The following is a 144179-nucleotide window of genomic DNA, read 5'->3' on the forward strand; positions in this document are numbered from 1 at the left end:
ACCAGATTCCAGGTAGCCCTGGGCTGCTGGACTACTGTTAAGTGTCGATCCCTGCATTACACGTGTACAATAGTGTACAGATATAGATTACAAGGCCTTCAGTCTTACATAATAAAACAGAGTTTCTATTTGAAATGAGGTTTGAAACCTAAAAGGTACATGTTCTAGATCTTGTATGTGAAATCAGGTTTGAAAACTAGAAATTGTTGTAACATATAAATGTCCTCATTCCTCACCTTGTTTCGATCCCCACAAACGACCTCAAAAACTTGCCAAAATGTTTTAATGTAATATCACAAGCTTATGGAATGAATCCATAAATATTGGATTTTATCCTGTATGGACAAAAAAAAAATTAAATGTGGAAGCACCATTAAAATAAAATTTATATAAGTAATGAATGTTGAAGCAAATGGTGTTAAGGCCAAATAAGATCAGTTATTACAATAAAACTAACATATCTTGTATATAAGCTTCATTATGTTTGTCAGCAACAGCTATAGGTCATAAGTTTTGATCTAGTCATGTAATCTCCAGATATTGTTTGGATAGACCAATCTTTATTCTATGAACCATAACAACATCTTATATTCAACAAGTAGGGGTTAATCACAACAGGCAAAGGAGACCTTTTTTGGCCATGACTGGGGTTCTTCAGAACATACAACTTAAGCCAAAATAAAAATATAGTTGGTTTGGCGTAATCCGCCCGACCCAGAAAAAATGCGCCTTCTCAGAAAATTTTATTGTGAAAAATATATATATATTTTTTAATGACTTGACTGTTCCGGATATTTATGCCCAGAAGTTGCTTTGAAAGTTTGAAAATATGTCTCGCAATGCCAAATTAGCTTTGTGTGTGCTTCTTTTGTTTAAAATCACAAAACAAATAAGGATTTCCAAACAGTTTACATTATGGTTTGTTTGTATTGAAGGTTGAAAATCTGTTTTCAGAACTGAATAAAAAAAAATTTCAGCACCACGCGTACGTGCACCTATACATAGGTACGTAAAACCTTGATTGGGTTACAGCAAACCCAGATATTTTTAAAGATGGCCTTACAGATTTCTTGGCTCCATAAGGATAATATTGATTTTTCACTGTGACATGATCATTATATAATGCAAAATTGTTAATGACATCCTCTATAAAGAATATTACTCTTTACCCCTCCTAAATCTGATACACTACTCTTGATGAAATATGTGTAGTATTATGAATGGATTAATTATCATAAAGATTATCCTTGACAATTGTTTGAATCAAATCCATCTAAAAATATAGCGGAAGTTGATTTTAATTTGTAATCTAATAACATAGCTAGCTCTATTACTAGTTGAATATTTTATTTTTTGGTGTATTTGGTTTATTAGAATAATTTAGTTTAACGTCCTATTAACAGTCAGGGTCATTTAAGGACATGCCTGGTTTTGGAGGTAGAGGAAAGCCGGAGTACCCGGAGAAAAACCATTGACTTATGGTCAGTACCAGGCAACTGCCCCACATGGGGCAACTCAGAGGTGGAGGGCTAGTGATAAAAGGGCTGGGGCACCTAATTAACCACTAACCAACACGGCCCCTATTTATTTTTTGTCCGAAACCTAATCATAATGTATATTTATTAATAGTTGATATACATTTCATATTGATGATCTACAAATTGATGTATCCTATGAAAATGCAACATTTTCATAAAGCATATATATTACAGTACTTTTAACACAATTTCCTAAAACCGACATTCCTTTACTGAATAATTTATACTACAACTACTGCAAACATACGAAATTTGACACACTCAAGTCTTAACACAAAACTCAATCAAAACAGATAAGCAGAATGATGAATTGCTGCCATAGAAACTAATGTAGATAAACTACAACAAGCACATTATTTAGCGAAAAACTCTGAAATAAGATAACCACTAAAATATCTGCATTTACAGTATGTTTTGTTTATCATTTGTGTAACTTTTTATGTTTGGTTAGTAACAGTTTACTAGTGTATAGCTGACCACACTGGTCACACGTGTGTGTGTCTTTATTGTGAGTCTTCATGTGTCGACTGAGATGTGTAGAGTGAATGAATGCTTTACTACACTTACTACACTTAAACGGAGCGTCTCCCGTATGGATCATGAAATGTCTTGCCAGGCCACTTTTATCGGAGAATCCTTTGCCACAGACATCACACTTGTGAGGTTTCTCCCCCGAGTGTATTACCAGGTGTCTCTGCAGTGTACCCATTCTACCGTAACGCTTACCACAGATGTCACACTTGAACGGTTTTTCACCAGTGTGGACGACCTGGTGTCTCAGAAGACCACTCAGGTCACTAAACATACCATCACAGGCATCACAGCGGTGAGTCTTTTGTCCGGTATGGATGGCAGAGTGTGTGTTAAGATGACTTTGCCGCTTGAATGATTTACCACAATCTAAACACTGAAATGGTTTGTCATCAGAGTGGACCTGGAGATGTTGCTTCAGTCCAACCTGCATTCTAAATGTTTTATCACAGAAATCACATGTGTAGGTATTTAGTTTTGAGTGTTGGTGGTTTTGAAGGTAAAATATGTCAGGAAAGCTTTAAAGCATATGTCGCATGTTAAGTCCTTCTTTTTGTTATGTGAAGATTGCTTTTCGGTATGGGACGATTTTTCTTCGCTATGTGAAGATTTTTCTCCGCTATGTGAAGATTTTTCTTCGCTATGTGAAGATATTCTGCTATCTGAAGAATTCTTTCTACTATGTGAGGAATTCTTTCTGTTATGTGAAATTTTCTTTTCGCTATGTGAAGATTTCTTTTTCTTATGTGACAATATCTTTTCGCTATGGGAAGATTTCTTTTTTTTATGTGACAATATCTTTTCGCTATGGGAAGATTTCTTTTCTCTGTGAGAAGATTTCTTTTTGCTATGTGAAGATTTCTTCGATTTCCTCCTGATTTCTTGTGTATTGTTACCAGAATTTGGATACAATTCTGTAAGATTCTGTACCTTGTCATGTCCATGTATACTACTGTGTTTATCTAAATCTGTCTTTTCACCGAATGTCTCGCCACAGAAGTCACATTCTGAATCAGCATGTATCTCTCTGTGCTCCTGAAATAGATCGTCCCTATCAAAGCATTTACCACATACACCACATGTGTGTGTCCCTGTACTAGGGAGGTCATTGTGGTATTCTTCTCTGTGTTGCAGTAGTTGAATGTCTCCAGATATGTCACATCTGTTGGGCTTCTCTGCTGGGACGGCAGGATCAACAGACACCAAACTGAGATTTGCTGAATAATAATAAAAAAGAAAATAAATATAATGCCTTATGCTTATATGTTGAGATTACAGTTATTATCAACTAGCACTTTGTACAAAGTAATACAGTATTTTAGAACTAACTAAGGTTAACAATACACTGAAAATTGAATGTTAAGTAATAGGGTTCCATTGACCATGCAACAACAAGGATCTGACTAACTGAGATCACCAAATATGACTTCCTCCTGTAAACTACTTACGACAGGTGCAAGAAAAAAAATTCTTATGGTACATTTGATATCATGGTAAGATATATAGGGGTATTCCATATGAGGGGTCACAAAAAAACGAAGTTGTAAATTGAACCTCAGATCATTTTTGTGACCCCTTGGATGGAATTCACATAATGATATCCTTGTCTTTTGTACAGAAATGGGCGATCCTGTTATATCTAAATACAAAGATAAATGAAATGCCTACCATTCTCTGGAAGTATAAGAGTTACACACCGAACGGGTGGCTTGACAACCGAAGTCTTCCAATGAGTCTGGTCATCAGGCTCAAGTTTTACAAAAAATCCAGCTACAACTGATTCACCAAGAGTTCCCTCCCCTAGTTCTATATCCGCTGCAGAAGTCTGTTGTTTTATAGAAGTCGACTCTGCTAAATACATTTCACCAAGAGTTCCCTCCCCTAGTTCTATATCCGCTGCAGAAGTCTGTTGATATGCGTCATCATCAGGCTCAAGTTTTATACAAGTCGACTCTGCTAAATGAATTTCACCAAGAGTTTCCTCCCCTTGTCCTTTATCAGCTATAGATATCTCTCTGTATAAGCTCTCATCCAACTGCATCTTTACTGAAGACCCAGCTGTTAAACATGTAGATTCACAGAGAGTTCCCTCCCCTGGTTCTATATCAGCTACGGGCAGGTTCTCATCCAGATGCATCATTAAGGAAGACTCAGCTAAAATAGATTTACTGAGAGTTCCCTCCCCTGGTTCAATATCAGCTGCAGACATCTGCCTATAGGTGCTGTCATCTGGCTCAATCTTCAAGGAAGCCTCAACATTTTCAACCTGGTTATAATCTGTTTCAATATCTGTCCTCTTCAGTGTTCCCTTCATCTCAACAGGTTATACTCTGTTTCAATATCTGTCCTCTTCAGTGTTCCCTTCATCTCAACAGGTTACACTCTGTTTTATATTAAAAAAGAAATTTAAAAAGTTGAGAAGTTATCGGTAGACTATTTGGATCTATGAAATTATAAGTCATTATTTAATTTCTTTTTACAGTCATGACAAAAAATGAAGTCTCCCCAATTATAACAGTGCCGGGCTATATCTGTGTAACCCTGGTAAATACTAGCCGCAATATACCGCTCGGCTAGAGAGATCTTCTCTTTAGCTCGATCGGTGGAGCGTAAGACTAGTAAGCCAGAGGTCCCGGGTTCGATCCCTAGCGGAGGCAGTGATTTAAATTTAATTTTTCATGCGCTCTGTTACATCTGTATTTGGTGTCAGGTGGGAATTCAAAGTAATAATTTACCAGGGCACATGCTCTCTCTCTAGGTGCACTGTAGTATTTTAACATAGTTTCTCAGGGGAATCAATATATATATGTAACCCTGGTAAATACTAGCCGTAATATACCGCTCTGCTAGAGAGATCTTCTTATCAGCTCGATCGGTTGAGCGTAAGACTAGTCCCGGGTTCGATCCCTAGCTTAGGCAGTGATTTAAACTTAATTAATCCTAGCTAGCTGCGCTCTGTTACAAATAAACATAGTGAGTCTAAGTTTTCTGATGTTTTATCAGCCTTTTGAAAATATGTTTCTTTGTAACCCTGGCAAATACTCCCCGCAATGTAGAGAATTTCTCTTTAGCTCTATCTGTTGAGTGCAAGACTAGTAATCCATGGTCCTAAGTTGGATCCCAAGCAGAGGCAGTGAAATAACTTAATATAAATTCATCATGCTCTCTGTTAAATCTAAAAGGCTGATAAAACATCTGAAACCTTCAGTATCTGTAATGATAATGTGAAATAAATTAAGGCCATAGAGTATACACTGTATCTATATATCCTCTACAACAGTGTCTTCAGTCATAGGGTAGACGCAGACCTACGTCACAAAATAATAATTGTCTGATAAAAAAATAAAACAAAAATATAAAATAAAATGTTGCGGCTATATATATATAGTATTTACCAGGGTTACATACTCCCCCTCTAGGAAAGAACTTGTTCTCAAGTTTTCCAGTGGTATTTAAACAGAGATGCCTTCGCAAACAGCGATGAGTATCATTCGCAAGTCCCTACATTGGCGCCAATGTAACAGGGCACAGGATTGATTAAACTTAAATCACTGCCTGCGCTAGGGATCAAACCCGGGACCTCTAGCTTATAATTACTAGTCTTACGCCCAACCGATCAAGCTAAAGAGAAAATCTCTCTAGCCGAGCGGTATATTGCGGCTAGTATTTATCAGGGTTACATACACAAGTTGGTGGTTTTCCCCAACCTGTTTATATGATTTTTCATGACTAAATAATGCGACCTGGCTTAAAAAAAATCAAAACTTCAGCTTAATATGTTTTTGGCTATTTTAAAGTAACAAAACCATACCTCAATTGGTGTATTATAGACAAGTTTACGTATCATTCACAAGTTGGTGGTTTTCCCCAACCTGTCTAGGTCTACTGAGTACTGTAAGCCATATTGATACTACATGTAGTTTTGTGTGAACACCCTTCTTCTTTGAAGTTTTGTAAGCGTACACTACATATAAATACAAGCCAACAGCAAAAACAAACACTTACATTAAAATATTCGTGTTGCCTGGTATATGTTCAACTTGTAAGTCCCCATCCATCCAAGTGGATGCCACGTAAACATCACTCAAAACTCCTCTGCCTCTAAGTCGCAAACATTCCAGTTATGCTGCAGGAACCGGAATAAAAGTTATAATTTTCGTGAGGGATTCTTTGGAGAGAGACAATTTCCGGACGAATAGCAACAGATTTATTCAAGAATAATTTTGATAAAAATATGTTGATTTTATTGTTACTTTATCAAGTAACCTTTGATAATAAATGTTTATTTCAAGACTTTATACATTTTATTGATTTAGTCAAGTTTCAAGACAAACGTGAGATTATTTTCCCGCTCGCAGTTCCCTGTTAGCGCCATGTGTCCTGGCGTTGTTTAGTGTGACAGAAGAACGCCAAAATGGCGAGAAGATGGTACACAAATAGGCCTATAGAAAATTCATGTAGGCTGATGTGGTAGGTGTATTCGCCTAACAAGTGAACATAATCACAAATTTTATTGGCCACCTGGTGTAGGCCTAAACACTACTGTAGTAGCCTACAAATAATTTATGCTAAAATCATGAAATGTTACAGCAGCGTTACAGTAGGCCTACTGTACCGCTACCGGGTATCCAGAATATCGTTGATTGATGCAAACGCTTGTAATCATTCGTAAAGGAGTGTGCCGTCAAACAATTTAAGTTATGATCGCGTGTAGATTTTGTGCGCATCGAATTAGAAAATTTAGAGTCTTGTCTAGAAGACGAAAATATCACAAATGTCAATACTGACAATAGATCTGCAGCAGGCCATGTCGGCTTCCATTTCATGCTAATGATTAAAAGATTCAAATCCTAAATAAACAATGAGCTACCTGGCATCAACTACACTGCAGGGCCAAAAGTCTTTCTGCAATTCTAATCTTACCATTTGAACGTTTTTTTTTCAAAGAATTTTTACCGAAGTTGTAAGACCGATTTATTGGTTTTAAATTCACTAATTCCATTTATTTCCCTTGCCGTTTTACATAAAAATTCAAAAGTTATTTTTCTACACGAATTCAAGTGACATCATTTTGATGATATTTTGGTAAGTGTATGAATGATGAGGGTTTCAGAAAGACTAAAATAAATTTGACCTGAAAGTGTAGATTTTACTAGATCTACTAATTATAATATACCAGCTAGAAAACCAATTTACTGTATGTCATTTCGGTCTGTATTTATACATTAAGTTACATGTGTTTTTCCATTATAGTGAAACAGGGATAAAATTTGACTATTTTCAATGCAATACATACAAGGAAGAAGAAAACCAAATATATATTTTTTCTTTCCTGTTACTTATATTTTTTAATTATCATTTAAATTAATTTTAATCTGTACAAATATTTTCACACTTGATCAAGTGGACAGCAGAAAGAGATGTTCAGTATACAGACTTGATTGAAGAGTGGCCTGTAACTAATATATTGAGATTGTTTTTTTTTTTTTCAGATCACAAAAACATGTCTACATTGCATCTTTCCCCTGAGTGGCAGTCGGACAATTCCCTGCTGATCTGCCTGAAACATCTGTTTGAAACAAAAATTGGCGCGGATGTGAGATTTTTTGTCGGAGAGAAACAGGACGTTGTGATGGGGCATAGGAGTATCCTTGTATGTCGTAGTCCGGTTTTCTGTGACATACTGACGACACAGAAACCGGATCCTGTCCTTACCGAGTGGTCAATTAAAGTGACCAATACTCCAAAGAATATCTTCAATATATTCCTTAGGTCAGTATTTTCTCAGTATGACGTCAATGACAAATAACCTTTTCTGAGGGCTTTGGGACCAATGATAACGGACACATGACAATTTAATACAATTTCATATCATTAAGCAAAAGTCTACCATTTTGTGGTTTGAAAATTGAACTCCCCATTCACCAATTTTCATCTTTATACAAGATGAAAATTCCCCATCTGAAATTGAAAGGAATAGGGCAAAACTTGCAGTAGATCTTAACTACTGTACAGAATTATCTTGGAAACACCTTTTTTCTTCCAATATTCTGGGCAGGTGTTTCCACTATCTTCATCTCCATCTGTGTGACTGGGCATTTGTTGGGTTGTGACGTCTGATGTTTTTCGCTATTGAGAAATATGTGATATTTTTATCAACTTTCCAATTCTTTGTAGTGAAAAATACATGTGACATCATAGACTCATTGTCAATGATCATTTTGTCTCGATTAGAAGTGAAATTGGACAGATTTTTTGCTTATCTTTTATGAAAGAATTAAGATGATAGAATTAAATTTGAATCATCGCTTTAATACCTTACTGCTTGTAGTTCAGTTACATTTAACATTATTAATTTTTAAAAATTTTTTTTTTATAATATATAGGCTTGCACTCCTGAAAGATCTGACAAGTTCTGGATCTGGATAATAAAATCAGAATCTAATTAGGAATGTCTTCAACTGTTTTTATACAGGTACCTGTACACAGACAGTGTTTACCAGGAGATGACAGAACAAACTGCCAAGGCTTTGATACGTCTGGCCCAGCAATACCGCGTCAACACGCTAGTTAGTTACTGCAGAGGAGTCTTAAACAGGAATATGTGTCAAGTACAGAAGGGCACATCAGAGTTTGAGGAAAGTACTTGTATATCTGAACAAAGTTCTGACAATACCAGCCATGTCTCGAAAGTGATAGACAGAAAACCCACAGCTATAGGCCGGGTAGTACATTCTGTTTGTGATAACAGTATGTACTTAGTAAAAACTAGTGACAATACCAGGAATCATTCACAGACAGCCGAGGGAGTTAATTCACAGGAAGTCAGGACGATATGTGTTTAAATAGTACAACTGAAAACCAAACACAGGACAATATCCCCGACATTGCGCCACAGATAAGCCACAGAAGTAAATTTTTCACTACAGATGCTGAAGATAATCAGACAATGCATGTTAAAGTGGAAATCCAAGATGGAGATTTTGGCAATAATGAGAATACTTCACACAGTTCTGTGTTAGAAAATTTTCAGGTCAGAAATCATGATGATGGTACTTCACAGAATGTTTTTTCAGAAAATCATGGTGTGGACAAAAGATACACTGGCAAAACTTTGCAGAATGTGAATAAAAGCCAAGCACAGTACATAAAGACAGAAATTGTGGATGAATCTTTAAGCCCTCCACAAGTCGGTGTTGTGATGGAAAACCTTGAGGATGGGAGTTACCAGTACCCAGGAATAATCTCACATAATCTTACACAGCATATCAAGGAAGAATTCCCCGACGAGGAAACTATGGAAGTTGAAAATCACAATGAAAGAGATTATATTGTGAGTAATTCAGAGGAAATGGACATGATGAATGTACAGGATGCAGGAGGGGAGATAACTCATTCAGACAGAAATTATGCACAGAATGATGACGAAACTCTGAAGATGGAAATTCATGATGACAGAACTGATACAGACAATGATGAAACAGACATGGACAATGTTAGATGGCAGCCCGGTGATAAAGTACAAGTTGTGAGAGTCAGCAAAGATGTATTTCCGGCTGGGCAGTCTCCAAGTACAGGTAAATTATTAAAATTTAGTTTTTATCAATGTGTTAATCATTTGTTTCCTGTTGTAATTTAATGTGTTTGCGTGCCTCACAAAGATTTACAAATCCTAGATCACAGGTTATGTACCCCTTCCCCCCACCAGGTATGTAAAATTTCCAATTTTGAATGCTAGATCCACAATATTTACAGTGTTTTTCCTGTCTATATATATATATATATTCCTAATGCATTTTAGCCGTAACTTTTAACCAAAAGATATCCAAAATTCCTAATTGTGTCCAGAAATTAATTTTTCAAAAAAAAAAAACATACTCCAATTGTGTTAGAGGATTCCCTTGATTACATGATCCTTTCTGACAACTGTAGTCTAATTGACCATGTTGGATTCATATACGTACACTGCATGCGCACCCAGTCAAATTTTTTGATTCGATCATTTTAAACTGCTAAATTATTTTTAAAAGATTTCCAGTGCTATATGTTATTACCTCTTTTTCAGGAATGCATCACTATTAATTTTATAAATCCACATAAATAGGCTGTATGTGCAATCAAAGACACAAAATCATGATTATTTACATTTGCAGGCTTCATTCAGTAGCAATTCGGATTGAAAATGGCGGTGTGGTAAATGCAAAAATGGAATGTTAAGCAAAAACAAATGAAAAGCTCTTTCATTTAAACTTTATTTGTTTTGCATGGTACACACACATTCCTTATTTTTACCAACCATCATGTTCAAAATAGGTTACTGAAGCTGTGGAATGATATATGGAGCAAAGTGTTTTGTTGCAAATTATTATTAACTTTGTGTGAATTAGTGACTGGACTGTTTAAATGGGATATATAATGTACCTAAACTGTTAGTACACACCATTTTCATCAAGTTTATAGGGTTATAAAATTAAAATTTTGGGCGAATCGTGCAATGTCAAATAGGGTTCCGTTGCTAAAAGTCGGTTGGCGCTAGATCTAGAACAAAAAATAAAAGCCTGACACTTTCACCTAGCTGAAGTATATTGAAAAACACAGAAAAATATAAAATCCACATATTATATTTACCAAAAAATAAAAACGATTAAAAGATTTTGATGTCTTTGTTTTGTGTATATAATATTAATGTTTTCTGCATTGAAGTGTGTTTATATTATAACCTTTTATCTTTTGAAAGTTAAAATGCTAAAAATGTTTATATAAGGCAATATATATATAACATCAGTAATATGCACGGGTAAGTGTTTCCTGGCGGTCCTACCAAAGAATTGATATTCTGTTTGATTCAAATATCTCCTTGCTTTAATATTTTTGTTGATTTTCTATAGTGCTGTAGATATATTTTACGTGTTTTACCGTTCATTGACAGTTTGAGTCATTGTAGTGCTGTAAATGTGTACTGAGGTATATATTAACACTGTATCCAGACTTAATTTGTCCCCAGCTGGAACCTCTCCGTCCTTTCGTCCTTCTGTCCCTCTGCACTTTATCCTGCTGTATATATCTCCTATATAACTTGTCATGGCCTGGGATCTCCATACTTTGGACAGGAATTCAGTTATGTGGGGCAGTGTGTTGTGAACCACAGTTATGTGGGGCAGTGGGTTGTGAACCACAGTTATGTGGGGCATGCGCAGTGGGTTGTGTACAGTTATGTGGGGCAGTGGGTTGTGTACAGTTATGTGGGACAGTGGGTTGTGAACCACAGTTATGTGGGGCAGTGGGTTGTGAACCACAGTTATGTGAGTCAGTGGGTTGTGAACCACAGTTATGTGGGGCAGTGGGTTGTGAACCACAGTTATGTGAGTCAGTGGGTTGTGAACCACAGTTATGTGAGTCAGTGGGTTGTGAACCACAGTTATGTGGGGCAGTGGGTTGTGAACCACAGTTATGTGGGGCAGTGGGTTGTGTACAGTTATGTGGGACAGTGGGTTGTGAACCACAGTTATGTGAGGCAGTGTGTTGTGATCCACAGTTATGTGGGGCAGTGGGTTGTGAACCACGGTTATGTGGGGCAGTGGGTTGTAAACCACGGTTATGTGGGGCAGTGTGTTGTGAACCACAGTTATGTGGGCCAGTGTGTTGTGAACCACAGTTATGTGGGGCAGTGTGAACCACAGTTATGTGGGGCAGTGGGTTGAAATTGTGAACCACAGTTATGTAGGGCAGTGGCCATGGGTTGTGAACCACAGTTATGTAGGGCAGTGGGTTGTGAACCACGGTTATGTGGGGCAGTGGGTTGTGAACCACAGTTATGTGGGGCAGTGGGTTGTGAACCACGGTTATGTGGGGCAGTGGGTTGTGAACCACAGTTATGTGGGGCAGTGGGTTGTGAACCACAGTTATGTGGGGCAGTGGGTTGTGAACCACGGTTATGTGGGGCAGTGGGTTGTGAACCACAGTTATGTGGGGCAGTGGGTTGTGAACCACAGTTATGTGGGGCAGTGTGAACCACAGTTATGTGGGGCAGTGGGTTGTGAACCACAGTTATGTGGGGCAGTGGGTTGTGAACCACAGTTATGTGGGGCAGTGGGTTGTGAACCACAGTTATGTGGGGCAGTGGGTTGTGAACCACGGTTATGTGGGGCAGTGGGTTGTGAACCACAGTTATGTGGGGCAGTGGGTTGTGAACCACAGTTATGTGAGTCAGTGGGTTGTGAACCACAGTTATGTGGGGCAGTGTGTTGTGAACCACAGTTATGTGGGGCAGTGTGTTGTGAACCACAGTTATGTGGGCCAGTGTGTTGTGAACCACAGTTATGTGGGGCAGTGTGAACCACAGTTATGTGGGGCAGTGGGTTGAAATTGTGAACCACAGTTATGTAGGGCAGTGGCCATGGGTTGTGAACTACAGTTATGTAGGGCAGTGGGTTGTGAACCACGGTTATGTGGGGCAGTGGGTTGTGAACCACAGTTATGTGGGGCAGTGGGTTGTGAACCACGGTTATGTGGGGCAGTGGGTTGTGAACCACAGTTATGTGGGGCAGTGGGTTGTGAACCACAGTTATGTGGGGCAGTGGGTTGTGAACCACGGTTATGTGGGGCAGTGGGTTGTGAACCACAGTTATGTGGGGCAGTGGGTTGTGAACCACAGTTATGTGGGGCAGTGTGAACCACAGTTATGTGGGGCAGTGGGTTGTGAACCACAGTTATGTGGGGCAGTGGGTTGTGAACCACAGTTATGTGGGGCAGTGGGTTGTGAACCACAGTTATGTGGGGCAGTGGGTTGTGAACCACAGTTATGTGGGGCAGTGGGTTGTGAACCACGGTTATGTGGGGCAGTGGGTTGTGAACCACAGTTATGTGGGGCAGTGGGTTGTGAACCACAGTTATGTGAGTCAGTGGGTTGTGAACCACAGTTATGTGGGGCAGTGTGTTGTGAACCACAGTTATGTGGGGCAGTGTGTTATGAACCACATTTATGTGGGGCAGTGTGTTGTGAACCACAGTTATAAATGTGGGGCAGTGGGTTGTGAACCATAAGTAGGTCACTTTTACTTACTTTTGACCTTTGATTTACGTATATACATCTAAGAAGAATGTATTGGATAATGTATAATGTGAATTCACTAGTACTGCTGTTCCAAATAATGTATATATATGTGAATTCACTGCTGTTCCATTATGTATTTATACAACATGATGTTTTGAGGAGAGAGCGTCACTAAGATGGCATTACATGCCCAATATAGTGGCCAATACTATAAACTTATGATGATATATATAGAGATCTGTTTAAACTGTAAATCATTTTGTCTTGGCTCCATTTCCAGCACCAAATTTTCACTTGAACTTTAGGCTTGGTGTACAGTAATTATATACGACAGTACCAATATATATACCGGTAATGTAGGTCTCTCTGACCTACATTATGACCTTTGACCTACAAATGTACATCCTTGACTTTTAATTTCCTATTCTGTACATACAGAGGATGTGTAAACTTGGCTGATTTGTTTCTCAAGTAAGACGAGATGTCTGGTATTTTAGGTCATGTGACCAGAAGTGTAAAGTTATACTTGTACACATGTACATGATCATGAACTGGCCATTTGTCTGATGAAGGTGACAATGTTCGTACTGTATATATACGTATGTAAACATAAATGACTCATCAAGACAATTCGGTTGAATATCGCTAACGTTTTCAAGACGTGTATTGGCTATCTTCAGGCGATTACTTTTTAATGCTTAGTAACAACATTATGACGTAATACAATCAATAACATAATGGGGAGGTAATAATTACGTTACTGTATTTTAAGGTGTGACGACACCAATTTTTAACCATTGAGTGCCGGTTTGCATATTTCGCTTTGTAGCATTACACTCGGGCATCTTGTGAAATGGATAAACACGGAATAATCCTTTTCTGTATATATATACGTAATGGTCATTGAAACGTCACACATAAGCATTCATTGGTTGTGTTACAAAAATCCTTACAAATTCATTCAAACAGCATGCGCAGTGATCATGATTTGATTATGGAATATAGCCAATAATACTGAATTCATTGATTGTTCAGATGTACTCTAAATGTCTATCAATCTTCGTTTAATGAGTGCCATTTTACATGTTCAACTTATATCATAACACAAGATTATAGAGAATAAGCCTGAAAGCAGAAAGACTTCCATGCTTGTCTTCCATCCCCCTCGAGCTCCCCACCCAACCCCTATCACATCACATATATATGTGTTATATTTATATACCCTGCACCCAAAATAAAATATTGAGCTCTCACAAGTAAACGACATATATATATATCGTAGTAGATTAATGTTTGAGAGTGTAAGCTAGCTTTCTCTGCCATATAACATTATAAATGATATAATGGTGAAGATCAATTACATATAAATGATATAATGGTGAAGATCAATTACTTTTTTGTAGATCAGTGTGATATATCCATCCTTGGGTTGTGATTGGCCTGAATGCAATATTTATTATGAAGACACAAAACTTACAAAATCCAGTCGGCTTTAATTTCAGAACACAACTTCCTTATCTGACAGCCTAAACAGGAATAGATTTGGAATTTTTGTTTAAGATGATCTTATCTCAATGCCTCTGTGTATAATCAAACTTTGTAGTTAGCTGGTGAAAAAAAAAAAAATCAGAAACAGCAATATTATTTCTGTGATCCCTGACAGTTTTAAATTTGATATAATCTTGTAGCTGGAGCTACTGTCAAACATGGGAAATGCCACACCTTATTGATCTCATTCTATGACTGTCTATGTTTGAATCCGATACAACAACGTGATTTCTGTGATGACATCCATGCATGATTATGTATATGTTTATATACATTTTTGTCCTGTGTGTCAGTATGTATTCATTATCCATGCCTGGCACTTGTGGCTGTTTTGTCTGTGAATCAGTATATATATCATGGCTCCAATTTCGCTAACCAAGAGTGTTCTATACGATACTCTCCTTTTAAAAAAAGGGAAAATATCGTATTGAACATCCTTGGGTTGCGAAGTTGATATGGCTGATATGGCTCTGGTATCTTAGAATCTTCCTCCTGTTTGTGTGTCTAGGACCGGAACCCATGGACACGGACCACCGACATCCTGAACACTACGGAGATGGTTCCTGGGCCGATATAAATTTAGACGAAAGTGAAGTTTTGTTTTATGTTGGTGCTATGGAAAACGACCCAAGTTACAGTCCGTCGCAGTCAGCAGAAGAAAACGATGACGATGTTCCATTTTACGTAGATGATGAGGAGGGAGACCCTAGTTATAGTCCATCTTCTTCTGAAGTTGAAAATGATGACGACAGTTCTTCTGATGGAGACGATGGTGATGACAATGATGATTATGATGATGACATGTCCTCTAATGAAGAAAATGATGATGATGCTGACGACAAGAAAATAAGGAAAAGTGAAAAGATGAAAAGTAAAAAATCCAATCATATGTCATCTGATGTGGCAAGTTTAAGTGGGGACAACTTGAAACCTGCTACAAGGAAGAAAATTTGTCCGCAAGACTGCACTTACGATGTTACCTATCCTGACATCTATACCAAAACGTATGTGTACAAAAAGAATCAAAATTCAAAGTTTGGACGGATGTATGACAAACTTCACGCATGCATTTTCTGTGAACGGTTGATAAGTAATATTCAAAGTCACTTGGGAAGAAGACACCGAACAGAAGATGAAATTAAGGATATCCGTGATTTAAAGAGAAAAATAAAAAAGGCTGATGAGTCTAGTAAGAAAGGTCTCGAGCTCAAAAAGAAGTACCTGCAGAACCTGCTTCGTAATAGAGGAGACAATTTACATAATAAAAAAGTTTTGGCAGCAAAAGAAGGTGAAATATTGATAAAAAGGAGAAAACGTGATAATGCTTTTAATGTACAGGATTATGGTCCGTGTCCGGACTGTGAGGAATGGATCGTACTGGAGTATATCACGAAGCATCAAACATCTTGTCTTGGTATAAAGTCAAGGTTTACGAATAAACATCAGACTATCTCTCAAAATATATCGGATCCTGTAGAAACATGTACGAGTAAAGGTCAAGGTGAAACTCCAAGTATAACAGAAACACATGAAACAAGTACTGCGAGTATGCCAAAAGGTTCAGCAATAATTCAGTCACAAATAATGAAAGGAAAGATAGTCGGTGGATCAAGCAAGCTTAAAAAGGAAGTATTTCCGTATATGCTGTCCGATGAAAGGACAGAAGCTGCAAAAGAAGATCGCCTGATCAAAACACTAGGTGAAGTTTGGCTTATGAAAAATATTGACGATATCAATAAATCCCAGAGGATAAAATTGACTGGTTTCAGGATGCGTCTATCTGCAGGAATTCTACTGCGAGTTAGGAAAGAAACGGGCCTGGATGGGTCAATGAGTGATTTCTTGTGTCCACGCCATTTTGATAAAGTAGTGCAGTGTTCTCTTCAAGTCTGCAAAGATGAGGAACATGGAAAGCTAAAAAATCCCATCACGGCCATCAAACTGGGATATGATCTGAATCGGTTAGCAACAGCAAAGCTGGGATATGCCATCAAAGAAAGTAATGAAGATGAAAAACGAGAAGCCAGGGATGTCTTAAAACTGTTGCAGAGTGAATGGAGCTCTCAAGTTTCAAAACTAACGAGTGGCTCATCAGAAAGCAAGGATTTAAAGAAGAAAAATGAAATGCCAGATGCAGAAGACATCAGAAAACTAGCATTGTATCTGGTTCTTCAGCTGAAGAACATTGATCTAGAAAACTTAAACCAAGACATGTTTAGGGAGGCCGTAGTTTTGACACAAGCACGGCTGATTCTTTATAACAGATGCCTTCCAGAGGAGCTGGAAAAACTCAGGTAAGTTATAGAAGAGAAACTCTGAAGTTTAGGGGAGTATGTGGGTTAACAGTGATATTTAGGGGATTATGTGGGTTAACAGTGATATTTAGGGGATTATGTGGGTTAACTGTGATATTTAGGGGATTATATGGGTTAACAGTGATATTTAGGGGATTATGTGGGTTAACAGTGATATTTAGGGGATTATGTGGGTTAACAGTGATATTTAGGGGATTATGTGGGTTAACAGTGATATTTAGGGGAGTATATAGGTTCAACTTAAAGGCAAATTTGCACCATAGTCATAAGGGTATACATTTTGTGTATCGGAATTAGGACGTTTTAGTTTTTGTACCAAATATTCAAATCTCACTGATCCTGCTTGATAAATCTCCACAATAAGAACAACTACACTTTTGTTTTGGACACATGGTCATTAAAGTAAAACAGTACAATATATAGGGTCAAATTTCTGTCTTAGTTTGATGATGTTATGTACTGTGTAGATCAGCAGGAAACACAGGTGCCCTGGGTTTGGAACATATGTATACGAGTTTAGAAAAAAGAAAGTCCTGTGGCAATGAATGACTGTTTATTATAATTTCATATCAATTGTCAAAATTGTTGAAAGTATTTGGTGTTTTATGTTGACAGCTGAGAATTAAATTTTTTTTCAGTGTTGAAGACTATCATGGAAGACCTAACAGCAATGATACAAGTTTTTCTCTGCGACATTCGATGACCATGTTGGAGGAGCTGCTTCTGAATTCTCGAGGTTTAGCAGAAATAGGAGTCAATGTAAGTATTACAGTTTAATTTCTATAAATAGAGGTTACACGAGTGGTTGTTGGATATGGAATTTATTTCACACGAGTAAGTTATTTTTTAAAAGTTACAATAGACAAGAGCTTTAGCGAGTGTTTTTTGCAACTTTAAAAAAATAACTTACTCATGTGAATAAATTCCATATCCAACAATTTCGAGTCGTGTGACCTGTTTCTACCACAATAATATCGGCTTGAATCAAAGGGAAATGTGGCCAAGTATAATTTCGTGTATGCAAATAAAGTGTACCGGTGACGTCCGGGACCCGGTGATGTGACGTCATTAGATTATTGATGACGTCAATAACAATTGCAGCTTGGGTCAAAGTTCACCGTGTTAGCCAATCAAAATGCGTACAGAGTTTATACCTCGTGTGGTATAAACTGATTGTTAATCAACAGCTGTAATGATTAACTGATGGTCTGAGAGTTGAATAACACAGGGTATTGTGGTAGAAAGTTTGATCACGCTCTGTATAACCTTGGTAAGATACTCACTTAATTCGTGCTGACTTGGCTAACAAGAATTTCTCTTTTATTTACAGACTGACCTCAGAGTAGCACTTGTTATCCCCGGTGAGGTGAAAGTGATTCTGGAGATGATGGCAGACAAAAAATGTAGAAAGAAAGCTGGCATCCAAGACAACAACAAATATATGTTCGCAAGCACAGGTATTTGTATTTCATATTCAAACATGTTTGTTCCCTGACTGGCCTGTGCTACAACATGCAAATACATGTATTGTAACAGCATTGTGATGTCATCGATTAATGACGTCGTACATCTTGAGTTAATGAAAAACAACCTCGTAGTTTAAATAAGTCTTGTACCAAAATGTATGTTTTGATTATTTTCTCATAAATATGAATTTTGTGAAAAATAGAATATTACACGAGTGTAAATTGGTATTAATTAGACATCAGCAATTAAGATGTCATTCATGTAGTGGTAAAGTTATATAGAAATGTTTGTATGCTTGTTTTCTCAATCTTAATTTCACAGTTCAGTTTCACATTGTGATCTTTAAATAGAACTTTTTTCAAATTTTCCTAATGACCATAACTTCAAAACTGTATTTCATTCAATGCATTCTTAGTTTTGTGAGAAATAGAATATTACGCAAGTGTCATTTAGAATTTATTAAACTTAAAAGATAGTTTGACATGTCTCTCACCTAAAGGCATGTGACATATAATCCAATTATTACTAAACTGACAAATACAATACTGCTGTTGTAGTATTGTATTTATCAAAATATAATGTTTTTTTGGTCATTTATCGTAATTGGGCACTACTGGATAAATGTAGTATTGTATTTACTGAAGAATATATTGGTAAAAGTCATCAAATGTTAACATTTCAAATGTAGTGTTATTGTCCATTAATTTCCACATACTTAGTAACTATCAGATAGTTTAAAAAGAAATATAAAATACAAAACAAGCTGATACAGAAAAAGTTTGTTACTATCAGATAGTTAAAAAAAAAGATAAAATACAAAACTAGCTGATACAGAAAAAGTTTGTTACTATCAGATAGTTAAAAAAGAAATATAAATAACAAAACTAGCTGATACAGAAAAAGTTTGTTACTATCAGATAGTTAAAAAAGTTAAAAAAGAAATATAAAATACAAAACTAGCTGATACAGAAAAAGTTTGTTACTATCAGAAAGTTCAAAAAGAAATATAAAATACAAAACTAGCTGATACAGAAAAACTTTGTTACTATCAGATAGTTAAAAAAGAAATATTAAATACAAAACTAGCTGATACAGAAAAACTTTGTTACTATCAGATAGTTAAAAAAGAAATATAAAATACAAAACTAGCTGATACAGAAAAAGTTTGTTACTATCAGATAGTTAAAAAAGAAATATAAATACAAAACTAGCTGATACAGAAAAAGTTTGTTACTATCAGATAGTTAAATAAGAAATTAAAATACAAAACTAGCTGATACAGAAAAAGTTTGTTACTATCAGATAGTTAAATAAGAAATATAAAATACAAAACTAGTTGATACAGAAAAACTTTGTTACACAAACTAGCTGATACAGAAAAAGTTTGGTAATATAAAGTGGAACATTTAACTTCAGGTGAAGCAGCTGTGAGTGCTAATGAATCTTTAGAGAATGTGAAACGGAGACCAGAGTTAGACTTGAAACATCCTGAATGTATCCATGGGAACAACTTCCGGAGACACACTGCTACAATTACACAGGTATTACTGTCATGATTCCTTACAACCACTTTCCTAATATGACCCTGGCTGTTGTTATTCCCTATAGACAACCGTCCTCATATGACCCTGGCTGTTGTTCCCTATAGACAACCGTCCTCATATGACCCTGGCTGTTGTTCCCTATAGACAACCCTCCTCATATGACCCTGGCTGTTGTGTTTCCCTGAGACACCCGTCCTCATATGACCCTGGCTGTTGTGTTTCCCTGAGACACCCCTCCTCATATGACCCTGGCTGTTGTTCCCTATAGACAACCGTCCTCATATGACCCTGGCTGTTGTGTTTTCCTGAGACACCCCTCCTCATATGACCCTGGCTGTTGTTCCCTATAGACAACCCTCCTCATATGACCCTGGCTGTTGTGTTTCCCTGAGGCACCCGTCCTAATTAGTAATATGACCCTGGCTGTTGTTGTCCCCTATAGACACATGTCCTCATATGACCCTGGCTGTTATGTTTCCCTGGGACACCCCTCCTAATATGACCCTGGCTGTTGTGTTTCCCTGAGACACCCGTCCTCATATGACCCTGGCTGTTGTTGTCCCCTATACACACGTCCTCATATGACCCTGGCTGTTGTTACCCTGGGACACCCCTCCTAATATGACCCTGGCTGTTGTGTTTCCCTGGGACACCCGTCCTCATATGACCCTGGCTGTTGTTGTTCCCTATACACACGTCCTCATATGACCCTGGCTGTTGTTACCCTGGGACACCCCTCCTAATATGACCCTGGCTGTTGTGTTTCCCTGGGACACACGTCCTCATATGACCCTGGCTGTTATGTTTCCCTGAGACACCCGTCCTCATATGACCCTGGCTGTTGTTGTCCCCTATAGACACACGTCCTCATATGACCCTGGCTGTTGTTCCCTATAGACACCCGTCCTAATATGACCCTGGCTGTTGTTGTTCCCTATACACCCGTCCTAATATGACCCTGGCTGTTGTTCTCTATAGACACACGTCCTCATATGACCCTGGCTGTTGTTCCCTATAGACACACGTCCTAATATGACCCTGGCTGTTGTTGTTCCCTATAAACCCGTCCTAATATGACCCTGGCTGTTGTTGTTCCCTATACACCCGTCCTAATATGACCCTGGCTGTTGTTGTTCCCTATACACCCGTCCTAATATGACCCTGGCTGTTATGTTTCCCTGGGACACCCGTCCTCATATGACCCTGGCTGTTATGTTTCCCTGGGACACCCGTCCTCATATGACCCTGGCTGTTATGTTTCCCTGGGACACCCGTCCTCATATGACCCTGGCTGTTGTGTTTCCCTGGGACACCCCTCCTCATATGACCCTGGCTGTTGTTGTCCCCTATAGACACATGTCCTCATATGACCCTGGCTGTTGTGTTTCCCTGAGACACCCGTCCTAATATGACCCTGGCTGTTATGTTTCCCTGGGACACCCCTCCTCATATGACCCTGGCTGTTGTTGTTCCCTATACACACGTCCTCATATGACCCTGGCTGTTGTTCCCTATAGACAACCCTCCTCATATGACCCTGGCTGTTGTGTTTCCCTGAGACACATGTCCTCATATGACCCTGGCTGTTATGTTTCCCTGGGACACCCGTCCTCATATGACCCTGGCTGTTGTGTTTCCCTGAGACACCCGTCCTCATATGACCCTGGCTGTTGTGTTTCCCTGAGACACCCGTCCTCATATGACCCTGGCTGTTGTTGTCCCCTATACACACGTCCTCATATGACCCTGGCTGTTGTTCCCTATAGACAACCCTCCTCATATGACCCTGGCTGTTGTGTTTCCCTGAGACACATGTCCTCATATGACCCTGGCTGTTATGTTTCCCTGGGACACCCGTCCTCATATGACCCTGGCTGTTGTGTTTCCCTGAGACACCCGTCCTCATATGACCCTGGCTGTTGTGTTTCCCTGAGACACCCGTCCTCATATGACCCTGGCTGTTGTGTTTCCCTGAGACACCCGTCCTCATATGACCCTGGCTGTTATGTTTCCCTGGGACACCCGTCCTCATATGACCCTGGCTGTTATGTTTCCCTGGGACACCCCTCCTCATATGACCCTGGCTGTTGCTGTCCCCTAGACACCTGTCCTCATATGACCCTGGCTGTTGTTGTCCCCTATACACCCCTCCTAATATGACCCTGGCTGTTATGTTTCCCTGGGACACCCGTCCTCATATGACCCTGGCTGTTGTGTTTCCCTGAGACACCCGTCCTCATATGACCCTGGCTGTTGTTGTCCCCTAGACACCTGTCCTCATATGACCCTGGCTGTTGTTGTCCCCTATACACCCGTCCTCATATGACCCTGGCTGTTATGTTTCCCCGAGACACCCGTCCTCATATGACCCTGGCTGTTGTTGTCCCCTATACACCCGTCCTCATATGACCCTGGCTGTTGTTGTCCCCTAGACACCTGTCCTCATATGACCCAGGCTATTGTTGTCCCCTAGACACCTGTCCTCATATGACCCTGGCTGTTGTTGTCCCCTAGACACCTGTCCTCATATGACCCAGGCTGTTGAGATTCCATGAGACACTTGTCCTCATATGACCCTGGCTGTTGTGTTTCCCTGAGACACCCGTCCTCATATGACCCTGGCTGTTGTGTTTCCCTGGGACACCCGCCCTAATATGACCCTGGCTGTTGTGTTTCCCTGGGACACCCGTCATCATATGACCCTGGCTGTTGTGTTTCCCTATAGACACACGTCCTCATATGACCCTGGCTGTTGTGTTTCCCTGGGACACCCGCCCTAATATGACCCTGGCTGTTGTGTTTCCCTGGGACACCCGTCATCATATGACCCTGGCTGTTATGTTTCCCTGGGACACCCGTCCTCATATGACCCTGGCTGTTGTTGTCCCCTGAGACACACCGTCCTCATATGACCCTGGCTGTTGTTGTCCCCTGAGACACACCGTCCTCATATGACCTTGACAGTTTTGTTTCTCCCGAGACACCTGTCTTCACATGTCCCTGGCTGTTATGTTTCCCTGGGACACCCGTCCTCATATGACCCTGGCTGTTGTTGTCCCCTGAGACACACCGTCCTCATATGACCCTGGCTGTTGTTGTCCCCTGAGACACACCGTCCTCATATGACCTTGACAGTTTTGTTTCTCCCGAGACACCTGTCGTCACATGTCCCTGGCTATTGTGTTTCCCTGAGACACCCGTCCTCATATGACCTTGACAGTTTTGTTTCTCCCGAGACACCTGTCGTCACATGTCCCTGGCTATTGTGTTTCCCTAAGACATTCTTCACCATATGACACTGACTGTTGGTGTACTTATTTTATTTTCATTTTCTAGGCCCTAAGTTTCATTTTATGGAAACTTGCTTTCAATGATCTGAGCTGCATTTGATGAACATTCAAATTCTACGCACTGAACCTATATTTGATGATATTTCTATTCCTAGGCTCTGAGTTTGGATGACGATGAGGTGAAGTGGGTCTGTAATCACTTTGGCCAGGCAGAAATAACACACAGGGAGGAAAACTGGTCGATTTCGGGAATTACAAAGAAGATTGATATAGCTAAACTGATGTTAATACAGAACCTTGGCAGCAAGTTCAGCAACAGAACGGTGTCTGAAATCCAATTTGATGGTGAATATATAGATATAATCTACTTGCTTGTAACAAGCATTTTCATTAGATTAAAAATTTATGTTGTTGGCCCGTAAAGTGAAAAAATGACATCACTGTTTGTAACATCGCTTTTGATTGGCTGAAAGAGAGGCGTAATAATATCTAAGACAAATGAGTCCATCAATTATAATGAATTTCCAAAAAGATTGTGTACAGTAAATTAAATTATAAGGATTAACTTGAATGTTTTATTTGCTTATGGAGCTATAACACAAAAAAATGGAGTTTGTTGTCACAAACTGCATAGGAATGTAATTTTACCTGTTTTAAAATCAAATATTAGAACATCAGCATGTAAGAAAGGACTTGTACAGTTGTGTAATTCCTTTAAGTGTTAATACTTTGATCTTATATCTTATATGCTACATGTAAAATTAATGTATTTTAAAATGAAAAGACATCATTCTGCGTAGCCAAATAAATGAAGTCCCCCTAAGTGGTGTATCATCCAGCTGTATACTGCCACTTCAAAGTATTGAAATTTTGATTTATTTGACCTGGAACGCTTTACATATGTACATCTTCTGTTTTGATTTGATTTTAAGAGCTGGACGAAGCTGTAGAGAATAACTTTGAAGTCCAATTGGAAAACCAGCCTAAACATCAACCAAGTCATAGTGGTGAGTACCATCTCTTCAGCCATAACCACTCTCAACACCAGTCATTAACCACTCACAGCAGATCACCAACAATCATTAACCACTCAACTGTCATTAACCACTCAACTGTCATTAACCACTCAACTGTCATTGACCACTCAACTGTCATTGACCACTCACCAGTCATTAACCACTCACCGGTCATTAACCACTCACTAGTCATTAACCACTCAACTGTCATTGACCACTCACCAGTTATTAACCACTCAACTGTCATTAACTACTCACTAGTCATTAACCACTCACCAGTCATTAACCACTCAACTGTCATTGACCACTCAACTGTCATTGACCACTCACCAGTCATTAACCACTCACCGGTCATTAACCACTCACTAGTCATTAACCACTCAACTGTCATTAACTACTCACTAGTCATTAACCACTCACTAGTCATTAACCACTCAACTGTCATTGACCACTCACCAGTCATTAACCACTCAACTGTCATTGACCACTCACCAGTCATTAACCACTCAACTGTCATTAACTACTCACTAGTCATTAACCACTCAACTGTCATTGACCACTCACCAGTCATTAACCACTCAACTGTCATTGACCACTCACCAGTCATTAACCACTCAACTGTCATTAACCACTCACCAGTCATTAACCACTCAACTGTCATTAACCACTCAACTGTCATTAACCACTCACCAGTCATTAACCACTCAACTGTCATTGACCACTCACCAGTCATTAACTACTCAACTGTCATTGACCACTCACCAGTCATTAACTACTCAACTGTCATTAACCACTCAACTGTCATTAACCACTCAACTGTCATTAACCACTCACCAGTCATTAACCACTCACTAGTCATTAACCACTCAACTGTCATTGACCACTCACCAGTCATTAACCACTCAACTGTCATTGACCACTCACCAGTCATTAACTACTCAACTGTCATTAACCACTCAACTGTCATTAACCACTCACCAGTCATTAACCACTCAACTGTCATTGACCACTCACCAGTCATTAACTACTCAACTGTCATTAACCACTCAACTGTCATTAACCACTCACTAGTCATTAACCACTCAACTGTCATTGACCACTCACCAGTCATTAACTACTCAACTGTCATTGACCACTCACCAGTCATTAACCACTCAACTGTCATTGACCACTCACCAGTCATTAACTACTCAACTGTCATTAACCACTCAACTGTCATTAACCACTCACTAGTCATTAACCACTCAACTGTCATTGACCACTCACCAGTCATTGACCACTCACCAGTCATTAACTACTCAACTGTCATTAACCACTCAACTGTCATTAACCACTCACTAGTCATTAACCACTCAACTGTCATTGACCACTCACCAGTCATTAACTACTCAACTGTCATTAACCACTCACCAGTCATTAACTACTCAACTGTCATTAACCACTCACCAGTCATTAACTACTCAACTGTCATTAACCACTCACCAGTCATTAACCACTCAACTGTCATTGACCACTCACCAGTCATTAACTACTCAACTGTCATTAACCACTCAACTGTCATTAACCACTCACTAGTCATTAACCACTCAACTGTCATTGACCACTCACCAGTCATTAACCACTCAACTGTCATTAACCACTCAACTGTCATTGACCACTCACCAGTCATTAACCACTCACCAGTCATTAACCACTCACCGGTCATTAACCACTCACCGGTCATTAACCACTCACCAGTTATTGACCACTGACTCACCAGCCATTAACCACTCACCAGTTATTGACCACTCACCAGTCATTAACCACTCACCGGTCATTAACCACTCACCAGCCATTGACCACTCACCAGCCATTAACCACTCACCAGCCATTGACCACTCACCAGCCATTGACCACTCACCAGCCATTAACCACTCACCAGCCATTAACCACTCACCAGTCATTAACCACTCACCAGTTATTGACCACTCACCAGCCATTGACCACTGACTCACCAGCCATTGACCACTGACTCACCAGTTATTGACCACTGACTCACCAGTTATTGACCACTCACCAGCCATTGACCACTGACTCACCAGTTATTGACCACTCACCAGTTATTGACCACTCACCAGCCATTAAGGGGGGGGGGGGGGGCAGTAAATATTAACACATTAATATTTACTTATATTAATGTTATGTGTTTGCTAATCTTACTGTTTACTAATTTTACTATCGCTTACTAATCTTACTATTGTTCACTAATCTTGCCATTGTTTACTAATATGATACTATTGTTTAATTCCAGAAATAATAAGCTGCAACCTTGACGACGATGATGGCACAGACAAGAAATTAGTGTCTCGTAAATCACCTGCAGGAAAAGGTCTGATATTAACTGAAATTCATAGATATTGTAAATATAATTTGTAAACAACAAAGACACACAAAATGCGACATAAACTCTTGACTATCATTCATGTCATTATTAAAGCTATTTAACTTCGAAAATCTTGAATTTAAATTTTAACAGAGAGAGTCATAATGTTTCATTTTTGAATTTGTGAAAATTTACTTATTAATGATTAAGCATTTTAATCAGCCTGTTGTTCAATATTTCAATACTGTCATTTGAAGTCTTTAATAAAATATTCTGATAAGACATGCAATAAATAAAGCTATTTGCTAAAGTTGATTTGTCACAATTTACAATTTAACAACTAAGATAATATAACTTACTGGTGGAGTATCTAGTTTGCATTTGATAATTCCAAATCATTCAATTTTGTTTCTCTGTCCAATATTTTGTTTTTTTCTTAATTTAGCTAAAATGTTTTAAAAAATTAAGTTTTGTTTTGACTCTTTGTAGTTATAAGAGTGAGATGGACAAAAAGTGAAGAGATGGAGATCCACAGACACTTCGTGAAGTATTTCAACGGCGAAATCAAGAAAAAATGTCCCAGTCAAAAAGACTGTAGGAAAGCTATCGCAATCAGCCATAAAGAAGGAGGGGCAATCTATTTACGGAAATGGGACGTTCTGAAAAAGAAAGTTTCAAACATGTTACACAATGCAGGATCGGAATTACATAACACTGGATTGAAATTGAATAATGCAGGATCGGAATCACGTAAAGCGGGATCAGAATTACGTAATACAGGAACGGAAAACCTTGGAACTCTGAAACAAGGTAAATTATCTAAAACACTGTCATTCCTTGCCATTGTTAGATTAAAGTTGCTAAATAGGCATAACCTCACCAAACATAATGTTTGGGGAAAAGATTAATTTGTTTTGTTAGGTTGTTGTAATTAGACAGAGATGTATCCAACTCTGCCTTTAATTTATGACTGTGCGTAAAATGTAATGTTTTATCTCATTTTAGAGCCTATAAATGATGTAGGAAATGCTACAGAAACTGAACCTTCTAAAATCCATCCAGGGACAAGTGGTAGGTATACACATTGTATTAAGCTACTGACAGTAAAATATTCATGGTCTCTTGAATCAAATATCAATTGTTCAGTTTCTTTGTTTTTTGTTTTTTGTTTGATGTAAGATATCATGAAATCTACATTAAAACCCGTAGAATTGTATTATTAATTTTGTTTCAGATTTAAAAAGTTTATTTTTGACACATTTGAACTGTGCTTAGACTGATGATAAATCAGTTTAATAGATACTACCTAATATGCATGTATTTATAAGCATTGAAGAATGTATTGATACAGTGGTGTGATCTGGAGTCTAGAATTATCATTCTTTACCCCTGAACTAATCTGCTATTATTGTTTTGACTTCAGATAAATGTTGCGGCACCATCTCTGATGAAGATGACGATGGAGATGATGAAATGTTCTTTTGTCAAAAACAAACCAAAAGTGAGTTTTAATTGTTTTATTCCAGATGTGATGTAAATGAATCACATTCACTTTTACTTTATATTAGACTTTATCTCTGCATTTGATCCAATGTCCCGGTTAAAATCTGTGAATATATAGCTCTTGTTTTGAATAAAAGCAATTACATTGTGTAAAAACATTAAAATTGGTCATAAAAGAGCTGAACTTTGTATCAAATGATTAATAGGATTTACAAAAATTGACTAATACAACGAACTGTGTAATTTGGATTTAACAAGATTTGCAAAGTGTTAAAAATGCTAATATTCAACACAACTTCACAACAGTGTAATTTGGAATTAACAAGATTTGCAAAGTGTTAGAAATGTTGATATAGTAAGTACATCAATGTAACTGGTTTTTTTTATCAACAAGACATACAAATTGAAAACAAAACTGTATAACAGCCCAAACAAAGGTCACATCTTTTTAGGTCTCCTCCAAAACCGATGAACCAAATTCAATGATATTTGGCATGAAGCTTGTTGGTAGGAAGCTTACATGGCCAAAGGTCAACCTAAACTGGGAATAATGTGGTCCTGATCCCCCCAGGGGACTTAAGGGCAGTGGTCAAATTGACTGAAATTTCAAAAATCTTCTCAAATCCCAGATCTGATAGAAACAAGTACTCTTCACAGATAGATAGGTCTTAAGGTCCTTTACAAAAATTGTGAATTTCATGATCATGGGGTCTCACGTTTCCCCAGGGGAGGGGGTAAAATTTACTATAGATTATATAAGGAAAGCACATTTTGAGCATTATTTGTTCCAATTGACATTTGAAATAATACAAACTTAGTTAGAATTACCATTATGGGATGCCCGTTGTAAAATATGTTTATATTGGCTCTGATTGACCCCCAGGGGCTTATGGGCGGGGCCAAAAAGTGTCAAATTAACTGAAATTTCAAGAAATTTATTCTTAATACCTAAATAGGGTAGAATCAATTACTCTTCATAGATGGAAGGATCTTAAGGTGCTTTACCAAAATTGTGAATTTCCTGACCCTTGGGTCCCACGTTTGCCCCTGGGGAGGGGGTATACTTTACTATATCTTATAAAGGGAAATGACAATGATATTGACACTATATGGACCTTATGTTGATACCTAGAAGGCGGCAGAGGAAACTAAAATAGGTCAAAACAAATGTCAAAAATGCGGATGGGAGATTCAAAAGCCCCACTATTAACACAAGAGTTGGCTATGATGAAAGTTGTGTTTTAGAACCTTTTAAATATGTAGATAAGATAACCAGCATCCGTTCAATAAACAATTAAGTAGCACTGAAAAGCCAGGGGAAGATATGAACGTGTGTAATATAAATTCACATGACGACCCCTTCAGGAGGCTAAAGGTCAAGTTTCAGCTTCATTGTCGTCCTCTAACATGCCCAACTTCACATCGTACACTGGAATGAAATATTTCCAAATAAAACGGCAATGTAGACAATCTATTTTGATCTCTTAAAATGATGATCTTCAATTATTTGCTTGTCTTGTATGTTTTATGTTTTTTCTTCTTTTCATCTTTAGGGAAAGTAGTGTCATGGACAAAATTTGAAGAGGAGGAAATTCACAGATATTTTGTTCAGTATTTCAATGGCGAAACAAAGAGAAAATGTCCTAACCAGCAACAGTGTTTGCAGGCTATATTGTTCAGCAGGAAAGAAGGAGGAAGAATCCACCTACGTCATTGGGAGACTCTGAAAAAGAAAGTAGCCAACATGTTGATCCAGTACCAGAGGAAGTCCTGTGTTCTTTGACTGAAGATAAACTGGCAGATTGCACTGCGTTGAGATAAACTGGCAGATTGCACTGCGTTAAGATAAACTGGCAGATTGCACTGCGTTCAGATAAACTGGCAGATTGCACTGCGTTAAGATAAACTGGCAGATTGCACTGCGTTAAGATAAACTGGCAGACTGCACTGCGTTAAGATAAACTGGCAGATTGCACTGCGTTAAGATAAACTGGCAGATTGCACCGCGTTAAGATAAACTGGCAGATTGCACTGCGTTAAGATAAACTGGCAGATTGCACCGCGTTAAGATAAACTGGCAGACTGCACTGCGTTAAGATAAACTGGCAGATTGCACTGCGTTAAGATAAACTGGCAGACTGCACTGTGTTTTTCAAGTCGACTCGCACAAATTTGTCAATTGTTAAAAAAATTGTGAACATTGTCTATGAAAGAGAAATGGACATTGTCTTAGAAAGAAATGGGACAGATAATTTTATGTCTATAAGATAAAATGTCTTAGAAAGAAATGGGACAGATAATTTTATGTCTATAAGATAAAATGTCTTAGAAAGAAATGGGACAGATAATTTTATGTCTATAAGATAAAATGTCTTAGAAAGAAATGGGACAGAGAATTTTATGTCTATAAGATAAAATGTCTTAGAAAGAAATGGGACAGAGAATTTTATGTCTATAAGATAAAATGTCTTAGAAAGAAATGGGACAGAGAATTTTATGTCTATAAGATAAAATGTCTTAGAAAGAAATGGGACAGAGAATTTTATGTCTATAAGATAAAATGTCTTAGAAAGAAATGGGACAGAGAATTTTATGTCTATAAGATAAAATGTCTTAGAAAGAAATGGGACAGAGAATTTTATGTCTATAAGATAAAATGTCTTAGAAAGAAATGGGACAGAGAATTTTATGTCTATAAGATAAAATGTCTTAGAAAGAAATGGGACAGAGAATTTTATGTCTATAAGATAAAATGTCTTAGAAAGAAATGGGACAGAGAATTTTATGTCTATAAGATAAAATGTCTTAGAAAGAAATGGGACAGAGAATTTTATGTCTATAAGATAAAATGTCAATGGAAGAAATGGGGCAGAGAATTTTATGTCCATAAGATAAAATGTCTTAGAAAGAAATGGGACAGATAATTTTATGTCTATAAGATAAAATGTCTTAGAAAGAAATGGGACAGATAATTTTATGTCTATAAGATAAAATGTCTTAGAAAGAAATGGGACAGATAATTTTATGTCTATAAGATAAAATGTCTTAGAAAGAAATGGGACAGATAATTTTATGTCTATAAGATAAAATGTCTTAGAAAGAAATGGGACAGATAATTTTATGTCTATAAGATAAAATGTCTTAGAAAGAAATGGGACAGATAATTTTATGTCTATAAGATAAAATGTCAATGGAAGAAATGGGACAGAGAATTTTATGTCTATAAGATAAAATGTCAATGGAAGAAATGGGGCAGATAATTTTATGTCTATAAGATAAAATGTCAATGGAAGAAATGGGGCAGAGAATTTTATGTCTATAAGATGAAATGTCAATGGAAGAAATGGGGCAGAGAATTTTATGTCTATAAGATAAAATGTCAATGGAAGAAATGGGGCAGATAATTTTATGTCCATAACATAAAGATGGCAGCTATCTATTTGTCTCTGAAAGAAAGATGGTCAATAATTTTGTCTATAAAATAAATTTGACAAGATTTTCATTTGCCTACGAAAGAAAAAAAGTATTCTATGACATAATGCAAATGATAAGAGGTGGCAGATATTCTTATTTCATAGTGATTGGCCAAATTTTGCCTTTGATATTGAATCAAATCTATATTCTTATGTTTCCAAACAGGATCATTATTTAATGTGTGGTGCTGATTTAGTTTTGAAGGTTGATAAATGAGTCTGCATGGGGGTTTTTTCATGTACATTCTGACCAGTGGGCATTTGTTTTGTTATTAATTTTGTTATTCTAGTTGATTTACTGTTCTTTGATCTAATTAAAAGGTTACCTTATTAGATTTCTTTTTGTACACGGTAGGTTGTAATTGCTATTTTTACCTCTCAAACTATGGTATTATGAGTTATTATTTACTTCAATTGAAAACAGGGATCAAGAATATCTAAAGAACCATCAAAGTTCAGTGGAATATTTAGATTTCATTTTCAATAATTATAGATTCATGAATAAAATTGTCTAATATGATAAAAAAATAATCTCAAGTAACTGCCTTTATTACTTCTACTGTGAAAATTGAGACATTTCCTAAACAAATTGTCAAAATAAAAAAAAAGTTGATATGATCATTCACCTTAATAGAACCTCAGATTTAGGTCAGAGTGCAATTTTAGATGTCATTTGCTAATAGGTTATGGTCCTAATGAACAAATATCGTCAGGATTATGTTCATTTATCTGAATTGTCAAATATGAGACTACCTTTAGTGATTATATGTTTCATGGTGCCAAAGGTATTGCTGCTTAAATTGTTTTTTTTTCAACACGATGGTGAATGTAATGATTATGTATGAATTGAGGATATTGAGAGTTAATGTGATGATTATGTATAAATTGAGGATATTGAGAGTTAATGTAATGATTAGGTATAAATTCAGGATATTGAGAGTTAATGTAATGATTAGGTATGCATTGAGGATATTGAGAGTTAATGTAATGATTAGGTGTTAATTGAGGATATTGAGAGTTAATGTAATGATCAGGTGTAAATTGAGGATATTGAGAGTTAATGTAATGATCAGGTGTAAATTGAGGATATTGAGAGTTAATGTAATGATCAGGTGTAAATTGAGGATATTGAGAGTTAATGTAATGATCAGGTGTAAATTGAGGATATTGAGAGTTAATGTAATGATTAGGTATAAATTCAGGATATTGAGAGTTAATGTAATGATTAGGTATGCATTGAGGATATTGAGAGTTAATGTAATGATCAGGTGTAAATTGAGGATATTGAGATTTAATGTAATGATTAGGTATAAATTCAGGATATTGAGAGTTAATGTAATGATTAGGTATGATTTGAGGATATTGAGAGTTAATGTAATGACTGTATAAATTAAGGATATTGAGAGTTAATGTAATGATTACGTATAAATTCAGGATATTGAGAGACATTTAAGTAAGATTCAATGTTATGATTTTGTATAAATTGTGGATATTCAGTATTACATTTATGCACAATTTGGGAATAAAGTGGGAAATCCTTTGTAATATAGTAAATCCAATCGTTATTGTATAATTAGGGATGTTTAAAAACATTTTCAGATACAATGTATTGTATTGATTTTGTATGATACCTCTTGATACGTTTTAAGTAAGAAATTAATTACAAATGATTTGTATGCTATTTCGAAACATTTTAGATAAGATATTGATTGTAATATTTTGTGTGCTATTTTCGAGACATTTTAGATAAGATATTGATTGTAATATTTTGTGTGCTATTTTCGAGACATTTTAGATAAGATATTGATTGTAATATTTTGTGTGCTATTTTCGAGACATTTTAAGTAAGTGTAACAATTATGTATAATTTGGGTATATTTAGAGAAATCCTCCGCAATAAATTGAATCCGATGATTATTTTGGAAGCGACGATCGTGTATACATGGGAGTTACATAGAGACATTCGCAGTAACATTTGGGATGTCGGAGGCATACTCATATATCCGGTAATAAGAATAACGCAAATTCGGTTAGATTAGCGATTGAAAGTTGTATGTTCATAGCAGTGCTATGTATAAAATGTACGGAATTTATGGTGACTTAAGAAAGAATGTTGTTAATTGTTTAAGATGATTTTGTGTTCAAAGTTGTTTACATTTGGTTAAGTTTTCTTGTTCGTTGTTAATAAAATAAGAAATAAAATATAATTCTTTTTCATTATTATTTTGGATTAGCGGTAATGATGAAATTATCTTTTCTTTGGTGGTTTTGTACTGATTGTGTCTGTTCTCTGTAGCTCTATGTGACGTAGAACGTACAAATCGGGACAAATAAGAATCATCCACCGTCAGCATAAAAACTATTCGATTAGAATACTTAATGTTATTTATAGTGAACTGAAATTTCAATTAGATTGGCACGGAATGGAAAGGGCCATGGACGAATTAATTATATTGACAAAGAATTGTACAAAAAACACACAAATCAATAGTAGCCTTAAAAAATGATTAATAACTGAATAGCGATTATCTTTAATAAAAGTGACCCCTCCCCCCTCCCTCGTTCTTTTTCTCTCTGTACGTCTGCTTCTTTCTCATGAACTAATATGTCTCAAAGTTCATATGCAATTCTCCACTGGTGTCCGTGCATCGTTCACTTACATATTTCCGAATTCATGGCAAAGTATTTTAACGGCATCGGACGCCATCATCTCCTTGTGATTTTATTTGAATTTAGTTATTGGTACTATAGATCGCCCATCAAAAAGTTTTTGTTGTCTTATAAAATAGATCATTTTAGATGGAGACAATGTCATGTATCAATGAAGCATCATAATTCCAAACGACACTGTATTAAATTTCAACTGTGAAATGGGTAGAATATTCAAAAATGAATTTTGAATTACAAAATTCATCAACCACTACTACCTCATTAAGACTCTTGGAAAGTAACGCAAACTATGTTTAATCTCTCAAGCCCGAGTATAAAGTTTGATAAAATGAAGAAAAACCTCCGTGCATGGTAATAGAATTACATCAACTCCATGTATTACTTTCTCTCGCCTAAGTTAGGTATGTCGCATGCCAATTAGTTACAACTATTTTTGTAACAAATTAAAATATCAAGAAAGCCTGAATTTGTTACAAAAAAAAATGGGTACATTGAAACTAAATTGGTAGCCATAAGAAGCAATGAGCATAGGCTGTAACAGTGAAATATCCTTGGAATGGCGGTGTGCACATTTCATTACCGAAATTGTAAAGCATTCATTCTATTTGTTAATAGCTCTAAATTCAGAATGTAAATGTACGTACTGAACGGCCTTTTTAATGTTCATGCAGAAACGACGGCCACGACCAGTCCAACAAAAAGTCAACGGCCTGATTCACAAGACGAAGATCCGCGACCAAAGAGATTCAAAGTGGCCTCGGAAGAAGAGCTGGACGAGTTGTTTGACACCCGACATGCCATCTCTACGAAAAAGAACACGCAGTGGGGGATGAAGTTATTCCAAGGTAGGATTGCTGGGTAGAAATACCGTCTGTTATAATGTATTCATAATCGCATAATTTGCTTATATAATACGGTATAACTATTCAAAACAAGGATGTTGTGGGAAAGTTAATATGCAATATGCTAAATAAGTAAATACAATTTCGGAGAGTTTTTTTTGTCATTTGGATGATATTGAGAATAACATTAAAATTCAATTTCATTTTCCAGACTGGAATACAGAAGTCTCGGGAAGGCCTCTTGATATGGCAAAAGTTAGCGTGCCGGATTTGGCGGAGTTGCTTAGAAAATTCTACTATGGTGCTAGACCGAATAAAAGAAATGATGACGTTTACCATAGCAACACTTTAATAAACATACGAGCTGCAATAAATAGACATTTGGTAAATATACATAGGACCATTGACATAGTTAGAGACAAGGAATTCAAACACGCAAACGGAGTTCTGGACGGACTGCTAAAACAAAGGAAACAATCGGAACTAAGTAAACCAACAGCACACAAACCCTTCATAGAAACGTCAGATCTTCAAAAAATCTTCTCTTACCTTGAAAGAGCTGATACATCTCCAATAATTCTCCGCCATTGTGTTTGGTTCAATTTGTCCATGTACTTTGTGACAAGAGGAATGGAATTCCATCAGCAGCTAACACCCCACTCGTTTGCATTCCAACATGATGAATACGGAGAATACGTATCCTTAACGCATGACATTATAGAAGAAAACCGGAGAAGTGGTTCAAAGAAACTATTGAATGACAAACGCATGTATAGTTGTCCAGAGTCTCCTTCTTGCCCAGTAAAAATGCTGAGACTTTTGTTAGAAAAAACAGACCCCAACGCCACACAGTTATTCAATCAATATAACAAGGAGGCTTGCCTCTCACCATTGATCACAAACGTTTGGTACAACCCGAAACCTCTGTCAAAACGGACCTTCGCACGCTTTCTCGCCGATATATGTAAAGCGGCCCATATTAACGAGAACTATACCCCTCTCTGTTTGCGGGCCACTGCGATGCAGTACTTAAACGAACCTGGGTTTGAACCGCGACATAGGAGGCTAAGCCGTCTGAATGAATCTCCCTTACATAATAATTACCGTTCAAGGTCTTCGTATTGCAGAAAACGCCAAAGTTGCCTCACGACCTGAGACAACAAGCAGCAGCACCTCGCTCCCTCGTCCTATAGCATTACAACTGGCGATCTTACATCCTGGGCAGGAAGCAGAACCAGACGCAATACCTGTTTCTTCTGTCACCTCTAAAAGTCCGATTAATATGACTTCAACAGTTACATTGTGTCCACATCCGGATTCAGTACAAGTTCGTCCATTTAAAGATTCTTAAATCAACTTTATTACTTCCTTATATGAGAAGTATTTTTTTTTTTTTACTTAACTGCTTAGTGTACTTCGGCAGTAATGTTTCTGATTTAGGTTTTGACGTTTCCGGAATCACGCGCTCATCTAACGTAATGGAAAACCTAACTTCACACTGGGATAACGCCAACATCTATATCCCAGGATTAATGGTTAATGGTCGGTAGAATGTGTCATATATATTTAGCTCAACGGTTACCAGTAACCGTGAGTTAATGCTGTACCCTCGGCGTCCGCGTCGGCGCCCCACCCACTTTAAAAGTTTTTTGGGGCAAGTTTTTCGATAGCTTGTTACTCCAAAAGTATACACCTCACAAACTTCACATTTGGTTTATACATTCATCAGTGGTCTTAGAGTGATGTTATGACAAAATCATGCAGAAGAAAATATGATTTTTGTCGCATTTTACCATTTTGTGGACTTAATTTTCTTGGCACCAAAATTTGGTTTGTACATCCATAATAGGTCTAGGAGTGATGTTATGTGAGGTACAATTTCAAATTGACATGCTTATACATACATAAAAAATGAGTGCATAGTGTGATTACTGCTGCCGGCGAGCTTCTCAATCATTGATTGCACTTGTTTACTCTGGAAACAGCATTACCTAACAGTTCGGAGGACTATGGCTTCTATACATTCATTTTAATATAGAAATGAGATGATTTCTTTTTGTGAGAAACTGCTGTGGCAAAATATTATTTCTAGACCTGGATATAGCCTAAGTTCAAATTTTAGAGCTCGCACGGCTTAAAAGTTAATTTTTCATTCTTAAATTATGAAAATGGATATGATGCGTAGGCAGTAATAGAAATGGAATACGATATACTTCCCACAAATAACTTTCATCTGTGATTTTATTAATATTCTGGCAAATCAATTCATCTTGCAGTATGCCAAAATGAAGCTAGGGGTGATATACTAGTATTCAAATCAACGGTGTTCCTCCGTCTGTCCGACTCTAAATGGACATTATCTGAAAAGAAAACGCTAGTTCTTGTAAAATCATATCTCATGATAATATATATTTTCTTCTGTTTCAGTTATTTGGGTTGTGTCCGTTTTACAATGTATGTCCGGAATAGTGCTGCTGTTTTTTCTCTTCAGCTAATTGTTGTTAATGTTTGTTCATGTGATATGCATCTAAATTGGTTGTGTGTATTCTATTTGGGGCGGGGCCATTAAACACGTCCGTGGTATGTTCCTATAATGTTTTTGAATACATTGACAGTGTAACTTTGTTTCTATGTGTTTATGAAAGTGTAAAGTAATTTTTGTTATAAATATGTGATGAACGCTGTTATTATATCAGCTTCACCTCAAATTTTCGCTTTAATAAATAGGTAATTGTGATTTTTTATTGGTGCCATATACTGTGTAAGCTAGTCGAACCAAAGTGTTTCCTTTTTTTTGGAATTTCTGAGATGTCTTAATATTTAAAGAAAATGTAGCCAGAAAAGGACAAAAATAATGATTATGTTGTTTTAAGGTCCAAAACATTTTTGTTTTTATTTGTGATATAATATTATACTCTTATTGTTATTATTTTAGATTGAATTTTCATTTGTGTAAATTTCGGTTGAATTTTACGAGAAGTATTTGATAACCGATATCAATAAGACTTTTTTGATGAGAAAATGCTGAAAATCTTTACATACATTTTCTTTCGGGCCATTTTGTTTATACTTTTGTATAGAATAGAAAATTTCATTTTAGTCAAAGCCGCCTGGTTCAAATTTATGTTTAGAATAGGACATATCAAATATAGTCCTTGGTTTTCATTGGAAGTCGATGAATCTTGTTTTCTAGATTTTCATATTTATGTGTAATGTTTTGTTAGCTTTCGAAATTAAAGTTGGTTAAAGAAATATAGTTTCGATGTTGTGCATCAAAAGCTTTACATATTCATGTGTTATAAACTGTTATAAACACGTCTTATAAAGCATTACTTATTGAAGTGTTATAAATTGTGTTTTACATCATTACATATCTACGTATTAAAAACACATGTTATAAAGCATTGCATATTCAAGTGTTATAAACACGTATTCTAAAGCATTACATATGCACGTGTTCTAAGTACGTGCTATAAAACATTACATATTCACTTGTTTTAAAATGTTAGAAACACGTGTTATAAAACATTACATATTCACGTGTCATAAACGGCTATAAACACGTGTTATAAAGCATTACATATTAAAGTGTTATAAACTGTGATATACACGTATTATAAAACATTATACATATTCACATGTTGTAAACTGCTTTAAACACGTGTTATAAAACATTACATTTTCACGTGTTATAAACATGTGCTTTATTAGTTCCCTGACGTTTGAAAAACGGGGGACTATATGTTTACCCTCCGTCCGTCCGTCTGTCTGTCACGCAATATTTGTCCGGACAACTCCTCCTAAAGTACTACTCCGATCTTAACGAAACTTGGTATACATGATCAGTATAACATGTGGTTGTGCATCCCACATTTGTTTTTTTTTCGAAAAAACATTTTCCCAAAAAAATGGGAAATGAATAGGTGCACTTCTAGCCCAGGCAGGGGACTTTGTATTGCTGTTGCAATACTATCCATCCTTGTTGTATTACATATTTACGTGTAAATTTGTTGTTTGCTTATGTTTATGTAGTCTTTAGTTGAAATCTGCCCGTTTTAAACAGTTTAAAGTGGATAAATCCGACGAGAGGTAGCTTGTTCGTACATAATGTTGATTAGCCTTAGCCTATTGTTCTGATTCTGATCAATCACAGTTTAGTTTCAAGAATACTCTACATTGGGCTAGACTTACAAAGAACGTGGCTTATTTTGAAGTACGTGAAATAGTGAAGAGAACAAAACGCTATCAAGAAGATAACATAGGTACGACAAAAAGATACAGCAGAAAAGTAATTATAACGCAAAATCAGTAAACTGTGGACATACTATGATCGAAATGTAGAATTTGCATAGAGATCATTGGAAATGTACAAAGATAAGGCAAAGATAGTCGATAATGTACACCATATCCAGGTAATATCCTGTCCTCAAAATGGAGAACAAGAAAGGTGACATCGGATGCCCCAGGAATATATTAACGCTGAACGTGTCTGACATCATATCGCACAAGATAGAATATTCCTTAATGTGATAAAGTTGTCAACCGTAAACAAGTTTCTCGCGGTCGACATCAACCTGTATTTGTTATTTTTGTCCGGAGTCAATATGACTGTTTAATATTGAGAACAAGTCTTAGAATATCGAATAAACTGGGATATGAAGAGTTCCTGTGTTGTAGAAGCAGGGACTTTGCTGTCTTAAAAAGGGATATTAACAATTGGGGAAATTGAAATCATCATGCTTATCACACATCTTGGATGTAAGCTATGCCCCCTGCTGGTTACACTTTATAAAAACCGAAGAAAGTGACGGATATTAAAAGATTTTGCAGTGATAGACCTACAAAGACCTACAATATTTGATTGCTCACTTCCAGAGAGCGTGTGAGTATGCCATGGTACGGCGTCTGTGCTCTGTACGGCGAAAAATTCCCTTTAAACAACTTCTTTAAAAAGTCATTAAACGATTTCAATAACCAAGAGGTTCAGAGACCTGATATTGGGCGTGTACCGTACCTGGATAAAGATGAAAGGCTGTTAACGTAACCGAATGTTATTGCTTGCAATTATGAAATAATAAATAAGTTACAGCTGATTACAAATATATACATTATTTATTTATATACAGCTGATTAATCCTAACACACGCAAATATCCCCAAGCATACACTGTATACACAATCCTCTCACACCTGTACATTGACACTATGCACCATTAGCCAATACTATATTACACATACTAGATATACCTTTATGGGGTCTTCCCTGAACACCAACTCTGGTTAGGGTGGGGTGTTTACATAGGGGTTAAGATGTGTTGATAGGGAGTTATAGTCTGTTACAGAAATGTTCTCTGTGTTAGAACACAGGTAAATCAGAACCCAGGTAAATCAACTCACCTGTTAGGTGATCAGAAAATCATTTTGCAATTAGCTGCTAATCAAATTTTTTTTTTTTTGTATAGAGGATCCAAACTGTTTCAGAAATAGTGTATAAAACTGAAGCACACTTTGGAAAATCATCATATTTTTCTTTGATATTTGAACTATCAACATCTTGGCATACATATGTACTTACTGAATCTTGAATTGTAAAACAATTGTATCGTTGGATACTTTTGAATCATATTTTCTGTAAAAACGTGCCATATTGATTTAATTTGTGCTTGTTTTCAGATTTAGTGTAAATATTAAAAAAAAAAAAATACTCTAATGCGATTATTTAATTTACATCCTTTTATATTATTTCAGCAAATTCAGCCTGGTATCATTTTTCATTTATGGTGTAAATATATATCTGATTATCAACATTTAAATACTTACAGAATCTTAAATTAATACTTTTTCATCGTAAAGTGGTATTATACGTCTCTGGTTAGACTTTGTATTTTTTTCATATTGATTAACTTTTTACGTTTTTCAGATTTGTATAGATAATTAAGTTATTGTAGAATTATTGCAAAATTCTTTAAAAGTTATATATGTGTCAGGTTTAGTTAGTAGTAACAGTTTTTGTTTATATTTCATTTTACCTAGAATAGCTATACATGTACATTTGTAATGTATTGGATTTTTTTTTCACCAGCAATTTTACATTATAGCCACCAGCATAAAACTATGCCGTTTATCTTTTTTAAAGATATTTCTTGTTTATATTTGTTATTATATAACAATATAGATCATTAACTGCAGAACTATTGTAATATTCTTGTAAAGTTGTATCTGTTTCAGGTTTAATTAATACAGGTTTTCTTCAAATAGCTATACATACATATATTGCCTTTTTCCAGATTTGTTTAGAACATCATATAATTACTTTTATATATTATTTTAATAGATCAGTTCTGGTAGAACAATCTTCTTGTGTGTATCTGTTTCAGGTTTCTTTAATAGATATATTTTTTGTTTATCATACAAGGAATGGCGAATGCACAGGTCAACGTTAACTTCATCATCAACAGCTATTATCATTATTAATAGTTAATATCTAAAATTAGTGCTTTGAATTAATTTAGAAAATGATTTTTTATTTTATTGATTTTTTATTTGTATATTTATTCTGATATGCAATAGCAAAATATATAGTTGGGAATAGTGCTTTGAATTTAGAAATCTATATCTGATTCATATACCTGAGCTGACTCTATTTTTTTTACCTGAGTTGGTATTTCATATTGAAACAGACTATAACTAAACTTCAAAGACCTTACTATAGAAACACCTTCCTTTGTCTTTACCAGAGTTGGTGTTCGGGGAATGAGCCATATTTATTCTATATACGCTACACTGTCCTATGAACAACACCTAAAACAGTCTAGCTTTCCACAATGTCACAGTTCATCATCTAACATTTGCCTCTTTATCCAACACAATGTTGTCCATGACCCTGAACAATGAATCCATCTGCCGATCTATAGTTCAGCTTCCATATGTCCTCATCTCCACGAAACATCACACAGATGTACCAAAAACACAGCCTGTCACAGGTCAAATCAGATGACCTTAATATAAACCCTGGAATGGGTCGATACCAAAGGTTTCCATAAATTACACATCAATATGCGTGTACCATACAGGTTTCCATAAATAGGTAGACCACAGTAATGAAGCTCAGTATATATAGGCTTCCATAGTTTCTGACGTCGTCAGCATTCACCATATCGTAGATATGACAGCGGGAAAAAGTTACAACATAATAATAACATCCTATGACTAATTGTTATTTAACAATATATACAATAAGACTTATTAAAACATAACATTCTAAACTGTTTACTTTTACATTCCACAGCGTACAAACACGTACATACCTTACCGTGTAAACATTCGCGAACACCCACAGTTATCGCTACATACATGTTCAATACATACACATTTAAGAATAACTTTTACTAATTGTACACTTTAATATATCTAGTTAGTGACTTTCTCCATAAGATATTCGTAAATAACTCGCGCACACTCGATATAATACTCGTACTCACTCATACCCGTGCACGCATTCCTTACCTGTAAACAACTCGCTACCGAACACCTGACCTTAATCATATAATAGCATTGCTATACACCAATATATCGCTTATTGTATGATAAATACAGTACAGACATATCAATAAACTAACCTAAAATAAAGTAGACTTTTTAAAGAGGCTTGCCCGCAGAGAGATCAGAAAAATTGTCTAATAGAAAAAGATTTTTTACACATGACAGATTGTTGGAATTGTTGAGTTTTTCATTTTATTTTCCTTATAAAACGCTGAAAGTGATATTAAAACCTCATTTTTTAAATATTATTTATTTAATCGCAACCCGCAATAAGTCCCCGCTATCAAGTGGAGTCTAATTTGATTGACACATCAAAGAAACAAGCACGTGCACAGTGCCGCACAGTGATAACCTCAAAGGCAGCGGCGATTTACAAAGAAGATTTGCCGTTATATTCCATACATTTCCCTCTCAGGTTGAGTTTAAAACGTCTTTTAAATACATATTCTGTAATTGTTTTCAAGAAATAAAGTCGGAAAGCCTCTAATTTTGTCACATAGAAACGTGTACTGAAGTTTATTTAGTGATCGGAGATGTGCCGTTTACCGGTCCGTCTGCGGGTAAGCCTCTTTAATGAACTTACCGTGATCTGTATTTCACGCTGGTAAACCCGCACACCTGTATCAAACCTGTATTTGAAATCTGTTTCCCACCTGTATACATGCGCAGTCGTCCACTTCCGTACTTATCTGAGTTAACTATCGTGCATACACGCGCGTAATTCAAACTAGATGTACCAACAAATGTCGGTGTGTGACAAGGGCTACCAAGTTGGTAAATAAATTACCTTAACCCAAATATAAGGACACATGGGTGAAATATTTTAAAACCATTTAACAACTACATCCAAGGTCTCAGGGGTCAAATGAGCTACTATCTTTATACAAGTTCTGCTCCATAACCTAGCGGCCCACGATACTGATCTGGGCCAGTATACGTAGCATCCAGGATGAAGGGATAACAAGTTTGTTAATATGAACAACTGTGACCTACTTTTATGGTTGTAGTAAATCCCTATATAGTTGTGTTTGAGAGTGACGTTATAATGATGATTGGAAACCCCATTTGGCAATAATTGAAAACATATAAGCTTATGGATTTACAATGTCCTTGTCACAGTCGGGGCTTTCGGATGACACTGTATCAACAAGACTGCAAACGAAACTGATTCTAACTCGCAACTCTTTTTGAAATATTGCCCGATTTTCAAGGAAGTTTGTATGCCAAAAATGGTCTATTAGAAAGTATTTTAGAATTTAAGAAATGTTCCTTACCTAGTTTCCTGGTTCCAATAATTCTTTCCTAAGAACATATAAAATAAGGAATCGCCTTATGATCAAGAACATTAATCTCATCGATAAAAGCAAAATACGTTTGCATGCAAATGACTTATTCATATCATTGGTCAAATTAATATCAAATGATATCGAGGAAATCTGTGATCAAAAATATATACAATCGAAGAATCACAAAATCTACTTACGCAAATCAAGATTATTAAGTATAATTATTAAGGTCCGTTAACGCCAATCCTAATTAATAAGTAACGGTTTAGGTCTGTTTTAAATTTCCCCTCTGGGTTTGCTTGATTTCTTGATAACGTTACTGTCGAGTCCTAGAATGACGAAACAGCTTATGGTGTAGTTTTACTACTAGATCCGACTGGACCACACGCAAAATATTAGCCTCTTGAAATTGAACAGCTATACAGTACTCAACACACGGCTTCATGTCTTAAAATGATCCTTCCATCAAAATACTATACTCCTTTTTAATTGGCTGCGAGAAATATTTGACTTGTTTTCAATTTAATCAAATATGGTACTGATATGCATGTCGGTTTCCGTCTGAGGATAAGGTTGAAGAACCAATATGAAATCAAACTCAATCTTCAAATATTAGAAACATCTAGTCTTGCTCGGGTAACACATGGTTGATACTGGTCCGATTCACATGGCTGACATTGATCTAATTCCTGTGACACAAGGTGTATTAGTTAATGAATCTAAAATATTTATGTTCATAAAATCTGCTTACAATGAATCGTTTGATCTCTTCCAGATGCTTCGTCGTCCAAGCCTTGTCAGATATGTGGTGGGATATCCGACGGAGTTCACTTCGGGGTAACCTCATGTATACCCTGTAAGGTGAGTAAACACATTTTCCGTCATTTCCTTAACTCTTCCGGCGATGTTCCATTACTATCCCCCGGTTTCCAATTTGACAAAACACAATATTACCTTGCTTCCATCAAGAGTATATGTACACTTCAAGATATATTTATTTGAAATCATATCGAAGCAATTATAGTTTGTGGAGTTTAAAAGTTTTAAACTGACTGGAATGGGTATACAAAGGAATATCAATTTAAATCACTATATTTGGGCCTGGAATGGGTATACAAAGGAATATCAATTTAAATCACTATATTTGGGCCTGGAATGGGTATACAAAGGAATATCAATTTAAATCACTATATCTGGGCCTGGAATGGGTATACAAAGTAATATCAATTTAAATCACTATATTTGGGCCTGGAATGGGTATACAAAGGAATATCAGTTTAAATCACTATATTTGGGCCTGGAATGGGTATACAAAGGAATATCAATTTAAATCACTATATTTGGGCCTGTAATACACAGTCTCTGTTGTTTGAGGTCCGCTTCCTCATGATGGATGTTTTATAGAAAAAGAAATAATGATTACGCAATTTAACTATTTGCTATAGTTCAGACCGAACATCATAGTGAATATTGGAACTCGTCTTCGCTGATACTATACAACTTGCTGATTTGCTTAATCATGCCAGAAGTGTTGTTTTAAAGACATGCAGGATAGCAGCACCTTTCAACAAAAATTTAGAGTTACATACAGTAGAGCCAAAATGAATTAAACTGCAGACGTCAGTGATACTTAGGGTCCAGCATGCGGCAAAGAACTCGAAATAGGTCGTAAGAAATGCCAAAACCTGAATGCGGAGGTGCAAACGCATATTCTAAAATAGTTTCTTACTTTAAAAACAGCACAAACGTCAGTCACAAAGGGAAACAGATATATTATATAAAATTTCTCATTTTCAGACGGTTTTTGCCACAACTGGAATCTACAAATGTGCCGGCGAAAAACGCTGTGATTTGACCCGGAATGGATGTAAATACTGCCTGATAGAGAAATGTGTCGCGGTTGGGATGTCTATGCACGGTACGAGAACGTTACGTTTGTATTGTAGAGGGGAATGCTTACATACAATTGATAGTTTATCATTGAATAAAGGATATCTGTGATAACTTTTTTTATGAGAATCCAAATACTATATATGTAGTATGTTTGGAAGTAGAGTTGCGGGGTCATAAGACGCGCCAGAAATAGTGCACGCACTTCCTGATATAAATCGGTTGATCTTGAATGAAGGAAATATGAAGTATGTGTAGGATATCAAGCCAGACGTGTTAATAAAGTTTACCTTTTTAATTATCTGAACACGCTTCATTGTACTCAATTATTGTTGCTATCAATGCAAACAAAAGTAAACTGTATTATGTTATAGTATATGGAGTTGAATCATTCTTCAACCAGACATTGCAGAAATTCAGACACATCACATAATCATATTTATACCACAATATAAAAAAAAACTTCAGTGACAAATACATGACTAATGAAGCGTAAGATATCATTTTTGTGTCGCCTTTGAAAAAGGAGACATTTAAGGTATTACTTTTCGGCGTCGGTGTCGGCGTCATCCGGAAAATGGTTTTCGTGCGATAACTTTAGTAGTTTAGAACGGATTAATTCGAAACTTCATGGGAAGGTTCATTACCATGATAGCTCGGACAAGCTCGATAACCAAAATTATTCGCACCTTTTTAAAAGAGTTATAGCCCTTTAATTTTTTGCGAAAATGGTTTCCACTCAATAACTTGAATAATTATTACAGGATTAATTTGAAACTTCATGGGAAGGTTCGTTACCATAATACTGTGGACAATTTCGTTAACCAAATTTATTCGCACCATTTTAAAAGAGTTATGGCCCTTTAATTTTTTGCGAAAGTGGTTTCCACTCAATAACTTGAATAATTATTACTGGATTAATTTGAAACTGCATGGGAAGGTTCGTTACCATAATACTGTGGACAAGTTCGTTAACCAAATTTATTCGGACCTTTTTAAAAGAGTTATAGCCCTTTAATTTTTTTTGCGAAAATAGAATGTTCGTTACCATAATACTGTGGACAAGTTTGTTATTGTTTTTTTTTATTCAAGTCCTAGTTTTAAAGAGTTATGGCCCTTTAATTACTGGAATTAATTCAAAATTTCATGGGAAGTCTTTCGCAAGTTTTTAAAATAGTTATAGCCATTTATTTTTTTCTGAAAACGGTTTCTATATTTTAATGGATTAATTCAAAACTTCATGCTGAGCTAGTATTGCTTGTTTTTTTATTCAAGTCCTAATTTTAAAGAGTTATGACCCTTTAATTATTCGCATACACAGGCGACACCTCCACTTCCGTGGAATTCTTGTTAATAATCTCTACGTCATCCGTCATACAGATTGTGACTCATAAATCATTTTCAGAATCGTTTTCGTTTTGGGACAAGTTAAGCGTCAGACTGGGACGGCGAGAAAGTTACGTTTTTATTGGTGTTTTATCTGTCATTGATTATAATTATACGAATGCCAAGCGTCTCCGTGGAAAAATTCTTTCGTTAATATTAGCCCACGTTTGATCGAATTTAGGTGAAAATGGAGAAATATTTACACGACTGTTTTTCTCGTTCATGTAGCGTCCGACAAGAAAGACTCGAAGAAAAGGACAGAAACGTTATTCCTTCCTGGTACGCGATCCCATCCCTCCCGTTCCTCATTCCCTGGCCAACAGAAGGTCAGCGTACATGTTAGTAGAGGTGATGCTACACAGCCCCCCACGAAAAGGTTTAGAAGTGTTACAGAGGAGGAGCTAATGAGAAATGAAACCTCGCCACAATCCAAAAGTACCTACCGGAACACCCAGTGGGGCTTACGGATTTTTCAAGGTTTGATTTTTGTTTAATTAATTTATATTGTATTGCCGTTTCAATAGCACAGAGATTTTACACAAACTGTAAAACTTATAAAAAAAAACTTTTATCAAACTAAATTCTTTTTTGTTTAAACTTTGATTAAACTTAAGACAAAAAATCTTTATGATATAAAATAACTCTAGTAAACAGAAAATACAAAATAGTACTGTACTTACATTTTCAATGCGCTATCGCTATATCAACCCAGTGAGTTCCGTTTCGATATGGTACTCTGAACCGAAATGAGTATGAATACGAACGTGTGATTAATGTAAAATCAAAGTATAATGTTAAGACTCATATTTTGACGAGAATTTATGAAAATCGATATAACGTTTTTTTAATTAAACCTATCGTACTGTGGCAAATTCAAATACAAAATAAATATCTTAATCATTTAAAAGAAATGTATTAAATGAAAAACATAACACGACATAAAATAAAAGAACATTTGTCGTCTACTACTGCGATCGTTGCGGAAACATGCATGGCGATTTCCGACAAGAACTTCAAGAGACTGGAGCCTAGGAATGTGATGAAGCCTCCATATCTGTGGATATTGGTCTGTTTACGACATCAACAAATTTTACCGGTGAAGAGAAAGAGAGAAAGAGATACAAGAAGAACTAGCGACACCAACAATGCCTGATCTCCAAAGACCGGAGACACCATCATCTGACTCAGATAGTCAAAGAAATTGTTTCAAAGAAATGGAAAATGAAGAAATTGGAAAAATATTGGAAACCAAACAAGCACCTGCAACAAAAAGGAACACCGCCTGGGGAATGAAAATATTCCCAGGTAAAAATAGTCGTATATTTTTATCAATAAAATCGTACAAGGTGTAAATCTTAGAAGAAATAAATGTATAAAAGTAATACTGTACAGTGGAAATCTGTTCACTATGACATATTCTACCACGTTTGCTATGCAACGCCATTTTTGATTGGTTGAAAACCGTATATTATTTTCCAATAATACACGCTCGTGTGAACACACGCTCGTGTCAATAACACACGCTCGTGAGTCACGGCTGTTACAATTTCCTCCCTCCAAAATCGTGCATTTGTAAACAAACATGGCGGCGCCAAAACGTTTGAACGTCGGAGACTGTGCATTTTACAACGGAGAAATTTGCCAGATTGTTAATTTCTACCAACTAAGAGCAGACTTTGCTAAACAATATGTTATCAGATCAATTTCGACAGGCAATATATGGAGAGCATTTCTACATGAATTGCTGGCCGACATTCCCGGAAGTTCTCTTAACGTTGTCGTCAAAACGTTCAGCAGACGACGTCGACGATGACGTTTTGTTTGAATTCATGGAAATCAATGAAAGGCTTTTAGAAACAAGTCAAAAGGGCAGGTTCATGGATGTAGAGCAAAGCAGAGTAGACGAACTGGAGAATAATAAGCATGAAGCATCCACGATCAAAATGACAGCTTGGGGATGTAAAATTGTTCTGTCGTAAATTCTATGCTTTGTGATAAATAAAATTCCATAACTTGCAAATCGACATGTAGCCTACAACAAATATTGTAGTCAATATTACGGAATCGTATAATAAATGTTGTTTCAATATTCAAACTTTCATTTTCCGGTGATATTCAGGGGTCGACATTAACGCTTGTCCGATTGTCCGGTACCAGACGAAATTGATGTCGGACAAGTGAAATCATTAAAGTACTTGTCCGACGGGACAAGTAACAAATCTGTCATTGTGTTTTATTTATGTTATATTCTGAAGTCAAAACTGATTCAATACTCACTGTAAAATGAGTAAAAACTCCTTTACATTGTGTTAACCATCGAACGGAAGTGAGTTGATCATGCTTATTAAAGCTTCATTCGGAACTACATAGAAATGATGGTAGACTTCCGAGGGCTCTCGAAAACATGTAATCGGTATCACTAGTATGTTTGAAACGCATGCGAATGCTGTACATGTGAGAGCATTGATACTACGACAGATACCGTCTGCTGGAATCGTAATAAAAATGAATCAGTTTTGATATAATTAAGGAGGCTACAGACGAAGCAGACTGCCGTGCCCTAGAAAACGGTGACATGTTTTAATGTTTTCACAGTAGTAAGTTTTTTATAGTTTAGTCCAACAGTTCTTCATGAAAGTTAACTATTTTAAAGTACTTCATTCATCTGCTTTTAGGTAAAAAAAGGATGGTTTAGTAAAACTTAAATAACTTGTAATAATACTTTCTTGCTGTTTTATTGTTGTTAGTAATTATTATGAGTCGAAATTATGGCTTGCAGTGCTTACCTCTACTTTATAATAAATCATCTCGCTGTTTACACATAACAGATGGAAAGTAGAAACACATGTAAGACAAGTGATTATTTCATTCGGACAAGTGAATTTATCTTATCACTTGTCCGAAGGGACAAGTGCAGAAAAAAGTTAATGTCGACCCCTGATATTTAATAAATACTTGTGTTCAGAGAGTTTGACAAATTGGCACAGGTCCAAGCCGTCGTACTAGCTTCACTTATAAATCTAATATTACCCACTGAGCTGAGTGGGCTAATGGGTTAGATCCTAGTTCTCTCATCAGAAGACGCGAGTTCAAATCCTACATGTGCCACTATATTGTTTGTTGTTTTTCATCCATTTTTTTTAATTTTTAAAATCAATGCCTGATGTTCTTGATTTAAGTACTGTAGTGCCTGTAAAGAAATGTATATTTGATCAACAAAATATTGTAATACTCAAAAAAATAAATTACAAGGTCTTGTATGTAGTTGCATGATCACAGTTATTAATCAAAACTGAAAAATATCATAGACAAAGTTATAAGTTATACTAGATATCAATAAGTGCAATAATGGGCATGAATCCAACCCCCCTCCCCCCCCCCCCCCCCCCCCCCCCCCCCCCCCCACCCCCGATGCCTTCTCCATGAAGTATTCTTGGTTTCTAACTCGACCCCTGTTCTCATATGGAAAAAAATCCAGGATCTGCACCCGAATAACAAACTACTTGCCTATATTTACACTTGCAAAGTTTTGTCACTATATAACAATACCAGACCGATTTGTTTACCATTCTTGCATGGAAACATTGACCTTTGAACTTGCGTATGAAAATATGACAGGGTACGGAAACTACTTTCGCCAAGCGCATGGCTTTGTTTACATTTACAATTTAAGTTACAAAGGGTTATTTTTTAATTTGAAATCTAATTTTTTTTTAAATATCCGAAGGACCAAGGTGAGCTTATGCCATACCGTGGCGTCCGTCGTCCGGCCGTCCGTCCGTCCGTCAACAATTGACTTATTTGACTTCTTCTTTATAACCGCTGATCGGAATTTCACCAAATTTGGTCAGAAGCATCCCTATGGGTAGGGGAATCAAAATTGTACAAATGATGGGGCTGACCCCCTGGGGGCCTCTGGGGCGGGGCCAAAAGGGGTCAATTTAGCTATATTGATATAAACGACTTCTTCTCTGAAACCTAGCAATGGATATCGCTCATATTTGCTTGGTAGCATCACTATGGGGTGGGGATTCAAAATTGTACAAATGATGGGGCTGACCCCCTGGGGACCTCTGGGGCGGGGCCAAATGAGGTCAATCGGGCTATATTGATATAAACGACTTCTTCTCTGAAACCGAGCAATGGATATCGCTCATATTTGCTTGGTAGCATCACTATGGGGTGGGGATTCAAAATTGTACAAATGATGGGGCTGACCCCCTGGGGACCTCTGGGGCGGGGCCAAATGAGGTCAATTGGGCTATATTGATATAAACGACTTCTTCTCTGAAACCGAGCAATGGATATCGCTCATATTTGCCTGGTAGCACCTACTTGGGGTAGGAATTCAAAATTGTACAAATGGTGGGGCTGACCCCCCGGGGGGCTGAGGGGCAGGGCCAAACAGGGTCAATTTGGCTAAATTGATATAAACAACTTCTCCTCTTAAACTAAGCAATGGATATCTCTCATATTTTCCTGGTAGCACCTACTTGGGGTAGGAATTCAAAATTGTACAAATGGTGGGGCTGACCCCCTGGGGGTCTTAGGGGCGTGGCCAAAAAGGGCCTGTTGGGCTAGATTGATATAAACAACTTCTCTGAAACCAAGCAATGGATATTGCTCATATTTGCCTGGTAGCACCCCCTTGGGGTAAGGATTCAAAATTGTACAAATGACGGGGCTGACCACCTTGGGGCTGAGGGGCGGGGCCAAAAGGGGCCAGTTTGGCTAAATTGTTATAAAGAACTTCTCCTCTGAAACTAAGCAATGGATATCTCTCATATTTGACTGGTAGCATCCCTTGGGGTAGGGATTCAAAATTGTACAAATGATGGGGCTGACCCCCCTGGGGGCTGAGGGGCGGACCAGAAGGTGTCAATTTGCCTAAATTGATATAAACAACTTCTTCTCTGAAACTAAGCAATGGATATCACTCATATTCGCCTGGTAGCATCCCCTTGGGGTAGAGATTCAAAATTGTACAATTGGTGGGGCTGACCCCCGGGGGGCTGAGGGGTGGGGCCAAAAGGGATCAATTTGGCTAAATTGACATTTTTAGAATTACAATAAAACCAATGTTCATGTACGTCCATATAAAATGCTTATGATATATTGACATAGCAATACCAGTGACAAATATACTTAAGCATAGTTCTCGTTTCATATCTCATGAAACCATGTGAGCGATACAGGCCCTCTGGGCCTCTTGTTATTAAATAAAAATATTTTCACCCAACATGCACTGCTTCCAATTTTTGTCGTCTGCAACGTAAACGTCAACCAGACGACGTTACTGAGTAGGCTTCACAACGTCAATATGTACGGCAGCTTCAATTTAGAAAACGACGTGTTCAGTGCTAATGTGGAACCTCAAGAAATGTTTAACAACTCCATATCTGAGACTGACGACGTGTTCAGAGATGTAGACTTCTTGGCTTCAGATAATGATGAAGAAGGAATAAGAAAAATGATGGACGAACTAGAGCAAAGCCACCCGAGATCAACTCATTGAGGACATTGCAATTTCTGCTGAAATGTTGACAAGTGATCTGTCTACTGTAATGCCTCCTACCAGTGCAAGTGCCAATGATCATGATCATAAACCTTTAGACAATTGTCACAATGTATTACTTCCTATTGAAAATGATGTGAACAAAAAACGTTTCAAAACAACAACAGAGATGGAAAGAAATGACATCGCTGAAAATTCCCAATCACACTGAACACAACAAAACACAATCTGGGGAATGAACATTTTTCAAGGTAAGCGAATGAAAATGGCATCCGAAATATTTCAAGGAAACTAGAAACACAAAATTAGACAGGCATAAAAACCATTCGTGTCGTAAATATCATTTGTATAAGCTGCGAATTTCTCTGAGAAATTGAACATCGGTGAATCAACAGTAATCACAGATTTTATACTTAAGTGATTAACAGCTGATTTATCCGTTACACAAATGAATTATTTCGTTTCAGCATGGAGTGTGGAATCAAATGGCAGAGAACTTGACATGTCAACAATCACAGCAGGGGAATTGAACGAGATGCTGTCAAGATTCTATTGCGAGGCCAGACCAAAAAATGTTGAGAAACGTACAGAGAACCTTCCATCTCAACAAGCTGAAGTTTACCACAAAAATACATTGATCAATATCCGGGGGGCAATCAACCGTAGACTGACCGACTTAGGAAGGGACATAGATCTAGTGAAAGACAAAGAGTTCAAACCATCAAACAGAATAATGACCGGTCTGTTAAAACAAAGAATGCGCGACGGCTCCTCACGTCCAACCCAACATAAACAAATTATAAATGAAATGGATCTAAGTAAAATTTCAACTTACCTGTCAACTGCTCCAAGCTCGGCGGTTGTGTTACGCCAATGTGTATGGTATTACATAGCCATCCATTTCGTCACTAGGGGATTGGAATTTCACAAACAGCTCCGAATAAACTCATTTAACTTTCTTTCCGACGAACACGGCGAGTATGCGTTACTCAACCATGAGACACAACAAAAAAACTACCAAGGTGGCACATCCTACTCCGATGCTCCGGAAAAAAGAATGTATGCAACAGGTGGTCCAAACTGTCCGGTGGAAATGTTGAAACTTTTCATCGAAAAAACTGACACACAGGCTACTATGTTGTTTAACCGATACGTGAAATATGCAAAACCTAGCGATAAATGGTTCACAGACAAACCTCTCGCGTCTCGCACTTACAGTAACTTCATGTCGGATATTTGTACAGCTGCACAGTTGTCAACAAAATACACCGCTCACTGTTTGAGAGCTACGGCCATTGAAGCATTGAACAATCACGGTTTCGAAGCGCGACATATCATGTTCATGAGTGGACACAAAAGTGAAGCTGCCATTAGATCTTATAACAGATCGTACACATCACAACAAAGACAGGCACTCTCAAAAACTTTATCATCGGTTGCCTGTACCAGTGGTCCACGAGTAGATAGCTGTCGTTCCGAGCCGCCGGCCCTTCTGTAACTGTGTGCGATCAACCGTTAAAACATGTCGTTCCTTTCGGAAGCATTGATCACGACACACCTTCAGTTTCTATGGATGTTGGCCTAACAACGGCATCACAGAGTCAAACATCCATATCTAACACTTCCAGCTGTTTAAACTCTGGGTTGATGACAAACAGCGTATTCCACGGGTGCACATTTAACTTCGGAAAACTGTAAACTCCTCAATGATCACACGTGTCAGCGGCTGAGCGGTTAGCGAGTGCTTCGGTCGAGGTCTGTTTTCTGTTACTCTCGATGAACGCGTGATGAAATGTTTCTTAAAATAAAACAACACGCTTTGTTTACCATTGTTAAATGTATAAAAATAACATGTTTGACAATATTAAATATGATAAACTATCAAAATGTTTTTGTTATTTATGTTAATATCGTAATAAAAAACAGAACTATTTTTTACCGTGGGAAAAAATCTCAATTTGTTGTGAAGCGTTACTATTGGCTGTTCTAATAATTGACTCCTCCCACTGTGTCAGACTTTTATATGATTTTTTTTATTTCCCAAGAAAAAATATTGTAATCACAAAGACTTATAGAAACAACATCCGTAAGTGTAAATATCTAGCGCGCCCCATAGAATATATTCTTAGAGGAATTGCTCCATAAAAGCATGGTTAACATAAAAGTGAAATCCAATCCCTATATATATACGCGTACATTTCTACCGTGCACGCTCACCTACAGTAGTTCATAATGGCTAATAAAAGGAAAACATATTCGACTTCTAGCTCAGATCGCAGTTTTCAACATGATGATCCCTCTAAGAGGTCTACCAAAAAGATTGTGAAAAAAGTTAAAACTGGTATAAACTCTAGTCAGCCCACACTGTCAGCATTTAAGTTAGACAACATTCAGTTAAAACAGTTCTGTGAGGAAATGATGAAAGCGATAAGTAATCTTGGATCCAAAGTTAGTGGCATCGACCAAAAACTGTCAGGAATGGTTACCATAAATTATCCAAAATGGAGGACATCGTAACTGAGGTTGGTTACACTGCCGAAAAAGCCGAACATGATGTAAACAAGTTAGAACAATACACAAGGGAGTCCAGCATTCGTATCTTCGGACTTCAAGACGACGAAGATAAAAAAAGTTGTTGGTACGTGTAAAAAAGTTAATGAGCTTCTCCAATCAAAATTTCAAATGACCATCCAGGACAGCGATATTGACAAAGCACATCGTTTGGGCCGATATGATAATACAAAAACCAGACCAGTCATCGTCAAATTCATGTGTAGAAGAAAGAAAATGGAATGCATTGCCAATAGATACAAACTGAAAGGAACGCGTGTGGTCATCAGGGACGACCTAACTAAGGACAATCAACATCTACTGGACATCTGTAGGTACGATGACAGGGTTCAGAGAACTTGGACAGATAACGGGAAATTGTACGTACAACTAGCAACAGACATTACTCCGTTCACAGAATCCAGACAGGAATCTGTATTGATGATTTTGTGAAAAACCGATAGGATCTTAGACTTTATCATTCTTTTGATTTCTCCTGTTTTTGAGAATATTTTGTAATTGAACTTATCATACACGAACACAAATATATTGTAACAAGCAAATGTTCTACCTAAAATTCATAAATTAACTAAAAATACATATTGATATATAGATTGTCTATGTATACCCAGTACACGCATGTATTCTTCCGGTCCGTGCATATTTATTTATTTTCCCCCCTCTATAATATGTATTATAACACTAGCCAAACCCACAAACTTTTTAATATCCAACATGAGTATTTACTTTGATCAATTATGTTCTATATTTGTGTTTTGAGGATTGTATGTTTTTAAGAGCAACAAATAACGAGTTTGTTACATTCGATTTGTTAAATCATTAAAAATCAAAGTCCTACGAACGCAACGTGCATGTGACCCTCACACCGGGCGAGGTTTTTGAGTTCCAACCTGACTATTTTGCCTGTATATATGTCTACATGTTTTTTGTTAAATGTAAGTGGTGTTTTATACGTATTTATATGTGCCGTAGACCTAGGTCATTTCTTCCATCAAAGGGCCTCGTTTGGCAGTTCACTCGGTCCATGAGGCTGTACTGCCAAAACATGGCTAACACGATCTCGTGCCATGACCTCCGTCCGTCGTTGATAGTATAAAATTCTTATCCGCTAACTGCCAGGGTCTCGGAGATATTATCAAGCAAAAAGACGTGTTTAATTATCTAAAATCCCAAAAATACCACATATACTGCCTTCAAGACACTCATTTTACACCTGATAAGGAAAAGACAATTCGTTCAAGTTGGGGTTTCGATTGCATATTTAATTCATACAATTCTAATTCTAGGGGCATAGCTATTCTCTTTAATAATAGTTTTGAATAAAAAATATTGCAGGTAAGAAAAGATGATCATGGTAACTTATTAGCCGTAGATATTGTAATAGAAGGGGAGAAACTAACTTTAATTACACTATATGGACCTAATACTGACCAATCTGATTTTTATGGGGGGGTTTACAATATCATAGAAGATATGGGTAATAATAAATATATACTATGTGGGGACTTTAACATGACTTTTGATTTTACACTAGATTGCTATAATTACAAAAACATAAACAATCCCAATGCTAGAGATGAAGTCCTAGAATTAAACCAGGAATATGGACTCATAGATACTTATAGAGAACTTCACCCTCACACCAAAAGATACACATGGCACAGAAAAACACTCATCAAACAAGCACGACTAGATTACATATTAATTTCAGACAGTCTATTACCAAGTCTTTCATCATCAAACATAGAACCAGGCTATAGATCAGACCACTCACACTCAATATTAGAACTAACTTTTACAAAGGTGCTGTTGCAGGAATGCTCTAAAACCGCCCACGAAGGAAATCGATCCTTTACCTAATGCTCGGATAGACATATCCATGGGGCATCTGATAGTACATATGAAAAACCTTGTTCCGTTCCGGACATGCCAGAACGAGGCCATTTTGTACCAAAGTCGTAAATACTCACAAGCACACTTTATCAAGTATTTATAAGGTCAAAATGTTATTTGTTTGTAAGGAAAATTGTACTAAAATTTCATTTATATATCGGGCAACGTAATCGGATATCCATTGTATGAATCTTTTCGTTAGTTTCTGTGAAATTTGACATCAAACATAAAAAAAGATATTTCTCATAAAGTTGAATGCACGTTTAAACGGCATTTTGTCTAATTCAAACCCCGAGTACTATCGAATTTTGTGTAATCCATGAAAAAAAATTTGCGCTTCAGAATTACTGGATATGCCTCGTTTTTGCAACTTCTATTTGTCAACCCCCCATAAATCTTCACAAAGATCAAAGTGCTGAAAGCACTGGATGCTAGTGAAGACATCTCGTCCGGACAAGAAATACGTTGAAATATTATAGGAAACACGATTGGACGAATTCGCCTTCAAGGAAACTATTTGTTTCAAGATTTTTGTCAGGATAATGTTAGTCCCTTTACCATTTTTCCTATCTCCATGACTTTGTTGTACAACTAATGTGCTTTGTTCTTGCTCATTCAGCTCATCATGTATTATTTGTGTATTTAGAACTTAATATCATATATATATGAGTATTATATTCCTTCACAGTTACATTCTAGACACTGTCGATCATTTTTGAAGAGTGACACTGACGCTACGTTGTGTATATCAGAAACATTCAATATAGTATCTTCCCTACATTCTGGATTATATGTATTAGCGGGCTATTTACTTCATCAGTGGCATAAACTTGGTTGGTCGAAGTGGTTTTCGAGACTGACTATGGACATAGACCCCAAGGTAGAAGAGAACACTGGCGATATGAGCACACATACCAACAGTCTTCTGACCGGTTGGACATGTACAGTAGTAATTCTGTATAGGTGGTTGTTCGGTAACTGAGTACTGGATCCATATGTTGTATTTCGTTTGCGATTCATGACGAGATCGGATTTGACATCGAATCAGGTCAGAAGAGTGTTGGTATGCCATGACTTCATAATCTCCATCTGCTGTCAAATGTTCCGATATGTATCCGGGGGCCAACTTCACCTGGTACGTCCCACATGCCAGAGTTTCTAGATATTCTTGGTCAAGACGTGGGAACTCGAGCTGGGCTGCCTCTAGCTTCTGCCATTGGGATTTGGCTCTCCGTGATAGGTCTGGCTCTTTCTCAACACACTCTGCTAGGATGTTGGAACTTGTTTAGAAGTGACTTCATCTCCAGAGCAACTTTTTCATCTTCGGCTGCTTTTGTTGATGAAGGCTGATATATGTGTCCACGTAGCCAATTCAGACATCCTGTGACACTTTTCAGAAGACTTTCGAGATTTTTGATGAAGTAGTTTGATCTGAGTTAAGTTTTAAAAAATCTGAATTGCTTGAAACGAGAGTGATAACTTTCGACCACCCATCTTGTTTTAGTGATACACCTGTCTGTGTTATATACCATCATGTTTACTCTGTCCAGGTTTGAGAAATGTCGGCATGTGAGTCTCGTATCCCTCGTCTGATAGTTTGCTCAAAATGTCTAGGAAACCCCTGTCTACAATTACCTGATCATCTTCCTCTAGGATACCTGACAGATTTTGTAATGAGGTTAGTATCTTGTCAGTGATTTTGGCGTCATTATCACTACCAAGAAATGGGTCGACAGTGTCTAGAACGTAACCGTTAGGGAACACAATACTCATAAACTTCACGTAGTTGCGTTTTTTTGACCGCAGTAACTTTTCCGCTGAAACTCATGTTCTTCACTTTTGCCGATATATATATATATGTACCATCCAATATTACAGTGACTTTGTTGCCGAAGAATGTTTTTGTGAAAACTGTATTGTGATCCGACGCTTGCGCCCTAGACACGTGATCCAGGACTAAGATGTGTGGGAACTACGGCTTGATTGAGAGCATCTGTAACGATCTGGAAGATTCTGCTGACGCTCGATTTGTGAATGCGGTAAAGAGAAGCCAACTGAGTGAAAGACATGTCTGTTTTGAGTTTAACCCAAAACAGCAGAAGGGCATTCTTAGATGACAATGCTTTTGTACCAGTAATATGTTCGGAACATGCATCGTGTATTTGATTGAATTGATTACAATCCCAGCCTGTCCAAGCTTGGCAATCTTCATCATCCATGTTGTCGAAGTTTAATACAAGCGGTGACAAGTTATTGGACATGTTCTGTATGATTTTGAGTAAATCGTTGATAACAGCTGGTGACTTGGTGGCTAAGTGATTAACAAGTTTATCCCTCCCTGTCAAAACCGGCTCAATGTCAGGACTGATATCCTTACCAAGAAGATGACTTGAACACACCCTGGAATTCTCAGGCATGTACAGTTTATGTTTGATAAGCAGCTGGTGTCTTGCTTTCTCACTGATGCAGCTAGAACTCTTCATGTTGTAAGTTCGACAAATGCTACATTTTCTGTTCGAAGAAGGGGCATAGTATAAATCATCTACAGAAAGATACCCGTCCAGAGTGTTAGATTCGTCAACAGAATCATCATTGTCTACGGAAGCTTTTTTCCGTTCCGGTTCATTGGCATTCTCGGATGCAGGGCGTTTCTTGAGGTATCTGAGAAAGCATTTTGGACACATCTTTGCTTCTGTTGATTCAGAAAGTATGACACCTTCAGAAAGGAGAGCATCTTTCATCCAGTCCTGAATTTTTCGCGGATTTTTACCATCGCCAACCTGGTTGTACTTGAACTTAACTTTACATCCCAACCCAACGCAGGAGTTCTCCATTTTCCTATTTGAGACAAAGACAACTTTACTACAGAATAACTGAACTAAATAAAATTGTAAAACGTAACAGCAATTATAACAACACGCCGAGCACCATTCGCGGTGAGTAGTCAAAAGACCAAGTGGCAAAGGGAACTTTTGTGTGGCACACCCGAACGGAGGAGAAGCTTTGAAGAAGTACTGAAGACGAAGATGGTCAAGTGAGAAAAATGATGAATCATACGTAATACGGAACTACTATAAGTATGTTAAACATAGTAGAACATAATACATTGCCATGGACATTGTATCAAATCTTTTTCATGATAAATCAATACGTTGGATTCTTGTGTACGACAAGGACCACTTGTATCGCCCGTGGATTTTTTCCACATACATTTTTCAACATTGAATTACTGCCCTTATCCAGTGATTCGGCACGACTTTCTTTTGCTGGTATACAGAGGGATAGTCAAATATGTTTTTAAAACACTAACATCGATAGTACTCGCATATTATCGTGCCGAATTTGCCGCTTGATTTTAAAAATGGTATTTTGAATTTGATGAAACTTTTCGAATTTTGGTTTTCTACGTCATCTTGTACTCAACTCGTTTGTTTTTTCATGGTTAACTGTTTATCATTTTAAACTACAATGTATGTACAATACCTAGTCGTGAGAAAACCTCTCGGTGACAAACAGAAACACCACTTATGGGTCTGTGAAAAACACAGGTATGCTTGTAAACGAAAAAGTGAAGTAGATGGCGCTATGGGCGCGCTTATGGGTTAAGTGGAAAATAACATCTTGTTCCATATGTATTTTTCAAAGCTTTACTGGAAAGTATAGTCGATTTCAAGAAATCGCTGTGGGCGTTTCTGCAACAGCACCTTTAAGCGAGGAAAAGGACTTTGGAAATTTAACAACTCTTTACTATTTGATGCGGACTAAATAACTCTAATCAAATCGACAATAAACGACACCATAAAACAATATTCTGTGTTAATTTACAACATTAATGATTTGCTAGATATCCTTCTAAAAGATATAACATTTATTATTAACGACCAATTATTTTTTAGAAACTCCTTATGATGGAAATAAGAGGCAAAACAATTTCATACTCAAGCCATATAAAGAAAAAATTAAATGAAAAGGAAAAAAAAATCTTGTCCATCAAATTAGTGCTATCGAGAAAACAGGACCTAATATTTCAATGATAAATGATTTAGAAAATAAAAAAAAGAATTAGAAGAATTAAGAAAGAAAAAGATAACAGGAAATATGATTCGCTCAAGGGTAAAATGGATAGGGGAGGGGGAAAAACCTACTAACTACTTTTGTGGACTAGAGTCAAGAAACTTTACTAGTGAAATTATTCCAGGTATAAGCAAAGAAGATGGTACAATAATATCTGACCAACAAGAAATTTTACAAGAAACAGAAAACTTTTACAGAACTTTATACAAAGAAAATCTATCTCTCCAAAATGTAAACCTCGAAACTCTTCTACAAGAATACAATATACCAAAATTATCAGTTAATGAATCATTAAACATTGATCGACCTATTACTCTAGATGAATTAACAAAGACTAAAAAAGATGAAAAACAACAAAAGTCCTGGTTCTGATGGTTTCACTGTTGAGTTTATAAAAAAAATTTGGAGACAACTAGGCCCTTTCATTTTAAGATCACTAAATTATAGCTTTGACACTTCAGAACTTTCTGTAACACAAAAACTAGGAATAATTACATGCATTCCAAAGGGTAATAAACCACGTAATAAATTAACTAATTGGCGACCTATTGCACTTCTTAACAACATACAGTCAAACTTCGATGTTTCGAAGTTCAAGGGACTAACAGAAAAACTTCGATACAGCGGGACTTCGAATTATTCATGGTTGACAATAGATCGATGTTTTCTTGATAATGACCATATCTGTTAACGTTACATGTCCTCAGTGTCTTCGTGTTGATCGTCGCCTGTCAGGCTCACATCGAAAAGTTTAGTTAATTTATACCTCAAACACAACAAAATAAAAATTCTTTTCATTAATTATACCTAAGCATTTTATTAATTAAACAAAATATGTATCGGTTACAAAACACTTATATCGCGTTTAACAGATAAAACAAAAGAAGTACAATGCACACTTACGTAAGTCGTTAGGCTCTTCTGCTAAAGACACGTGCGTTTACGTTATGTGCATATAAAATACGGAATGCCGATCGGTTGGAGAATGCATGATTGAATGACAAATAATCGATTTACTTGGATATTTATGTATAAGCTTGAAACGTGACACTTTGAATATGAGTGAAGCCATCGCTAATTGTTTGTGTTTAAAATTGGTCCGGTTGTTTCACAGTTCCGTAAAATTTACTCACCGAACGCTGATTTCAATGGCGGCGGAGATTATCAGAGACGACTACCGAAATGTTTTACCGGAGTGATTAAATGTCATGGCTTCTAAATACACTTTTTATCTATCAATTTGGTCTGATTATTAATTAACCCCATGACCGGAAGTGACAACACACGCTATCGTTATCCCTATTGTCAGTCAGGGCATTTGGGGGAGAGGTGTGAAATCTTGCCGCAGGGGTCACGACAAACACCTGTCCAGTGGTCAGTACAGGTAATTTTTTTGTTCGAATCATGAGATGTCAATTACCTATAATATCATAGCTAACGGGCCATGAAAAAAGTTCGATACATCGAAAACTTCGATTTATAAAAATTCGAATCATACATAGTTTCGTTAGTAGTGTTATATAGTGAGAAAATTCGGGACCAAGCAAAAAGTTCGATACAGCGAGAAATTCGAATCAACGAAGTTCGAATCATCGAGGTTTGACTGTATATAAAATAGCATCAGGAACAATAGCAGAACGGTTCAAAACAATTATTGATAAATTAATTAGTAGTAGTCAAACAGGCTTTATTCCAGGTCAATACCTAGGAGAAAACACTCGATTAATTTATGACATTATGCAATACACTGAAGATAATAATTTACCAGGACTTTTACTTTTAATTGATTTTGAAAAAGCCTTTGATTCTGTCTCTTGGAACTTTATTTTGAAAACATTGAACTTTTTAAATTTTGGTCCAAACATTTTAAAATGGATAAAACTTTTTCAGAATAATACTCAATTTGCAGTAAACATTGGGGGGCATTTATCTTTCTTTTTTCAAAATTGAACGTGGTTGTCGTCAGGGCGACCCCATCTCATCATATATTTTTATCTTGTGTGCGGAAATCCTATCTATAATTTTAAGAAATAACAACAGAATTCAAGGAATAAATATTCAGGGAAAAGAAATATTACTCTCTCAATTTGCAGATGACACTACAGTTATTTTAGATGGCACAAAGAAGTCTTTAGATGAAACTCTCAAAAACCTTACATACTTTGCTAATATTTCTGGTTTAAAAATGAACTTCTCCAAGACCCATGTAGTTTGGATTGGTAGTAAAAAGTACAGCGACGATACTTACTCAACTGACTTCAATTTAAAATGGGGTAGCACAAGTTTCTCTTTGTTAGGCATTGACTATGATGTTGATCTTTACAGAATCACTGAATTAAACTTGCTAAAAAAATGCTAAGCTGAAGTCTCTAATATCTACATGGAAAAGAAGAATACTTACACCAATTGGCAAAATAACTAATCAAAACTTTAATATCTCGGTTCAACCATTTGTTTCTTTCTCTTCCTAATCCTGATGTTGCATATCTTAAAAAAATAAATACTTTATTATACAATTATTTGTGGAATGACAAACCAGATCAAATCAAAAGAGACGTAGTTATTAAAAATATGTTGAAGGGGGACTTAAAATGATACATTTGAAATGATATATATTGGCCTAAAACAACTTGGATAAGACGAATTTATGGTAAATTTGGAAATTGGGGGATAATAATGAAAATTTATTTTGATAAACAGACTCTTTCAAATATAGGAATAGAAAAGTTAAAAGAACTGTCAAAATATTGCACAAAAAATATTTTTTGGAGGGAAGTTTTAAAAGCTTGGTATCAAACCTTAAGTGTAAGTGACATATATAATACAAATATCTCTGAAAATCCATTATGGTGTAATAATAATATAAAGATTAATAAAAAAAAGTTGTCTTCTTCAAAACTTGGTATAAGAAAGGTGTACAATTTGTATATGATATTATTAAAAATGATAAATCCTTTTACAGTTTCGAAGAATTTAGAGAAAAATATAATATCCAAACAAATTTCTTAATTTATCAAGGATTGAAAAACTAAGTACAGGAATTTATTAAAAAAAATCAACAAACATTCGATGGTGAAAATAAAATTTTATTACCAGCTAAACCTCTTAATCTCAAACTTATTCTTAGAAACAATAAAGGCGCTCAGGACTTTTACAAAACACTTTGCAAAAACAATGTAAAACCTACAGCTCAAAGAAAATGGAACCAGATTTTTAACTTTAATGATGATACATGGAAAAAAATATACATCTCCCCTTTCAATACTACCACTTACTCTAAACTTTACTGGCTTCAATACAGAATAAATCATAGAATTCTTACTACAAACTCTTTCCTTTTCAAAATTGGCAAATCCAACAGCAATCTCGACTCTGCTCCTTTTGCAAAACACACCCCGAAACAATAACACATATACTTTGGGACTGTGATAATGTATCCTACCTGATTGAACGTCTAAGAATTAATATTATAAATAAGAACCTTAGTTTAAAATTTGAAAAACAAGAATTCATCTTTGGTAAATATGTAAATAAATTCCAAAAGTTTAATCTAGACAACCTTATTCTATTGATTATAAAATAATACATATACAAAAGTAAATGCTTAGAAATAGATCTTAACCTCGACAGTTTAAAAAAGCACATTAAAAGAGTTAAGAGCACATACAAAAAAAACAAAGAAAAAATTCTAGACTGATATGTATATAACAGACTGGTCTGCATTTGTCCTGTTTAATGTCCACGTCTTTGTGCATATGTCCTATTTAATGTCCATGTCTTTGTGCATATGTCCTATTTAATGTCCATGTCTTTGTGCAATTGTCCTATTTAATGTCCATGTCTTTGTGCATATGTCCTATTTAATGTCCATGTCTTCGTGCATTTATACATGTACATTGTCATTTTTCTACGTTTATGTATTGTATCAATATTACTTATGTGTTTGTATGTTAATTAAGATATCAATTTTACCTCATCTCGGATCATACAGTTCAAATACATACTTTCTTTTTCGCCTCTCTCTCTCTCTCTCTCTCTCTCTCTCTCTCAATTAACAGCTGTAGTGTAATAAACTATAATAATGTTCTGTAAGTCATTTATCATAAAATAAATCATTTTTTTGAAAAAGTGGAATCAAGTACAGAATATACATGTATGATCAGGATGTATTAATATATCATTCTGTTACAACTTGTATATGTATGTTACTTTTTTGTGTTGTTTTTTTTGGTGTATACATGTATGTCTTGTAATATTAATTTAAATGAATTAAAAAAAAAAATAAAAAAAAAAATAACGAAGGCCACAGGCCTGAGTTATTAATTAAAACTGCAAAATATCCGAGTCCGAGTTACAAGCTATACTATGTGAATAAGTGCAAAAACAGCCCCCCCCCCCCCCCTCTACCCCCCTCCCCGGAAAAAAATCCAGGATCTGCAACCGAATAACACCTGCATGCCCATGAATGCACTCCAAGGCAACTTTCATGAAAGATTGTTATTATAACTATCTTTTATCATTCAATTGAAAAATCTATCAAAGCTATCTTTTGTGAAATATCTGTGGATTCAGAATTTATTAAATAACAAAATCAAATTAAATGAGTTTTTGTACCAATTTTTTTCAGATTGGCTGTCCGAGAAAAGACTGTCAGCAGATTTTGAAAATGAGCCTGTCGAAGAAATTGCATCAAAGTTGAGGCAATTTTATGCAGAAGTTGTAAATAAAAAAGGTGAAAGATACTCCAAGTCAGCTTTGATCGGTGCAAGAAGTGCCATTAATCGCCATCTTAACAGTCCTCCTTTCAGTAGAAACATAAACATAATGAAGGATCCAAATTTCATATCAGCAAACACAGTCCTTCTAGGAATAATTGAAATGATGAAAGAAGATGGCTGTGACACCGCCAAGCATAAAGAAGCGATATCCAAAAATGATCTGCACAAATTGTATGCCAAAGGTGTTCTGGCTAATGATTCGCCTACCCAACTTTTAAGAAAAGTGTGGTTTGAAATTGCCTTGCATTTTGGTCGCAGAGGTAGAGAAGGACTGCGTTCATTAAAACATGATGCCTTTGTCCTTAAAAGTGATGATGAGGGTAGGAAGTACTTCACAATGTCATTTAATGAGAAGGATAAAACACATTCTGGGGTCGATAGTAGGGAAACCTTGAAAGTTAACAGAATGTATGAAACTTGTGACGAGTTTTGTCCAGTTGTATCTCTGACCAAATATATGTTGAAGCGAAATCCAGAGGATGAGGCGTTCTTTCAAAGGCCGTTAACAAACTTTCAGGACAAAGATGTTTGGTATGGGGCACAGCCACTTGGTATTAATACCTTGTTAAATATGATGTCCATTATCAGCAAGGCGGCAGGTCTAAGTCAGGTATACACAAACCACTGTGTCCGAGCCACTACAGCAACAATGTTGGCACATGCCGGAGTTGACAGTAGAGGCATCATGTCTGTAACTGGTCATAGAAATCAGAAATCCCTCCAAAGTTACATCAACACCCCATCGATTGAGCAAAGACATCAATATAGCTGTGTTTTACAGAGCAGCGCAACTGGGAATTCTTTGAATCAGGTGGCACTTCAAAACACTAGTACTGCTCCTGCTCCAATACCCACAGCCATGTCAAATAGTGCGTCAAATTTCTTGTATGCTCAGAGTGACACTACTACAAACTCATCATCTCTGACCGCAGGCTTTCCCATGTTTTCTGTAGCCACAATTAGTGTTGCCCAGGATGGAAACTTCACTGTGAATATGAATGTAAACAAATAAATAAGTCCAGCAACAATTATACATATATCAAAACTTTGCAAAATTTGCAGTTTAAAAGTTCTGCAAGAGTATGTGTTCAATATGTATACCAAGAATCTATTTAAAACTATGAAAAGTAAAATCAATGAATTGAATTTCGAAATCTATAGCATTATAATTATAAGTCTTGATACTCAGCTGTTGATCTTGCAATTACAAGCTACATGTATATTGTGTCTCCACATGTACATGTGTACAATAATGTGGAGACATTTTTTTCTGAATTAAATAAGAAATTGCTGCATAAACTTTTTTAATGTTTTGGTGTTTTATCAATTAATTTCATTTCTTTCATGAATGGATTGACCAGTTGTAACTTTGTCTTCAAGATATAATAGACGCTTTGAAGTATATGCTATAACCTGCTAGGCCTAGAGTCATTGCACGTTTACCTTTGCGGCATGACCTAGTTTTCGTGTTTTTGTAAACACAGCCTTGAGTGCGTTGTACAGTTAAATGTATTGTACAGAAACATATCTTAAAGCCTTTCATTTGTGTTATTCAGTAATTAACCAATTACAATTTTACAATTGTCAGTTTTGCTTCGGATATTAGGTGTGTATGTCTAGTTGAAAACTTCAATATAGGCTAGATCTAATACATGTATATGCATACTGCAGTAGTAAATTTAAAGCTATCGATCAGCTAGCTGATCAATCGGGCAGAGTAATGCGAATGGGAACTTATTCTCACGATCCAATAAACGCGATAAGCAGTGAACTTCAGATCAAATATAATACCGTTGTTAAAGAAAAGTGGGGAATTTCCAACTGCAGGAAAACCAACATACCTGTAGTTCAAAATGCGGTCGGTCTTGCTTGGAAGTCGATTTCGTTTTGTCGTCTTAGCGGGAAGCTCCGTTCGTTGACTGGGCATCGATAACGATCTAGAGTAGACCACTCGTTTATCGAATCTCTCCGATTTTTTATTTAACAAAACATGGACCTTTAATAGGACTAGTAAAACGTCCATTACAATAAACGTGTTAGGAGATGAATTCGCACGTCTTTCTCTTTGTGTCTTTCACGGTAAAACGGCGGCTTGGAAGTTTGCGGCTTGGGATTGACGTCAGCTTTCGAATATTCATTAGCATGTGCGCCTTATCGTTCTTGTGAATTGTAAAAGCCATGTAGCGACACATTTCCCGGGGTTTCGTTGCCGTTTTTCTATTAGGAAGATGAAGATCTTGAGAACTAAACAGTACTTAGGTAGAATAGAAATAATCAACTTTGACTTGTGTATTGTTGCAGGATATACAACTCGGACTCGAATATTTTGCAATTTTAATGAATAACTCGGGCCTGCGGCCTTCGTTATTAATTTAAATGCAAAATATCCTCGTCCTCGTTGTATATCCTGCAATAATACACGAATCATCGTTAATTATTTCTTAAATTACAATACCGTTAATTTTTTTCTTCAAAATTGTATAAACATTCCCGAAATTGATTTCTTTAACATTTCATCAACACCAAAACAAATGTGTATGTTTGGAAGCAAATTTGGTCGAACATCGTTTTCTCGGAAGTAAATCGGTCATGAAAAAACTTCGATAAAATCGAGTTTATTATTCATAAGATTTTAGTGTCAGAACGGAAATACGCAAGATATTCGAATTATCAGAGTTTGAGATTATTACACAAAGCACTCTGTTAATTTTATTTCTCTCAGACTGGAATATGGAAAAAAATGGGAAGCAGATGAATATGACAGAAGTAGATATCCAAACCCTTGCAGACGAACTTAAGAGATTTTACTACGATGGGAGACCCAGGCAAAAAGAAGCCAACGCCATCACAACTGCTGAAAATGAAATCTATCAATATATGGGGTGCTATCAATAGGCACCTGACAAATTTACAAAGAAACATTGACATTGTCAGGGACAAAGAATTCAAAACTGCTAACGGTGTTCTGGATAGATTGGTAAAAGAGAGGACACAACTTGACCAAACAAAACCAGCTCAGAATAAGGCCATAATTGAACCTGAATATCAAAACAAAATTTCCTCTTACCTCGAGTTATCGCCCTCCAATCCTATTATCCTCCGACAGTCTGTCTGGTACAGTTTATGCACTTTGTGACCAGGGGCCGGCTCGAATTTCACCATCAATTACTTTTGAATTCATTTGAATTCCATAAAGGTGATACCGGTGAATGTCAGACTAAAACTTCAAATCCAACATAAACATCGGGGAGGCAAGTCGTCCAAGGCGTCGTCGATCAATAAACGCATGTATGGTGACCCAGATTCAAAATGTTGTCCCGTGCAAATGTTGAAACTGTTGATAGAGAAGACTGATCCCAAGGCCACACATCTATTTAACCAGTATAGTAAAGAATCTGCGCTTTTAACCAGTATAGTAAAGAATCTGCGCTTCATCCGTTAAAAGCCAGGGTTTGGTATACACCTAAACTGTTAGGGAAATGGTCATTTGAAAAGATGTTATCAAGTATATCGATTGTTTAGAGGAACAAGGACGTACACAAATGTATCTCCATCATGGAGTGCTTAGGAGTAAAGGGCCGTATCTCTAATTATTAATTTTTAGATTTTAATAAATTACATTCTGATTTTCTGATAGGATTTGCACATTAGCTCAGTCAGAATTGTAATTTATCAAAATCTAAAAATTGATAAATTTGAGACCGAGCCCTTTACTTCTAAGCACGCCATGTTGGAGATACGTCCTTGTTCCTCTAAACAATCGATATGTAAAGCGGCTGGGGTCAAAGAAAATACACACTGTCTTCGAGCAGCAGCTGTAGAGCATCTTAACCACGAAGGTTTTCAAGCCAGACATGTTATCTTCGTGTCTGATCACAGAAAAAATTCAAAAGAGACATCTTCTAGATAATAAACAGGTCATCAAAACGGTAGGTAACAAGGACCCAGTAACTCGCTTTCAGGACATCAGCATCGGCGTTTCCCCCGCTTCGTCTACTGTGTCAGCGTCATCCGACTCCAATACAACAACTGCGAACCTCTTTGAGACGGCTGTATAGCGTTATATAAAACTCTAGATTATCATTATCATTAACTGTAGTTCAATCAACCAGTAATATAATGTCAACTATTGGTTTTCCTCCATAGCTAGACATTAAACAATTGTTATTCAATGAGTAACCGGAACGCAACGTAATGTTTATTTTTTTATTTCTATTTTGGAGACATGCTTTCGCTGCTTAACCTCATTAATATTCCATGTAAATAATCAAAAAGGATTGTTTTTTTTTTTTTTAATTATGTTGGAATAAATATTACTGGAAAAGAAACGCAATAAAGGTTGATGAATCTACTTAAACTGTTGTTCTAATCTTTGTTTCCGGGGACTGTAAAAAAAAAAAAAAAAAAAAACCCAGAGAAAGCAGGTTCTACTAACGTGTTCCAATAGCTCAACTTTCCAGAGATAGATGGCGAAATATTTGAATTTTTGACGTAATTTTTTGGACAATAAGACCTTGGAACGTAAATTTAAGCATTCCGTTTCGGGTAATAGATAATCAAATTGTCACTGCATTATAAAAAAAATAAGATATGCTAGCCTGATGCAATGAACGTTTATATTACCTATATCCTGAAACGGAAGGCAATTGCATATTTAGATTATCAACTTAATAACCAATATAACGTTTCAGTCGCACCTGTTGATTCGAAAAAACAGAGAAATCAGAAAGAAATTACGGTTTTGTATCACAGCAATATTATAATCTTTCTCGGCATTTTAACATCCAAACCTCATGTTGTGGGTTTTTCTTCCATATTTTTCAGACTGGAGCTCGGATGTGTTCGGAGAAGTTACCGATATGGAAAACATTCCAATAGAACAACTGGCAGACCAGCTTGCTAAATTTTATTGCGAGGCAAGACCGAAAAATGTTGACAGGAGATCTGGGTCTTTACCTGTTAAACAGGCTGAAGTGTACCACAAAAACACCTTAATAAATATCAGGGCGGCCCTCAATAGGCACCTCCAGGATCTCAACCGTGATATTGATTTGGTACGCGATAAAGAGTTTAAGAAGGCCAACAGGACACTAGATGGTATTCTGAAAGAAAGAGTGAAGGATGGGACATCAAGGCCCACCCAACATAAAGAAATCATTCCCAAAACAGACCTTAACAAAATACTGACTTACCTTCATGGCGCCGAAGACTGCCCATTTGTTCTTCGTCATGCGATCTGGTATCAACTTGCGGTGCATTTCATTTGTAATGGCCTGGAGTTTCACAAACTTCGTGCTGACACTGTTGAATTCTCACACGATGACTACGGAGAATATGCATGTATTCATCATAAAAGCTGTCAAGGTGGTCCGTCAAAACTGGATGTCAACCGGAAACGGATGTACGCGACTGGTGACAGTCTCTGTCCTGTAAAATTACTCAGATTATTGATGAAGAAAACTGTGCAGTCAGCACCGATGTTATTCAATCAGTATGCAAAAGGTGCAGTTGCCGGTGATTCCATTTGGTATACCAACAAACCACTGTCACCCCGCACATTCTCCAACTTCATGCCCGATATTTGTAAGTCCGCCGGGGTACAAAAGTTTACGGCGCACTGTCTCCGCGCAACCGCCATGACGGCCATGAATGATTCTAGTTATAATGCTAGACACATAATACTCATGTCAGGACACAAGTCAGGGGCGACCTTCCGTTCCTACGGTACATCCTCCACCGACTCACAACAGGAATCGTCAGACAGTTAGTCTATAAAATCATACAATCGTCACACAATCAACATTTCACCATGTGTATGGTTAATCAATTATAAACTGTTCATTTAAAAACAATTGCGGAGTAAGTTATTGGTCTGGATAATGGGCGCAAGGGGTCTGAATGTGGGAGGAAACCGGAGAACCCGGGGGGGGGGGGGGGGGGGGGGGGAGACCTCAAGGTCGGGCAGTTGACCCTATATCTATCTACATCCGATCGAGGAATTGAACCCCGTTACTGAAGATAAAAGGCGAGTGCGTCACTTCCGCGCTGGACACCCGACAACCCATGATATTCCTAAAATAACCTATGACATTTCGTGACTCAAAGGTTAGTTCGATCAACAATCCATGTTCTTGGGATTATAAGGGTTCTTTACAAAGTGCGACAACCGGTAACATAACACATTGATGCTTGGTAGCATCCATTCTAAAAATAGTCGTATATGCCCCGCCATTTCTAATAACGAAAATAAATCAACTACATTTTTTATGTAAGTCATTTGACGACATCAGCCAAACTAAGTTGGCTATTCTTATCTAATGCGATTTCAGTCACATGTTATTCGTGAGAGCACTATAGTTTAAAGTCGATTCTTAAGCCAATCTAGTGCCTAAAGTAGCCCAGAAGTGAACAGATACATTATGTTTGGGATCACGAGGGTTTTACTGAGGGTACTCCGGTTTCCTCCCCTGATCCCTGGCATGCTTCCATCCGGGCCATCAAGCGTGATTGATATTAGTTCATATAACTTATAACTTTTGTAATTGTTGTAAAACAACAAACTTTGAAGGGTACGCCATAGATCATCAACATGTAGTAATCCATTATTACCTGATGCGCGTTCCCTTTACGAAGTTGACAACAAAAAGCGTTTGACAGCGAAATGGGGATTCACACATTAGTTTATAGGGAATATCCACCTTCGAGGTCGTTTATCATTCTCAAATAATGTTAAGTTATTATTATTAAAATATGAATTCCTTGTTTCAAATGTTTTTTTATTATTAAAATTTGAATTCTTTGTGACAAATGTTATCGTTGTTATTTTGTGTTAACTGGAGTAACACAGCGAACTGTTCTTTCGGTTACCATAGCCACCAGACATATCGCAGTTCCACACACTAATAGGTGTTACATCAACTCGGTGTTCCTCGGAAGCTCTCGGAAAGCTAGACAGAAAAGATATGAATAGAAGGTCATACTTATTCTTTTATAAAATCCATGTTTTAGAAACTGTCAAGACTACCGAATTAAACAAAAAACGATGTTATATTTTGTGTAAAATATACCTTTCCGTTTACGATACGAACGTTACGAGACATGGTCTTTATTCACGTTTATATGATGTTTATTTATTTATGGGTTTAATGCAACAGCCAGGATCACATGAGGACGCGAACAAGTGGCTATTGGGACACCGATAACCAGGGTCATATGATGACGGGTGTTAAGGACACAACAAGAAGTCAGGGTCATATGATGACGGGTGTTAAGGACACAAGAAGCCAGGGTCATTTGATGACGGATGTTAAGGACACAAGAAACCAGGGTCATTGGATGACGAATGTTAGGAATGTGACTAAAACTTTGTCTGATGAAGGTGACAGAGTGCAGTCACCAAAACACCTCAAATCTTATACTCGTTTTGATATGTTCATATTCTGAAAATTCGGTGACGCGATCGAATGCGGACATATTTTAATTTCAGTTCAGTTCTTCTCGGAATTCATTTATCTATCATTCTCACAGTACATATATCTATTACTTTCACAATACATTTATCTATCATTATCACAGTACATATATATATTACTCTCACAATACATTTATCTATCATTCTCACAGTACATATATCTATTACTTTCACAGTACATTTATCTATCATTCTCACAGTACATATATCTATTACTCTCACAATACATTTATATATCATTATCACAGTACATATATCTATTACTCTCACAATACATTTACCTATCATTCTCACAGTACATATATCTATTACTCTCACAATACATTTATCTATCATTCTCACAGTACATATATCTATTACTCTCACAATACATTTATCTATCATTCTCACAGTACATATATATATTACTCTCACAATACATTTATCTATCATTCTCACAGTACATATATATTACTCTCACAATACATTTATCTATCATTCTCACAGTACACATCTATTACTCTCACAATACATTTATCTATTTTATCTATCATTCTCACAGTACATATATCTATTACTCTCACGATACATTTATCTATCATTATCACAGTACATATATCTATTACTGTCACAATACATTTATCTATCATTCTCACAGTACATATATCTATTACTCTCACAATACATTTATCTATCATTCTCACAGTAAACATATCTATTACTCTCACAATACATTTATCTATCATTCTCACAGTACATATATCTATTACTCTCACAATACATTTATCTATCATTCTCACAGTACATATATCTACTCTCACAATACATTTATCTATCATTCTCACAGTACATACATCTATTACTCTCACAATACATTTATCAATCATTCTCACAGTACATATATCTATTACTCTCACTATACATTTATCTATCATTCTCACAGTACATATATCTATTACTCTCACAATACATTTATATATCATTCTCACAGTACATATATCTATTACTCTCACAATACATTTACCTATCATTCTCACAGTACATATATCTATTACTCTCACAATACGTTTACCTATCATTCTCACAGTACATATATCTATTACTCTCACAATACGTTTACCTATCATTCTCACAGTACATATATCTATTACTCTCACAATACATTTATCTATCATTCTCACAGTACATATATCTATTACTCTCACAATACGTTTACCTATCATTCTCACAGTACATATATCTATTACTCTCACAATACATTTATGTATCATTCTCACAGTACATATATCTTTTAATCTCACAATACATTTACCTATCATTCTCACAGTACATATATCTATTACTCTCACAATACATTTATCTATCATTCTCAGAATACATTTCAATTGATGATTATTATCATATTACATTCATCGTTTCCATACATATATCTATCATTCTCACTTTTTCCATACATATATCTATCATTCTCACTTTTCCCATACATATATCTATCATTCTCACTTTTTCCATACATATATCTATCATTCTCACTTTTTCCATACATATATCTATCATTTTCACTTTTTCCATACATATATCTATCATTCTCACATTACAGCCATTTATTACGCTCATTAACATTCTATCATCACGTTACATTTATGTGAAAAAAATTCTCCCACTCTATTTATCTGATCATCACTTTATGTCAAGCTAATTATATATAATATTCTCACATTATATTTATCAGTCTCACATTAATTTCTGACCTTCATATCAAGTTTGAATATGGCTCTTGCATTGCATTAGACTGATAGACTTTGCTAAAGACGTTTTTTGTTATTTGTTTTCAATAATTGAGTACATTTTAACATACTAGGCTTTCGAGAAGAATATTTCTTCATAAGCTTTATTCTTATATCTTTAATTTAAACCATTCACATTTTATTATAAAATGATACTCATCTTCAATATCCCCTCTATTGCACGAAGTACATATTCTATGGCATCGTTCAACTTTTTTGACGACCTACCTCAATATTCAGCTTATGTGACGACATACGGATTTTCGATATTTCTTTCAGATTATAACTACCTATAGGTTTCGTTAAATATTTCTGTAAACTTAAACCGTCATTAATATTTTGTATAAAGAACATTTTTGAGATGTTTCTATCTTAATCCTGTTGGAAAATATTTTAAAAAAAATCTACGTTTTATATCATGATTGTGAACGATGTTGTCACTTTGCCATATATGTACCCTTACCACATTCTATATAACTCATCTCTTATACTATCGGACCTTGAACTTCTTTCTCAAGCATTTCTTGGTAACAATCGTTTAAAATACAGTTAGAAAAGCATTCGCAAATACAATGTGTTTGTTTATCTTCTTGTAATACATGCATTAATAACTATGTTCAGCTTCACTTCTCTAAATGAATATACTAATGAACAAAATAACGTCACACTTTATACATATTTATCTATTTCAAGAAGTCATCACAGGAAATGAAGTGTGCGAGGATTGTTTGGTGAAAAAGCCACACAAATAGTATTTCAGTAAACAGTAAGCATATTGGTATTTCAGAAGAAAAACATCCGTAAGACTATAAAGAAATCATGCAAGTCACAAAAGCTCGTAGAAATTTGTTAATGCACCGTAGGTCTACAGTAAAATATGTTATTTGCCTTAGGTTCTTACTTTGTAGGCGCCACAGTGCATGTATTCTCTGTGCGCGATTTAAAAAAAATGTAATTCAATACATTTAGATACCGTTGCATGTTTAAAATTGTCAACTTATAATACATGTATGTGAGTGTATGTTAATATTTAAATAGAAAAGACGTATTCAAAACAAGTAGATATACTAGGCCTATATCCTAAAATATTTTGATAACACCCAGGAAAAGATATTAGCGATTCATTTCAGCGATCGCTTAAAGTTTATTGCCAAGTTTAAGTTGCATGTGTCAAGTGTCATATTGAAATATGACCGAGTCTAATGGGAAAATGTCATATTTGCCGATAAATGTAATTTAAACAGTGTCTGTAAAGCTGATTTAGGTTATACACTTTATTAAAGTTATACTTATTATTGCAAGAACGCCGGTTTGGTACTTCCATATTTCACTGGTAAACATGTAATAAATGTTGGTACATTAAATTGTATATCGTATAAAATCATTTCAGCCAAAACTGAAGTAGTAGCATTTCACAACTCTTGAGTATTAAATAATACTTGAATTACGTACAAATTAGTGAAATCATAAACATCTAGGAGCAGCAAAAATGAAACAAAAAACAACGAACACATCATCGGAGAGCATCACCATGGGGCCTGTTCGTTTATGCGGACAAACCGGTCGTCAGTTTTTATATGTAATATTTCAAACATATATCTTGACGGACCTGCAAATGTTAATACAGGCCTTGGAAGTCTTTGTCAAGGCTCGTCTGAAAACAATATAAAATCACCAGGTCCGTCTTTATTTCATTAACGAACAACACTGGTCCAAGTGGTCTAACCGTTTGGACCGCAAAAACGAAAAACGGCTCATATCAAGCGCACCGCAGTGGTTGTAATCGGATGTTGACGTCTTTTAGGCTATATGTCGTTGGCTATTAGTATCACGTCCTCAGGATAAATCAACTTCCGGTAGGAGATGGACGGAGATGGATTTGGTTGGTATGTTTTGTTTGATAAATGCTTATTTCTAGTGACTTGAATTGATCACATAGATTTAGTATGTGACTCACCACAGAAACAGATAAATAAGATCAATGTCAAGGTGTTCCATAGATCGCAAATGAATCGTAGGCATATCCAGAATCGTTTCCGGTGTAAACAACAGCGTTTAACTTTCGGTTTCGAGATTTTGAGCATAGCTACAACTGTAATCCGGAAATACGAGTATTAAATAATTATTGAGTAAGAATGGTGACTCGTTAGGGCCAATATCAGATCTCGCATTCTCGGTTTAAGAGGGCCAAATATCAAATTTAGTATTCTTGCTTTCTCGACCTTATCTCGAAAAGGTGAGAATGCTAAAACGCAAAAGAGCGAAAGAGCGAAAATTTGGGGGCGAAAACGCGAGATAAATTTTGCACTCTCGCCGTCTTGATTTCTCTCCCTCGCCGTCACGTTTTCACTTTCTTGTATTTTCGACCTATTAAGAAAGGTTGAAAACACGAGATTAGGCTTTAATGGCATCCTCCCACTCTCGCTTACTTGCGTAAGGAAGTCTGCTGAAATTAATTTTGCACTTACGCATTCGCGTTTTCGCTTTCTCGCATTCAAGTTTTTTGCATTTTCTCATTCTTGCGTTTTCGCCCCCTCTTCATCGCATTTCGCATTTTTGCGTTTTCGACCTAAGGTCAAAATTGTGAGAATGCAAATTTTGATATTTGGCAAAGAATGTGTATAAATACTGGATTTATAGTGTTATCATATTAGGTCACCTGGTCCGACGTCCTTCTGCCTGTCAACAATTGACTTCTTCTTCATAACCACTGAATCGGAATTGAACAAAATTTGACTGGTAACATCATTATAGGGTGGGGATTAAATATTGTACAAATGGTGGCGCTGTCTCCCCTGGGGGCTGAGGGGAGGGGCCAAAAGGTGTTGATTTGGCTTAATATAAACGACCTCTTGTGTGGAACTTAGCAATTGATATCTCGCTCATATCTAACTGGTAGCATCATTATGGTGTTACAATCGAGGGATACGTTGGGGGAATTACCCAGAGAAATGACAACACAACACCATCATTCTCGCTTCGTGGCGGCAACCCTTTATATTCCGGAAAACAACAAAACAAACTAATATTCGAACCAACATATAAACAACTGGCTGACATTATCCGGAACTAAGACATTTCATGGTCACCTAAAATATATATTTTACATATATATAACATGCCCCCCCCAAAACAAAAATTTTACCCTAGGGAATTTTTTTGCAGAACCATGAAATGAATTAGAAACCCAAAGTACATACATGTAGTTATTATTTATAAATCAATGATCTGATTATCAACATTTAAAGTTTCAGTCATTCCACAAAGTCCATATGCCAAATAGAAATGTTACTCACTCATCATCATAACATAATATATAAAACTGAAACATCATAATCTCACTAGATTAATTAAGACACAATTGCAGCACCACATAACACAATAATCTGTAATATATACATGTATGCTGAAACTAAACTGTATAGTACACTATATATATACACTGTTTATAGGGTTCCCATTGGATAATATTATCAATATTACTCGACAATGTAAAACATCATCTATAAACAGTCTACAACACCGGCTTAAATCACTTCAGTAATGAGATATTGTCAAATTATACAATCACTTATTTATCAGAAATGCTAGTAGGTCTTTGGAGTTGATCGAGCATGTCCCATCATCAGACTTTTTCACAATACTGTCAAAATTGGACGGTTTCGAAACAGTGGTCACATGATTGACTTGCGAAGATGTCAAGTTCCTCTTTCTCGACATTTGTTGAGCAAATGGGTTTGTGTCCCACCCAAAGTCATCATCACACGGACTTGTCGGTAGAGAATTGGCTTTCTCCTCACGAACGAATCCAGCTGTGATAGTTTTTGGAGGGTTGATCTGGTGCACATTATTGAAAGGTTGACCTGTTGGTTGAGCAATTAACTTTCCTTCACAAACGGGTTTACCAATATTCAATAGCGCTGTCTTTGGATGACTCGAAGGCGACTTCACACATGATGTAGCAATAACCTCAGGCTTAGGCTCAATGCTGATAGGCTTAACAGGGTTAGGGTCACACTGTGTCATCACACTAACACTATGTAAAACTGGCTGTTCAACAGAAACACCAGAGTCGTCTGTACTCTTTGGAATAACCACCTGATTATGACTCTTAATCCCTTTCCGCCTTTTCCATGCCTTGGTTCGTCGCTTACCGTGCCTGATCTGTGACGGCGACTTTGATTTCGGTTTAACCTTGGTAATATCACAGGAATCACCATGACCTGTCAAATCCCACTCAATACTAAGTGATAAATGATGCTGGTCGTCCTTGAGCTCGTATTTAAACGGTTAGGAATCGAACCTCAAGTCATAGGTTTGTAATATTCGTACTATCTGATTTGGTAGCATCTCAATGGTATAAATCGTGTCAATCACAAAGACAGATGAAACGGCAATACAGTCACATCATAGGCATAACACACATCAAACGGTCACAGCGGCTGCCTGCCACACACGTGCTTACGCAAATAATAAGTTCACATTACAATTCGACGATAAAATCAAAATAAAACGATGAGGCACTTGCTTGGCAGTTGAGGTTTCCTTGAGTTTGGATTCTCCACCATGTTACAATCGAGGGATACGTTGGGGGAATTACCCAGAGAAATGACAACACAACACCATCATTCTCGCTTCGTGGCGGCAACCCTTTATATTCCGGAAAACAACAAAACAAACTAATATTCGAACCAACATATAAACAACTGGCTGACATTATCCGGAACTAAGACATTTCATGGTCACCTAAAATATATATTTTACATATATATAACAATGGGGTGGGGATTCAAAATTGTACATATGGTGGGGCTGACCCCTCAGGGGCGGGGCCAAAAGGGGTGAATTTGGCTAAATTGATATAGACGACATCTTCCCGAAGCTCAGCGATGGATATTGCTAATATTTGTCTGGTAGCATCCTTATCAATTAGGGATACACAATTGTACAAATGGTTGGGCTGACCCCCTGGGAGCCTGAATGGCGGGGCCAAAAGGGGTCAATTGTGCTAAATTGATGTAAACAACTTCTTCTCTGGAACTAAGCAAGGGAATATCGCTTATATTTGTCTGGTAGCATCGTTATTGGGGGAGGATTCAAAATTGTACAAAAAGTGGGGCTGATCGACCCCCCAGGGGAAGAACCAAAAGGGGTCCATTTGGTAATATTGATATTAACGACTTCTTCTCTGAAACTAAGCAATGTATATATTGATATTTCAGTGGTAACATCTTTGAAACCATTCAGATCGCCACCCAATAACCATATATAGCATTGCTATCTCTCGGTACAACTACGATAGGAAATTCAAATCTATATCTTCAGATCACCAACACATAGTGTATACGATACCTTGTGCTAATAAATGGATATATAACATAGTAACACAAATGACGAAGGAAGACAAATTTTTGACTCGTGCCCTGACCGGGCCTCCAACTCACGATCTACGGCACCAAATTACCTAGCCAATAATACCAGCAGCTTATACCGCCACGCCACAGAACGTTTCAATGGCGCAGTGATGGTCGGCCCGATAATCTGACATGATATGGGTGCCGTAGATCTTGAGTTTGAGGCCTGGTCAGGGCACGAGCCAAAAAGTTGTCTTCCTTCGTCATTTGTGTTACTTTGTTATATATATAAATATAGCATTGCTAGACATCAACAAATAAAGCTATTAACAAATTTTATGGAACATAATTATTTAACCATGTGAGCAATATAGGCCCTCTGGGCCTCTTGCTTGATGTTGTGTACAGCTACTCAATTCAAAATTCCACGACAGAGCCCCTGTGATGAAAACATGTTAACAGGTCAGATGTATAAAAGGCCAATCAGTTATTTGCAAATTATTTATCTCTGCCATGCTTAATGGAGAAGAAGAAATATTGTTTATTTTTTCACTTGAGACCAATAATGCTTTTTTAATAAATTTTGCAAATGTGAAAGTAGCCCGAGTTTCCTCTGGCCCTGACACCATGTCTGGTGTATCACTACTATATCAAAACGTAGAATTCTCCGACACCATTTGGTGTCTCTAAGATTTTGGTTCAAACACAATAAAATTGGGCGTGACATATAACACCTACCTTACAGACCTTTATAGACCCCCGCTTAATGCTGGTCAAAATTTCACACTTGACTCGATGCCATATTGCTAGCTATGTAGGTCACGGGTGGCCTCATCACCCTGATCCGTGTGCGATGGAGCAAAAAGATAAAAGTACAACATCTATTTCTATATAGTTTACCGCTTATAAATTGTAAATAGTGTATTCTTGTATAAAATACAACAGGTTTTGGGAAATAATAAGCTTAGTTGTCTTGATTTAAACTATTCATGAGGAAAAACACAACAAATAATATTTGGTCTCTTTAGGTTCGTTGCATTACAATTCCCACAATTTGGATGGTTAGTTGCACTGTCACTTACAAAATGTCGGGTTAACAATGTGAAATTTTGACCAGCATAAAGTGAGGACTATACAGACGGAAGAGAACACCAATTTGAGACCAAGTGACAAACACATTCCTGATGTAAAATAGGCACAGGGGTCTTTCCTTACCCCAAGGCACTTGGTTTCTTTAAACATAATCATATCTAATCAACCAGGTGAGCAATACAGGACATATTGGCCTCTTTTTGTAATTTTAAGTAACAGATTTTCATGTTGAAATATATTATTATGAAGGGCTGTAAAATCCCTTAGTATATATCTCCAGCAGCAATAAGCACATGCCTGGTAATAAGCCCACCCATGTCTTGTAATCCTGGATGGCGGTTGAGTCACCAAGTGTAAATTCATTTAAGATGAATCTTTACTTATTCTCTTTGAAGTCGTGAAATTTAGTGAAACTATCAAAATGTGTCAACTGAAGCTAAGAGCTGATAATTACGAGAACATATGTTAACATGCATACATTATTTTGTCAATATTATCCCATAATAAGCCTAACATATTGAATGAAAGCATTATCTGCTGACAATACAGGGTTAACTTATTGAATGATGTATACACTATATGATATATATATTTAAGTTAGCATAGATGCGTAGCCCTCAGATCTTTGATTTTGTTATTTTATCTTGCAGAAAACCAACCAAAGGCAACTCCTTGCATTCATCAAACCTTACAAAGGATCATCAATAATGATACACTTCAGTACCAGGTGTTAAAAAATGCTGAAACTTAAAAACCAGCGCTTGTTATTATTCTGCTAAATATTTAGCATGAATTCTCTCCCGTTATCGTTATCATCGAAGCTATCAGTTTCAGAATTCTGCGGATCACATAATTCTTGAATCATGACAGCTGTGAAGAAAATGGAGGAGGAGTGCTGTTCGGACTGGCAAAGTAACAGAACCATCATACAATGCCTTGATTATTTATTTAAAAACAGCCTGGAGACCGACGTCACTTTTGTCCTCGGACTAAATGGAGAGACAGTTCAGGCTCACAGCTTTGTCCTAAAGGCAAGGAGTCCAGTGTTATGTAAAGTGTTGAGTGCTGGCAGTAAGCCAAGATGGGAGATAACTGTGCCACAATCAAACAAACGCATCATGACCATGTTTCTTAGGTAAACAATGTAGATTATTGGTTTTAAAAATGATTCATTTTCTGATTTATGTAGCAACAGACCCTCTACAGATTCTATTTTAGTTAGCAGTGCAGCATCCCTACTGATGCTGCACTGCTAACTAAAATAGAATCTGTAGAGAGATAAACGATCATTCATTTTTAGTTATACTTTGAAATTCCTTCCAATTAAGTTAATTGATTACATAATTGGCAAATCATGTGTTCAAATCATAGGAAATTAAGATATTATCAGTACGAGTTTAATTTTATTTGTTTAGAATTTAAGTAAAAATGCCTATGTTAACCTAGAATTATAAATATGAATGAAATGTATTGACGAATAGCATCTTTTATAATAGTCAAGTATGTGAAATTTGTTTGATCTAAAACACACAGAAATATAAAAAACATGTATACTGATTATACCAGTGATCAGCTATAAAAAATCATTTACAATAAATTACAGGATCAAATGATGTTAAAGGACTCAAAACATTATTCGATTACATGTATATGATTATACAGTCATCGGTCTGATTATAAGATATTGGGCAACTTATTTCCTCTCAATTATCCTAATTTCATTCTTAGATAGAATTCATTAAAATTTTGTGTTGATTAAGAAATATCTATTGTTTCCTCCCGTTGATATCAGGTATATTACTGTTGTCTATATATAAATAAAAACTGACTGGGAAAAATGACACTAACGTGCTGTCCGTGTTGTGTAGGGAACCATATCATCCACTTAGTATGATACCAGACTGGTTTCGTTACCAAGACGTAACTCATCAGAGGTAAAGTGAGCGGTGTCTACAGCCCTTTATAGAGTTACATAGGGTGGCGCAAAGAGGCGTAGGGTGGTGCAGGGTAGGGCAAAGTGGCGTACGGTGGTGCAAACTGGCGAAGGCTGGCGTATGGTGGCGCAATGTTGCTCAGAGTGGTATTGTTATTGTATGACTCTCCTGAAAGTGGATACCATTGTATAATTAATTATATTTATGTTGGGGAAAAAATATCAATTGATAACAAACCTTATTTCCTGCAACACCATGTTTCTTCATAGGCTTACCAAAGTGATGTCAGAAAATTATGTTCTTAATAACTTTTTCATTTCTACAGTAAACAGAAAATAATGGCAATTTTGTGAAAATGAACTTCAAACCAATATGATTCCGACTATGTCATGAAAATTCACTGGCAAATTTATGCTGTCAGATTATTTGGCGAATTTTTGCGAACTCAATTAGGAGTTGAGATGTATTAAGCTTTAATAAGGGAATCCTTGAAACTGAAATTCATCAGTACTTACCAGTTCTTTAATATTGTAAATATATCTGTGGCTATGTAGGGTTAGTTTAATGGGTTTTTAGCTCACCTGGTCCGAAGGACCAAGGTGAGCTTATGCCATACCGTGGCGTCTGTCGTCCGTCCGTCCGTCCATCTGTCCGTCTGTCGTCCGTCCGTCCGTCAACAAAAGACTTCTTCTTCATAACCGCGGGGTGGGGATTCAAAATTGTACAAATGAAGGGGCTGACCCCCCAGGGGCCTGAGGGGCGGGGCCAAATGTGGTAAATCCGGTTATATAGATATAAACGACTTCTTCTCTGAAACCAAGCAATGGCTATCGCTCATAATTGCCTGGTAGCATCATTATGGGGAGGGGATTCAAAATTGTACAAATGATGGGGCTGACCTCCCAGGGGCCTGAGGGGCGGGGCCAAATGTGGTCAATTTGGCTATATTGATATAAACGACTTCTTCTCTGAAACCAAGCAATGGATATCGCTTATATTTGCCTGGTAGCATCATTATGGGGAGGGGAATCAAAATTGTACAAATGATGGGGCTGACCCCCCAAGGGCCTGAGGGGCGGGGCCAAATGTGGTCAATTTGGCTATATTGATATAAACGACTTCTTCTCTGAAACCAAGCAATGGCTATCGCTCATATTTGCCTGGTAGCATCACTATGGGATGGGGATTCAAAATTGTACAAATGGTGGGGCTGACCCCCCCAGGGGCCTGAGGGGTGGGGCCAAATGTGGTCAATCGGGCTATATTCATATAATTGACTTCTTCTCTGGAACCAAACAATGGATATCTTATATTTGCCTGGTAGCATCACCTTGGGGTAAGAATTTGAAATTGTACAAATGACGGGGCTGACCCCCCTGGAGGCTGAGGGGCGGGGCCAAAAGGGGTCAGTTTTGCAAAATTGAAATAAACGACTTCTGCTCTGAAACTAAGTAATGGATTTCGCTCATATTTGCCGGGTAGCATCCCTATGGGATGGGGATTCAAAATTGTACAAATGGTGGGGCTGACCCCCCCAGGGGCCTGAGGGGCGGGGCAAAAATTGGTCAATTTGTTTAAACAACTTCTTCTCTGAAACTTACCAATGGATATTACTCACATTTGTATGGTAGCATGGTTATTGGGTGGGGATTCAAAATTGTAAAAATGTTGGGGTTAACCCGGGTCTCTGAAACTAAGCAATGGTTTGACTGGTAGCATCCTATTGGGGTAGGGATTCAAAATTGCATAAAGGAACGAGCTGACCCCCAAGGGGGCAGAGGTCAGGGTCAAAAGGGGTCAATTGGTCTAAACAAGTTCTTCTCTGAAACTAAGCAATGGATATCACTCACATTTGTGTGGTAACATCCCTCTGAGGTCGCGGATTAATGCACTTTTTGGAATTTTCAGTATTAAAATAAAACCAATGTACATGTACCCATATAAAATGCTTATGAAATATATTGACATACCAATACCAGCGACAAATATACTTCAGCATCATTCTTGTTTCATATCTCATGAAACCAGGTGAGCGATACAGGCCCTCTGGGCCTCTTGTTTGTAAGTATTGAACTGTAAAGTAAAAGTTAAGTAAAAGTTAAAAATAAAGATGAGGTACTATGAATTTGAAACTGACCATTTTTGGAAATTGCCCTTCTCTTTGTGTAGTATAGCATAGAATTAGGAGGAAAATGAGGAAGAAATATATAAATTGCTCAATTTCCAGTCCTTACATCAAATATTCCAGATTGGAAAATTGTGTGATGTTGATGATTTCATTGGAAAAAGTTTAGAAAAATATACACAATTGGAAATGGACCAAACATGTAGACACTAAGTCTACATATCATGTCTACTGGTAACATGCATGGACATTTTCAGTTGTCCAACTTCATTATTTAGATATACATGTATATATAGTTTAACAAGTTTTACTTTCAACTTATAGCTAATAGGTTTTGAATTATTTTACAGATACCTGTACAGTGACACTATCACCCTAAATAAACCCTGATGCTTCTTTACTGATGGCACTAGGAGAGCAGTTCAAAGTACAGAACCTGGTAACATTGTGTCAGTTGTTCTTGGAGAGAGCTTTACCTGAGAGCAGACAGGAAAGTGACAATGATAAATGCTTTCATCCTCTGGGTGCTTTCACCTGTTATACTGGACATGCAAGACGAAACACAGATGAGATTGGACATGCTACAGTTAGCACTGATGAAACTGGACATGTTAGAATTAACAATGATGAATCTGGACATGCTAGAGTTGACAATGATGAGACTGGACATGCTACAATTAACACAGATGAAACTGGACGTGCTAATGTTAACAATGATGAAACTGGACATGCTAGATTTAACAATGATGAATCTGAACATGCTACAATAAACACAGAAGAAGTTAGACATGCTAGAGCTTACACCAATGAAACTGAACATGCTTCATTTAACACTGATGGAGCTGGGCATGCTAAAGTTCTCACTGATGAAACTGGATATGATAGGCTGAACAATGATGAAACTGGACATGCTTCGTTGAACACATGTGAAGCTGGGCATGATACAGGTAACACAGATAAAAGTGGACGTGTTAAAGTTAGCAAGGATGAAACTGTGAACACTAAAGTGAACACAGACGAAAGTGGATATGTTAGAGTTAACACAGACGAAAGTGGACATACTAGAGTTAACACAGACGAAAGTGGGCATGCTAGAGTTAACACAGACGAAAGTGGACATGCTAGAGTTAACACAGACGAAAGTGGGCATGCTAGCGTTAACACAGACGAAAGTGGACGTGCTAGAGTTAACACAGACGAAAGTGGGCATGCTAGAGTTAACACAGACGAAAGTGGACATGCTAGCGTTAACACAGACGAAAGTGGACATGCTAGAGTTAACACAGACGAAAGTGGGCATGCTAGAGTTAACACAGACGAAAGTGGACATGTTAGAGTTAACACAGACGAAAGTGGACATGCTAGAGTTAGCACAGACGAAAGTGGACATGCTAGAGTTAACACAGACGAAAGTGGGCATGCTAGAGTTAACACAGACGAAATTGGTAATGCTAGAGTTAAACACGAAAGTGGACACGCTAGAGTTAACAAACACGACAGTGGACATGCGAGATTTAACACGGACGCAAGTGGACATGCTAGAGTTAACACAGACGAAAGTGGACGTGCTAGAGTTAACACAGACGAAAATGGACATGCTAGAGTTAACACAGACGAAAGTGGACATGCTAAAGTTAACACAGACGCAAGTGGTCATGCTAGAGTTAACACAGACGCAAGTGGTCATGCTAGAGTTAACACAGTCGAAAGTGGACATGCTAGAGTTAACACAGACGAAAGTGAGCATAATCCTGACATAAACATTTCTCTGCAAAAACCGAAACCTGGAAGTGGACTTGCTTCAGTAAACAGAGATGAAGCTGGACACGCTAGAGATTATTCAGTTAAAACTGGATACATTGGAGTTAACACATCTGAAACAGAACATGCTGATGTTACCCATGATACTTCAGACGAAATTAGTTCAGGAATTCCTGAAGAAAATCTCTCCCCACAAAAGCTGAAAAGTGTAAATGACAGTGCTTCAAACAAATCTTCAAGGGCTCTTATTCTAGAATTTCGACGCAGATACGAGATTGAGAAAGAGCCTATTTCTGTTGAAGTGATGCATGAAAATAATTTGAAGCAAAACTTTGTGAAATCAGACACAGCTAAGTCTTTACATGAGGATGTTTTGATGAGCAATGAAGACGGCATAGAACGCAGATATGTGAGAAATGAAACCACGAAGTCTGTTGACATCAAATTTCAAATACCTCGGCAAGATTCAAAACAGAAACGTTTGGAAAGTGTGTTGAGGTCTCAAGGTGTGGTGCTCCCTAAAAATTCCCTGACAATTTATGCTAAGAATAAACTGGTGACTTTAAAGAACCTAGAAAATATTGTCGTAAATAAATTATTAGGAAAGACAACTCAAAAAGGACAGCTGGATATTTTGTCCTCAGCAGATCATGAGGATGATACACAAGACGTGAAGTATCAAAGATTGAGATATGTCTTCACAGGAAAATCATCAGCGGGTAAACATGTTGGGGAAGCCATCTTGGGAACGACATCAATGGAACATTGTTTTAGAGATAAAGACTCCATGAACATATCTCAGGATCGATATCTGGGAAATAATATATCTCAGAATACAGGTCAAAAAACATCTGTGCCTAAGCCAAGGTGCAGTGAAAGCCCCAGGAAAAAGTCTCGAAAGCAATCGGAGAAGGATGTCTTCGACACAGAATCACAAGAACAGACTCCTGAGAAGCCATCTTCAAAAGTTAAAACTCAGAAGCGACGTCGGAGGAGGAAGACATCGGGTAAAAGTTCTCCACATCTTCATCAAGGACAAAATATGTCAGTAGGGGAACATACCCCTGGAGACTTATCGTCAAAGGGCACAACTCCAAAACGACAACGTATTAATAAAATATTGCAGACTTCAGGGGACTCATCTTCAAAGGTTACAACTCATCGAAGACAGAAGAAAATGTTAGGTTCTCGACAACCTGATCAAATATACGATATATCTGAAGAGACTATAGAATACACTTCAAAGGCTGCAACTCTACGAAGGAAACCAATCGCAGGTTTAAGTTCTCCTCATACATATCAAGGAAGTGATGTGTTGGACACAGATTCTCATGGTCAGTCACGTGACACTACTCCAGGTCTGTCGTGTGATACTACTCCAGGTCGGTCATGTGATACTACTTCATGTCGGTCTTGTGATACTTCTAACATCATGGTCCCTTCAACAAAATTAGTTTGTGATAATCTTGTGGAAGATATATCCGGATGTGACGTGTCCATTGACGTCAAGGGTTATGGTTCTGGTAGCTGTAACAGAAATATAAATGATGCTAACATGACCTCTGCTAGTATTGACAGTAATAATGACACAACTATACAATCTGCTGTACATGATAACCATAATTCCATCAAAGCTGGTATTGGAGAGGAACACTCCAAACTCATCGTCACTGAAGATTGCTCCACAGACATCCAACCTGTAATTTCTGATAAAAACAGAAGTCATGTTGTCCGGGAAATCAGTGACCTTGATCGTCAGATAAGAAACCTGCAAGCAGATTTAATGAATAATCATGGTTATCAGGAGGATAACGATGGCTTCTCGAACTGTCAGGATGAATGTATGATTGTGGGCGTGGAAGGTGATGAAAATCCCAGTAATGTACATCCAACAGCTCGGACTGAAGATGGTAAAGTGGCCGCTTCTTTAGATCCAACGTCAACAGCCCAGACTGAAGATGGTAATGTGGCCGCTTCTTTAGATCCAACGTCAACAGCTCTGTTGGAGAGTGATCAGGATGAGAGTGCTGCTGCTTTTGATCTAGAATCCACAATAAAGCGTGAGATTGAAATAGATGAGATGACTGCTTCTTTGACACGAGGACAGCACCATGTCAAGGTAAGCTTTACTTCAGGTTGATGGAGATCCCTATAGGTTTCCTCCCCGCCCGTCTGTTAGTCCGTCCACTTAGTTTTCTGCATTATTATCAGCCTGCTTCAAGTTATGTAGGTGAAAGGTGGTTTGCGACTTCAGATGCATTATTATCAGGCATGCTTTAAGGTATGAAGGTGAAAGGTGGTTTGCGACTTCAGAAAGAGTAGCTACAGATCAAGGTCGGGTTTTAGGGTTTTTTGGTCAAGGCCTCTGTTACTATTTTAGCAGGGGGTGGCAGGGGACATGTATTGTTTTAGCAATACACAGCATGCTTGTTTGGTCTGACCTGTCGTAGGTTTGAGACTCCGTGATGTAGCAATGGCCCACTGGGTTGTAGGAAATATAAACTGGATTTAAGTTTAGTGTTTAGAATTGATATAATTAAAAGACCAAGAGATAACCGAGCCGTATCACGGACACTTCCACTGATGAATTATCTATCAAAGAATGTATTTGTGACCTGTTTATTACCCTATTTAACCTCATAACAACCTTAAGTGTGATGTTTACAGTAGAAAGTATTGAAACTTTCGCTACTTTGATAGATTTCCCCCTCTTTTTATTTGGCGAACAATATGACACTACGATGTCATTAAATGTTTCCTCTCGTAGCTTTGACAGTTTAATGTTACTAATATGTTTTCTTTTTTTCCGCAGGTGTAAGTGAAACACTTACATCTTCATTTCAACGAAGTACTATCTCGAAACATTTAGATGATGACATTTCTAGTGGTAATACACCCCAAACCGAACTAGTCCAGAAAAATTGCAGAAAGAAACGTAAGAGCTATGTCAGTAAAAAAGGGAAAAAGAAAATTGTGAAAACTACAGCAATTATAGAAAAGGAAAGTGTGGAAGAGACACATACAACGGCAGTAAAGAGGAAAAAAGTTACTATTAATGTGAAAGAAAATCCAAAAAGGAGGCAGTACATGGAAAATGAGATGGCGGTACCCACGCCACCCCTCTTGGACAAATGCGAGGTTTGTGGAAAATATTTCTCCTCCCCGATTGCCCTTCTTATTCACATGAGGGATCACGCAGGGGAAGAAGTTCACTCCTGTCACTACTGTGGTAAAGGGTTCACGCTACGGGGCTCTCTTCAGCACCACATGCAAAAGCACGGAGCTCAAGAACCCCAATATTGTGATCTCTGCGGAAAATGGTGTTCCTCAAAAATCTCATTGATACAACACCGCAATACACATCAAAATGAAAGGACTTTCAAATGTAATATCTGTGGAATGGAGTGCAAAACGAAAATGCAGTATATGAATCACATGCGCAGAGGAAAACATAAGAAAGTTATTTTAAATCATAGCTGTCAGAAGTGTGGTGAAGCCTTCATGTTTAAGAAGGATTTGGCAAGACATAAGAAATTACACATCGAAGTGAAACCCTTCGAATGTCAAAAGTGTTTCAGTACCTTCTGGAGTATATCAGGGTATCGGGGACATTTAAAGAGACACGAGAAGGAAGAAAGTAAGCGAAAAGACTACAGATGTCACCTATGTACTGCTGTATTTCATAGTCCAGAATCCCTGCTTGAACATTCCAGGGTACATAATGACAACGCAGAGTTAAACGTACAGACATCTGACCAACTCGAGAAGGGTCAAAAACAGGATAACATAGAGTCGAAAGTACGAAAATCTAAAAAGAAATGTAAAGAATTGAGATCTTCAAATTCAAATCTAGTTCATTTTAACTCGCAAACGGAAGGAAAACAACTGGATAGCTCTGTGTTACAACATTTAGTTCCTTTTAATTTGTGTAAGTACAGCCAGGAACTTGATAGTGCTGGGTCCTCGAATTTAGTTCATTCTAACTTGTACAAAGACAGCAGCCAAGAACTGAATACTAGTAGTTCAAGGTCAACTATAGTCCATCCTGACTCTCACAAGAACACGGATAGTTCAGAGAAAGAAATAACCCATACGTATTCACCAAGGGACAAGCAAGACCTGGATAGTAAAGAGACGAATTTTGATCATTCTAACTTGCACAAAGACAGCATCCAAGAACTGAATAGTTCAGAGCCAGATTTAGTCCATTCTCACAAGTATTTCAATGAAAAGGACCGGTCAGTGAAAAAGATAGTCCATACGAATTCACAGAATGATAGTCGAGAAGTAAAAAGTTCACAGACGCCATTTTTGCACACAAAAACTCAAAATATAGACAGTTTGATATGTGAAATCTGTGGTAAGTGTTTTAGTCGTATACAGAGTCTGAAGACGCACCAGAAGATACACACTGTCCGGGAGGGATTTGAGTGTGTACTGTGTAAGAAAGTGTTTATGAATAAGTGCTACCTAGAACGACACTACAAACATCACTCGGGTGAGTGGTACTTCCCCTGTAATCTGTGTGATGAGGGTTTTGACAAGAAGGTACAACTTCTGCAACATCAGTGTTCGGCCCACAATAAGAAAATGGCGTTCAGTTATAGCTGTATAAAATGTCCTCTTATGTTCACTACCCACAAGGCTTTCAGAAGGCATATGATGTCTCATGCAGGAGATACAGGGCAAAATTAAAGGCAAGAACATTACATAAAAGTACAGCATCACCGGAGACGAAAATTGACACAGAATAAAATATTACAACACTTACAACATATATCACATAGCAAACCACATCAGAGGACACTATATAGTATTACCCGGTACAGAGCTCACAGGCCACAGAATAACACATCACAACACTTGCGGCACAAATATCACATAACGTATCAGGTGGCAAATTAGACATCCCATAATGCATCACACGGCACAGATCACCCCTCACGTGACACAAACTGACCGAGCACAACCAATCGCATTTCAGGATTAAAAAACATTGGACAACGGTTGAACCAGTGAACAACGAATCCTATGCACTTCAGGACAATAACAGAGGGCAAACCTCAACTGTCTACAAACATGATTTGAATGATTAAAGGGGAAAGTGTTTATTAAAGATCGGAATATAAATGTAAATAAATATTTATATAAATATATTGTGTATAAAACTCATGCCTTGAAATGTGATATTAAGATAAATTTACATTATTATTTTAGTATTCACCCTTCTTATGCTGTCATTATTTCCTCAGCATAGATTTTTTGAATAACGATATGATGCAAAGTGTGCAGTTAATATGAGGATAAACAGAAGAGTTTTTATTTTATTGCAAAACATTGAATAATGTAGGCTCACTTGAGCCAAGTTAGATTTGAGGAGATATCTGCGCACTTATCACAGGACTAGTCAAGGTTTTGAATCATGTGAGAATTGGAAACTTATCAACTTCATTAATGGGAGAATTTGTTTGCCCGGTACAGCAACATTCTTTAGGATCTTAACTCATATGTATAAGATTTGGAAAATTTTACAAAGTAATATGTTCCTACAGAACATATTGAGGTAGCTACATGTATCTAGCTCCGGTTTTGTTTTGAAATGTGATAGTTCGTATTCCATGTGTCTTGTGTACAATGTATAGATTTGGAATATTTCGATCCAGCTGCTGGGTAATATCTATAATACATTGTGTTTTAAAAACATACGGGGCGATAATTCTTTTTATTATTTTCACCCTTTTTAAACGATGTCTACGCTTTCAGTACAGCTGGTTGTTTTTTTGTCATATTATACATTCATAAAGGGTGTTTGGCAGATTTAGTCAAGTCATTTTGCATTTTATTTTGTTTTATGTATTGTTGTTTTTCTGGAGTTGAAAAAGGACAACGAGACATGAAATCTGTTATTATATGTAGATATTGTTTTAACGGGTGGAATTTGTTGAAAATAATCCCGAAAGCTACGCTTTTCTGCGATGAGAATTTTATTTCAGGCACCAATGTTTTATTTATTTCAAGGTGCTGGTATACGCCCAATGTTACATGTATATTTCTTAGTCTATTACACGGGTAATTTTAAACATACATTTATTTATTACAACAAGCTTTGTATTATGTACTTTCGAACCACAATGATATTAAATCTAGCCGTAAACGATAAATATAATCACTATCTACATGTACTTGTTGTATTACACAGGGTTAAAGACATACTAACACGTGCATCCTTTTCTGCCATTAAACGTAAGATATAATGTCTACACGTACAAAGTTACGTTGTTTAAAGATGCTGCATCTTAGACAAAGAATAATGATTATTATACCTAACGTGATTACCGCCCTCCAAAATTTTCAGCTTGTTACATTTTGTTTTAATAATACGAATAGGTTATTGAATCTATCATTTTCACTGTTCTCTTTTTTGTATTTGATTTTCGGTCTGATTAGTGATCATTTTCACGGTTCTATATTTTGTATGTGACTTTTGGTCTGATAAATGTTAATTTTCACGGTTCTCTTTTTTGTATGTGATTTTCGGTCTGATTAGTAATCATTTTCACGGTTCTATATTTAGTATTTGTTTTTCGGTCTGATTAGTGATAATTTTCACGGTTCTATATTTGTATGTGACTTGGTCTGATGAGTGATAATTTTCACGGTTCTACATTTTGTATGTGACTTGGTTTGATGAGTGATAATTTTCACAGTTCTATATTTTGTATGTGACTTGGTCTGATGAGTGATAATTTTCACGGTTCTATATTTTGTATGTGACTTTTGGTCTGATGAGTGATAATTTTCACGGTTCTACATTTTGTATTTGATTTTCGGTCTGATTAGCGATCATTTTCATGCTTCTACATTTTTTATTTGAATTTCAATCTGATTAGTAGTCATTTTCACGGTAAGACCTTCGGTCTTCTAGTTTTAAAAGCGGCCATTTTCATACCTCTAGTCTTCATTTTGACTTTCGGTCTTACAAGCGGTCATTTTTATTTTGCTTTTCCGATCTGTCAGTGTCAGTAAGATATGATGCTATACTATTGTGATAATTTTATTCATTTTGGTGATAAGAAGTGTATCCATTGTCGCCAATGTAGCATCATTTAAGACTATTTGAAAAAAAAAACCAAGAATTGATGAAAAATCTGCGACTCACCAAAACTTATCATTATCGTTCGGAAAAGTTATTGATCCCGATCGCATTGGTTATATATACATTTTCTCTGTTACGATTTTATGTTGAAAATATTAATTTCGTTCCGTTATACGTATCTCGTTTTGTTGTTTTGTAATAATTTACGTTTATGCCAAGCGTTCTTATCACGTTTGTATTGTTAAAAGTAAAGTGTAAGAATTTTGGGCGAAAATAAAGTTATTGTTCACGGACAAATGGCTTTTTGTTATGTTGTAATGGCATTTTTTTCAACATGTAGGTCATCGGTTTGCTTTAAAGTTTTATCAAATAATAGATACAGACGTGGGTTTTGAAGACGTAATATCAATATGATTAATAAATGCAAAACATATACAACAAAAATCGACCAAGTACTGAACAGTGTTTCGTGTTAAATACCGCGAGGAGATCTGTACTGTCTAAACTCTACATGTTTATTAACCGCCATCTTGACCGAATCAAGACAACAATTAGTGACGTAATATGCAATGTACACATAAAACTCAAGGGAGCTAACTCTGTTAACCTCATGCAATGAGACTTATCTAGTCTTTATAGTAACAAACAGAATGTTTGTTCATGACACATATACTCTCTCATTGACCAACGCTACTTTTCGCCAAACCTTTGGAAGGCCATGGGGAAGTTTAATGGTTGAAGTTATGATATTATTTGGAAATATTCTATTTCCTTATGCGATGTGAAGTCAGACATGTTTGATGTTTGTTGATATACAAAGAGATTCTGTTGTCAACACCCTAGTTCTCAAATGAGATTGCGACTTCACCTGGATTTGACCTAGATTTTATGGCGGGTGTCGTGGATTTCACCTATATTTTATGGCGGGTGTCGTTATTTGACCTAGATTTTATGGCGGATGTCGTCAATGATAAAGGAAATCGCTACACAAATCCTTTCAATCAACTACGACTTATTCATTCTAGACCCTGTGATAAGACTCAAACGTTGCCAGATCAAGAAAAGACATATGCAAAAGAAAATGCATTTTAGTTGCTGTGGAACGGTAACCTTTGGCGACCATCGTCAAGTTTTGTTAGAATAAATTCATTTGGAACTCTCGTGGGAATCAAAATGTCGCTTATTTATATGATAGATCCCGATGAGTTCAGGATTGGACCGGAAATAATTCTTCCAAAAAACCCTAAAGCACACGAGACAATAATATCTCCTTCCGTGAAGTATTTGTTTCTGATTAAGTAAAATGATTCTCGCTTTTATATGTTAAAGACATTTGTTTCAGATAAATAGATTGGAGAAAAATAGTTAAAGGCGTACATAATGACCTGCTTGATCCCTGAGTATTCCGAACTATTAACCGACAATTATAAAGTGGTGGCATGTTTTAAATCAGTCGATAGTGAAATGCTTGTACTAAGTATATAACATGAACGTGCGATTCAACAAGTCACAGGAACAGATAAGGTAAGCCATAACGCCGGGAACAAATTCCGAGACGAGTTTCTTCTAACGAACGTTGTCAAATATCTAATCATGGGAAAGATCAGTTAATACACGGAGAGAAAGAAAAGCAGTTAATTGAGTAACAATTCAAAAACTTCGAAACCAAAATATACTGGGACACTTATTCACAGGAATACATAGTGAATCGCGATTTGGTTTATTAAGAAACATAACGGACATCACGGATAATTCGATCAAAGAATTAAACTTAATCATAATATGCCAATTCAAGTGAGGCTTAAAACATAGTTCTTCACCGTTAATCAGAACTTTAACGCAACCATATTATTTCTAAAGAAAATAAAATACCTTTAAATCACATACGGTAATCATCAGTAAAACATTCAGGAATGCAACTTTGATTTTGTAGTCAAGACAACATCACTTTGATTAAGTAGTCAAGACAACATCGCTTAGATTTAGTAGTCAAGACAACATCGCTTTGATTTAGTAGTTAAGACAACATCACATTGATTAAGTAGTCAAGACAACATCACATTGATTAGTAGTCAAGACAACATACTTTGATTTAGTAGTCAAGACACCATCACTTTAGTAGTCAAGACAACATACTTTGATTAAGTAGTCAAGACAACATCACATTGATTTAGTAGTCAAGACAACATCACTTTGATTTAGTATTCAAGACAACATACTTTGATTTAGTAGTCAAGACAACATCACTTTGATTTAGTATTCAAGACAACATACTTTGATTTAGTAGTCAAGACAACATCACTTTAAGTAGTCAAGACGACATCACTTTGATTTAGTAGTCAAGACAACATCACTTTGATTTAGTAGTCAAGACAACATCACATTGATTTAGTAGTCAAGACAACATCACTTTAGTAGTCAAGACAACATCACTTTGATTTAGTAGTCAAGACACCATCACTTTAGTAGTCAAGACAACATACTTTGATTAAGTAGTCAAGACAACATCACATTGATTTAGTAGTCAAGACAACATCGCTTTGATTTAGTAGTCAAGACAACATCGCTTTGATTTAGTAGTCAAGACAACATCACTTTAAGTAGTCAAGACAACATCACTTTGATTTAGTAGTCAAGACAACATCACTTTGATTTAGTACATAATGTAGTCAAGACAACATCACTTTGATTTAGTAGTCAAGACAACATACTTTGATTTAGAAGTCAAGACAACATCGCTTTGATTTAATACTCAAGACAACACGACTTTGATTTAATACTCAAGAGCATCACTGATTGAGTACGATGGTAATACTTGTAGGAAATTGATGAAAGGATATGGCAGAAATTCGCTGTTTAATACTTGAAACGTAATATGAAAACAATTGTCGGATAAAATTAAATGATTTTACCAAAACCGCAGACGTGAACAAGTGAAATATAAACCAAAGTTGGTATCGGTATCGGAATGTTTTTGTCAACACGACTAACTTATAGGTGTAATTCCTTGTAGTGATACACATCCTAGTTAACACTCGAGTTCTTATAAAAGCCTAGGAGCATGTCTAATATTTTGTCCATATTATACATTTTTTAAAACCAGAACGGCACAATTATACGTGTTTCCAAAATGACCAGGCCTATTGGTACACTCATCTCAAACGCCATCTGTTACATACTAATCATTCAAACTTTCCTGATAGCCTTATCTAGGGTTAAGTGTCATTCCTTTTTAACGTGTTGGAATTCAACGAACGTTATTATCTAAAAGTGTTTGTTCTGTTAGGGGACAATGAACGTACAGACTATGTTTCTAACCGTGATCCTCATCGTCCTCGGTAGTATCCAGTACTCTGAAGGTAGGTCGTCCTGGGTAGTATCCACTTCTCTGAAGGTAGGTCGTCCTGGGTAGTATCCACTTCTCTGAAGGTAGGTCGTCCTGGGTAGTATCCACTTCTCTGAAGGTAGGTCGTCCGTTAGAACTAATCTATACATGTAGCTATTCGTGTCACATACATTTCCCGCTTGTTCCCGTCGGAACTAGTCCTCGAGTAACCTACACTTGTATGAAAATGTGTTGGTATATAACACACATTCATATTCTAAGGTTTGACGTTATACAGATTAATAATATTATATAATTATCAACCTCTTTCAGGTGAATACGAGAATTTGTCAAACTGATAAAGTGATATTTCTTTCGAATGGTGATAAATCCTCATATTCATCTGAAAAAAGGATGATAACTGTTTTATTAAATAACATTTTACTTGTGGCATGACACGGACGTTGCATTGTGTGAACTTTTGTAATCATATGGTTATATTTATCTCGCTTTTGAAAGTTTTACATACAAATGTATGTGGGAGCGCAGGGCAGTTGCCGTAATCTTCCATGTTTACTGTACGGAGATAATTTTTACTGGCGTCTGATTGGTCAAATTTCACGTCTGATTGATCAAATTTCACAGAGGGTGTTTTTGACTCAGTTATTAATTATAACCTGCGAGGCTCACAGTGGGGTTTGTGTATTTCAATATTAACCTCTCTCGCAAATTTTCGTCATTGCAGGTTAATATACTGGTATATAACAATATACAATTATATCATGAGTGTCTGCCTCGTGCAATAGAACATCGGTCGATTACCAGTTCCGAGGGTCAAGTTTTCTGGATTATTACATAATGCGTTTGGTTTTCTTGAACTATTGCAAGGCTAAAATTACTATTTCACGGTCACGTGCGAACTATTGAACACCTGTGACGCTTCGACATTTGGTCACGTGCGAACTATTGAACACTGTGAGGTTTCGGAATTCAGTCCTATCCTTTCAAGCGTCTAAATCACTCAGATGCCAACACTATAAGGCGACAGTCATGGCAATTTCTAGGCCTACAGTAAACTCTCCATTTCGGTGATTTTTAGTGTGGTTTAGTGATTATGTAATAAAACAAGTACATGTATATTATCGGTGTCTGTACAATAGTCCAGATTCTACCACAATACCCTGTGTTATTCAACTCTCAGACCATCAGTTAATCAAGCTGCAATTGTTATTGACGTCATCAATAATCTAATGACGTCACATCACCGGGTCCCGGACGTCACCGCTACACTTTATTTGCATACGCGAAATTATACTTGGCCACGTTTCCCTTTGATTCAAGCCGACATTATTGTAGTAGAAACAGGTCACACGACTCGAATTTGTTGGATATGGAATTTATTTCACACTCGTAAGTTATTTTTTAAAAGTTGCAAAAAACACTGGCTAAAGCTCGTGTCATTTGTAACTTTTAAAAAATAACTTACTCGTGTGAAATACAATCAATATCCAATAGCCACTCGTTGTGTAACCTTTATTTCTTCCACAATACGCTGTGTTATTCCACTCTCAAGCCATTGTATAAATGTGCCGAGTGTTGGATAAATATATGTTATATACCACTAGTGGTATATGACCTTCCGGTCTTTTGATTGGTCAAGAATTCGAACTCTAAGCCAAGCTGCAATTGTTATTGACGTCATCAATAATCTAATGACGTCACATCACCGGGTCCCGGACGTCACCGCTACACTTTATTTGCATACGCGAAATTATACTTGGCCACGTTTCCCTTTGATTCAAGCCGACATTATTGTGGTAGAAACAGGTCACACGACTCGAATTTGTTGGATATGGAATTTATGTCACACTCGTAAGTTATTTTTTAAAAGTTGCAAAAAACACTCGCTAAAGCTCGTGTCATTTGTAACATTTAAAAAATAACTTACTCGTGTGAAATACAATCAATATCCAATAGCCACTCGTTGTGTAACCTTTATTTCTTCCACAATACGCTGTGTTATTCCACTCTCAAGCCATTGTATAAATGTGCCGAGTGTTGGATAAATATATGTTATATACCACTAGTGGTATATGACCTTCCGGTCTTTTGATTGGTCAAGAATTCGAACTCTAAGCCAAGCTGTAATTGTTATTGACGTCATCAATAATCTAATGACGTCACATCACCGGGTCCCGGACGTCACCGCTACACTTTATTTGCATACGCGAAATTATACTTGGCCACGTTTTCCTTTGATTCAAGCCGACATTATTGTGGTAGAAACAGGTCACACGACTCGAATTTGTTGGATATGGAATTTATTTCACACTCGTAAGTTATTTTTTAAAAGTTGCAAAAAACACTCGCTAAAGCTCGTGTCATTTGTAGCTTTTAAAAAATAACTTACTCGTGTGAAATACAATCAATACCCAATAGCCACTCGTTGTGTAACCTTTATTTCTTCCACAATACGCTGTGTTATTCCACTCTCAAGCCATTGTATAAATGTGCCGAGTGTTGGATAAATATATGTTATATACCACTAGTGGTATATGACCTTCCGGTCTTTTGATTGGTCAAGAATTCGAACTCTAAGCCAAGCTGCAATTGTTATTGACGTCATCAATAATCGAATGACGTCAAATACACCGGGTCCAGGACGTCACCGGTTGCATACGCGAAATTATACCTGGCCACGTTTTCCTTTGATTCAAGTCGATATTATTGTGGTAGAAACAGGGCACACGACTCGTGATTGTTGGATATGATATTCCTTTCACACTCGTTAGATGTTTTTTTAAAAGTTGTTGTATCAATGATAAAAAATACATTGCCGCTGCTGTATGATACGTGTACATGTACACAATAGGTCGATGTCCACCCGGATACATAGGAGCGGGTCAGTTTTGCCTATTCTTCACTGAATTAGCGGGAACCTGGGCGGAGGCAAACGTGAGTTTTTTTTTATCATATTATTGTACAAAAGAAAACATTAGCAAGAATTTGTTCGAAGCTCTCTAAATACTGGGAAGTGACAGCCCCTGACAGAGTTGTGTCCCTTCCCATATGTCTTAGGAATGAAAATAGTAAAGTCCGGGAACCGAAGCAGTCCTCCTATGGCCAACAACACTAGAATCAAAGTTCAATGTAGTTTTCATATCGACACCAAATTCCGGTGAAATAACGAAAAGCATTTCGTGAACTCATTCACTCATTTTTGTTCAGCTAGAAGTTTTCTTTATTGTCTCTCGACTATTAGAAGTATGAAATCTCCGGCACTGGACTTTACAAAATTGCTAAACAATGAATATACATACCATCACAGAGCTGTTTATTGTTTATAGCTTCAGTGAGTTTCTGATTATATATAGGATCTAATTACAATAGGAAACAATACATACTTTTATATGTCCATTCAGGTTAAAAAAAACAAGGTGAAAAAGTAAAATGAATGTTGGTTTGTTCTCATATGCCCCCCCCCCCCCCCCCCCCCCCCCTTTTTTTTTTTTTTTTTTACTTTTACGTGTTATTAAGTATTATATAATGTCTATATATACAGCAACTAAAACACAAATTCGGTATAATAGGACGTTATGTTATATGGACTGATTCAGACTGGAAACTACTCCATATATATGTTACATTTGTAGAGCTATTGCAGAACATTCAATGCTGAGCTATTCGAACCAAGGACTGATGAGCGCCAGAACGCGCTGGTTGCAGCCCTGAAGAAAGTACCAGGTACTACTATGCAACATATACCTCATGCTTAGTCTGTTGTATATATATATATGAAGTATAGCGTCTGTTTAAAAAAAATGCTTGAAAGTAATTTTTCTGACAATTTATCTTACATTTATATATGATATTATTTTCGCTTAGAGTTTTGACAGGCACAACCTGTGCATTAATGCACATGGTATTTTGGTCAATGCCTGTTGATAACTGATTCCTGTAGATATAGTTGATATTAAATATTTTATGATCAAATACTATGTATACATAAATATACATTGTATAATCAAAATGTATGAATAATGTGTGAATGTTTATGTTTGAGTTACCTCCCTTAAATGTTTGTTTTTCATGTTATTCTTCATTTCATAGTTAATTTATGCATCAAATATTTTATTCATACGATCCACTTGCCACCTTATGGGGGAATTTATATAGGCTTGGCCTGCTATTCGATCATTTTGACTTATACCATCGAATATCAATAAAATTTGTTGAAATTAAATACACTTCATGGCCTCGAATAGGCCCTTCATATGTTTTTGTTTATAACATAATGACATAAAACTACGTATTTCATAAAGTTTCTCAAAGTTTAGGAATAGCAAATTTGAACAAAGGCACAACACAAGTGGAAGTTATCTAGTTGCAAAGTCGAAACATTGCCAGCAATGAGAAAAATCAAATGAATATTATTCTTGTTGAAAATTTCTGTAGCGGCTTAATATTTCCCCTACTTTTTCATAGGACCAAATGACCTTGAATTTTTCATCGGAGGTAGCGACTTCTTTGTCGAGAATCAATTTATCTGGTCAACTGAGTCGACTCCTGTTGGGACCACTCATTGGTACCCTGGTAACCCAAGCAACAGCAACAACTGGGAGGATTGTATGGCTGTATTGAAAACCGGGCAATGGAATGACATCGCGTGCGACCGCGATCTGCGGTTTGTTTGCGGAAAATAGCAAGTATTCATTTAAGTCTTAACTTTATGAAAACAAAAATCTGGTGAATGGACCGCTAACCAAGGGGAGCTCACTCCAGGGTTTTATCCATGCGTCTAAATACGATTAATATAATTTCATAACCCTGTATGATGGCAGCGATATTGCAGATTAAAGAAGGTAATTAAAGTTTAAGCCGATATTACACTTTAAAAAAAAGTTATACCGGGGGTTTAGATATCTGACTACGCCACAACAAGTTCCCACGTGTACTCTTCACTCATTTTCAACCGGAAATAGACGGCGCTTTCATCAATGGAATGACAAGAATTTTTTCTCGATGGCTACATCCTTTAGCGATACTGCCGTTCGAGGGCGCCACTAGTACTGGTTCTCGATACATTGATATGTAATTCCAGTTGTCAATTCAAACACGTGTGTACAGAGCTAGGTGTACCGATCAATAATCATGTTCCGCATTTTAAAATAAGTTGTTTTTTTTCTTTAAGAACTGTCTTAATCGTAGAGGTCATTGTGGTTTTCTACTTAAGAAATAATTAACGATGATTCGTGTATTATTTGCAGGATATTCAACGAGGACGAGGATATTTTGCAATTAAATTAATAACGAAGGCCGCAGGCCTGAGTTATTAATTAAAATTGCAAAATATCCGAGTCCGAGTTGTATATCCTGCAACAATACATGAGTCAAAGTTGATTATTTCTATTCTACCATGTACTGTTTAGTTCTTAGATCGACCTCTTTCTAATAGAAAAACAGCAAAGAAACCCCGAGAAATATACAGGCAATACAGTACTACGATCAAGAGCGTCTTTCATATGGCATTGATTTTGAAAATAAAAAAAGGGATTAAAAAAAAAAAGAAAAAAAAGTGGGCCTCCGTAAGATTCGAACTCGCGTCGTGATAAAAATTAATGAAAGAATAACCCATTAGCCCACTAGGCTATGCTGACCTTAAATAAAACGGGTGAATATTAGATATATAAAATTGTTACAGCCGTGACTCCCGACCGTGTATTATTGGCACGAGCGTGGGTTATTGGAAAATAATACATGGTTTTAAACCAATCAAAACTGGCGTTGCATAGCAAACACGGTAGAATGAGGAATACTATATAATACACATGGATTCGGACATATAGACATATATCGGCAAATACAGCCTATATTTTAGGACACTGACCATGTATTCTATTTATCCTGCAAAAGTCATCAAAAATAATCATTTTGAAGTGAAACGGTATCAATTATAATCCAAATATGTTCGCCTTTTAAACGTTGTTTCACTTGGAAGTAGGCTAATCGAATCGACGCACATGCAAAAATATATATGGTGGGTGTATTCCGACAATGCGGTGGCAGTTGCAGGATAAATATATATATATATATATTTATATACACGACTCGAAATTTGTGTTAACTAAAAAATCTTACAGGTGTATTTCTTTCTTTTGAGATGTAGAAATTTGAACAAAATGGGCAAAAATACATGGTGTTTATAACAATTCTGGATAGTGATAAATGTTTTTTTCTGTTTTTTCTGCAATAACCTTTGATAGACTTTTAAAAATGCCAACCTAAATGAAATGTTTCTGGAATATTTCCTTCAGGATGGTAATGTAAACATCTAAGAGTGTGACGTTTCGATGACAACACTGTCACATTCACCAGACCAATCACAATGGGTCTGACGAAGGTGACACTATAGCTATCGAGACGTCACGTTCTCTTCACCATGTTGGTTACGTTATATAACTTCTATCATACTAAATGAAATTGAACGCAATCACAAAAACACCATATTGACAGATTTAAGCGACTTATGCGGACAGTATGTATACGTATCATTAGGACTACTAAATTCTTTTGATATCAATTTGGAACACGCATACCTTTATGTAGACCGAACATATTTCTATATTTTACAGTGCAATAGAGGACCCGGCAGTTGTTGGATAAAATACAGTGTCGACAATGCGTCTACCGTCATGAAGCAAGAACCTTGTTCACATTTACAAATATGAAATATTAAAATAACATATAATTACCAATGCAATTTTCCTATGTTACTTTTCTTATCACAAAGACATCGACTAAATCACATTTTTGAGCACAATTTTGAGCAAGGTCTATATATGTATATATTTACATTCTGTGTTGCATTTGCCTAAATGCCATTAATATCCAAATGCAGTGCAGGAATCCCGATCTAGGTGCTGTAGGTTAAAACCGTCAAGTTATGACAGTAAAATTTGATAATAAAAAATGTAGTCAACACAAAATTACCTTACTGGTGAAAATATCATACTCGTAAAATATATGTTACAACTTTATGATCAATGGAAAACCATTCAATCCTTCATATATTACAAAGATACTGTCGTAATTTTTTGCTAATTCTTTCGCTGAAAGCCATATTACATCGACTTGGTGACGAAGGGGTTTCCCGATAAATCTTTACATCCCATCCGATCTTCACACCTATAATTGGATTGGTAGCTAGGTTCAAATCAATGGTATGTTATGCTTATTAAAATCTGGCCAGATCATATGAACAATAATGTTAGTACTACCTAACATTCAAATTTCGTATTCATTATCACAATATATATATTATTATACAATAAAATAACTACAGTTCAAGAAACAGAGTTCACTGATCAAAATGATGTCAAAATTAAGACATTAGTACCTTTCTAAAAAAAGTTATATACAGTAGAGCCATGAATAAGGATTTTCTCCATATGACCGTTGCTATATAGTGTCTCCATGGCTGTCGTCATTATATGGCCCTGGCTATAGTGTATCCATAGCTGTCGTCATTATATGACCCTTGCTATAGTGTCTCCATGGCTGTCGTCATTATATGACCGTTGCTATAGTGTCTCCATGGCTGTCGTCATTATATGACCCTTGCTATATAGTGTCTCCATTGCTGTCGTCATTATATGACCCTTGCTATATACAAATGTAGTGTCTTCATGGCTGTCGTCATTATATGACCGTTGCTATAGTGTTTCCATGGATGTCGTCATTATATGACCCTTGCTATAGTGTCTCCATGGCTGTCGTCATTATATGACCCTTGCTATATAGTGTCTCCATGGCTGTCGTCATTATATGGCCCTTGCTATAGTGTCCCCATGGCTGTCGTCATTATATGACCCTGGCTATAGTGTCCCCATCGATGTCGTCATTATATGACCGTTGCTATAGTGTCTCCATAGCTGTCGTCATTATATGACCCTTGCTATAGTGTCTCCATGGCTGTCGTCATTATATGACCCTTGCTATAGTGTCTCCATGGCTATCGTCATTATATGACCGTTGCTATAGTGTCTCCTTGGCTGTCGTCATTATATGACCGTTGCTATAGTGTCTCCATGGCTGTCGTCATTATATGACCGTTGCTATAGTGTCTCCATGGATGTCGTCATTATATGACCGTTGCTATAGTGTCTCCTTGGCTGTAGTCATTATATGACCCTGGCTATAGTGTCTCCATAGCTGTCGTCATTATATGACCGTTGCTATAGTGTCTCCATGGATGTCGTCATTATATGATCCTTGCTATAGTGTCTCCATGACTGCCGTTCTCATATGACCTTGGATGTAGCGTGTGCTTTAAATTCGTCCTCGTTTGAACTTTGGTGAAGTGTCACATGACTTCCGTTCTCATATGACCCTGGCTGTTGCGATAACTAAATGCCCATTTAAACAAACCCGTATACAAGTTATAACTAGTATGGCTATATCGACGCTATCTACATAAATGTTTCATTGTGTTGATTAAATTTGATAAAAATCATTCATATGATAGAACATTAACAACAAAACCGATAAATATTGAAAATCCTGATGGAAAGATACCATTGAATATGTTGGTTATACCCGCCTGGATTACTTTACATGCCCGTTATAGCGTTACAGCATGTAACGTAGACCATAACTTATGTATTTGTGATTTTAAATATTTAATCAAACCATTCTTATCAAATGTGAATTAGATATGAGATCCCTAAGGGAAAATCTCCCTGTGGTTACGTACGACATCGACCTTTATTTTTTGAAAATTGAAGTAGCTATCCACAGAACACGGGATTGGTTAGTGATACACGTGATAATAAAACAATAGTACGAAGGCCTTTTAAATTGACTCAAATGTCTCGTGTAGTCTTGACACCGCCTTCGTATGACCTTCTCTAATTTCAAGTTCAATATATTGATAAATGTTCTGTAAGTAAATGTATATATCAAAGATACTGTCGTTATTTTGCTAATTCTTTCGCTATCAGCCATATTACATCGACTTGTTGACGAAGAGGTTTCCCGATAAATCATAACATTCTATCCAATCTTCCCACCTAAAATTGGATTTGTAGGTTCACATCTACAAAACAATGAGCGTTCAACTAAACTTAGTCTTCAATTGTGTTTTAATAATACCTAACGTAGTATTTATTTGAATCACGATAAATCTATGATTATACAATAATGCAACTACAGTAGGGGCAGGGGGGGGGGGGGGGGGGGAAACTGCCTCCCCCCACTTTTTATAGTGGGGGGGGGGGGGGGGGGGGGGGGGGCAAACATATCTTTTTGCCCCCCACTTTTTGACATCCAAAATCTAAAAAAGGGGAAAAAACAACGAATTTTATATTCATTTCGATAAATATCTGTAAATTTTCGAACCGAAACTTTTTCTTGAAGGCAACGATTAAATCTTGTATATCCGGAACATTCCGACTTTAATACTAGTATATCAATCCTCAGACCTGTGTGTCGGTCGTCTGCACTAGCCTGGTAAGTCAATGTTTATATATCTTAATACGAAATTTTGCTTAACTTCATCACATAAATTCGATAAGTTGGTGATAATTGATGAAGTTGATTGATGTGTGTATGTGTGTGTGTGTGTGTGTGTGTGTGTGTGTGTGTGGGGGGGGGGGGGGGGGGGGGGTGTATTATACATTAACATAAGTACAGTTCAGGAATCAGAGATTACTCATAAAAGTGATGTCAAAATATAGATATTAGCACCTTTCTAAAAAATGAGAGTTATATTCATATATGGATAAATGTTCTGTAAATAAAATTATATATCACAAAGATACTGTCGTTATTTCGCTGTCAACCATATTACATCGACTTGTTGACGAAGCGGTTTACCGATAAATCATTACTTAACATTCAGATTTCGTCTACATTAGGTACGTCACGATAAATCTATTATTGAACAATAACATAAATACAGCTCAGGAATCAGAGATAACTAATCAAAATGATGTCAAAAAAAAAATGTATGTGCTATTGGAATACGCCTAATGACCATGTCTTAAAGTTAATGCAGGAGAAGTATTTTTGAAATTGACAAGCTAGCTTCAATAAATTTCAAGTTTCTATCTTCCAATAGACAATGTATCAATAAGTTAAAACGTGCCAATAATGTTTAATGACCGTGGATACTTATACATGTTAAGAGCGAAAACCTGAAATTCATGTTATATCAACGTATCACCTTAGCAATGACGCTAAGAAGACAATCTATTTAGTACATGAAGGATGTTTATGCTTTTCTGATTGCTAAAGTTTGGTTATCGTAGGTACACACTGTCTTTGCAAAGGTCTGAGCGATCCAGTAGTGGCACTAGCACAAGAATTATAAACATCTCGCATTCATGAAACATTCATGAACCAAATCAAGTACTCTGATTGGTTTTCATGTGCTTTGGTTTGTTTGGAAAGGTAACAGACATCAAACCATGCCGACACATGTGTATATCGCTCTATTTTCAAGACGAAGAAGAGCTTCAGTGATAAAGAGGATTTTGATTGGTCGATAACATATCAATATTCATGTCAAACAGAGGATTTCAAGCTATTGCTCCCACGGATCAAACTCACGAAACGTACCAAGGTCTCATCGGGGGCCAACTGCGAGGTTAGTTAGGTGCGTAGACAGTAAACTAGGCACACCGCTCATTGGTTTACGCCGTTTGAAATGATGATCGTGTGATGTTATATATGTGGATATAACTACCCTTAAACTATCACATTTAGATATAAAATCAATGAGTTGTGTTTCGAAGTATTGCTTTCTTATGACTGCAAATTCAATGATTTGATACTAAAGATATTGGGAAAGCAATTCAGATAGAATCATAGTGTTTGTGTGTGTTATTATTAGAAAACATCCAAATCACTCCGCGCAATGTCAAAGATGACACCTATTAGACCAGATAACACTGGTTAAGAACGACGGTGTTGAACTTAATATTATCACGTAACTGGCCCGTTCTGCAATGTCATGCCACCATGTCATAAATATCGTAAGACACACGTATAGTAACTCTATTGTGACGTCATAAATAATATGTGACGTCCCATGATTGTTAAGGTAGACAGGAACGTCCCATCCGACCAGGATTTCGCCTGATATACATTGTAGACACGAAAATTGATTTTGTTTTGCTTATATTCTCATAAATAGAAGCTATGTGATCAATTGAATCTTGCATTCGTGGGGGATGTCATATGAAATTTTATTATACTCGTTCAATACTTTTATATCAAAGTTTTGAACTCGTTTAATAAATTTCATTTGACAAAGCCACGGATGTAAGATTTTAAATTAACCCAACGGCTAACGACCCTTAAAATACAGCATGTCAGCACTTTAGCTAAGGTAGGGACCCATATACTAGTTCATATCTACAGATTAATTATTCTGTCGTTCGCCACTTCTCATAGTAACCGCTCTTTGCAAAAACAGTGATAGACTATGCCAAGTTTAAACCCGTGAATATAATATTTGTAATATGAACGTTGATTGGCTTGTTTATTCCATATGACTAATCAGCGTTGAGATTACATGGGTCAAAAGTGTAACTGTTACTTATATGAATGACTATTGTTGTCTCCTGGACACCCGTCCTAATATGACTAACGATTGTTGTGTCCTTGACACCCGTACTCATATGACCCTTGCTATTGTTATCATCTTCACATCCGTACTTATATAACCCTGAATGTTGGTGTGTTCTTGACTCCCTTCCTAATCTGATCCTTACTGAAGTGTTTCCGTGACCTCCTTGTATGACCCTGCCTGTTACGAGTACTTTACAATCGTCTGCATTTGACCCCTGCTGTTTTGAGTACAGAAACTTCATTTGAACAAATCCGTATACAAGATATACCCTGTATGGCGACACCCAGGCTATCCGCATAAATATTACATTGTGAAGATCAAATTTGGTAACAAGCATAAGATAATATCAATAAAACCGATAAATATTGTAAATCGTGATGGAAAGATACCATTTGATATATTGATTACCGTTATACCAGCACTTGTCGATACACTCTTCGGTCATAGCGTTACAGATTGTAACGCAAAACATTATTTATGTATTTGTGATTTTAAATAGTTATTCGAACCATCTGGTTAAACATGACATTACGAAGACAAAATTCCTGTAATTTAATACGTACAGCCTTTTCACCTACATACCGAAAATTGAAGGTAATATATACAGAAATTGGGATCTGTAACGCTGTGTAAATTATGAAAGTGATTTAATTTCATTTCAAGTGTATTTTATTGATTAAACAAAGGATTAACAGGTCTTACATTTACAAGATTTCTTCGTGGTTTCCAGCATACGCTTAACGGTTGAAGACATTAGATATAGTATTTACATACATAAACATTCAACTCATGTCATGACTGTTGAGAAATTCATTGCAAGATAAAGTTAAATAATTAGACTTGATGCATATTTTCACGCTTGGACGAAGCTATGTTTTTTGATGTAATCAGAAACATGCATGATGTGATGTATGGAATTAATATTGTTGTTAAATGTATGAAAATACAACAACAATATATGATTAAGGGTATTCGTGGTATACCAAATCAGGTAATATATATGTATATAGATAAACGTCTTAACCTTGATCCACCAGAATTTTGCTTGGCAACATGACTAGAGCATACCTAATATAAGTATATATGCACATAAAAAAAAAGGGGGGGGGGGGGGGGGGGGGGGGGGGGAATGTGAAGTAAATATGTCTTGAGATGAGGTAGTAGATCAAACAGTTAATAAGATGAAAAAAGACAGAAAAGAAAATAGGTATTATAAGAACACAAAAAAACCCCAAACAAATACGGAACAAAAACGAAAATCTCGCATACACGCACACACTCATTCACTCTATCACTGAATATATTCTACTGACAAAGCTTTTTAAAAATTATACAGTTAAGCATTTTTTATATAGCAAAGTACAGTAGTGCGAGGGATACAAGTAAACGCCATTTTGGTATTCATGAAACACTACAACGATGAAGGTGATGAGGCGGTAAGGAAATTAACTTTAAATTGACTTAAATGTCCAAACTTCGTCTGAGTATGACCTGATTTAATTACTAGTTGCATATCTGGATAAATTGTTGGTAAGGGAACTGATGAATCACTAAGGCACAGTCATTTATTTATAATCGCCATATCTCTAGACGCAGGTGGCAGGAAAGCCAGGCGGGATTGTCGAATGGCGTATTCTTATCTCATTCCTGGAAATTCTTTTTTTTGACGTAGGGCCTACCCTACAATGTATGTACTATATCGTCCTATCTTGTCTTAACACTGACATAATGAAATTGGTAGCTTCCAGGAAACTGAACTCTCAATGGTGCGAGGTAATTGTCCCTTCTGGTCTTTGAGTAAATCTACCGCCATATCTCTAAAAGCAGATGGCAGGAAAGCAAGGCGGGATTGTCGAATGGCGTATTCTTATCTCATTCCTGGAAATTCTTACAATATCAGCCATTTTGAATCGGAATTTTGTGACGTAGGGCCTTCCGTACAATGTATGTACTATATCGTCCTATCTTGTCTTAACATTGACGTAATGGAATTGGAAGCTTCCAGGAAACTGAAATCTCAATGGTGCGTGGTAATTGTCCCTTCTGGTCTTTGAGTTTGGGTTTGGTTTGTTTTTGTTTAACGTCCTATTAACAGCCAGGGTCATTCAAGGACGTGCCAGGTTTTGGAGGTGGAGGAAAGCCGGAGTACCCGGAGAAAAACCACCGGCCTACAGTCAGTACCTGGCAACTGCCCCACGTAGGTTTCGAACTCGCAACCCAGAGGTGGAGGGCTAGTGTTAAAGTGTCGGGACACCTAACCACTCTGCCACCGCGGCCCCGTCTGGTCTTTGAGTAACTCTCCGTGCTCGTTTTTATCAAATAAGATATGTTCTGTTTAAAGAGAAACTAAAGTTATTTCTAAGGGGGAAAAACAAGATTCATTGGAAATTGTACATTGCCAGCTGCTTAATGATAAAGTTTCATAATCTTGTCTCAAATATATAGCTATACTTGGTTAGTTAAGATTTTATTAGTTCACCGGTTACGAGTAACCGTGAGCTAATGCTGTCACCCGGCGTCGGCGTTCCACCCCTTTCACACCCTTCTAATATGGTTTATACATTTATTAGAGGTCTAGGAGCAATCTTATGGCAAAATAATGCAGATTTTTTTTTTTTTTTTTTTTCGCATTTTACTATTTTGTGAAGTTAACATTTTTTAGCACCAAAAGTTTTTGGGGTTAGTCCAAATGTATGCCTCACACCCTTCTTAATTGGTTTATGCATTCATTAGATGTCCAAAAGTGATGTTATGGCAAATTCATCCCAAAAAATTGTGATTTTATTGGCATTTTACCCTTTTTTTTATTTTTTGTTTTTTTGGCACAAAAACCCCCTCTTTAAAGATTTTTGGGGTAAGTTTTGGAAAGCTTGCAAGTCCATACCCTTCTTATTTGGTTTATACATCCATTAGAGTATGTTTATATTAAAATTCAGTATATAGAACACCGTTTATTGGTGATAGTAACACTCTACAGTATACAGGACACCTTTTATTTGTTATAGTAAAAATCTACAGTACACAAATGTATACGGAACACATTTAATTTGTAATAGTAAAAATTTACAGTATACAGAACACATTTAATTGGTTACAGTAAAACTCTACAGTATACAGGACACATTTATTTGTTATAGTAAAAATCTACAGTATACGGAACACCTTTATTGGTAATAGTAAAAATCTACAGTATACAGAACACATTTAATTGGTTACAGTAAAAATCTACAGTATACAGGACACATTTATTTGTTATAGTAAAAATCTACAGTATACAGGACACATTTATTTGTTATAGTAAAAATCTACAGTATACAGAACACATTTAATTGGTTACAGTAAAAATCTACAGTATACAGGACACATTTATTTGTTATAGTAAAAATCTACAGTATACAGAACACATTTAATTGGTTACAGTAAAAATCTACAGTATACAGGACACATTTATTTGTTATAGTAAAAATCTACAGTATACAGAACTCCTTTTATTGGTGATAGTAAAAATCTACAGTATACAGGACACCTTTTATTTGTTATAGTAAAAATCTACAGTACACAAATGTATACGGAACACATTTAATTTGTAATAGTAAAAATTTACAGTATACAGAACACATTTAATTGGTTACAGTAAAAATCTACAGTATACAGGACACCTTTATTTGTTATAGTGAAAATCTACAGTATACAGAACACATTTTATTGGTTATAGTAAAAATCTACAGTATACAGAACACATTTAATTGGTTATAGTAAAAATCTACAGTATACAGGACACATTTTATTTGTTATAGTAAAAATCTACAGTATACAGGACACATTTAATTGGTTAGAGTAAAAATCTACAGTATACAGAACACATTTAATTGGTTATAGTAAAAATCTACAGTATACAGGACACCTTTATTTGTTATAGTAAAAATCTACAGTATACAGAACACCTTTTATTGGTGACAGTAAAACTCTACAGTATACAGAACACCTTTTATTTGTTATAGTAAAAATCTACAGTATACAGGACACATTTAATTGGTTAAAGTTAAAATCTACAGAATATGGAACACATTTTATTGGTTAGAGTAAAAATCTACAGTATACAGGACACATTTTATTGGTTAAAGTGAAAATCTACAGTATACAGGAAACATTTATTTGTTATAGTAAAAATCTACAGTATACAGAACACATTTTATTTGTTATAGTAAAACTCTACAGTATACGGAACACCTTTATTTGTTAAAGTAAAAATCTATAGTATACAGGACATATTTAATTGGATATAGTAAAAATCTACAGTATACGGAACACATTTAATTGGATATAGTAAAAATCTACAGTATACAGGACACATTTATTTGTTATAGTAAAAATCTACAGTATACGGAACACATTTTATTTGTTATAGTAAAAATCTACAGTATACGGAACACATTTTATTTGTTATAGTAAAAATCTACAGTATACGGAACACCTTTTATTTGTTATAGTTAAAATCTACAGTATACGGAACACATTTTATTCATTTTATTTGTTATAGTAAAAATCTACAGTATATGGAACACATTTTATTCATTTTATTTGTTATAGTAAAAATCTACAGTATATGGAACACATTTAATGGTTAAAGTAAAAATCTACAGTATACAGAACACATTTTATTTGTTATAGTAAAAATCTACAGTATACAGGAATACCTTTTATTTGTTATAATAACAATCTACAGTATACGGAACACATTTTATTTGTTAAAGTAAAAATCTAGAGTACACAAAACACCTTTTATTGGTTATACATTTAATCGGCTATAGTAAAACTCTATGGCATAGGGATCGTCATGGATTACTGACTATACTAAAAAAAATCTACAACATACGGAACACGGACTACTGATTATAGTAAAACTCCACAGTATACACATTACGGATTACTACAGTACATAGATCAGACTTGGAGGTCGGGTGGCACAGTGGAAACACAATTGCCTTTCATCTAGTTGACCGGGGTTCGACTACCCGATCGGACGTGAAAAGGTCGCCTACTCGACCACGTGGCTTTTCCCGGATACTCTGATTTCCTCCCACTTCCTCACGCGATTGCGTTCGGGCCAACAAGAGTGATTGATATAAGTTAATATAGCTTGTTTCGCAATTGTTGTGAAATACATAAAATTTGTGTTTAACTAAATGTTAATGTAAAAGTAGATATGCAGTGTATGGATCAGGTATTATGCTACAAATCTAACGTATACAGATCAAATATTATACAATTATAACAATAATATAAAGATAATGTATTGGTCACTGATTGCAGTTTATAAGTAAAATCTAGCACTCATGGATGTTGGATTCATGATAAGAGATTAAAAAATACATTGTGACCATCTCTGATTACCGATTTCAGTAAAACACACGGAATACGACTTAATAATTATTGTAAAAATCAGCAAAAGCGTTGCTTATCGTCAAAATCTATACTGAATCGGTCACGGATTTCTGATAATAGTAAAACAAATCCACAGTACATGTATAAGGTTCATGAAACACCGATGTTAGACAAACAAATCTACAGTTTACGGATTTCTGATTACCTATATTAGTAAAACTAGGCAATATACGTATCACGGATAACTGGTTATATACATATATGATTTTCACGCATCGATGATTTCCTAATACGGTGAAAGTCCTCACCGACAGGTGTATTGATTGGCCCATCATAAACTGCGTCAATGATGCCATAATCAGCGGTATTCTAAAGAGTTAGTGTTCCAGAAGCATTTGTACTTTAACTGGGTAAACGGTTGAAAACCAGACATTCCGATTGGATTAGCAGAAACAGTTACATTCAACGTCGTCAATGGTTTGAAGATCAGTGATATCCGACATACCCTCTTAACAACATCATGACGTTTTTAATGTTTCAAATGGATAATTTACGTATCCTTCCAGTCCTTACTCTTTTGCAAGTGACCGGAAGTATCATTGAAGTAACATTACCTTATGATCACCCATTATTAATGCAGGCTTTTCTTGTGACAACTCTGCCATCGTTTTATCAGTGTTTGGAGTTGTGTGTGGCATACAAGCTTTGTCAAACTCTCTCCTTTGAAGATGACGGTAAATGTATACTGAACTCAGATGGTTATGCCAGGCAGGTTGGCAGCTGGGGTTTGTCCAGTGATTACAAGACAATGAGGAAGGAGCTGATCCCCAAGGTGAGTCGGATTATTATGTGTTGTTACAAAGCCGTCACCAGACAAATCATTTGCTTGAAGGTCGTTCTATATGACTGCAGTGCATACTGTACCATAAGCTCACCGGACTTTTGGCCTTATAATAATAACACGTATCAATGTACTAAGTATTGCATTACACGTATCTAATTTGCAAAATTACAATACAGTGGAACCTCTATAAACCGAACATGCACGGGACATGGATATTTGTTCGGTTTACAGAGGGTTCGGTTTTGAGAAGTTGATCGAAATGACCCGGTCGAATTCCGGATATAATTGACCGACGATGTTTTGTTACTAGATGGTAAAACCGGCACTAAGCTTACTGTACGTATGTTGACAATTTTGGGTTTTTTGAAGAATATGAATATCATGGAAGTAAATCAATGCATATATTGCAGATTATTAATAAATGAAAATGACTATAACCGTAGTTATATACAGTATTTGTACATGTAACTGCAATTCACGATCGACCTACATTCTGTTACGTACGACTGAAGCTTCGCCATGTGGTGGGGCCCGATAACGGGTACATGTATTTGACACATTATAATAAAGAACAAACACGTAAAACATTTTGAATAATTTAATATGTATTTTCAATCTCAAATAAACACATACAATAAACTTGTGCATTTGCTTGCATTATGAAACGCATTGGAAAGAAAAGTCAAGTTCTTTGAAATAAAATATTTTACGTCTTACGATACTGTACACACTTGTATTCTGCATAATGTAGTTAATCCAAGAATGAATGGCGCACAGACTTTATGTCACTTATGTATCGGGATAATATCTATAAATCACTAGAAGTTCAATTATAACAAATCCCAACGAATTACGTGTATTGTATGAAACCAAAAAGTCACAAAGTCATATTGAACGAATAAATCCATGTTTGTAGGTTAGTTTTGGCAAAGTCTGAGAATCTTTAATAAGTTTGATCTTGTCATCATTAACTGACGGTCTCTCCTGTATGTAAGATGCATGCAAGGTTTGAAAATGGCTTATCACAATAATCACAGCAGCAGATATAACAAATTTATTTCAGGATGTTTCCTAATTTCTGATCGAGCCTTTTCAATGATACTTAATCTAAACCAATGTGATAAACAAGCATTTACAGGTAGTTTTCTCTTCCATGTGTTATCAAAACTGGATGGAATTGTTCTCTTAACTCTTAACTAATTTTACCACTGACAAGAGGTATACACTGTCGATAGATACAATGATAAATACTGCACACGCATTATCTATCAACTGGTACCGGATGTATCATCTTCTTAGTGTCCCGAGGATAAAGAGTGGCAGAGTGTTTATGTTCATTGTACCTGCTGTGTCTCTACTTGGGAGTGGACACACCAATACGGCGGTGGTCCAAATTGGCAAAGCTAGCTGTCTGCTTCCAATGTAAAGTCCTCCTGAACATAGTCTTATTGGGATTTATTTTACTGTGACTGATTCATGAAATCACTCCAAAATACAAAAATGTAGAGGATCCGTGCGCAAACGACTACAAATACACGCGTCCGTGATTTTAAATTGAAGTTCGTCTCACTTTCATATCCGAAGCGGAAGTATAATTGTGCGATTACTTATTAAGCTCGCATGTCAGCAATGTCGACACACGTGCTAGCAATTGGTTATGATAGAGTTTCTGATTCAGCATCAATGGATTTGGCTTCGTAGTTCATAAGCTATCGATAAACAAACAAACAAAATAAAACACCATGCGCAGAGACACCGTGTTAGTAGTGCTAGTTAATTAGCGAAGGGAATTTAAAGGAGTAGAGATGGAGGTATACATTGTATTTGGACATGGTAAGGGTATAATCAGATAGGGAGGGAACGACTTTTCTCAAATATTATGTACACTAGCATTGTTATAAATATCTAATTATCCGAATACAATCAATAGAAGATAAAGATAAGCATGTTCACATAAGCATAACTCGTCAAAATAAACCTTTGAATGTGGTTTTTGTGTTCTGGTGTGGAACTTATCAGTAACAAATCGGAGGTTTCCACTGCCGTCACTGTCTCCTTTCTACCATTGATCATCAACGTATATTTACATTTTTTTTTGCACTCAGAACTGAGAATATATATTTGTTTTCGACTTTCAGCTTGCAGTAATTATATTTTTCCATTATACGTGTTTTTCTCTCTTTTACACTCATTTAAATGGACACACATTCGCATATAACAAAAAACTATATATAAAAAAAAAACTGATGCTGACACTCATCTTACACACTTTATAATACATGTACACCTCGCTTTTACAAGGACAACAAATTGATATACATTATTTAGACGGAGACAAGAACACGAAACCAAACCACCATACCGAACACATTCTATTTATACTTATGATGACAAAACCCGACTCTCTGGCTTCAAACATTGCACACATGCAGACAAAAAAAAAAAAAAAAACTTGTACAAACATATTTTGAGCAATCTTCGATATATGTATAAACAATACAAATGAAAGAAGGATAACACCAATAGTTGAAACAAACTATAGACATAATGTACAAAATGTAAACATTGTAGACCCAATGCCGAGCACACTGACTGATATTCTCTATATAGTACACATTCTTACAATCATACTGACAACTTGGAATAAACCAATTTCGAACTTTTTTAGTCATATCATAATAAATTGTTTTAAGTTCTGCATTAGCTGATGTCTTCATTCTCTTTTTGTTCTCACCATTGTGCTTGATATTTTTATTCTTCTTCTTCTTTTTTTTATTCGTACATACAACAATTTCCATATTTGATACATGAACATGTCTGATATTTCATTTACTTCACTAAAATACTGTTTTACACAAAATTGTGTAACAATGACATTTTTTGGTAATACTTAAGATAAAGCTTCCTTCTCAATTCGTATTTAAAAAGTTTAACTATATCCACATATTTAGTTCTTGTTTCACTGAGGTGACACCATTTGTATATAACAAACCCTATAAGTGATAAAAGGCTGTTGATATCGTTATAGGCTGTATAAACAATTTTGTACCCAATAACTATATACCTTAAATTCCTTAGATCGATAGTATAACCAAGTCTAATTAGCGATTGATTAACGTGATGCCAAAGTGGGTCAATACCACAACATTCAATAAAATAATGATTATAATCATCCTTCATTTTACAAATTTCACAATTTTCATGTAACTTAATATTCCATCTCTTTAGTAAAACACCATTCGGAATAATATTATGGAGTAACTTCAAACGAAATATTTTCTCTTCATTTTCTATTGTTAACAAAAATATAAAACGAAATAGATTTTTAAAAGTGTAATTATATGTTTCATTGATATTGAAGCATTCTATCCAATTATCAAAGTTATGGGAAGAATACGTTTTTGTATCTTGTAATATCGCATACAAATCATGATTACTTATCTTAACTAATGGCATAATGCCATTTTTAATTCTTTTGTACAGACAAAACTCTTTCCAACCGACCTGTACAACTGACTTTGATTTTTCTTTTCGTAGTGCATCTAACCAAATTCGCGGCATAGCACGCTTTATAGCCGATATTTCAGCGATCCAATTTCTTTTACATCTTAATTTCTGATAAATAAGATTATCATCTATTTCGCCATTATCACCAATAATGTCATTTATGTATATCAAATCGGAGTCAATCCAATTCATGTAGTACAGAGCTTTACCTCTAAATGTGACATATTTATTTCCCCAAATCACTTGTTATTTTATCTCCCTATAATTTTTCTTCACTCTGTTGTCTACGCATGTGGGTTAATGTTGCGTCCCGTTTTGTTGCTCATTAGTGTATTCATGTAAAAATACATTGTTGTACATTGTTGCAACTTGTACATTCCAATGACGTCACATTGTTTACAGATCCCGCGTTGTGTCTGCACTGCCAGACACGAAGGCTTCATTCTGTGTTTTTTAGTGTTTTTGTTAGTTTTCTTACAATTCAATTGATCAGGTATGATTAAACAACCCCAATCAATATGAGGTGTGAATGTAATTTTAAGTTTAAACGGCATGTTGCGAAAAATACTTCAACTTTCACTTTGACAGTGCATTCGTGATCGGAGCTTCGATCGGCTGTCATGGCAACGACGAGGACGGTGGTTTTATCACAGTGTCGAATTTACAAACTTGCATGTACAGCCGAAAACGTCTAACTATATCTTATGTCTTTGGAAATCATCTGTAAATAATTATTTGAATTAATTACGATCCATTGCATTCGTTTATTAACGTTTGTTCTTTTCTATATGCCGATTTTGATACTTAAAACACTGAAGAGTTCCAATATTGGAGAATGAACATTAACACTTGCTCTATAAATCGTCCTAGAGCACCCGACTACCCTAAATCAATAACTATGAAACAGGTAAGAGCGTGAAGGTAATTGTAAGAGAACAACGAAAAGTGCTGTACATTCTTACGAAAATGACAAACATCGTCAAAATTACTTAAAAAGTAGTCAATTAATCGGCACTTCGTCAATTAAGACCAGTTTATAACGCCGTTATGTAACCATACTTAAATAAATAGAAGAATGTACAGCACTTTTTCTCGGTTTCTTAGCACGATGAATAAGTGCATCATATTTGTTTGTACGACAAAATACGTTGGTCGGGTGCTCTGGCCATATTTACCGACCAAGTGTTAATGTAGTCCTTCGTGCCGGTCACGTGACCACGCGAGAACAGGAGGACCGACGAAAACATCCCGATAAAGACGTTGGACACCTAACATTAAAATCCGATCAAGAAAACAAACAGAACTTACCGGGAAATCATTAAATATTGAATTTATATGAAAACATGACGATTTTTGTTCTTTTTAATTATAAATGCAACATTAACCCACATGCGTATCTGCATACTATACCAAGCGCTTAGTAAGTCTATATAAAAATGTGTTATTTCATGTTTCTTCGGCAACAGTTTTACGGAACATGTATTCATTTTAAAAATTAAATTACTTTTTCCAAACTGTTCGAAATAAAAACGTGGAATTATTTTCCATGTAGCTTCATTTTCATCTATTAGACATTTTGTCCATGAAATACGTAACACGTTGACATGACATTTAATATCTCTTATATTTAATCCGCCTTTTTCAAAATCGCCGATCATTATTTTTCGTTTTACCCTATCGGGTTTTCCATCCCATATAGAATTGAATATCATCCTTTCTAAAATTGTACTTGTATCCTTATCTATTCCAATTGTACCAGCCAGAAAAGTTATCTTTGGTATGACTAAACTTTGAATGATTATTGATTTCCCAATGAGTGTTAGTTTTCTTTTCTTCCAATTTTTAAGTAAAAGTTCAATACTAGTTATCTATCTTTCCAACGAAGATTGGAACAAACTTTACTATTTTTACCAAAATATACCCCAAGGGATTTTACTAACTTTACCCATTTTATCCCAGCGTAGTTTTCGTCTTTATCTTTATTACTTCCGACAAAGATTCCTTCTGTTTTTTCCTTATTTAATTTCAATCCAGACACTGATCCAAACTCTTCGACCAAGTTCAATGCCTTTTTAACATCATGGTACCTCATGAACAGCGTCGTATCGTCAGCTAGCTGAGATACCTTTATGTTTCTATTATTTATTTTAACACCATTTATGTCTTTTTCAGTACGCAATTTACAAGCAAGTAGTGCCGTGGCTATTACAAAAAGTAAGCAAGACAAAGGAAACACTTGCCTGATACCACGTGATATTTTATAACTTCCTGTTAAGCAATTATTGCTTTTTACACAACCTCTAATATCCTTGTATAATGTTTTTACCCAATTAATGAAAGATGACCCACAACCGAATTTTTCCAGACTTTTAAACATAAATTCCCACTCAAGTGTATCGAAAGCTTTTGAAAAGTCTAAAAATATTACACAAGTATCAAGATTCATTTTTTCCGAAAAATCAATAATGTCCTGAATTAGTCTAATATTATACCCAATAAATCTATTCCGTATATAGCTATTTTGATCAGTGCTTATTATTTTTGACATTAAAGGTTTAATTCTATTTGCTAAAGCATATGCCGCTATTTTGTAATCCATATTTCGAAGAGTAATTGGCCTCCAGTTTCGTAAATCAAGAGCATAATTCTTTTATAAATAAGTGTAATTACTCCTTTCTTTTGAGACGTACTTAATTCTCCCCTTCTATAACAACTATTCAAGGCTCCAACTACAGTTGTACCTATTTTCTCCCAAAAAGTTTTGTAAAATTCAGACGTGAGCCCATCACTACCAGGGCTTTTATTTGATTTCATTTTTAGTACAGCGTCCTGACACTCCTTCAATGACAACTCACCCTCACAACAATTTTTCTCATTCTCGCGAAGCTCATACTCAACATGACAATTTTTAATGTATTCGTTTACTTCAACTTTATCTGGATTATTTGTTTCATATAACTTTGAGTAAAAATTTTCAATTTCTTTTAAGATTTTTTCTGGGTCTTTTTCAATTTCTCCAATATCTGTACGTAGTTGTGAAATTGTATTTTTTAATTGCCTATGTTTTTCCATAACCAAGAAGTACTTGGTATTTTCCCCCCATGTTCTACCCATTCAACTCTCGCTCTAATTTGAGCCCCCCTTGCCTTTTCTTGATAAAGATTATTTAATTGATTTTCTATATCTTTAATTTCATTTTGATTTTCATTACAAGGATTCTTATCATATTTTTCGTTCATGATGGTAAGCTCATTTTCTAACCGAGTTGTAGTACATTTTTTCATCATATTTGTCCGTCTACAGTATTCAATTGTTTTGTGCTTAATAATAATTTTACAGTATTCCCATAAGTCAACTGGATTTAAATTTTGTGTATTTTCTAGGGTATCGTCAATAACTTTACCTATGAAACATTTATATTCGTCATTTTCTAAATAGCTGTTGTTTAGTTTCCAAATTCCGTTGCCCTTTAACTTAGCATTATTTTCTTCAATTTTTATTGACACTGCCAAGTGATCGGTGTGCTTAATTTTTGCTGGTCTTATGTCACAGCTTTTTATATTGTTTATGTAATTCTCGATAAGGAAGTAATAGATTCTACTAGCTTCACATGATGTATTTCTTCTCCACGTGAACTGTTTTTTGTGAGGATTACGCACTCTCCATATGTCGATTAGGTCATTGTTTCTTATTAACTGTTTAAGTCCATAAGTGTTTCTGAAAATTCTGTTCTGATTCCTAGATATTCTATCGGTTTTTTCTTTTGTTTCATTAAAATCCCCTCCCGTAATGACCATGCCTTGTTTAAATTTGTTTAATTCTAGATTTACATTCCTTAGAAATGTGTTTCTAGTTTTTTCATCATTCGGAGCATATACATTTAATACTGTATATATGTTATCCTCAAATTCTATATTGAGCATAACATATCTACCTTCAGCGTCAATCAATTTGTCAATTACAGATACATTTATACTTTTACTTATAAACACACTCACCCCTCTGCTATTAGTTTTACCAAAGCTATGATAACTTTTAGCAAAATTGAATGTCTCTCTATCAATTAGATCACTCAAATCGCTAGAAAAATGTGTTTCTTGTATAAAAGCTATTCCAAACTTTTGTTGTTTAAGCCATTCATATAGCCTGAGACGTTTATCTTTTTCTCTTACGCCTTGCGCATTTAATGTTAACAAATGCAACACAATCATTTCTTATGTCATTTTTGATTTTTTTGTTTTTTGATATCGGCTTCCATTACCGGTTTAGGTGGTGATCTGATAGTCATTTCACCAATATGTACGAATCTCCACCATACTTCCAGGGTATAACCGTGACACTCTGCCCTATGGAGACATTAAATACGTTGCGTGTTTATATGTCTATATCCTAATTACCACTGCATTTCTTCGTCCATCTTGACTTCCTTGAATTCACGAGGCAAGTGATATTGGGACTTTACTGTTAACTTGATTATAATGCGAGGGATTTACATAAACACATAGCATTTCGGAAGCCAACGACCCCTTTCGAAGGAAGGCACCGGAGAATATCACGTTTCTTGGGTTAATAATTCCTTGTATTAACCTAAACAAGGTCAATAACTGTTATATTATATAAAACGATATGTTATAATACCATTTTATGCATTTAAGATTAATTCATAACTGAATACAAGAAGTAGGCCTAATTAAGATTAAGAGTATTCACATTAATTGAAAAACTTACATCTCACACAACAAAAACAAACCCGAGGATGGTATAGTTATTAGCATTAGACTGAAACTTTTTAATGGTAGAAAAATGACCTATGTAATACTACATGTAAGAAGTATCACATTCTTCATCCTCTCTGAGATGGACTACGGTATTCAACAGGAAGATTTTCAAAGTTGATGTCTTATTCTTTTTTCACAAGATAATCTCGGTTTTAGCGTTTTTCTAAGTATGCTTACTATACCATTTTGTAGACCTGTATTAAAGATATAACCAAAATGTCAAAAAGTCAATGACTGATTCTTATAGATATAGTTCATATTAAAGATATAATTAAAATGTATGAATGATGTGTGAATGTTTATGTTTGAGTTACCTCCCTTAAATGTTAGTTATACATGTATTTTTTTTCATTTCATAGTAAATTTATATATCTAATTTTATATTTATACAATCCACTTGCCACCATAGGAGAGAATTTATATAGGCTTGGCCTGTTATTAATCCTTTTTACTAATACAATCAAATGTCAATAAAATTTGTTGAAATGAAATATAGCCAAAACGTTTCTTATCCTGCCTGACGGAAGTTTTGTTTGCAACGGTTATATAGCCCGACGATCAAACAATAATCTTGCGTGATTGGTCAAAAATACTGAAGACTTAGGGAATTACCTGTTACTGTTTAGTACAGGTTATCAATTTATAACGTAAACCTCTCGCGCTGGATTTGAAGGTTAACATTGCATTTTGTCAAGACCTGTCGAAGAGGTTTCGATCAATCAAATAGGACAACAATCACAGTCATATAACGATTGTAAATATTGAATTGTATATTAAACACACATTAAAAACGTTCAGTAAACTAGTTCATGGAAATTCGTTTTAACGCTATGTCATTATGATACTTAGGTACGTATATGGTTTGTATTGTAGGGTATCGGCGGCTCATGCAGTGGGCACACCTGTGCTATCGATGAGATGTGTGTTCAGGCAGGGCAGACGTACATTTGTGTAAAGCATGGTAAGTTCTGTATCTAATATCATGGACCTTCATTCGTCTGTCCGAACTGCGGATAGAGCGTAGGAATCGTACATGTTGCCCCCATCGTATGATTTGTAAGAAGCGAATTTTCTTCTTAATCCTTTGATACTGTAGCGGAACTGGACCGGGTCGATCGTCGGCGACCAGGTAGCTCAATTGGTAGAGCATACGGCTAGTGTTCAAAGGTCCCGGGTTCGAACCCCGGTCTGGCCGTGCATTTTCCCACTCCTACTACATGTGGTGCCTGTGACCAAATCTTGTTTAGAGTGAGGTGAATACTTGAAAAGGGGATACCCGAACCTGGGTTGTGAGTTGTTAGGTCTTCGGGGTCGAAGACTTTAAAAAAAAAGTGAGGAAAGAGTGTAGAGGAACTGGACCGGGTCGATCGTCGGCGACCAGGTAGCTCAATTGGTAGAGCATCCGGCTAGTGTTTGGAGGTCCCGGGTTCGAACCTCGGTCTGGCCGTGCATTTTTCCACTCCTACGACAATACTTCATCCTTTTTTATCTGTTAATCGAGCGCTTGCTCATGATTCTATCACCTGCCTTGAGGATGGGACAAAGGAATGAAGTTCTTGGTCATCTAAACTGATGACTTGCCACAAGTTAGTCATAAAAAATATCATCACTTGAGGAAAGTGGATGATCATTTCCCCCGGTCATTCTTAGTGTAGTAAGTATCTAAACTATTTAGAAATGTCATGCAACGCAATGATGATGTAATGTGGTTGACTGGTCGGTGTCATTAAATTGTTGCTAAGTCTCTGTATTGTTGTCAGCACGTGCTACATGTCGTACATTATGGGGATAAATCATATCCTATGGGCGAAAGAGACATTTTCAACAGGCCTAGCTAGAGATAAATCCGTGAATCATGGAGGAGTGATATAATCTTTCATGAGCCTTTTCTCTGGACAGGGATATATCGACACGCGCGCAACAGTTTACCAGGTCAACACGAGGCCTGCTGAAAATTTATGTATATTATGTCACATATTTTATTCAAGATAATAACAGATTGTAAGTCTTTTGCTGAAACCTATTCATCGCGTCGTCATCAATGTTTCTTTAAATGTACGTCGAAATTTGCGGCACGTGATATATCACACTACTTGAAATAATAACGCTTCCGTCTTGTGAGACATGTCATCTGTCGATCCCTACCCCATGTGAGATGTAGACGTGTTTCCCGTTTAACTTGTTTCTGATTTTTCCGTCTCTTCCTATGGTGTGATATCTTATTCTCGCACCTCGGACAGGGAAATCTCACGTGATACCCAGTGCTAAATTTGTCTGTCTCGTCCGATCTGGCTGGTACATATACGTAAGTTTTGGCGGAATTTTAACCCATTCATGTATTCATCCGCGCAAGTGACGTAATACTCTCAAATCGGTGAATAATATGTACCGATTGATCATTGTTTTTCTTCTTTGATATAACCGAACTATATTTTTACGCGAAAGGACTAAATTCGAAGCGCAGATGAAGTGGTTAATCGACTTTGAACCGGGAGGCCCCAGACGGGATACTCTTACACTCTAAACGCATATATAGACGGGTTGTTATTTAATTATACAACTAGATATATGTAAAAGGTGCGAGAAAAATATCTATTACCTGTAAGTGATCGAGATCGGGTTATCTCGATCACTTACAGGTACAGTGAAACCTGTCTAATCCAACACCTGACTTTTCCGACATCCTGTCAAATCCAACACTACTGTATTGCCTTGATGCCAAGTGTAGTCAACAACAAATACCTGACTTTTGAGACACCCTGTCTAATCCGACCAAAAGTATCACTCCCACATGGTGTCGGATTATACAGGTTTCACTGTAATAAATTTTATTATTCTCCCATACTTCACAGGGTTATCCGGCGGTTGCTATGGAAAAGATAAATTGATCTTACACGGGGTAGGTAAAGACAGCTGGCACGCGCTATATGACGCTGTAACAATAACATAACGTCATCATTTTACGTTAAGTAACCAAGTTGTAAATGATGACGTCATACATTTTGACGCTCATTCCAAGGAGCATTGAAAATGGCGAGACGAAAAACTTTCGGGCCGGTTTGTTTATTCGGACGAACCGGTTCGTCAGTTTTTAAAAGTAATATTTTATGCATAAATAATGTATCTTGAATGACTTGGAAATGTTAATACAGACATAGGAAGTCTTTGTCAAGGTTCGTCTGAAAATAATGTAAAATCGCAAGGTCCGTCTCTATTTCATAAACGAACAACACTGGTCCAACTGGTTCAACCGTTTGAACCACAAAAACGAAAATGGCCATGGTATGACAGATGCGCGTGCTTATATTCTGCACCGGAATTTATCCGGAACTATCTTTGCATACGTTGTGGCGATTCGAACAACTACACCTTTGTTTATAAAACGGTATGAAGTTGTGAAAGTAAGCATCACCAACCTTTAGGGTATGGCGGTGAAATCTCAAACCAAGGGATCAAATAGTCTTGATTGTCTAACCGAAGGCAGAGCGTCGGTTTAGACAACCAAGAATATCAATCATCGAGGTGGACATTTCTCTGTCATGGCCTCCAGATTGGAGAATACTCTATCAGTCTTCTATCCTGAACATGGATATCCAAGCTTTTATTGGTGTATGCATTTCTGATCTTACCCTTCGGTTGACTGAAGCTTCGTCAACTTTTTGCATGTTCTCGAAAATTGTGTTCTGTCTATAAGTTAATAGATTTACTATCAACGGGTAATGTTAAAGAATTAAGTAATCTGGGCAAGTTTTTATACCAAGCATCGCTACTACGTTCTACTCTGTTGGCTTCTAGTAACTAGCAGTTTGATCCATACTACTCATTTCCTTATTGAGTCACACACACACACATATATATACAAACATGTGCATGCTATAATGTCATATGTGCATTGCTCTACCCGAGCTGGCTTGTATTATTTTTGTATTCTTGTAATTGTATTATGTCGATGAGATGTAATTCTCAAGATTAATAAAGAATTTTTCCTATAGATTATGTAACTGCGAGGTGCCAAGAGGAATGGGGACGTACAGACGATATGTGTTTTTTTGTTGAATTGGATACTAAGAATTGGACAGAAGCCAAGGTATAGTATTATGTTACGACAAAACAAATGGAGAAAGAGATGCACGTTGCATTATACAATTGCTTCGGTTGTGATTTTCAATGCGTTTATATATCTACTTTATTCACCCAGAGAACACAACGTTTTCAATCAAGGAATTTAAATTAGGCTTTAACAGTTACATCATTGTATGGTCTCGGGATGAGTTTATTTTTCTGTGACTTACTTTCATACTGCTGTCATTTAATAAAATATCATTACAGCTGAATTCTTCCGCATATGTATATGTCAACGTATATCAGTCAGAAATATGTCATCACTAGCAACATGTTAAATTATATCGGTCATTCCTAGCAACATGTTAAATTATATCGGTCATCACTAGCAACATGTTAAATCATATCAGTCATCACTAGCAACATGTTAAATTATATCGGTCATTCCTAGGGATATGTTAAATTATATCGGTCATTCCTAGCAACATGTTAAATTATATCGGTCATTCCTAGCAACATGTTAAATCATATCGGTCATCACTAGCAACATGTTAAATTATATCGGTCATTCCTAGGGATATGTTAAATTATATCGGTCATTCCTAGGGATATGTTAAATTATATCGGTCATTCCTAGGGATATGTTAAATTATATCGGTCATTCCTAGGGATATGTTAAATCATATCGGTCATTCCTAGGGATATGTTAAATTATATCGGTCATTCCTAGGGATATGTTAAATTATATCGGTCATTCCTAGGGATATGTTAAATTATATCGGTCATTCCTAGGGATATGTTAAATTATATCGGTCATCACTAGCAACATGTTAAATTATATCGGTCATTCCTAGGGATATGTTAATTTATATCGGTCATTCCTAGGGATATGTTAAATTATATCGGTCATTCCTAGGGATATGTTAAATTATATCGGTCATTCCTAGGGATATGTTAAATTATATCGGTCATTCCTAGGGATATGTTAAATTATATCGGTCATTCCTAGGGATATGATAAATTATATCGGTCATTCCTAGGGATATGTTAAATCATATCGGTCATCACTAGCAACATGTTAAATTATATCGGTCATTCCTAGGGATATGTTAATTTTACAAATCACCAAGTCGATCAATATCAATATCCAAAATGAGAATTCAAATAAATAGCAATGAAATTTTGATTACACCTGCGCAATTAACGTTTCTGATTGTTTTGTATTAACGTTTCTGATTGTTTTAGATTAACGTTTCTGATTGTTTTGTATTAACTTTTCTAATTGTTTTAGATTAACGTTTCTGATTGTTTTGTATTAACTTTTCTAATTGTTTTAGATTAACGTTTCTGATTGTTGTAGGATTATTGCGCCAGCACTGGGGGTGAACTGCTGACGTTTGTATCACAAGAGCAATATCAACATCACAAAGGATGGCTCTTTTTCCGGGTAGATTTGCTCAGTACGTAGTTTAAAATCGCTCTTATGTTCACCATTCTTCAATGAAGTTCTCAGTCTCCTGTTCAACACAACAAATGTTCTCTGTCGGTCCTGATAAATGTTCAACATAACAAATGTTCTTTGTAGGTCCTGATAAATGTTCAACACTACAAATGTTCTTTGTCGGTCCCGATAACTGTTCAACACTACAAATGTTCTATGTCGGTCCTGATAACTGTTCAACACTACAAATGTTCTCTGTCGGTCCTGAGAGATGTTCAACACTACAAATGTTCTCTGTCGGTCCTGATAAATGTTCAACATAACAAATGTTCTTTGTCGGTCCTGATAAATGTTCAACACTACAAATGTTCTATGTCGGTCCTGATAACTGTTCAACACTACAAATGTTCTTTCTCGGTCCTGATAAATGTTCAACATAACAAATGTTCTTTGTCGGTCCTGATAAATGTTCAAAACTACAAATGTCTTCTGTCGGTCCTGATAAATGTTCAACACTACAAATGTCCTCTGTCGGTCCTGATAAATGTTCAACACTACAAATGTCCTCTGTCGGTCCTGATAAATGTTCAACACTACAAATGTCTTCTGTCGGTCCTGATAAATGTTCAACACTACAAATGTCTTCTGTCGGTCCTGATAAATGTTCAACACTACAAATGTTCTTTGTCGGTCCTGATAAATGTTCAACACTACAAATGTTCAGTGTCGGTCCTGATAAATGTTCAACACTACAAATGTCCTCTGTCGGTCCTGATAAATGTTCAACACTACAAATGTTCAGTGTCGGTCCTGATAACTGTTCAACACTACAAATGTTCTATGTCGGTCCTGATAACTGTTCAACACTACAAATGTCCTCTGTCGGTCCTGATAAATATTCAACACTACAAATGTCCTCTGTCGGTCCTGATAAATGTTCAACACTACAAATGTCTTCTGTCGGTTCTGGTCAATATTCAACACTGCAAATTCAACACTACAAATGTTCTCTGTCGGTTCTGGTCAATATTCAACCCTGCAAATTCAACACTACAAATTTTCTCTGCCGGTCCAGGTACATGTTGAACACTACAAAATGTTCAGTGTTGGTCCTAATAGATGTTTAACACCGTAGTGGTCGATAGGTTAAGGTACATGACCACACTTCTGACATTAAATATCCGTTGAGACAACACTCTCAGTGAATCCTATTGTAACACCGTCATGTTTGACCGCATACACCATACTGCCTTCCATATAGGTTTTGCTGGTGAGGTACTGCATTTATTATTTAACAGAACTGAAACACGTTGTTATGTAAGATTCCATTGGAAATGTATACGTACCCGTAATGAACCCCAGGTTACCTTGCACTTTTACAATCCTAGGACATACTATCTGTGTATTTCACCTATACATTGCCCAATATTAGCAAATCCAATGGCAAACTTTTTTCCTTTAAAAAAAATCCAGAGCCATTTCTGGAACTAGCATCATTATAAAAATAAAACAAGTTGTTTATCCATTTGTCTGCAAGGTACTGCTATCGATATTTTACCCGAGTATTGATTATAAATACTCTGTTGTTACATAGGGTAGGTGAGTTTGCAACACTGAAAGTAAAAATCTAAAATATTTTTTTAGAATTCAAGCATAGGAGTACCTTTGTAAATTTCATATGGTTATCCATAGAAAAAGTATAATTTCGTACCTGTTACTTGTTTTGAGATTGATTAAAAACAAGTTTCTACTTATTTTCGCTGTAACGGAACTAACAATTTGGTTAATAAGGTAATTAGGAAGAGCTGGTAGGCCTTTGTGAATACCAAAGTGTTCCATTTTCAAAAGAAACATGTAAAACCATAGCTCATCTCGCAAACACCCTGGTGTTTGCATAAAACTATTTCAATAGCAAATAATATTTACTGGAAGACTGGTCATGAACCTTAATGTGTCTCGACACTTTATTACTAACCTTCTCCGGCTTTCTTCCACCTCCAATACCTGGCACGTCGTTAAGTGACCCTGGTTGTTAATAGGACGTTAAACACAATAAACCGAAATCTCTCTCTGTTCTTATATATATGTAACGGTCCATTACTCGTTAATTATGTTTAAGTCATGTTAACTGTTCATCAAAACAAATGTTCTCATAATATAACTTGGTAAGTCTTGTATATCCTCTATTGTTCATAGCCAGAAATACTACAACATCGGGAAAGATTTGGACAGGGCAGGCGTATACACTAAACATGCCACGGTGGATGCCTATCGAAACCACAGCGACAAATGATAGTAACCTGTGTCTGGGATTGCCATATAACCGGACAGGTTTTGAAAACAGCACAGTTCACATTGGACCTATGGAGGCTGTCAGTTGCGATGAAAACAATGGATTTGCTTGTCAACAAAAGTATGTATTGCGCGATATTTGCGTTTATATGCAGGGTAGTTCAGTGAGATAGCACTTTGCAGCTGGCATTAGTTTTCACGTTATCACAAGGAGGCAAAAACAAAAACACCATAGCCTCTCACAATAACCGGCACACCTACTACGGAGGTAAACCATCTTCTGTCTATGGAGGTCAAATTATTTTGTCATGTCAGATTTACCTCGCAAATTTTGCCTGTATACAGGCATGCAGCTTGCACCAAGGATATATCTTCCATCGTTATTATAGCTGTTGATAGGACGTTTAACAATATATACCGAATCCACTCCACATGTAAAATTAATTGATTGTTTAGGCGATTTTGAGGTTCGAGAATTTTATAGGAAGTTGCCTTAAATGTAAATGTTTATGAAACTGTAGCAAAACATGTATTACTTAAAAACGAGATATTTTTTCGAGGTTTAAACTTACTCGCAAAACTAGAGTAATATACGGACTGATGTCACGGGGCCACCATTAGATAAAGGAGATGATGTATTCGTATTTCTTCTCTGCTCCAGTCCGGTTGCAGACAAAGAGTAGGAATAGCCTCATTTCACATGATTCTTGAGAATCAATTAGATTTGCTGAAATTATATTTTTTCTTCTTTCGCCTAGCGTTATTCTTTTTGTATGACAATGACTCACTTATGGGTCCCATTCGCACCTCTGAAGAGGACGTAAGGTTCTGTCCCCTAGCAGAGACATGCCAAAGTCTACAATAATGGTAGTTACTGCTTAATTATGATCATTTTAAAGTGGAAAGGCTGGTTTATTAATTGTCAGTTAATGTCACAGAGGTTTTCCTCAATATATGAGTATTTTAGACTGCCCTGGTGTGTGCATAGCACATTCTGAGACAATTTGGTCGATAAGATTCCATTAGAAATGACACCTTCCCGATGTAAATTATATAGGGAAGGGCGGAACGGTATACATTTTTTTATTTGAGTAACGTCCCATATACACGTAGAATGTATTTTCATTACGTCGAAAGCCTATTCGTTTGCACACCATAACGCATGCTAGGATGGTGGTTCGGGGTTAAGGTTGGCTTGATATATCCTGTAACCTGGGCTATAACTTGTTTATTATACCAATAATTATAATAAATAACAAAAAAAACTAGAATCAAGATATATGAATATCAGTTTGGTAAGAAAACCCAGGTGATCCAGTCTCTCAATCGATAAGACTACAAGTCCAGGTTTTAAATACATGTACTACTAGTAGATACCTTTAGACACTCTCGGGAACAGTTGGCTGGCTCATAAGGCCTTAAAATAGTAATTTAGGGCCCTGACACAGCTATCTTATGGCCCTTACATAGTAACCTATGGCCTTAACATTGTAACTTAGGGCCCTACCATAGCTATCTTATGGCCCTTACATAGTAACATATGGCCTTAACATTGTAACTTAGGGCCCTAACACAGCTATCTTAGGGCCCTAACATAGTAACCTATGGCTTTGACATTGTAACTTAGGGCCCTAATACAGCTATCTTATGGCCCTTACATAGTAACCTATGGCTTTGACATTGTAATTTAGGGCCCTACCATAGCTATCTTATGGCCCTTACATAGTAACCTATGGCTTTGACATTGTAATTTAGGGCCCTAATACAGCTATCGTATGGCCCTTACATAGTAACCTATGGCCTTAACATTGTAACTTAGGGCCCTAACACAGCTATCTTAGGGCCCTAACATAGTAACCTATGGCCTTAACATTGTAACTTAGGGCCCTAATACAGCTATCGTATGGCCCTTACATAGTAACCTATGGCTTTGACATTGTCATTTAGGGCCCTTATACAGCTATCGTATGGCCCTTTGTCACCACGCAATTTGTAATAACGACGCAATTTGTAATAAAAATTTCAAAGTCTTTTTTTACCGGATAAATTGTCATCATATGGAAAGATAATATTCACTTGGTACATGTTGCGACCTAATTATATTGGAAAAATACTTATTTATTACTTATAATGACATTTGAAAAGTTATTGCAAATTGCGTTGATGTGCACATGCAACACGACGCAATTTGTCCGTGATTTAAGGAACATAATGCAGCTGTTGTGTGCTTCTTCTAGGACTCAGTGATATAAGCGTGCTCGACAGTTTTGCAGTCTTTTGGGGGTCGCCATTAATGCTACAGACCAAAATTGTGAAAATCAGAAAAACACTGATGAAAAATTTAGTGAATTATCCTCTAAATTATATCTATTTTAAATCATCACACTTAACATTGATGTTAAAATAAAAGAAATAGTTGCATCCTATATGAAAAACACGATGAAAACTATATGGATCACCTAAACAGCAAAACAGAATATCCCAAAGCATAAAAATCTATCGCGGTGCTAAACGTCGAACCGATATCAGGTTGAGCCATAAGAGTGGATGCCGTCTGGGCCTTAAATGACCTTAGCTGCTGTTAGGACGTTAATGAATGTTGAACTAAACTTCTGTTTGCACGGTAAACAATAGACAAGAAAAATCCATAAAATATTTAACGCTCTATTGTGGGGATATTTTGCCATTTCTCATATTAGAAAGAGAAAATTGAACCATGAAGGAATAAAAATGCATTATTTCCTACTTTTAGCATATCCCATATAAACAAGACGCGTTTTAAACGACTAGAATATGTGCCTTACATTAACATTTATTATCCATATGGTTTTATTTCAGAGCTCCTGGTTATTGGCCATAACGGAATCAACGAGGTGCGATTTGGTGAGGATGAATTTCTTGTTTTCCAATACACTGTGAGACCTACAATTGGGCGATGATAAGTGTATAATATGGAAGGACGATGATTTATTTTGTACCCGATTTGATGTCACTGTGACATGCCTGCCACATGATATTTGACTTCGCTCGCACTAGATGTTTTGATGGACGAGTCCACCTCCGATGAGAGTTAGAATATGTTTCTTTAAGCATATAGACATCGTGTCTTTGTATATGAAGACAACAAGTTTTTACATATGTAGCCTATACACGACCAAGGGTTATGTCGATAAGCTTTCCTTACTTATTATTATCTTATCTATGTTGTTTTGACACATAACGTATAGTGATCATGATATTAATGTTGATTCAATGTTGATACATGTATTTCATTATATTTTCTGTCCTAGTTTTACAATTCTAAAAACCTTCCCATACTTTCTGAAAAAAATACTTATGTATTGGGAGATTTTATTTAATGTAAAATGTGAGTTTCGTAGACATTAAGAAATTCATAATTACTTTTTCAAATCTTCAGTTTACTTCTCACTGTCCGAACCGGAAGCAAAACTAAACACCAAATCTGATTGAAATCCGGATTTGTTTTGGCTACTGCGGTTCTTCTTTCACACATTTAAAATAGACAACTCAAATTATATAATGTCGGTATAAGTAATTGAAATTTAATTACAAATAGACTCGAATCAATGGTAAATTAGATTAATAATATTTTGAATACTGTTATTTTTGTACAACTGATAAGGATGTACCACGTATAGTATCTGGTTATCATACTGGTATAACGAGACAAGAGGTATACGTGGAATATATTTTCGTTTCCGAAACCTTCATAGTCGTTTTTACTAGAGCAGAAATAGTGACTTTCAGAATGATATCCTCGTCGTAGCGGTTTAATGATACGAAATTAAAATAAAATGTATGTGTTAATGCAAATACATTGTATCCGTATGTCGTAAAATTGTTTACAATTGTATAATTTCTGATTGTTTAAAATTAAAGTCGTTTTTCTGAGCTATGATATACCGTTATCATTTAGAAGGGATGTAGCGTTGAATGGGTATTGCACCGGATATACTCGATTCGTTGGAAACACTTATGTTTCTATCAACTGAATTTATGTTATTTTCAGAAAAATATCAGCTCTTAAATTCTAAATGAAAGTTATCTTGACAGTAGTTGAAAACGATTAGAATATTTCGTTCGAAACAGATTCCAGTCTAACCAGTCACATCAGCGTCACTAATTTGATGTTCAATTCACAGGGGCTCGATTTTGGAATTAGGTTGACACATATCACGACATCAATGACGCATCCAAACTACAACATGACATAGACGCAGCTGGCAAATGGGAACACGATTGGCTGATGACCTTTCACCCGAACAAATGCAATATCATATCCACATCCAACAAACGCACAAAAATTAAATACCCATACAAACTCCACAACCACACATTACAACAAGTAGACTCCAGCAAGTACGGAGGCATAACATTACAAAACAACCTTAAATGGGACACGCATATAAACAACATCACATCAAACGCAAAGAAATCACTAAGATTTTTGAGGCAGAACCTAAAACTAAACTCACAACACATCAAAGAACATGCATACAAGGTCATCGTTAGACCCAAACTGGAGTACTGCTCCTCCATATGGGACCCTCACAACACAAGTCAAATAAACCAGTTACAAAAAATACATGGATACCACAAACAAGCTCAGTACAAGACATGCTAGACAACTTAAATTGGCCATCACTACAAACAAGAAGACTACAAACAAGACTCGTTATATTTTACAAAATCATACACCAACATGTATCCATAGAATACAGCAACATCCTTCACCCAACAGACACAGAACCACACAAGCACACCCCTACACTTACAAACGCATATCTGCTACCAAGGACACATATAAACTCGCCTTCTTACCTCACATAATTAAACAATGGAACCTCCTACCGGTAACAGCAGTACATTGTACAATGCACCACACCAGATGGCTTCAAGGTACACATACCACACTCAGTCCTTAAGCCCCTTATGAACGAACACTAGGTCACAATTAACTTTTATCCTTTTAACCATACTAAAAAAATGTCTCTTAAAAAACACACTCTTTTTAAGCGCCCCTGTGCACCCCACAAAACACATTCATAATCGTCATCATTGACGGAGGCGAGTTATAATAATAGCAATAAGAAGAAGGTAGGCCTTTGAAATTAGTCAATAACCCAACACCAAAAACAGTGTGCATACACATCCGGAAACCATGTCGATACTCTCGATTTGTAACAAGATTTCTTTGATAAATGCTGGATAATGATGTCGTGTCTCACGGAAAAGATGTTTTAAAACCGAGGCATTCACTTTTTCATCTATCAAAATTTATTTATCAGTCATTTATTTCAAATTCTCATATAGATGTGTTTCATATTAAAATAAATATAAGTGACATCGTTAATGAACGGGAGACCACTCTCACAAAAATATTACACACTACATTTAGAACATAGCATCAATATTTCATTATATTTCCTTTTATTTGAAATTGATGTAACTTCAACTTTTCCACTATTTTTCATTTAATTACATTTAATTAACGCGATTGATGGACTATGTCCAGAAGCCAAAGTTGTTATGACCTCATGTTTGTTGAAAAAAGAAAAGAAAATGTCATTCAAGATATTTACAATAAGATATTTTTTGATCATATCTATTTAAATCACCCAATAACAAACGAAAAAATGCATTTTACTTTGGAGTGACGCCGAGAGAGAACAGTCATTGTCGACGAGAAAGTGTCAGATAGTTCTTGGCTCGGTTCTTAACAACCATCAAAATAATAACAAAAACAAATTGTAGTTCCATCTGCAACAACACTTATTCTGTGAGATTTGTGGTGTGATGTTTATATTTTGAACATTTAGGAGACCGTTTGGTTTCATGTAAATATTACATGAATCGTGTTTATATAAAATAATACGAGAAGAGGAACAAATCCGACGGCGGGAGAGTACTACCCGTGGTAATGCGGTCCCCGACATTACTACACACTGTGATGAGGCTAATGTTGTTATGGAAAATGAATACAATTTTCGCCAATGCTTTCAAGCACACTGAATGTAAGGCCAATGTAACCACACAGAAGTTAATCCACGTCGGTTTAGTCTGACAATTTACCAATTATAAGCGACCAAAAGAATTAGTGGTAACAAAGACTGTATAGTACGATGGCCGATAGCGGCCAACAAAACACTCCTATAAGTAATAAGAGGCCAAGGGCCTCGTAGCTCTCTGGACGTTGATTTGAAATCCAGCTTGTTTGTATATACAGTTACGTGCCAATTTTAGTCTTTTTTTTTTTTTTTTAAATTTTGCTATATATTCGTTGTATTTTCAACTTTTTAAATGAATTTTCCTGACTTTGTGTATTGATCGTTTTAAATGAAATTTTGTACTCTTATAGAGAATTGTTTCCTGTTTCATCTCATAATATTTTCACTGTTTTCCGATGTATAAGACTAGTGAAATCTTTTTTTTTTTTTTACAATACCTAATTTTTTGAACGCCATTTTGACGTTATTTTAGTAACGTCATATAGAGAAATGGCGTCACACGGAAATTATCAGTGTAGACAATTCCGTATTGCTCCATAAATACTCAACGGAAAAATAAATGAATATTATGAGAAGAAACTATGGACATTTCTTCATAACATGACGAAATATTGTCAAAATCCGTTCATAACCAATGTCAGGAAATTTCATTGAAAAAATGTGGAAATACAAAGAATATATAGCAAAAGAAGACAAATTGAAAGACTTTTGGCACGTCACTGTATTTGACCATTCTCTGCATCCATAAACAAGAGACCCAGAGGGCCTGTATTGCTCACCTAATTATTTCATGCATTATATGTTTACATCAAGTAAGCATATTGAGTCATGCCCCTCAAGCCCCTGGGGGCCAAGACTCACGGTTCATACACAATTTATTCCCGTTGAAACTAGGATGCTTCAGACCAAATCCTTTCATTCATGTAGCAGAAGGATCTTAAAGAGTTTGCTATATGTTTCCCATGTGGGCCCGCCCCTCAGACCCCTGAGGACCAAGATCCAAATAATAGTGCCCTGGGCCTTTTGGTAGAGAGAAGAAGTTGCGCAAAGATTTTAATACATTTGACCCTTGTGACTTTGAAAAGGGTCAAGGTCATTCGTTTGAACAAACTTGATAGCCCTTCATCTAAGCATGCTACATACCAAATATCAGTGCCCTGGGCCTTTTGGTTAGAGAGAAGTTGCTCAAAGATTTTAAGACATTTGACCCCTGTGACCTTGAAATCGGGTCAATGTCATTCATTTGAACAAACCTTTTAGTCCTTCATCCAAGCATGCTACAAGCCAAATATCAGTGTCCTGGGCCTTTTGGTTAGTGAGCAGAAAATGTTTAAACGATTTTTAAGACATCTGAACCATGTGACTTTGAAAAGGGTCAAGGTCATTCGTTTGAACAAACTTAGTAGCCCTTCATCCAAGCATGCTACAGGCCAAATATAAGTACCCTGGGCCTTTTGGTTAGTGAGAAGAAAATGTTTGAAAGATTTTTAAGACATTTGACCCCAGTGACCTTGAAAGTGGGTCAAGGTCATTCATTTGAACAAACTTGGTAGCCCTTCACCCACGCATACTACAAGCTAAATATCAGTACCCTGGGCCTTTTAGTTTGTTAAAAGAAGCTGCACAAATATTTTTAAGACATTTGACCCCTGTGACCTTGAAAGTCGGTCAAGGTCATTGATTTGAACAAACTTGGTAGCCCTTCATCCAAGCATGCTACAGTCCAAATATAAGTGCCCTGGGATCTTTTCGTTTGTTAGAAGAAGTTGCTCAAAGATTTTAAGATATTTGATCCCTGTGACTTTGAAAGTGGGTCAAGGTCATTGATTTGAACAAACTTGGTAGCCGTTCATCCAAGCATGCTACTGGCCAAATATCAGTACCCTGGGCCTTCTGGATATCAAGAAGAAGTCGTTTGAAAGATTTTCAAGACATTTGACTCCTGTGACCTTGAAAGTGGGTCAAGGTCATTGATTTGACAAACTTGGTAGCCCTTCACGCAAACATGCTACTGGTCAAAATATCAGTACCCTGTGGGACATGTATATAAATGATTCGTGAAAACTGAGTATTAACTGAATGATCCTTTAAAAAAACATTTAAGAAATTTTTATAAATCTATAAAATGCTTCTTACATCATAACTTTATAGAACTCACTGTTTTCCATCATTGTTACATACCAGTATTTCTATGATATATAAACATACATTCACAGGGAACAATGAATTCGCGGGAATGGAAGAGCTGCGTAGTAATTTGTCACAGGAAACAGTCCGTGAAAGAAAGCGAAAAATCTCATATCAAGGTAGATAGCGGGGTATTCGAGTTTTCCGAGTTCGAGTTAACGAAGTTGATGTGTAATGGTCTACCATTACACATCAACTGTTGTGTGGCCTTGGTCTACCATTACATATCAACTGTTGTGTGGCCTTGGTCGACCATTACACATCAACTGTTGTGTGGCCTTGGTCTACCATTACACATCAACTGTTGTGTGGTCTTGGTCTACCATTACACATCAACTGTTGTGTGGCCTTGGTCTACCATTACACATCAACTGTTGTGTACAGCCTTGGTCTACCATTACACATCAACTGTTGTGTGGCCTTGGTCTACCATTACACATCAACTGTTGTGTACAGCCTTGGTCTACCATTACACATCAACTGTTGTGTACAGCCTTGGTCTACCATTACAGATCAACTGTTGTGTGGCCTTGATCTTCCATTACACATCAACTGTTGTGTTCAGCCTTGGTCTACCATTACACATCAACTGTTGTGTACAGCCTTGGTCTACCATTACACATCAACTGTTGTGTTGCCTTGGTCTACCATTACACATCAACTGTTGTGTGGCCTTGGTCTACCATTACACATCAACTGTTGTGTACAGCCTTGGTCTACCATTACACATCAACTGTTGTGTGGCCTTGGTCTACCATTACATATCAACTGTTGTGTGGCCTTGGTCTACTATTACATATCAACTGTTGTGTACAGCCTTGGTCTACCATTACACATCAACTGTTGTGCGGCCTTGGTCTACCATTACACATCAGCTGTTGTGTGGCCTTGGTCTACCATTACACATCAACTGTTGTGTACAGCCTTGGTCTACCATTACACATCAACTGTTGTGTGCAGCCTTGGTCTACCATTACACATCAACTGTTGTGTGGGCTTGGTCTACCATTACACATCAGCTGTTGTGTACAGCCTTGGTCTACCATTAAACATCAACTGTTGTGTGGCCTTGGTCTACCATTACACATCAACTGTTGTGTACAGCCTTGGTCTACCATTACACATCAACTGTTGTGTACAACCTTGGTCTACCATTACACATCAACTGTTGTGTACAGCCTTGGTCTACCATTACACATCAACTGTTGTGTACAGCCTTGGTCTACCATTACACATCAACTGTTGTGTGGCCTTGGTCTACCATTACACATCAACTGTTGTGTACAGCCTTGGTCTACCATTACACATCAACTGTTGTGTGGCCTTGATCTACCATTACACATCAACTGTTGTGTGACCTTGATCTACCGTTACACATCAACTGTTGTGTGGCCTTGGTCTACCATTACATATCAACTGTTGTGTGGCCTTGGTCTACCATTACACATCAACTGTTGTGTACAGCCTGGTCTACCATTACACATCAACTGTTGTGTACAGCCTTGGTCTACCATTACACATCAACTGTTGTGTGGCCTTGGTCTACCATTACACATCAACTGTTGTGTACAGCCTTGGTCTACCGTTACACATCAACTGTTGTGTGGCCTTGGTCTACGATTACATATCAACTGTTGTGTGACCTTGGTCTACCATTACACATCAACTGTTGTGTGGCCTTGGTCTACCATTACACATCAACTGTTGTGTACATCCTTGGTCTACCATTACACATCAACTGTTGTGTACAGACTTGGTCTACCATTACACATCAACTGTTGTGTGGCCTTGGTCTACCATTACACATCAACTGTTGTGTGGCCTTGGTCTACCATTACACATCAACTGTTGTGTACAGCCTTGGTCTACCGGTACACATCAACTGTTGTGTGGCCTTGATCTACCATTACACATCAACTGTTGTGTGGCCTTGGTCTACCGTTACACATCAATTGTTGTTTGGCCTTGATCTACCGTTACACATCAACTGTTGTTTGGCCTTGATCTACCATTACACATCAACTGTTGTGTGGCCTTGGTCTACCATTATGCCACTTTCCTTTTTCTCAAAATTATGGTTGCTATGGCAACTGGTCACTATAAACAGGTTTTCTGATAAGAACCAAAACTTTAAGTTTGTCCGGACAACTCCTCCTAAACCGAAGGGCCGATTTCAATGAAACTTCACAGACAATTCTACATTTCTTGTGTTTCAGACTACGGAAACTGGAACGAGAATCACTGTTCCAAAGAATCATATCGGACGTATACGTATACCTCGCGAGGCACTCTGTACACTGCAGCAGACGACATACGCATAGCAGCAAATTTTTGCAGCGGCACAGGGATACGTGTGTTGCAGCACATTACTATATACACATTACAGTGGGTTGATATAGGAACTTTGCCTCATAACTCCTCAGAATACGTTCGGCATGTCCCTGTGACACCGAGTATGTCCAAAATGACACCGTAAATTGACGATTACTCGAAAATGAAAACATTTAACACATCAAATTTCTTGTCAAATCTAGTTCGTGTCGACCCCAATCATGTGTCTTGAAATCCATTCTGACAGTCCCACTGTTTCTGATATCCTCTGTCCACAAAATTTTAATAATTCAACTTCCGGCAAAAACATGAGAATGACTGCGTAAGCTCTCCTGGAATCCGTCCAACCCGTCCAGGAGAGCTAAAAAGTGTTCTGTCTGACACTTTGTCAATTCATGTGGGCAGTTTACATTTTTACTTTCACAAAATAAACATAAACAGGTGGGCGGGGTTGGGGTATAGGATTATATTACGAGACTCTATAGCTGATAACAATGCCTTATGTGCGATAAGTGATAAAGGCAAATATACACATACGACATAGCCGCCAAATAGAGAAGTTATGGAAAATTCCGTATGGAAGAATTATAGTTATGTGAAGACAATGATATTATCATTAAAACATGACTGGATTTCCCCCTGAATCTACTGTATTATTGGTATGATTATAGGTATTGTATATCAGTTATACTCGTATTATAAACTGTAACATTTCCGTATTAGTTTTTGTGCATCTACACACTTACAAGAAACAATTCAACAACTGTATTTGAATGAATAAGGCCACCCTCACAGAGGGTGACAAAATATTTATTAATTATGAAAAAGTGATAATAGAAGATTATGAAATGAAATTACTCATATATACCAAATACATATATAAAATATCACTTTGATCAAACATAAAATAATAAGCCAATGTTGGGTTAAAAAATAAAAACCGCCAAAAAAACATTGAATATGTCTCCACCAGACATTGAAATGTCTTCCCCCTTATCTATATTACTCATTACGTAATCGGTCTATTTTCCGGTGAAATCGCTCAAGTAATGTTTTTTCATATGTCACTAGAGTGATATACATTGAGTTTTTCATTGGCTTCGTCAGTCATAAATCGATTTTGACGGCATAATATGGACAATGTTGTGACGTCATGAATTGACAATCGAAACAAAATGGTGGTCTGTTTGATATTGACCTCCGCATTTTGACTTTAAAACCCGTCTCTAAGTATTTGCTCTCCAATGCTCGCAAAACTAATAAAATTAAAAAAAAAAATTTCTAAGACCCGTTTCAAAAAAAATTCACAAGAAAGAAAAACTCATTTAAGACCCTATTGCAATTTATATCGATTTTACTGTATTCGAATACACAGTTGACGGATTTTACCTTCACCATTTGTTTACATGTTATCCTTAGTTATCATGATAACTGTTGAATAGGTTATATATAACGAATCGTAAATCAGCTTGAGAGTATATTATATGCTGTAACTCCGTGCAATTGAGGGAGTATACCATACCATATCATTGTCATCCGTAACTATTGAGAAGCATTTCTGCAAGTTTGGTTAATATACTTTAAATCGCCAATAACTGTAGATATCATACTCGTTAAACGGTGAGTTCTTCTTATAAACAGTGATATTGGTTTAAGATATAGTTATCCACGAGTCTATACC

The 144179-nt window shown here is 36.4% G+C and overlaps 7 protein-coding genes across 9 annotated transcripts; 5 read left to right on the forward strand and 2 right to left on the reverse strand.

Moving 5' to 3' along the window:
- Positions 1 to 1453: 1453 nt before the first annotated feature.
- On the reverse strand, positions 1454 to 3007 carry LOC117315261 (oocyte zinc finger protein XlCOF15-like). The gene is made up of 2 exons (XM_033869408.1): positions 3000 to 3007; positions 1454 to 2587 (listed from the first exon to the last, which is right to left on the reverse strand). The coding sequence occupies exons 1-2, from the start codon at positions 3005 to 3007 to the stop codon at positions 1960 to 1962; spliced, it is 636 nt and encodes a 211-aa protein (XP_033725299.1). The 3' UTR covers positions 1454 to 1959.
- LOC117315735 lies at positions 2582 to 6193 on the reverse strand. The gene is made up of 3 exons (XM_033870088.1): positions 6075 to 6193; positions 3767 to 4452; positions 2582 to 3286 (listed from the first exon to the last, which is right to left on the reverse strand). Exons 2-3 carry the CDS (start codon positions 4381 to 4383, stop codon positions 3262 to 3264), a joined length of 642 nt encoding a protein of 213 aa, XP_033725979.1. The 5' UTR covers positions 4384 to 4452; positions 6075 to 6193; the 3' UTR covers positions 2582 to 3261.
- A 240-nt stretch (positions 6194 to 6433) lies between these two features.
- LOC117315013 lies at positions 6434 to 71896 on the forward strand. Of its 3 annotated transcripts, none has more exons than XM_033869139.1 (7): positions 6434 to 6539; positions 7562 to 7841; positions 8545 to 9646; positions 44755 to 44840; positions 45777 to 45897; positions 47484 to 47732; positions 70911 to 71896. In XM_033869139.1, exons 3-7 carry the CDS (start codon positions 8905 to 8907, stop codon positions 71852 to 71854), a joined length of 2142 nt encoding a protein of 713 aa, XP_033725030.1. In that variant the 5' UTR covers positions 6434 to 6539; positions 7562 to 7841; positions 8545 to 8904; the 3' UTR covers positions 71855 to 71896. The 3 variants fall into 3 exon arrangements, with proteins under 3 accessions (XP_033725030.1, XP_033725028.1, XP_033725029.1); XM_033869137.1 differs by lacking the exon at positions 70911 to 71896 and adding an exon at positions 65936 to 67390; XM_033869138.1 differs by lacking the exon at positions 70911 to 71896 and adding an exon at positions 53238 to 54575.
- Positions 14554 to 32346, forward strand: LOC117315012. The gene is made up of 11 exons (XM_033869135.1): positions 14554 to 16964; positions 17624 to 17744; positions 18316 to 18442; positions 19869 to 19993; positions 23442 to 23631; positions 24219 to 24293; positions 26593 to 26670; positions 27154 to 27474; positions 27670 to 27735; positions 28088 to 28165; positions 29721 to 32346. Exons 1-11 carry the CDS (start codon positions 15190 to 15192, stop codon positions 29948 to 29950), a joined length of 3186 nt encoding a protein of 1061 aa, XP_033725026.1. The 5' UTR covers positions 14554 to 15189; the 3' UTR covers positions 29951 to 32346.
- Positions 71897 to 77163: 5267 nt separating the features above from the next.
- Positions 77164 to 94978, forward strand: LOC117315372. Its single transcript, XM_033869529.1, has 4 exons — positions 77164 to 77209; positions 82420 to 82904; positions 86179 to 89708; positions 90402 to 94978. Exons 3-4 carry the CDS (start codon positions 86232 to 86234, stop codon positions 90405 to 90407), a joined length of 3483 nt encoding a protein of 1160 aa, XP_033725420.1. The 5' UTR covers positions 77164 to 77209; positions 82420 to 82904; positions 86179 to 86231; the 3' UTR covers positions 90408 to 94978.
- On the forward strand, positions 90689 to 104765 carry LOC117315263 (zinc finger protein 58-like). The gene is made up of 6 exons (XM_033869409.1): positions 90689 to 92137; positions 98119 to 98149; positions 100883 to 100965; positions 101664 to 101754; positions 102496 to 102712; positions 104643 to 104765. Exons 1-6 carry the CDS (start codon positions 90689 to 90691, stop codon positions 104671 to 104673), a joined length of 1902 nt encoding a protein of 633 aa, XP_033725300.1. The 3' UTR covers positions 104674 to 104765.
- A 20269-nt stretch (positions 104766 to 125034) lies between these two features.
- On the forward strand, positions 125035 to 135849 carry LOC117315617 (perlucin-like protein). Its single transcript, XM_033869887.1, has 5 exons — positions 125035 to 125117; positions 128149 to 128243; positions 129579 to 129678; positions 131856 to 132072; positions 134790 to 135849. Exons 1-5 carry the CDS (start codon positions 125075 to 125077, stop codon positions 134809 to 134811), a joined length of 477 nt encoding a protein of 158 aa, XP_033725778.1. The 5' UTR covers positions 125035 to 125074; the 3' UTR covers positions 134812 to 135849.
- Positions 135850 to 144179: the final 8330 nt, after the last annotated feature.

The sequence above is a fragment of the Pecten maximus genome, chromosome 17, assembly GCF_902652985.1.
Source record: "Pecten maximus chromosome 17, xPecMax1.1, whole genome shotgun sequence".
NCBI classification, from domain to species: Eukaryota; Metazoa; Mollusca; class Bivalvia; order Pectinida; family Pectinidae; genus Pecten; species Pecten maximus.

Excerpts from the sequence above, each read along its gene's own strand:
- LOC117315263 (XM_033869409.1), top strand. The coding sequence starts at position 90,689 with ATGGCGGTACCCACGCCACCCCTCTTGGACAAATGCGAGGTTTGTGGA. Across the intron at positions 98,150-100,882 it reads TAGTATCCACTTCTCTGAAG|GTCGATGTCCACCCGGATAC; the intron begins GTAGGTCGTCCG and ends TGTACACAATAG. Across the intron at positions 101,755-102,495 it reads AGCCCTGAAGAAAGTACCAG|GACCAAATGACCTTGAATTT; the intron begins GTACTACTATGC and ends ACTTTTTCATAG.
- LOC117315012 (XM_033869135.1), top strand. The coding sequence starts at position 15,190 with ATGGACACGGACCACCGACATCCTGAACACTACGGAGATGGTTCCTGG. Across the intron at positions 18,443-19,868 it reads ATATATGTTCGCAAGCACAG|GTGAAGCAGCTGTGAGTGCT; the intron begins GTATTTGTATTT and ends ATTTAACTTCAG. Across the intron at positions 23,632-24,218 it reads GTCTGAAATCCAATTTGATG|AGCTGGACGAAGCTGTAGAG; the intron begins GTGAATATATAG and ends TTTGATTTTAAG.
- LOC117315735 (XM_033870088.1), bottom strand. The coding sequence starts at position 4,383 with ATGAAGGGAACACTGAAGAGGACAGATATTGAAACAGATTATAACCAG. Across the intron at positions 3,287-3,766 it reads GTTGTCAAGCCACCCGTTCG|CAAATCTCAGTTTGGTGTCT; the intron begins GTGTGTAACTCT and ends ATTATTATTCAG.
- LOC117315013 (XM_033869137.1), top strand. The coding sequence starts at position 8,905 with ATGTGTTTAAATAGTACAACTGAAAACCAAACACAGGACAATATCCCC. Across the intron at positions 9,647-44,754 it reads TGGGCAGTCTCCAAGTACAG|ATGCTTCGTCGTCCAAGCCT; the intron begins GTAAATTATTAA and ends GATCTCTTCCAG. Across the intron at positions 47,733-65,935 it reads GGGCTTACGGATTTTTCAAG|ATTGGCTGTCCGAGAAAAGA; the intron begins GTTTGATTTTTG and ends AATTTTTTTCAG.
- LOC117315372 (XM_033869529.1), top strand. The coding sequence starts at position 86,232 with ATGGCACTAGGAGAGCAGTTCAAAGTACAGAACCTGGTAACATTGTGT.
- LOC117315617 (XM_033869887.1), top strand. The coding sequence starts at position 125,075 with ATGTGTGTTCAGGCAGGGCAGACGTACATTTGTGTAAAGCATG. Across the intron at positions 128,244-129,578 it reads AGAATTGGACAGAAGCCAAG|GATTATTGCGCCAGCACTGG; the intron begins GTATAGTATTAT and ends TGATTGTTGTAG. Across the intron at positions 132,073-134,789 it reads GGATTTGCTTGTCAACAAAA|AGCTCCTGGTTATTGGCCAT; the intron begins GTATGTATTGCG and ends GTTTTATTTCAG.